We start from the raw sequence: 144,179 nt of genomic DNA on the forward strand, positions 1-144,179 counted from the left end.
AACATCTTTTATTGAAGCAGAGGGTACATATGCAATTACCTTGGAGTGCAGAATGTAAATTCTGAAAGCTTTCAAAGATTTAATAAGAGCATATGCCTATTTTTCAATGATATCATACCTCAGCTTAGCATCCCTTAAAGTTTTGCTGAAAAATGCCACTGGATGCTCTGAGCCCTCTTCATCTACTTGCATCAAAACTGTTGTAAGGGTATCATCAGAGGCAAACGAAAATATATGGAACTCCTTGCTGTAATCTAGACTAATTAAAGTAGGGGCTTCCATAATAGCTTTCTTAATGGATTCAAAGGATCTTCTTGCTACATCAGTCCACTTGACTTCTGACCCCTTTTTCAACATGGAGGTAATGTGTTTACAAGTTCTTCAAAATTCGGGATAAACCTCCTTACAAAATTTATCTTACCCAGAAAGGACTGGATATCCTTCTTTGATCTTGGGACAGACAAGGCATGTATTGCTCTGACTCTTTCTGGGTTGATTCTAACACCTGCAGCAGAAACAACATGTCCTAACAACTTGCCTTCTTCTAAATCAAACTGTGACTTTTTAGGATTGACTAAAATCCCAAACCTTCTGCACTTCAGGAACACTTTCTTCAAATGTTGCAAATGGTCTTGATGGCTGCTGGAGTACACTGTTATATCATCAAGGTAGATAAGGACAAACTTATCCTTCTCTCCTACAAATGTTATATCCATAGCCCTCTGAAAGGTGGCTCCAGCATTCATCAATCCAAAAGGCATCTTGGAATACATAAAGGTGCCCCAAGGAGTGGTGAATGCAGTCTTCTCTTGGTCATCTAGATGCACAGCAACCTGATTATACCCTAGAAAAACCATCTAGCAAATGCTCCATCTTGGGTAGAGGGTAATTGTCTTTCTTAGAGCATTTGTTTAGTTTCTGAAATCAACACAAAGCCTGATTTCTCCACTTTTCTTCCTTACCACTACCAAATTGGCTACCCATTTTGAATATCTTAGAGGGACTATAATTTTGGTAGCCAGCAATTTCTTGATTTCTTTTTCAATTAGAGGGAGGAGCAAGGGATTTATGGGTCTCAGCTTCTGCTTAAAAGGGATGGTGTCTTTCTCTAAAGAGATTTTATGCTGGATGATCTTTTTGTCATATGTTTTCAGGTCACTATATTCCCAAGCAAAGACATCAGCAAATTGCTTCATTAGATTGCAGTGTTCAGAACTCTAGGTAGCATATAGATGGGTGGACAGATTTATATGTCTTGGCTGATCTGGACTCCCTATATTATGCCTATGGACTGCAGATTGGTCTTCTTTTTGGGCAGCCTTATAAGGCACGTTATTCTGGTCAAACAGTGTTTCTAAAGGGACTAGGCCTTTAGGTATGTGATTGTTGGGCAGTTGGACAATGTTGTTTTTGCCAATTTTGTTTCTAAGCTGAGGCTGGGGATTTTCTTCCAAGGCTTCATTTTCTTGATCAATTTGCATTTCAGAGAATTCACCAATGACTTGCAGGAACCTATTCACTTCATCATCATCTTCAAAAACATTCCAATGCTGGACATTATCAGGCAAGGATGGTCTATATTTCATTTGGACTTCATAAACTATTCTGGGAGGCATGGGAGGGATAAACAGGCTAGCAGACACAGCAAGGGAATCAGCAAGCTGATTTTTGGCTATAGGGATGTATGAGATATAAACATTATCAAAATAATATTTGAGTCTCCATACCTCATCTCTATATGCTTTCAGCCTTGGGTGCTTGGCTTGAAAAGTTTTGTTCACTTGCTGAATGATAAGATCAGCATCTCCAAACACCTTTATGCTTCTGATTTCTCTATCTTTGGTTGCGTTGAGGCCCAATATCAGAGCCTCATACTCTGCTATATTGTTGGTGGCTTGGAAAGCCAACTTAAAAGACAGATTTGTGCTTTCTTGTTTTGGAGATATCAACACCACCCCTGCTCCTGCAGTCTTTCTTGAACATTCTCCATCAAAGAACATTTCCCAAACCTGACTTCCTTGCTCTCCCTCGGCCTGGACTACTGTTTCCTTGAGCTGCATTGAGGCCTTTTGATATTATTCTATTTGGAGGATACATACTCCAAAATCAGTATCCACGGCATAAATGGTATGATTAGAAGGGTTCTTTTCATCACTGATGATGTAGGCCAGTTGTGCTTCTCTATAAAATCTCTTGCTTTCCCCTCCAAAAACTGAGACAATGGCATAAGATAAATCATTCTGTAATGTCCCACCTAGTCTCTTAATCCACCCTCTGGATAGCAGCATGCCAAACTTGGAGGGACATCTGCTACCACAATATCCATAATCATGCTCTTCATGGGCAACTGAGTTAGGGTAATGGCTAGGTCTTTGATTAATCCTAGGAATTTTACCTTTCTTGAATCAAATGAGAATAGGTCATGATATGGTCTAGTGATATCCAGGCCTAACTCTTCCATGACAGCTTTAGGCATCAAATTGTGACTGGCCCCTGTGTCTAGCAGGCAATTATGGAGGGTTTTATCATGAATGGTTAAGGAGACATAGAATGATGGGGAGCTATTATCAGCAGGTTCAATCATGGGGCTAAGCACAACTGCAGGCTTATCATCTTGCAAATTGACGTAGTCAGTAGAGGCTGGTGAGGCTTTTAGCTCAAGAGCATCAAGGATAGGCTTTCTAAAAACTTCACTCTTTACTAGTTCTATCAAGGGCACAGATATTTTTAACTTCTGGACTTCTGATTCAAAGATGAAAAGGGAAGGAGACTTATCAGGACCTCTTACCTCTTGAGTTGGTGCTTTGAGGATGACTGGATCAGCTGCTGGCTTCTTTTGTCTGATATTTTGTTGCTATGTTGGGACAGCATCTTTTTTAGCAAGATCCTCCCTGACATTGCTTGCTCTTGACCTCAGATTATATCTTTGTTGTTCACCAGTCTACATAACAACCTCTCTGTCCCATTCTTGACTGGTTTGGTCTTAGAGTAATGATTATTCATAGGTATCCAATGTCAAGAAAGCAGCATTGCCCTTATCTTCCATGTAATGAATTTCATCCTCTTCTTCGAACTGCTCCTCCTCCATGACTACATTTTGGAAAAGAGCTTTAACCTTTTGTTCTTCATTTGCTTCTTTACCCCTCTAAATGATTTGCAGTTGTTCATTTTCTCTTTTGAATGGATTTGGGTTTCTTGGAGAAAATGTGTTTGGGAGCCTTGTTTTCCCTGAACTTTGCTCAACCTTCAGCTTAGATATCTCAGCAACCAATGACTCTATCATTCTGGTCATTTTGTCTAACTTAGGCTCTGAAGGTGAAGTAGAGGAAGAAGAAGCCTCGCCTCTCTGCCTCCTTCTGTCAGCATGACTTTTGAGCTTTTCTGCAGCCATGATATTAGACTCCACCTCAAGGGTTGCATCTTGCATTTCAGCTAGAGTGGCACATCTTCTTTCTCTTAACAGCAGGAAAAAATCAGAGTCAAAAGTGTTGGCATAGGAGAGTTTGGCAAAGGTGGGGGTAGGCTTTAATTCAGCTGGTATCTTACTATACATACGGTTAAATCTTTTATTAAAATCAGGCAATGATTCCCCATTTTCCCTCTTGAGGTTCCCAAACTTAGTATGATAGAATAGCAGGTCCTTCTTATCCCCCCAATGTTTCAAAAGTATATCATCTAATGCTTCAATGTATACTATAGACCTAGGGGTCAATTCTCTGAACCACTTTATAGCCTCTCCATCAAGGCTCTGGACAAATACTCTCATCCACACATCATCCTCACTGATATCTAGGTTATCAGCATAACTATAAAAAGATTCAAGGTGTTCTTCGGCTGTTACTCCTTCTGTACTAGTGAACTTAGGCATATATTTCTGATACTCTTCAGCAGGCATGGCATTCAAAGGAACAGGCAAGACCAGAGGTCCATACCTAGCAGCTATGATTCTTTCCATCTTTGTGGGAGCTTGCTGGCCTGCCATGACTACGGTAGGTGGAAGGATACTGGCAGATTGAATGGTAGGGAACAATGAAATGGATGATAGGGACAAAGGAATGTGATAGACTGTATGGGAGACTTTCTTTGGACTGAGATCCAAAGGCGAACTAAATGAACAAGGAGCTTTATGAATCTCTGCGGGTATTTCTTCACTAACAATGTTAGGCTCTATGTCTTCAAACTATTTATTCTCAGCTATAATATTCTCTTGCAGAGATACATAAGATTTCTTAGGCTTACCTAACCCCGATGCTCCTTTCTGCAATGCTTTCCTCTACTTAGCAATCTTCTCAGGGTCAGGCACTAGGTCAGCTGGTGATTTCTGAGGATTTCTTCGGGTATGCCTCACAAACTGAGCCAAAACTATAACGTGGAGTCGCCACTAAGTTGGTCCTCCAGTAGAGTTGCCAGATAGATGATTACAACCAGAAATGTGTCCAGACTTTGTCTATCATCAACGTTGGAACTATGTCATTTTCCCAGGGAAGCTGAGCTTCAATCTCCTCTCCCCGGCAACGGCACCAATTAATGTTATCACCCCAAGAAACTCTCCTAGGTTGTAGCTCGGAGATGCTCGAGAACATTACAAATTCAACTTATTGTTGCAAATGGATGAATGGAAGAGATGATGCTTGTTCAAGCCAGATAACCACTTCTACTTTGCTTGACTCCAGACATGCGTGAACACCCCCAGACTACAAGGCTTTAGACCACCAATTACTCACAATTTAAGGATTGGGTGAATATGGAGAATACTGACCACACCAGCAGATGCACAAGACCATGTGATGGCCGGCTACAACCAGTAAAGAAGTCTGTAAATCTAATTCCCCAACACACAGACAGGATGACAGCTCTCTGGCATTAGGTGAAAAGAAACTTGAATAACTCATTCACTAATACATACAAGACTTTAACACAGAGGTAGGATGACCTCTCCTCTAATGCTAAATATCAAGAGCTCAGAAATACAGCATATCATGCACAGCTTAGAATAGAAGGAAAATGAAAAGTGAGAAATTAACAGCAAAAGAAGCTTGTATTAGCTTAAAATGAAGACAAGACGCTGCAAGTATCAAAATAGTCACAGTTTCCAGAAGTTGAACCTTGCATCAAAACATCAACCATCAACCCTGATTACATATTGTTTATGGGTATATATAGAGTTTCATTACAAAGGCACTCGGCCATTCTAAGTATGGAGGGGTCATAATTGACCACCAACCACTTTAACTGCTTGATGGAGTCTCTGGTGCATTTGCTTGCTTCAGGGGATAATTCTGATCTTTTTCCTACGCTCTGTTGTCCTCTCAGGTGGCTGAGGTGTCGTATAGGATGAAATCCCATAACTGTTAAATGTGGTTATCTACTCGAGCTCTGTCCTTTTCCTTCTCGGCCATACTGTCTATTGAATGCGGTTGTTGAGGAGGAAATGCACCTGGTACTGGTAAACTGGTCACCTTCGTCCTTCGGGAGCATGGAACAGTTAAGAGACGCGGACTGCACAGCAGGTGGACGAGTAGGAGGAAGGAGAAGGGTCAGCCGTTAGATCAGGAGGATAGACGGTGGAGATGGCTTGGCGAGGGATATCAGAAGAAGCCGGAGCGGAATGAGTGTGGGCCATTGGATCTTGGCGGAGCTGATCGGACAGCAGAGGAGTGATCAGGCGAGTCACTTTATCAGGCGCAATGGGAGTCGTCGGATCAGGTTTTTGGTAATTTTTGGCCTTTATGTATGGCGACGTGCGATTGCAATCAGATCGCATCGCAATATCGCATCGGTGGAAGCCGAGGGGTGCAGCCTTGATACACACATGGATGCGATTGCGATCAGATCGCATCACAATATCGCATCGGCGAAAGCCGAGGGGCGCAGCCTTGATACACACATGGATGCAACTTGTGATGGTGATTGAACCTAGACCCGATAAAGGAATTAATCATTTTTTTAGGACTGATGAAAGGAGAATGAGCGGTGCAAGGGAAGGAGAAAGTGATCGTTATGAGTTTCTTTTTAGCAGAACCAAGCGGACCAAGATCACCTCTAACTTTAGAGCTAACATTAACACCCATCCAGATATATGCTATGCAGTAAACACTCTGATTCATTTTATGACCGAGCCCCACCACTCACATTGGATATTTGTCAGACACATATTGAGATACTTGCATGGGTCAATTACACTTGGCCTAAGATATTCTGCAGGAAATGTTCAACTTCATGGATACACTGATGTATATTGGGCTGGAAATACTTTCACCAAGAAACATACATATGGATGTTGTTTTAGCCTTGGATCTGTCATGATATCCTAGATGAGTAGGAAACAAACATTTGTAGCATTGATCACAGGTGAAGAATAATATATTTCCGCTAGCATGGCTAGTTGTGAGGCAGTATGGTTAAGAAAGCTCTTTGGAGAGTTGTTTGAGCAGGTCCTAGACACCACAGTAATATATTGTGACAATAAGAGTGGGATCCGTTTGGCAGAAAATATTGTGTTCCATGACAAGTCCAAGCATATTGAAATTCGATATCACTTCATTCGAGATATGGTGCAGAGAGGAGTCGTCAAGCTCCAACACATATCAATAGATGATCAGATTGCAGATATTCTCACCAAGGCATTACTGAAGAGAAAGTTTTCATTCTTCAGAGAAAATATTGGAATGATGGATGTAGCCCCTCCAAACAAGGGGTAGCACTGATCGAGGACACTGAGCATGCTCTTCCCACCCTACTTGAGCTCCCAGGGTGAGGAATTGAGATATAGGGCTCTTGGGGTTGAGGGATCTTTGGACAATAGGGCGATACCCTATCTTCTACCTAGGGTTGAAGAATGTTTCTCCCCTATCTTTATAGGGTCAGAGAATGTTGCTCCCCTCTTGACCTTTGCAGAGTATACCCCAGTTGGCATCATACCCTCAAGCATGCCATCTTGATGGGAATACTACTCCTCGTTTTGGCCAACGAGTTGAGAGTGTACTTGGGGTGTACAACCCAAGTTGATTATGATGTAGGTGTTCTACCATTGATGGGAAGATCAATAGGCAATAGGATGGGTTGAGATAACCCAATATGATTCTGGGTTGAGAGTAAGCTCCCCGATGAGATTTCAGGGTTGAGGGTGTACTCCCTTGTGAGGAGAGTTATCCTATTGCTCGGTATGGGTGGAAGATATTGCTCCCAAACATGGTTCTAGGTTGAGATGTTCTCCCTGATGATGTACTCTTCGATGAAAATTGATGATGATACTTCAGGTAGCAGCCCGATAGCAGAGATTCCAAATAGCAACCTGGTGGATAGAGGGTGGTAGATTAAGCTCCCCTCCAATAACAAATTCTTCTTCTTATAGATCAAAGAAAGTTTCAGCAATTAGAGTTAAGCAGAGATAGTCAAGCATGACAACAACTTGACAATATAATATAAAGATAAGGGCAAGTGGAATTCTCCCTAGTTGAGAGGGAGTGTTAATTTTTTCAACTGCGGTAAAATTCCACATTGGACAACTCAGATGACCAAGATGATGCTTGCATTAAATTCCTCTTTTTGAGAGGATCAAAATGGACCTAAATATCACTTGATTTGGTCAAGTGGAAGTTAAGTTTTAAATTATTTTATTAATTCATTCATTATGGAATGGGTCGGCCCTAACCACTTGGGTAACTGCTTGGGTCATTCTTAACCCCAAGTAAACCCTCAAGACAACCTATAAAAGGAAGCAACCTCAAGCTCATTTGGACACACAGTCAAGTTATGTTTTTATTCTTCTACTTTGTCTTGGCTCACACAAGTTCATCAGCGGAAGTCTTCATTGGGTCTGAGATCACAGGTGAAAGGTTCGCTCTGAGTTAGGCTATTCTGGATCTCGGTCTTTGGTACATATTTGAATTTTTTCGTCCATATTCACTAGCACAGAGTGGGTAAGAGAGTGACTTTGGCTCTCTGGTCGCTGGGAGGTAGTTCAAAGGGAGCAACTTTTCCTTCGAAGGTTTTGGTCTCTGGTCGTTGGCTTTAGGTAGCCAAGGGAGTGACTTTTCTTTTTTAGTCGCTCGGATAGCACTGCATGAGTGCGAATATTCCTTGATTGGTCACTCAGACAGCCCGGCAAGGGAGCGAATTTGGGTATTTTTTGTTCAGATCCATAGTCACAGGCACAAAGACCTCCTGGGAGCGACTTTGTTGTTACAGTAACCCGCATATTATTTTCATGAGTGCGACCTTGAAGTTTTCAGTCACACACAGACAGCAGTTGATGATAGCGACCCAGTTCAAATCTGGGTTTTTGGCATCTCGACATCAGTGATCTATGGATCTGGGCTTCTCTATTGTAAATCTGTAGATCTGAGTATCTTTGATGTTATAACAGATCTGTAGATTTCGAATATTGTTACTAGTTGTTGATTATATGTATTGGGCTCATTATACTCATTGTTGTAACTTTTTATGACAATCTACTAAAGAAGAATAATATTTGAAAGGGTTTCGCCCTTGTGGAGTTTTTTCCCTTACCTTGGGCCAATCTGTTGTCTTTTATTGTTGTGTTTTATTGTCTTATCTATCATTGTTCCTATTGTTCATTCTTCAGTGACATTTATGATTGATTATACTGCTAATGATTGGATGCACAATTAATAAAAATGATAAATTGGGCTAAAGTAATTGATACAGCATTGAACAATCAGAAAATTTAACACCTATGACCCATGACCAAGACTCCTCCAATACCAAGTCAAAACCTCTCTTTGATGAGCTTCTCTTCCTCCAAGTCAACATTGTTCAAACTTGCTCCACAAATTCAGATTTCGTCCCTTCTTCAGAACTTCGGCTTCTTGTTGCAGGACTACAATTTCAGCCTCTTCTACAAAAACCCTAGTTCACACGTGTGGCTAGAATATGGATCAATTTTCCTCTTTTCTCCTTCACTTGACTTGCCTACTCTTCTTTGTGAATTCATCTTGAAAATTAGGCTTCTTGTCACTGAAATATTGGCTCCTGCAACTCGGTCTTTACTGTAGCAAGGTGATGCCCTAATACTTCACATGTGTGGAAGTATATAGCCCAAAACAAACCCAAATATCTTGATTTTCTTCAGCTTGTTTTATCTCCTCTTCCTCGCTATTCTTTAGGTCTCATTCTTCCCTTGATCAAAATCCTTTTTCTCTTGATGGATGATTCCTTGAAGGAAGTTGAGAGCTCCTATATATAGGCTTCCTTGAGTCCTCAAATAGGTCGACTTGTCCTTATAGATAGTTTGACTTTCTCTTTTGAAGTTCAACTTGCTCTTTGCACTATGACGAGGTCTTGGAGGGTCTTTGACTCAAATAAAATTTTCATTTACAATATGTAACATGCCCAATAGGGTGTCCCATACAAGAAAATGACTCAATTTACTTTAAGACTAAATTAAAATCCCTAGAAGCACTCAATGTGCCTCAAGAATATCAAATAATAAATTTATTTTTTTCTTTACATTAAATACATAAAATCATGATTACATATGTCATTATGAAAACCAAACCTAGTTACATATTTCAACACTCCCTCTTAACTAAGGAGGTATTCATAATCCATACAAGGTACTTGGACATTCTTAATCTGAAGAATTCTCATACAAAGAGTCAGATTGGTAAGCCATCTCATAAGAAACTTCCTTAGCTTATGTTAGAGCATCTCATCATATCAACGACCATTGCTACATATAAAGGCCTTTACTAATAGTTCTATCTCTCCATAATATCATAGCACAATGCTAGCAATACCAATCACTCATAGACACCATCATCATTGTCTCTTAAGGCACATACCCCACCCTGGTGTTCACAGGGTATGTCCTTTTAGGATAATTCCTACCTTGGAATAACACATCCTGGAGGAATTTCCTCTTTGACTACTCTTATCTTGGATGCCCTACCTCATCCTCAAAGAGTATCAAAATCAATCTTAGATGCTTACTCAATCATCCATTCTTTCTTCACAATATGAAGACAAGAACGATGTGTCTATCTCCCCCTCTCAACTATGGAAGATATAAGCATTCCTATAAAAGTAATATACTCAAGCTCCCTCTTATCCAGGGACTTGTCCAAGCTCCCTCTTAACTAGGCACTTGTTTCCAGCAGCTCTCAGCCCTTTAAAGAAGATCTTGTTAAATTCAGTTGCTTGTATAGATCCTTTCGATGTCATGAAATTTTATTCATCATTATGGAACCTTCATCTTCTTGATTTTATTCATAGGAAATCGGCCATCCATCACTTTTCTCATGAATCATATCAGTCATGTCATCCTTATCTTCATCGGAAAGTGATCTTCTAGTCCACATCTGGATTTTCTTAATTCAGCTACCTTTTTCCAAGTCATGTTACTTTTAGGATCTTCCATCCATTCTTGGTTGTAAGTGACATCTACAAATCTCTTTTGGGAGCCTCTTTTCAACCCAACCAAATGTTGTTCAAAAAACAAAATGAACATCAAATCAAAATTACCTTTTATGATGTCATTTCATCATTACATATGTTGCTTGCAACATCAACATCTTGAACATTCATAAACATATCTCCAAGATTTTCAATGTCAAGGATCTCCTTCCTTTACAGACTTTATCAAAGTATTCATACCTTATCCATGGAGATGTCATACCATATTCTTCTAGTCATCGGATGTTGATTCCTTATCTTATGTAATCATAGCTGCATCATTTTCATGAATCTTTCTTCATTCCCTCACATATTGTACCTCGGGAGCTTCTATACATAGTTCCTTCATCTTGTCGACCACCTCATATTCCATATGAATGCATATTATAATGACTTTGTCTTATCAATATGTGAACTAGTTCAAGGCGTATTCCTTCATGCATCGAGAAGAGATTCTTCTTTTTCCATCATGCTCATAAGATAGAGCATTAAACCATACTATATGAAACTATATGATAGAATGACTTAATATATCAAGTACATGCATACATACCTCTTTTATTCTTTTGGTAATATAGAATTTCTTCAGAAGCTTCATTTCCTTGCTTAAAGTACTTCAATCGTGTTGAAATCCTTTTTCATCATACCATCATCCTTCTAAACAAGGGATCCCACACAAGGTGTAATGTAAACCATCAGTGAGACGCTTCTTTCAAGTAGAGTTTAACCTTGTAATGAAGATTCCAATGGAGGATCTTGATTATCCTCATCCTGCAAATGCTCCTTTCTAATGATGATGATGTATGATGAATTTTTTTTATCTTTTATCATGCTAGATGACTTTCTTTCAACCATATATACTACTTATGCTTTTAATGAGGTTACCAATAGCTAATTTAATTCTATAATGACTGTTACATTATGTATACTTCTAATTCAGCTATCCTTTCAAGCTTCTATAATGAGCCCTTGCTTCAATCGTATGTTTCTACTATGATTCCATCTCCTATTATGATGTATCCTATCATACTTACAATGTTTTTTACCATGATAGCTATATTTCACATAAACTAAAAAGAACTAAGTGAAGGAGATTATCTAAGTCATAGTAGAGATATTTCGCTTCCTCCTTTGATTTCTTCTTCTCAGATTCTTCCACTTCTTCAATGGCATGGGCTTCATTCCTTTCTTTCATTTTCTTGTTTTCCTTCTTGAGTTTCAGAAAATATCTTTTGAAATTCCCATATTCTTGGCATCCATATCATTGGATCTTTGACATATCGATCTTCTTATTTTTCTGATGACCAAACTTCCCAAACTTTCCTTTTCTCCTAGCCATGGTAGCAAATGCTTGAACTTGTTTCTTGGTCCAACATCACTCTTTGATTTTAACCTGGTTTCTTCAATTTTACACAATGACCAGAGTTCACTGAATGGGGTGGCTTCCTTCATTCCATATATGCTTGTTACAAAGTTGCTCCATTCATCAAGTAGTGCATTGAACTATGGTGGTCATTTCTTTATTAGACATTATTTCCCCCAACTCTTGCAGTTGGTCTTGTATTTTTGACACCCTCATAATATATGAGGTTATCCCTTCTTCTTTTGATACCTTCATCTTATATATCTCAATTCTCAAAGATATTACTTCTCCTGCAATTCTTACGGAGAATAATTCTACCAGCTTGTCATAGATTTATTTTGAATTTTCCATTTTTTCCACATAACGGATGAGAGAGTCCTTGATGGATTCTATAAGGAGTCTTTGAGCCCTTATCTCCCCTTTCATATACTTTGCTAGAGCTTGAGCTTCTTCCTTTGGTGTTTCAACAATTCAACCCTTAACATGTCCAATGACTTCATTTTCTATGAGGATTAAAATTGTCCTCTTCTTCCACACAAGGAAATTTGATGACCTGACCAATGTATTGCTCTCCTTGCAGAATGAAGTCATTTTTATAGTAGATTCAGTCATAGATATAAGAATACTTACTTGTCAAGTGAAGATGCTCCTTTGATGATGATATCTTCAACTTGATTCCTTGTTGATTATGATGATGATGTTTTCTTTATTGAAGATGGAAATGCTACTTCTAGAGATGTCCTTCTTTAAATATGCTTGTGATGAGATTTTTGATTCAAAATAGAGGAAGAGCACCTTGATTCCTTTGACGATGATGAAAACTCTTCTTCTTGCTTCCTTGAAATGGAGACTTCAAGATTCTTCAAATGTGTATTCCTTCTTTGAGTGGAGGCAAGGTCCTTAAGGTATTTATTTTCCTTGTGATAATGATGTATGATCTTTCCAAGAATGTTTTGAGTGAAGAATCCTTCTTGAATGAGCTAGGGTTTTGAGGCCTTCTTAGATCCTTCCTTCAATATTACGGGTGAGTTAGTCCTTCTTGATGATTTCCTTCGACTTGGCCCTTGTGTATCTCTTCTTGATGATACGATATCCCTTTTAGTGCCTTGACCTTTATTGATACTCATTTTGATGGTCCTTCTTCAAGCTTCCTTTCATTGTCTTGTCACCTTAGCTCTAAAACCATGTTGAGAAATCTAGGGGTAGTAGATTAGGTGAATTCTCTTACTTTGATAATTGTTTGTGATTTATTTTACTTAACTTAATTTACTTCTTCTTTCACTTGATTATATTTAGTGTTCTTTCCATCAAAAAACTAACCATAAAGAACAATAAGACAAGAGGACACAAGATATAGGTGATCAGCCAGGGCCAAAACCTCTCCACTTGAGAGGAAAACTGACAAGAACTCTTCTCTTCTTATAGAACTTCAATTTACAAATTCCAAGACCTATGACCCTTGACCAAGACTCCTCCAAGACCAAGTCAAATCACTTTTTTGATGAGCTTCTCTTCCTCCAATTCAATGTTGGTCAAACTTGCTCCACAACTTCAAATATCGGCCTTTATTTATAATTACAGCTTGTTGTTGTAGGACTGCAATTTTGGCCTCCTCTACATAAACCCTAGTTCACATGTGTGGCTAGAATATGGAACAATTTTTCTTTTCTCCTTCGCTTGACTTGCCTTCTCTTCTTTTTGAATTCGGCTTGCAAATTAGGCTTCTTTTCACTGAAATATTGGCTCCTGCAACTCGATGTTTACTGCAACAAGGAGATTCCCTAATACTTCGCATGTGTGGAGAAATATAGCCTAAAACAAATCCAAAAATCTTGATTTTCTTCAGCTTGTTTTATCTCCTCTTCCTTTCTCTTCTTTTGGTCTCCTTCTTCCCTTGATCAAACTATCTTGTTGCTTGATGGATGATTCGTTGAAGGAGGCCAAGTGCTCCTATATATAGGCTTCGTTGAGTCCTCAAATAGGCCAACTTGTCCTTATAGATAGGTTGGCCTGCTCTTTTGAAGAGTGACTTGTTCTTTTCACTATGACAAGGTCTTAGAGGGTATTTGACTCAAGTTTCACTGAAATAAAATTTTCTTTTACAAGATGTAACATGCCCAAAATGGTCTTCCATACATGACAATGACTCAATTGACTTGTAGATTAAATGACAAGCCCTAGAAGCACTCAATGGGTGCTTGACCCAAAAAATAAATTTCCCTTGAGCATGAAACCTATGCCTCAAGAATATCAAATAATAAAATTATTTTTCTTTTTACATTAAATACATAAAATCATGATTATATATGTCATTATGAAAACCAAACCTAGTTACATATTTCAACGGTTTTCCCTAGTAGGCAAAGGGGGAAAGGCCAAAGGCAAGAAGAGTGAAAGAGTTGTCGAGTCTAGCTCCAAAGGGAAGAAAAAGAAAAAGGATCTATCCAAGATAAAGTGTTTCTAGTGCCATTAGTTTGGACACTATGCCACCAAGTGTCCACAGAGGAAGAAGGGGTCCAAGGAGGACCAAGTGGAAGCCTCGGCAGAAGTGGACAAGTTCAGTTCCAAGTTTTAGAGGAAGCATCACTCATAGCTTGCATGACAAGCTTTATATCTTGCAGCCAGTGGATGGAAAAGGACATGCAATTACACATTAAACTAGGAGATGATGGCAGATACTTGACCAAGTGAGTGGGTATTTTCAGATTTCAAAGTGATTCCAATAACCCTCTTCATCACAAAGATGTCCTCTATGTTCTAGGGATTAAAAAGAACCTTGTTTTTGTTTCAACCCTAGAGGACAAGAGTTATGAGTTCATTTTTAGTATAGGAAAGGCCTAGCTCAAGAACCTTTATAGGATACAGTTTGAGACAATCGCGGCCTTGAGTAGCAACAAGGAGGTTCGTGAGCAGAGCATAGACCTTGGGGAGCTATGGCACAAGTGACAAACCATTTACACCATGGAGCATTGAAAATCCTCAGGGAGATAGCCACAGGTTTCCGCAGTGCAACACGGACCAAAATGATGTGTGCATGGGTTGTACTCTTGGCAAGTATGCCAAGACATCCTTTCCCATCAGTGAAAATTGAGCAAAGGGCATCTTGGACTTGGTTCATTCAAATGTATGTGGTCCATTCTCCTTTCCATCCCTCATGGGATACAGGTATTATGTCACCTTCACTAATGACCATTCAAGGAGGACATGGATCTTCTTCATAAGGAAGAAAGACGAAGTGTTCTTGGAGTTCCAAGATTTCAAAGCGTTGGTGGAGAACCATATGGGAAAGAAGGTCAAAGCACTGAGATCAGATAATGAAGGGGAGTACATCTCCAATGCCTTTAAGGAGTTATGTGCAAAGGAGGACATCAAGAGAGATCTCACCACATCCTATAACCCTCGGCAGAATGGGATGGCATAGCGTAAAAACAAGAGTATTGTTGGAGCATCCAAAGCCATGTTGCATCAAGGACTGCGAATATTCCTTTGGAAAGACACATGCAACACTACATTCTACTTGTAAAACAGGAATCCACATAAGGTGTTTGGATGAGTTACACCAAAGGAGTAATTTATTGGAAAGAATTTGGATGTCTCACACTTCCGTATTTTTGATAGTGTTGTTTAGTTCCATGTGCCCTTAAAGAGCCAAAAGAAGCTAGAGCCTACTGTAGAAAAGGGTATTTTCATGGGCTCCAGTGAGACATCTAAGGCGTATAGGGTGTATGTACCAGCAAAGGAATATAGTTATCAGGAACGATGTCAATTTTGTAGATGAAAGTTCTATTATGAAGTCCTTAGAGCGTGAACATATTTTAGCACAGGTGGAGGAGTTGTTAGCTCCTAACCAGAAGGTTCGGCCAACGCCTCAAGCCACATCACAACTAGTTGTTAACGAGATCGTACAACACTCGAATGGGGAGGTTGAATAGGAGGAGAGAGAAGAGAAAACAAGGCCCACTCTAGCAAAAACACCTATCGCAGCGAACATAAATCCCATGTGGGATAATCAGTCAATTCAAGAATCTCTAGACTAGGTAGGGGCACCCAGCTCTACATTCAGACAGAGTAAACAACCTCAAAGATATTTAGGTTTTATGGCTTTGATGATTTAGGCCATAGACATTGAGACTTCTAGTTATCAAGAGGAATTATTTTGGCAAGTTTGGTGTGATACAATGGTGGAAGAGTACTCTTCCATCATGCAAAATGATGTTCGAGATATTTTTCCTAGACTAGAGGGAAAATTTGTGATTGGATCCAATTAGGTCTACAAGATTAAGCAAGAAACTAACAAGAGTGTGGAGAAGTATTGCAACAGATTTGTAGCCAAAGGATTCCCTCATGTGGAGGGCATTGACTATGATGATACTTTTTGCACTAGTCTCCCGTTATTCCTCCATCAAGACCATTATAGCACTTACATCTCAGACGGGGTGGAAAATAAGCCAAATGGACTTGAAGACTGCCTTTCTCAATCGTGTTGTTGAGGAAGAGATTTACATAGATCATCATGAGGGGTTTGACGCACATAGCAGGAAGACGCATGTGTGTAGGCTCAAGAAAGCTCTTTATGGGCTAAAGTAGGCCCCACGAGTGTGGTATTCACGCATCGACAACTATCTTTTGGGACTGGACTTCACCAAGAGTGAAGATGACCCTAACATGTACTACATTATGGTTGGGGGTTAGCCTCTCATTCTTGTGTTGTATGTAGATGACCTCATACTTATAGGGGATGAGAAGCTCATCAGTGACTGCAAGAAGGATCTTGCAGCAGAGTTTGACATGAAGGATATAGGGCTTATGCACTATTTCCTTGGGTTGGAGGTTTGGCAAGGAGATGGACATATTTTCCTGAGACAAGGCAAGTATTCTCTAGAGATTTTCAAGAGGTTTCGGATGCAAGATTGCAGGCCCATGGCCACACCTCTAGTGATGAACTGCAAAAAGATAGATGCTAGCATAGCAAAGTGAGTGGATGTCAATCTCTATAGGTAGCTTATTGGGTCGTTGATGTTATTGGTGAACACATGGCCTAACATTTGCTATGCAGTAAACTAGTTGAGTTATTTCATGGTAGAAACTACCAGAGTACACCGAGTTGTTGCTAAACATATTCTCATATGCCTTATGATCCAGATTTAAACAGGAACACAATAAAACACAGAGATAACCATAAAGACAGATATGCAGCGGAAATAATACTTCATTTCATTACTGTAAAATACTGAAATATGCTTACAAACAGAAATGGAAATAAACCAGCTAGGGCAATGGTAGCTTATCTCTGAGAAGAGATGTGGTGGCTACATGCCTCTGAATTGTGTTACAATGAGGCTTGAAGGCCTATTTATTGTTGAGAAACAATAGAAAACCTTTCACATCCCAAAACCTAACCCTAGAAGATGAAACGCCAAATTGTGGGCCCCGTTTGGGTAAATTGGTACATCAATTTCCTGGGGTCGTAACTTTGGCATGTGATCTCCGTTTGACGCGTACAATAGCTTGTTAGAAAGATCTATCCGAGAACTACCACTTTGGGAGGCAACATGGGTCCATGGACCCATGTTGCCCCGGATTTCCCAAAAAACGTCGTTTAGGGCCTCAAAACGGATCTGGAAGTTCAGGACCCCAAAAACTGCTAAAAATAGTAAACTGTGCTACAATTTAGGAAACTGAAAACGCTGAAAGAGACAATTGTGGGGGTCCAAATGGGATAGGTGGGTGGCCACCAACATCCACCTGGATCACCTTAGGGGCAAGAAGCAGCAATCAGTGGAACTGAGCTCAGCAGAGGCTAAATACATGTTTACCAGTTTGGAAGCCTGTGAGGCCATCCGATTGAGAAAGTTGCTTGTTGGGATATTCAGTCAAAGGTTGGAGCCTATAGTCATTCATTGTGATAATCAGAGTTGCATCAAGCTCTATGATAATTCAATGTTTCATGACTGCTCCAAGCACATCAAGATCAGGTATCATCATATCAGGGACTGTGTTCAGAGGACCAAGATCATACTTCAGTACATTCCTACAGTAGAGCAAACAGCAGACATATTGACCAAGGTTTTTCCTATAGGGAGCTTTATATTTTTTAGGTACAAACTAGGTGTTGTTCAGAACACCTTTTGAGTCTCTAAGAGGAAGTGTTAAATGAATTTAGAGGAGGAAGATTTCTACCATATTTAGCAGGTGCACTAAATTTGGCAGAGGGACCCAAGTGGGGCTAAGGCACAAATTTATTTTTTTCTTTCCTATAGTCAAAAAATGAAATGATATCATCCATCTATTGAGTTTTAGTCTCAGCTATTCATCGAAAATGGTGGGCCTAGGTTGACTTCAAGGAGAGAAAAGGGTGCAGACTCATCTCATTATGCATTAGACATCTTGGTGTTTAGATCAACAAGAGAGAGAAGTGTTTAGCTCATCGTTAGGGTTTTAGATCAACAAATTGCAGGGTGAAGAGAGGAAAATTAAGCTCAAGTTACCTTCAGTAATTCACAGGCTTTCTTTAGGGGCCAAAATCTAGAAGCATAAGAGGTCGTATAAACCATACAAACTCGTGGAAGGATGCAGAAGGGAAGAGAAATGGGTTCGATTCAACCAGAATCACTTCCATCCATTTGCATACCTCTCCAAGGGTTGAAATAGTTGCGCAAAGGATGCCATATAAGTGTCGTGAGTCAGTACTAGTGTGCAGAGAAGAGATAATGTGATTTGCAGTACACATATAGCTGAGTAGAGGGTTTGAAAAAAGAGAAAGGAAAGTTTTCCCTTCTGAGTGTATTATTTTCCTTAAGAGGATTTGTTGATCTGAACAATAAAACACCAAGATTGTAGGTTTTCCCCAGTTGGGGTTTCCTGGGTAAAATTATTGTGTATTGCTTTTTATGGTGTTCTTATCTTCATCTATTTCCTTTATTTTCCACTACATGCAAGTTAGAAAACTCAACATATTTGTGGATTAAAAGTTAAAGTTTATATTTCCGTTCTTTGGTTGGTTAAAATTCATAGATTGGTTAGTTGGTTTTTAGAAAAATAACATGTTTCTCCTTTTCTCAATCTCAGTTGTATTTTCCTATGGTATATGAGGTCTCCTGTTTAGCCAGTTCTTGCAACGCTTCTTATATTTCCTCTACCTTTCATGTTTCAACTATCTACCCTTGTCCAAATGATCCAGGTGACATGTCCTCACCATCTTACTCTTTTGTTTTTACCTCATTTGAGTTCCAGGAATCCAATATTTTCCTTTATAACATTTCTTCTCGGCCTATGGTCCCCTGGAAGAGTGTTATTGTCTGAGGCTTGGGACAACATTCTTTGTCCCCTGCGAAAGACTGAAGTCAAGGTAGGAAGTCTTTTATATTTAAGCCTAAGGAGAAAGCTCATGCATATCTTGTTGATAGCAAGAAATTGTCTGTCAAAGGGGTCCTTAGAGCTAGCTCAGCCTATATGGTGTCACCTAAATGAAAATTATGTCTTTCAATTGTCGGGGTATTGCTTGTCCCCCTAATAAGCTTTGAAGTGATTTGTCAAAGAAAATGAACCAGACATCATCTTCCTTCAATAAAATCTTGGTTGCAATGTTCAGATAACCTTGTACCTTGAAACCCTTATGAAGGGTGAGCTGGAATTTTCGGTCGTGGATGCCTTTGGCCTATCAAGGGGACTTGTGATGGGCTGAAAACCTCTTCAAATTCAAGTCTCAAATATGTGGAGCATGGAATCTATTATGGGGATTGAGCTCTATTCTCTGGACTTGGATCAAGCACTTGTGTTGATTAACATATATGTCCCATTCCAAAATCGCACAGATCTTTTGGAGAATATTCTCAATAGATCTCTCATTCGATCAGATAATTTCATCATTAGTGGTCATCTAAATTTCTCACTAGGTCCTTCTAAATCTTTGGTTCCATGAGCTAGGTCAGATCCATTAGCAGATTTCTGCAGAAGTAGGCTTGGTTGCGGTAATTTGGTGGGTGTGGAACCTATTAAAATATTGCCTACCTAAAGGAACCATTTTTCTAGTGATGATTGGGTTCCAAAGAGAATTGATAGATGCCTCCTCATTAAAGGACTTTCGGACTCTCTTCCAATGATCAAATAATGGATGGGTGAGGGAGGCATTTTAGACCACTCACCCACTTTCTTGGGCATAAGAGGGGCCCCTAAGAAACTAGCCAACCATTTTAGATGAATTTCGCATGGTTAAAGGATGATGAGTTCTTAAACCTAGTAAAATCCCATTAGATCCCTTTTTCTCCCCTCTTGGATGCTTCGATTGCTGCCCAATTTGAAGCTAATCTAAAAGTGATCAAACAAAAGACAAAGGATTGGGAAAAAAGGAAAAAATTGTAAGACCTCCAAAAACTGGAGTTATAAAGGAAACTCATATCTATATCATCCTCAAAAGGGGAAAGTTTCACTTCCCAGGTATCCAATGTGATCCAAAGGAACCTCGAAAAGAGAAAGATATACCTTCTTACGGCTATGAGGAGTGGCACCTTAAAAGTAGATCCATTTGGTTTAAAAGTAGTAATGAGAACACGAAATGTTTCTAGTGTTTTGCTAAAGTTTGGAAAATGGAAAACATCTTCTACAGTAGGCAAGATGAAAATGGTTCTAAGGTTTCATTATTTGGTGGGATGGAAAACTTGGGTAAACGACACTTTGAAGCTATTTTCAAATCTCCTCCAGAAACATCAATCACTGAAGTAATACAAATTGCACAATACTTTCCTACAATGGTGGATGAAGAAGAGAGTGGGGCAATAATGGAAGAGGTTTCACTGGTGGAGCTCCAAGTGGTGTTGCATAGTTTCCAAAATGATAAAATCCCTGGCCTGGACAGTTTGGATGTTGAATTTTTTCAAGGGCTCTTCGAAACTCTAGGCCCCGATCTCTTAGGGGTAATCAAAGAATCCCAAAAGGAGGGTAGAATTTATCTGACCTTTAACTCAACTTTAACTGCTCTAATTCAAAAAGTAAGCCATCCTCTATCCTCATAATTTAGGCCTATATCCTTATGTAATTCCATTTACAAGATTATTTCATTTAGGCTCAAGCCCATTCTTTCTATATACATCTACCTGGAGCATTTCACTTTCCTCGAGGGGACAAAAATTCATGATCTATTGGGGTGGCTCGGGAAGGTATACACAAATCATAAAAGTCAAAATCTAAAAGGGGCAGTTATCAAAATAGAATTTATCCAAGGCCTACAACAAAGTAAACTAGATATTTATCAGGCTCCTTTTTATCCTTCCAGGTTTCAGTCTTGATTTCATAAATTGGGCCATGATTTGTATTCAATAGGTCTCTTTCTTGGTCCTTATAAATGGTTCAGCCTCTCCTTTTTGTTTGTGTAAATAGGGTTGCGCCAAGACTTCCATCTTTCTTCTCTTCTCTTTTTTTTGGTGAATGAGGGCTTAAGTCATCTCCTATCTGATGCTAAGATAAGTGGGGTCTTTCACGATTATATCATGGCTAGGAATATGGCAATCACCCATATCCTATTTGCAATGATATTCTTATAATTTGCAATGGTGAAGTCAGGGAGATATTTATTCTTGTGGAGATTCTATCTCTTTTTGGGCGCACCACTGGGATGCCTATAAATTCTCAAAAATCTACGATATCACACCAAAACTTGTCAGATGCAGAGATCTGTCATATTTCCCAGTTTCTCCCTTATGATTCAAAGTCATTGGAGCAATATTTGATATATTTTGGCTTTCAACTGAAATCAAATTGTTACAGCAAAGTGGACGGGTCTTAGCTCATTGCAATGGTGGAAAAACATTTGAATTGTTGGTGCCATAGATGGTCTTCCAGAGTAGGTCATCTGGTTCTCATAAAACTAATATTAGAGGTCATTATGATATATTGGGATTCTTTAGATTGGATTCTATTGAAGGTTGGAACTTGATTGCCTCAACATTGGGGAATACCACCCGATCAGGAGCTTAAAGCAACTCCATTTCTATTGAAATTGGTGGGTCTAACTGGGTATAAAGGGACCAGTTTCCCATTTTAAAGAGTGTAATTATAATAATAGAATGAAACTAATGAAATAATTTTATAGCTAATGATAAAAATATTAAATAAACTTATTCTACCTATTTCCCGGATTGAACTTCTTTATATGTGACTCAAAGAAAGATTTCACAAAGTACATAACAATGTAGATCATTCAATACATTTATGAAAAGAAAGCATATATGATAAATTAAATTAACTAAATAGTTAATTAATTTAGTTGGTTAAAAATCAATCACAAAAAAGACCTCGTTATCTCATACATAATCACAAATCATTCAATTATGCACATCAATAGCGATAATGATTGATTGATTTCAAAGCGTTTATATAATGAAATAATGTATAAGAGATTCACTATATAATTCAATAACACATAGCGATAACATAAAGATAATAGTACATGATGCATTAGCGCTCTGCTTATGCAAATATAGCTTCCAGGCTCAGCTTCTCAATTAGATAACTTTGGATCAAACAATAGTGCAAGTTCAAAGTTGTCTTCTCAAAATTATGGAACCCTTTATAAATGCATGGAAGGGGTTTAAATAACCTATCAATATTACAAAAATAGTAAAATTAAAATAAAAGTCTTCAAAAAAAAATTAAACAAACTAAGCTAAGATAAAGGACAGATAAATCAGTTATCTGTTGTAATAATAACTCATGATTGTGCTCCAGATTGATTCTTCATCTTCTCTCTGAGACCATATATGTCCGTAAGTGGATTCAATTGGGGGGATGTACCAGTTGCATTCGCATTTGTCCCGTAAATTTTGTATCACTAAGCGCTGGAAGAAGTTGCACTGTTGCAATCAAGAGACACCTCAGCACAAACCACTAACAATGTGGTTTCACTAGGAAATGACAATAACATTCAAGGTTTGCTTGTGATAAAATCTAAATATATTCAACCTTCTTCTAAGAAGTTTCCTACCAAGATTGTTTTAAAATTTTGACATCGGCAAGGTGTCATTTGGGCATTCATGTATAAGATTGGCCTACAATAAGGTATCTGTAATGTATTCGATGAAATTTGAGGCAATATTTTTGGTTCTGATAATAGCCATTTCTGCCTATTTCATTTTGAAATCCCAATCACCGTAAATGATATCCTTTTGTGATTCTTCAATTCGAGGAAGATCAGTTAATCTTCCTAGAGCATTGTCTTGCCAATTTATGTACTCAGAGATTTTCTCATCAATTTCTTCATAAAATGTCCTCAAATCAGAGAGTTGGTTTACTAAAGAGTCATTGGTCTTTCACAAGTCATGAATCAGAGTCAATTTGTGACAGAAGATAGCATGCTACTTTGTTAGGAGTATATCCAGTTCCAATGCCTCCTTGCGGACTTCTCTTATCTCTGGATTTTCCCTCAACCGGATTATCCTTTGTTGCAATGCAGTATATGTTCATCTTTGTCCTTTACTTCAAATTCAAATTGTAGTTTTAAGTCATTAAAACTTTTTTGTAACTCAGTAAGGTTTGCTTGTCATTGTTGCTCTATTGCTTGCTTTTCAACCTAGAAACTTTGTTCTAATTGAATAATACTTTGATCTTTTTCTTTTATCAGCAGTTGTATTTCTGCAACTTTATCAATGGTAGCACTAACGTAAGCTCATGCGAACTGAGATGTTATGTTCAACTCTTCATCAGGGGTTGTTTGAGCTTCTTTCCAAAAACTTGAAAAGGAGTTCCATTTGAAACTAGCGCTTGCGATCGTTCTAACTTTATTTTCTTTCTTGACATGCTCATCATTGCTTTATGTTTTGGACTATAAAATACGTCCAAAGGTAGGAATTCTTCAATCTTGAAGACTATATTAGTAGTAAGGAATGTAGGAATTATTTCCATATCACCGGCAACAGTGTATTTATCAACAATTTTAGCATCAATGTTCTTCTTGGGAGTCTCAGGAATAGTATTCCCTTGGGTAGCCTCAACAGTAAATGATGGTATCCCTGTAGTTTCTGGAACCTGCTTTGTCTCTTTGTTGACTGTAACCTGTTCTGCTTGCATATTGGCTGACATACCTATAACCCGAGTTTCTTCAGCTATCAAAACATGATTTAACTCCTCCCATACTTCATCTATTTTTTTCTCCTCTTTAATTTCGCTTATTTTCTCAATAGCTACAATAGTTGTTTCAGAGAGTTGGGAAATAATTGGAGCTTTCTAAGAGGAGGTTGATGTATTTGAAACTTCTGAGTTCTGTCGAGATTGTTTTAATAGAAATTATGGCAAATGGGTTATTCTTCGCTGACGATATTGATTGAATCTAATCAATTCATCAGGACTTAGACGATCTGCTACCAATTTTTCTACCATAGAATACTCTGGAAACATTTCAAACAAACCATCGAACTTCTCAAGCTCGCTTGAAAACTATTTGAGCTTAACCTGTGTTGTAACATCTTTAATGATGCCATTAGGGTCATATGGCCTGTTTGGTATGGTTGGAAAACTAAAGGCTTTTAATTGTTCAATTTCAAGCAGGGAGTGCTTCAAATTATCTAAGGCATAGGTACCACGAAAAGATGGCCAGGTAGTTTTCTTGGCATCTTTAAGCAGTTTAGTCAAGCCCTTAACAATTGTTTGGTAAGAAATTTCCTTGTTCAACAAATTATCCGGGACAAAAATAGGAAAAACATGAGGATGGGCAAGGCTACCAAAAACTCGAATGTCAGTAAATGAATCTTCCCCAAACCACTTTCCTAACAGCTTTAAGTCTCTAATGGCTTCTGCAGTGAGTCTAGGGGATTTGTTGTCAAATACCTCTTGGTGGATAGGGAGCATGATCTTATGACAGGGTTTATATAAGTGAGCATGGTATTTGGTTTCCCAAAGGATATCGAGATAAACATAGATAAGACTACGAAATTGGTCTGTCCATTTCCATCCTAGAGATGGAAAATCATAAGAAAAGAAAATTGTGTCCATGACATAGGCGCTCATAAAGAAAGGAGGAGTCGTTCTCTCAAGAAAATTTCGCTTTTGTCTATAATTGTGGATTTGAGTGGTCAAATTGTTGGACAAAATAGTCGCCCAATCCATGATGTAGCCATCAGCAATGGATTCTATTAATGGCACCCATTCTTCAGAGAATTTATGTGTATTTGGATAACCATAGATGCGACATAACATAGAAGCAATATGAGAGAAAGGGCCAACAATAGAGGTTAATGAATACATACCCCTATCCTCACACTTATGTTTGTTTGGGTCCCTTCTCCATTCTCTGATAAGCTCTGCAAGCTTTAGATTCTCTTGCATGAATTTCTGGATGAATTGTGTATCATATTTCTTTTGAGGTTGTGGTAGATGATACATTTTCCTTAAATCCTCAACTTTAAAAGACCCAATAATTGTCTTCTTCGGAGTTATAAACATTATGTCCGTAATGTCTAGATGGTCAACAACCCATCTTACCATATCTATATATGGCAGAATTTTGGGGCGGGCAACAATTATATGGAGAAATGAATTGGCCACATCATTCCATGCATCGTTATTATTTGGAGGAGAATCATCAGTAGTAGTAGTCTGTTTCACGATTATTCTTGGATTTTCATCCTCAAATAGTTTGTATATTTCCTCCTAGGAAGAGGAACCTGCATCCGGAGTGCATGTAGTATCTGTAAACAAAGGAGACATCTCGGACACTTCTTCAGGGGGCAAGACTAGTTCTTGCTGAATTACGGACTTTCTTCTCGCCTTGATTATCCTTGACATGTCCTTTAACTACTCTTTATTGGAATTTACCTATTAAGAAACAAACCAAGATAAGCAGCAAGAACTCGAAAGATGCAAAGAGTCATATCAATTCAATGTGAGCCTTATGGAAAATCCTTTCACATTAACTCAAAATTATTACAAATCATCAAAAAACCTTGAAATTAGAACTACGCAGAGTGGTCATTTAATTTTCGAACGTTTGTTCACATGACACTGACACTTGTCATTATATCAAGAAATCCTTTATCGGTGTTTGGTATCGGGTGATATTGACATAACTTGGCGAGCTGCGATTTCCGAAAAACATAAAGGTGCGAGATTCATATTTAGCGAAATATCGGGGTTTTAATAGAATGTGATATGGGCATCTGTTAATTGACAGAATGAGATATCGACATTTTACGGATTGTGATATCGGTTTCGGAATTTCGCTGCTATTTCTATCGGGATTTCGCAATCGGCCTTTCACTATTTCGCAATTGGATTTTCGCAGTCGTCCTTTTGCTATTTCCCAATCGGCTTTTCGTAGTTGTCCTTTCGCTATTTTGCAATCGGATTTTTGATGTTAGCTTTTCTTTGCAATTGCCAATACTACGTGTGGGTTTTAACAAGACCAATCTTTTTATGATATTTCCATTTATTTGTTACGATTTTGGGATTCGTAAGAATTGCAATTTATTTCCTTAAAACTACAGAAAGATTCCTAAAAAGGTTTTATGCCTTTTTCATAAATTTACTTGTTTTATTCAAAAATAAAAGAGTAAATATAAAACTTATCCTATTTTATCTAAACAGGAAAGGATTCTATCCTAAAAAATTTAAAGGGTCCCCATTATTCTTTCTCCTAAGTCTAAAGATAATGGGGGGTTATTGAGTACCACAACAATTGGCGACACACTGGTCGAAACAGTTAATCTCTGTAAAAATACATAAAATGTCAACCTTTATCAAGAAATTTGTTAGAAAGTTTAAAAATGATTGAAATTTGGATCGATATAGATAACTTCGAGATGAAATAACTTGTTTTATACTAAAGTTTCTCAAGGCTTGTTATAGATGAAAATCTTTTTTATGTAAATCAGTCGCTAATAGGTTGAAAAGATAAAGTAAAAACTATTAGAAGCTTAGCGTATTGGATAAACTTATTAGTCACTGGTAGAGCCTCTGCTGCCAGTGAGCGTTCATAGCCTCAAAAAGGTTACCATTTAACCAAAATGAACTTGTATCCCATCCATATTATAATAAAATTCTATAGAGGTAATGAATTTATTTTTCTTCTTTTTTATTATTTATTTTTTATTTATTTACTTCAAAGTCATTATCTTGGTTTGGTAGCCAGAAAATGATAATGTCATTCACAAGTTGTAATAAAATTGAACAAGCCGACTCGTAATGAGATCTCTTGTCTCAAAGTCTGGTGACTATGAGCCACTATCTTGGTTTGGTTGTCAATAGTGATAATGTCAATTTTATTAGTTTCCCATGATCATGGTAAGCAGGCTCGTGATGAGACCTCTTAACTTTTAATTTTTTATATTTTTGAATTACACTTTGAAAAAAAATAAAAAATAAAAATGGATGGGGAGGTTTCATCCACTCTCTACGAGTCTTGGATGACATCTTTAAGCAAAATATGCTAAAGACTTCATAATAATTTATGCTTTTATAAAGATAACTTTTCAAAACCATTTCACAACAAATAGATTTTTTAAGAGTTTCAAACCAAAAGATTTCACAATTAAATGGTTATCTTATCTCAAATCTTTAAAATAGATTCAATATTTAGATTCCAATTTAAATTTTTTCTTTCTAAATTGTTTCTTAAATAAGTTAACAATTCAATAACAAAGAGAAACTTCCAATGTGTTTTTCAAAAGCGTAATACTTTAGTAACAAAAAATGAAATGATATTCGCATATAAAATATTTACATATTGTACAAGAGAACATATGTTCTTTACAAGAAAAATATTTTTTGAGTATAAGTCCATTAACAAGAAGAGTTTCCTTCTTCCCTTGTAAATCTTGCAAGATGAAATTTGATGGACCTATCTTCTCAAAAATATGAAAGGTACCAAGCCAGAGTTTTAGAAATTTTATATGTTTTCCTTTATCCTCATGCACTTTATCCCATTTCAAAACTGTCTACGATTTCAAAATTTGTATCTTTGACTGAATCCATATCAAATTAAGCTTTGACCAATTGTTGATGGTGAGCATTGACTAGAATAGCTTTATTTCTTTCTTCTTCCAGCTTAAGGATTTGCGACATTCGTAATTATAAAGTCGAAGAAGGTTGTTCTTCAATTAATTGAACTAGGGCCAATGAGGGGAAAGCTAGATTTGGACGTAGGATAGCTTCTTTCCCATGTACCAAATGAAAAGGAGAAGTACCTATTGAGGTCTTCTCAATTGTTCTATCATCCCATAAAGCGAATATTAAATCTTTGTGCCAGTTCTTTTGATTCTGGTTGATAGTTCGCTTGATAATCATTATAATATTTTTATTAGTGGATTATGATAATTCATTTCCTTGATGGTAATAATTTGCAGAATACTTAAGTTTAAATCCTATATTTAAAGAAAATTCAGTCATCGCATTTCTGGAAAAATAAGAATCATTGTCAAAAATAAGAGCATGAGGGATACCAAACCTGGTAATAATAAATTGATCAATGAATTCAATTATGCTCTCAGAATTGGCTTGCTTCAGAGGTATTTCCTCTACCCATTTCGTAAAGTAATTTGTTACAGTCAAAATGTACCTCTGTTGTTTGGAAGAATGAGGAACGATCTCACCTATTATGTTCAGTCCCCATTTCTCAAAAGGTTGTTCAATGTTAACTGGTTGCAAGGGAATAGAATATTTCCTCTGTCTTCCTAAAGAATATTGAAAAATGTTTCATCTTCTTACATACATGTGGGTATATTTGAATAAACTCGGTCAGTAATATCCAGCATGTAGAATTTGTGAGCAGTTGTATCTCCACTGTAATGTCCACCTACTGGCCCATCATGAATTTCCTGTAAGACCTTTTCTGCTTCATCTTTTTCCAAACATCTTAACAAAATAGAATCATATTTTTTCCTAAATAACACATCATTGATGAGTTGATATTGATTAGATTTCAATCTCAAGGCTCTCTTTTTCTTAACATTAGGCTCAAGTGGAGCATAACCATTTTTCAAATAAAATATTAAATCAACATATTGAGACTGAGTATTAACTGGGAGTACCTCTATGATTTGTTCAATATTACATGTTACTTCATCTACTGATGTATCATTCATCTCTGTGACTAACCTGCAAAAACCTTGACCTTTTACAACTTTAGCGGGTTTGATTTCTAGATCATATTCTTGTAATGCAATAACCTAGTTGGCCCTTTTTTCCTCCTAACTCCTTTTGAATAAGTAATTGCCTGCCTGCTAAGAAAGGAACAATAAATTTAACATGAGTTTTTAGAAGAAAGGGTCTAAAATATTTGATAGCTTTGTATACTGTGAAGGCTTGCTTTTCTACTCTTGAATAATTTAATTTAGCTCCTTGAAAATTTGAGCTGAAAAAAGCAATAGGAGCTTCAATTTGTTGTTCATTCGATTGTGTCAAACCTGCTACATATGATAATTCAAAGGCAAAAGTATATAAGATAAATTGATCCGAAAATTTGGGAGATGATAGAGAAGGGGCATCAGTTACGACTTTTTTGATTGCTTTAACTGCTTCTCTTTCATGATCTCCCCATTTAAAAAGCGAATCTTTCTTGATCATTGTTTGTAATGGCAAGACGATTTGAGAAAATTCAGGGATGAATCTCTTAACAAAATTGATTTGGCCAAGAAAATATTGCATTGATTTTGTGGTATGTGGTAACGGAATTTCTGAAATTGTTTTATTTCTTTCTAAATCAATACAAATTCCATGTTTGGATACAATAAAACCAAGGAGTTTACCTTCGCTAAGAGAAAAAAATGATTTCTTGGGGTTTAGAGAAATTCCATACCTTTTGCATCTTTCAAAGATCTGCTCTAAATCATGCAAATGATTATTTCTCTTTTTTTAATATATGGTAATATCATCTAGATATACCACAAGAGTTTTATTAATCAACCCTTTGAAAGAAATGCACATCGCTCTATGAAACATAGCTCCTGCATTCATTAGTCCAAAAGGCATATTTTGATATGCATATGTTCCCCACTTTTTTCTGAGCGTATTTTTTTATGGGTCTTCTAGATGAACAAGGATTTGATTGTATCCTAAAAATCCATCTAAAAAAGACATTAGTTCGGAACCAGCAACTGATTGTAGAACTTCTTCCATTGATGGGAGGGGAAAATTGTCCTTTTGACATGCCTTATTTAAATTCCTAATATCAATACAAATGCGAATATCGCCATTCTTCTTTCTAACCAATACAAGATTAGAAACCCATTTGGAATGTCTCACTAGAAAGATGATTTTGGCTTTTAGAAGTTTATTCCACTCGCTTTTAATCTGAGTCTCCCAATTTGGATGCATCTTCCTAAGTTTTTGTTGAATGGGTTTAACATTTGGTACCATTGGGATAATGTGTTGAATGATGGAAGCATCATAAGTTTTCAGATCTTGATAATTCCAAGCAAAGATGTCTTTATATCTCTTTAATAGACGAGTAAATGCATTTCTTTCTTCATATGAGAGACCAAGACCTAGGTTAATATTTTTGGGTTTGATATTGGATCCTAGTTAACTAATTCAAATCTCAAAATTGAACTTTGAAGTTTGCAGTTTTTGACCTTTTTAAATCTGTCTTTTAGATCGTAAATATCCTCAAACTTAACTATAGGTTTTGGCAGAGCATTTTTTCATTTGATTTATTCAATTGAGAATCATGTTCATCCTCATCAATTACTTGGTCAAGATAGGATTCTTCAGATGTTAAAAAATCTATGATATCTTCATCATCATTGAATACTCGCCAATTGGTAACATTATCAGGAATGGATGGGCGAAAAATCAACTCTATAGAAAATTTGTCTGGACTAAAATCTTCAGGTGGGATTAATTTAGATGCAACATCGGCCAAAAGATCAGCACTCGCATTATGTATTCTTGGTATTTGATAAATATTGAATGCTACAAAATGTGAAGTAAGATTTTGAATTAAGGATTGATAATGCCTAAGGTGATTTGAAATTCAATGGATATTGTTTCTGACTTGTTTTATAACAATTTCATAATCACCAAAGATTTGAAGATATTCAACACCAAGATTTATCAATATATACAATTCTTGTGCTAATGTTTCATATTCTGCAATATTATTAGTACATTCAAATTCTAGCCTACATGTAAGCATAGTTTTTTTACCAGTAGGGCTTATTAATATACATCTAGCTCCTGCACCGTCACTACATTTAGATTCATCAAAATAAAGCATCCAAAAAAAATATTGATGCTTATTTACAAAAGTATCTACAACATTAATACATTTAGTAAAATATGTTCGCGAATAATTTTCAATTTGAGAAGAAGCTGAATTTGCTAAAATGGGAGATTCTTGAGCTATAAAACTTCCAAAGAAAGATTATGAAGAATAATTGCCAAGGATGTTATTTGTAAAAACTATAGGCTAGTTTTCTTCATCCAAATTAGTAAGCGAGTGTTTCATATGCTTTTCCCTACCTACCTAAATTTAATTTGGTTTGCCATTGTAAGGAAGCCATATATGTGACCAATCTATGGCGAAATAACCATGCAATTTCTCAAACCAATCTCTGTTTAAGATAAGACTGTAAAATTCAGGAATATCAGCGATCAAAATATCAATAATCTGACAAACCCTTGAATTGGAGGATAATCTTATTAAAACATAATTTAATTCTCCTAAGACCTTAACCTTGGTTCTATCTAATTGCACAACATATTGTTCAGGTGTTATGTTCACTTTGAGACAAACTGAATATGGCATTATATTTGAGGAAGCACCTGAGTCTATTAGGCAATTGTGAACATTTTTATTGAAAATCTCAAAGGTTAATAAAAATCCGAGGGGTATGAGAATTGGATCGATCTCCAATTAAAATTGCATATGAGGCATCAATTTTGTCAGGAGTATCACTTCGAGGCTTTCCTTTTCCTAATGAGGCTTTTACAGTTGACAAAGGAGATGTAAGAACAACATTTAATTCTTTGAGTAAAAACTCCTATTGTTGCTTAAGTTTTCTTACCTCATACATGGAAATATTAGCTTTTACTTTCTTCATATCTTCCACAATATTATACTCTATATATTTATCAGAAACAATAAGAGTTTTTGATGTAGAAGGAGAATTAGAAGAGGATGGGATGGATTCAGAAGATTTGGGAGGAGATTCCTTCGTTTTTCATTTATCCTTACTGACAGGAGTAACTGGTCTTTGTTTTGAACTTGAAGAATGTGAATCTATAGATCTTTTACTCCTAGTCTCTATGGGTAAGGCTTCTTCTTCCTCCTCATTTTCCGATGTAGTGAGGATGAAACCCCATAATCCATCTGCTTCGACCAGATCTTCTTCTTCCGATTCTTCCACATATAAAGATGATTATTCATCCTCTTCTTGATCTGATTCAGCGTTAGATATGGCATTAGGCGTTTGAGATGATGAAGTTTGAGCTTTCTTAAAGGGTCAGAAAGGATTTTTGAGGAATCTGAGACTTGTTTTTTAATCTCGACCATTTCATTTGACATTGTTTTAAGGACTTTCTATAATCCTTCTAAATCTAAAGGGTCTTTAGATGGCTTCTTTTTGGTTTCTTATTTGAAAGTCACTTTCTTAGATTTTCTCTCTTCTGGAATGGTTTTCTTCTCTAAGGCTGAAATCTTTTTTTCAACAGATAAAGCTTCTTTCATATTATCACTTAGAGTGATTTTATTAGCTCTATCTACGAATATGGGAATATTCGAGGGCAGTGCAGAAATATACAATTCTACCTATACATCTTCACCGGGTTGTGAAGTTTCTAGAATCTTGTTAAGCAATTTGTTGAACCTAGAATTAAAATCTTTTATTCTTTCATTTGGGTTTGTTTTAAGATTGGAAATATCATTAATTAGCATAGCATTTGTACTATCGTCTCCAAATTTTATCAAAAATTGCTCTTCAAATGCATTCTAAATATTAATTGAACCTTAAGGTAAGGAAAAATGTTAGAAAATTATATATTATGGAGCAATGGAACACATAAAATATTGCAGAAATATAAACACAGAAAGCGCATAAAAAAAGAGAGACACAGATATACGTGGTTCACCCAGTTTGGGCTACGTCCACCCCGAACAGCCAGTCCTTCCTTTCTATTATCTAGCAAAATGAAGAGACACAACCTACAGCAGATCCGCTATAATATCCTCTGTTTTCTCTCACAGTCTCACCTCTCTATTTCCCGCTCACAGAATACACATCTATCACACAGCCTCAAATACAATACCCTCATACAAAGAGAGGGGTTGCCTTCTAGGGAAAAAACCCTAAACTAAACATAAGTTCTACCATCAGATCATCCGCCTAATGAACGGCCCAGATTGACTAGAAATTATTATACTTTTACAAGGCAATTTTACAGTTGTTTTTAGATTCGGGGGCGCTGCCCCCGAAACCCCCCGCCAAGGGGGGGCTCCCAAAGGTCGCAGCCACCCCCCCTTGGACCCCCCCTACAACGAATATTTTACGGGCGGCGTTGCCGCCCCCATTTCGAACTGGGGTCCAATGTGGCGATACCTTTGAATATAGAAGATAATCAGGCTCCACACCCAACAATCTCCCACTTGGACACTGATTGTAGCAACTCCACCGCTGCTCCATTTGCTGGACAATGACTCCTCTTTGGACCTGGCTGTTTCTCATCTTCATCGTCATCCTTGAAGACCAATTGAAACTGAGCATATTCTCAGTTTCTCCCTGGTTACAACTTTTGCTAGCATATCTGCAGGGTTCTGGCTAGTGTGTACCTTTTCCAGCTTCAACTCTCCATCTTCCAACACTTATCGTATGAAATGGTACTTGAGCTGTATGTGTTTAGTCCTGGAATGAAATGCTGAGTTCTTTGCAAGATGAATGGCACTTTGGCTATCACTATATAACGTGCCCATATCATGCTCCTTACCCAATTCACCCATAAACCTTTGTAACCAAATTATTTCTTTACTAGCCTCTGTAGCAGCAACATACTCTGCTTCTGTTGTTGAAAGTGCAACAACACTTTGGATTTTTGAAACCCAACTGACAGTTGTTCCTCCAACATTAAATACATATCCTGTAGTGCTCCTCCTGTTATCTCTGTCACCTGCCATATCTGCATCAACATATCCTTGTAGGGAGATGTTTGAACCACCAAAGCATAATGCTTGATTTGTGGTACCTTTCAAATATCTGAGAATCCATTTCACTGCCATCCAATGTTCCTTTCCTGGATTTTTCATGTACCTGCTTACAACTCCCACTGCATGTGCAATATCAGGCCTTGTGCAGACCATTGCATACATTAAGCTTCCAACTGCTGATGCATATGGAACTTTAGACATATAATCCATGTCTTCTTGGGTCTTTGGGCACATTTCCTTGCTAAGTTTGAAATGGCTGGCAAAAGGTGTACTAACTGGTTTTGCATTGTGCATGTTAAATCTTTTCAACACCTTTTGTATGTACTCATTCTGAGACAATGTTAATTTAAGATTTTTCCTGTCTCTAGTTATTCTCATACCAAGGATTTGTTTTGCAGCTCCCAAATCCTTCATTGCAAATGAATTTTCCAATTTTCTTTTGAGCACATTTATTTCCTGCATGTTAGATCCTGCAACAAGCATGTCATCTACATACAATAACAATATAATATAGCTGCCATCATTTTGGTTTTTCAAATAAACACAATGATCAGAGTGACATCTAGTATAACCTTGTTCAGACATAAACTTGTCAAATTTTAGATACCACTGCCTTGGAGCCTGTTTTAAGCCATACAAGCTCTTCTTCAACCTGCACACTAGTTTCTCCTTCCCTTTCACCTCATATCCTTGTGGCTGCTACATATATATCTCTTCCTCCAAATCCCCATGGAGGAAGGTTGTCTTTACATCTAACTGCTCAAGATGCAAATCTTCAGCTGCTACAAGACTTAAAATAGTTCTGATTGAAGTCATTTTAACAACAGGAGAAAATATTTCATCAAAATCAATACCTTTCTTCTGTGAAAACCCCTTCACCACAAGTCTAGCTTTATACCTCTGTTTTCCTCCATCTTCTTCCTTCAGCCTGTAAACCCATTTATTCTTCAATGAAGTTTTTCCTACAGGCAACCTGACTAAATCCCAAGTCTGGTTATGCATTAAGGAGTCCATCTCTTCTTCCATGGCTACCTCCCACTTCTTCCTGCTTTCAACCTGCATTGCTTCTTCATAACATTCGGGTTCACCGGAATCAGTCAACAATAAATAATATAATGAAGGAGAGTATCGTTCAGGGGGTCTACTTATCCTGGTAGATCTTCTAACACCACTTTCAGGTGTTTGGGGTGCCTGTTGTTGTTGTGGTTGTTGATTATTATTATTTTCAGCTACCTTTACTTTTTCAGTGATTTCATCAAGGACTGCGTATTCCTTGTTTTCCTTTTCCTGTTTCTTTTCCTGCAACTGATTCTTATACAAGACCTTTTCATTGAATATTACATCTCTGCTCCTAATGATTTTGTGATTTTCATAATCATATAAGCGATAACCAAAATCATTAACACCATATCCAATAAAGGTACATTTCTTTGACTTTGCCTCAAGCTTTGTTCTATTTTCTTTATCAATATGGACAAAGGCCTCACAACCAAAAGGCTTTAAAATAGAATAGTTTACCTTTTTACCTGTCCATGCTTCCTCTAGAACACCACCATCCAACGAACTTGAAGGCCCTCTGTTTATTAGATAAACAGCAGTATCTACAGCATCTGCCCAAAACTGTAAAGGCAATCCTGCATGCAATCTCATGCACCTTGCACGCTCCATGATTGTTCTGTTCATCCTTTCTAACACACCATTTTCTTGTGGTGTTCTTGGAACTGTCTTCTCTCTGCGAATTCCATGCTCTAAACAATACCTATCAAACTCTTTGCTGCAATATTCACCTCCATTGTCTGATCTAAGACACTTCAATTTCTTTCCTATCTCAATCTCAACCAAAGCTTTCCATTTCTTGAAAGTATCAAATACATCAGATTTATTCTTAATACAATAAATCCAAGTTTTTCTAGTTGCATCATCAATAAAAGTAACATAATAATGAGAGCCACCGAGAGATGATACCTGAGCAAGTCCCCATACATCTGTATGCACAAGCTCTAATTTTTCATTCTTCTTTTCTTTCCCAACTCTGAGAAATCTGACTCTCTTCTGTTTTCCATAAATGCAATTTTCACAGAAGTCCAAATCAACATTCTTCAAACCCGGCAACAAATTCCTTGAGTGAAGAATCTTCATCCCCTTTTCACTCATGTGTCCGAGCCTATGATGCCATAATGCTGCATCTGCTCCTTTGGAAGTTAAAGCATTAACAGAGTTAGAAATACCATTGCATAAATACAATGTACCAACCTTTTCGCCTTTTGCTATTACCAGGGCTCCTTTGGTGACCTTCCAAGCTTTATCTGTGAAAGTTGTCACACAACCTTCACCGCCTAACTGCCCTGTTGAAATCAGATTTTTCTTTAGATCTGGAACATGCCTTACCTCCTTTAATAGCCATTGGTTTCCATTCTGCTGTTTTACAATAACCTTACCCATTCCAACGATTTTACAGGGTTTATCATCACCCAGACGAACTTGTCCAAAATCTCCTTGAACATAGTCATGAAAGTATTTCTTATCAGGTGTGGCATGGAATGAAGCCCCTGAATCTACCACCCAGGAATCAGTAATATTTTCGAAAGAAAGAATCAAAGCATCTTGTAACACCTCACCTGTCACATTTTCTTCATGATTGTTTTCTTGTTGTGCATCTCCTTGTTTTCCCTTACGAGATCTACAGTCTTTCTTTAGGTGTCCTTTCTTTCCACATTTCCAGCACACTATCCCCGATCTGGACTTGGATCTGCCTTTCCTTGATTTACTGCGATATCCTGAGCTCTTTCCTCTTTCCATTTTTCTTCCTCTAGACTCTGCACTCAAAGCATTTCCCGATGTCTCACCGGAGCTTTTCTGTCGCATTTCCTCGCTAAGGATAGCACCGACAACATCATCAAACTTTAAAGTACTAGATCCAGAAATGGAGTTACTAATGGCCATTACCAAACCATTCCAACTTTCTGGTAATGAGCACAAGAATAACAGAGCTCCAACTTCATCATCAAAGTTTACCCCTACAGAACTTAACTGACTTGTAACTGTATTAAAATCATTTAAATGGTCTACAACAGATCCACCTTCTGACATCTTCATATTAAATAAACGTTTCATAAGAAATACCTTGTTTGAGGCCGAGGTTTTTTCATATAGTTTCGAAAACGCCTGAATCAAACCCTCTGTCGTGGTTTCCTTCGAAATGTTGAAGGCGACTGACGTAGCAAGGCACAACTGAATTGTTCCGAGTGCCTTTCTATCGAGAAGGTTCCATTCTTCGTCTGTCATACCCGTCGGCATCTTTGATTTTCTGCCCAATGGTAGGTATAGATCTTTTTGATACAGATAATCTTCCATCTGCATCTTCCACAGCGAGAAGTTTTGGTCGTTAAATTTCTCGACCCTAAACTTACCATCTTCCGCCATTTCTCCCACTCGAACCAGGAACCCTTCTTTCCTGCGAGTTTATCAGCCAAATAGACCTTCGGCTCTGATACCAGTTGTTAGAAAATTATATATTATGGAGCAATGGAACACATAAAATATTGCAGAAATATAAACACAGAAAGCGCATAAAACAAGAGAGAAACAGATATACGTGGTTCACCCAGTTTGGGCTACGTCCACCCCGAACAGCCAGTCCTTCCTTTCTATTATCCAGCAAAATGAAGAGACACAACCTACGGCAGATCCGCTCTCACAGTCTCACCTCTCTATTTCCCGCTCACAGAATACACATCTATCACACAGCCTCAAATACAATACCCTCATACAAAGAGAGGGGTTGCCTTCTAGGGAAAAAAACTTAAACTAAACATAAGTTCTACCATCAGATCATCCGCCTAATAAACGGCCCAGATTGACTAGAAATTAATATACTTTTACAAGGCAATTTTACAGCTGTTTTTAGCTTCGGGGGCGCTACCCCCGAAACCCCCCGCCAGGGGGGGGCTCCCAAAGGTCGCAGCCGCCCCCCCTTGGACCCCCCCTGCAGCGAATATTTTACGGGCGGCGTTGCCACCCCCATTTCGAACTGGGGTCCAATGTGGCGATACCTTTGAATATAGAAGATAATCAGGCTCCACACCCAACAAAAAATACGAGGATCTTGTTGATCCTACAAATGTATATGGAAACAGTCTACATACACAATCTTCTTTTGAAACCCCTTTGAGATTAATAGCCAGCATATAATTATGCAAATGTTCTTCAACTTGAATCCCTTCATCAAGATTGAACTTAGGTAACCATCTTTTTGGATATTTAGGCAAAGGATGAAGGGGTGTTGGCATGTTAACAGCACCTAGATTTTTCCAAGGTCTAGTAGCCATTGTGGGAATTTGAATAGAAGAAGTTAATTGTGTGGAATAAGTAGGCCCTACGCTAGTACTACCTAAACTAGCACCTGTTGGTTGGGAATGGGCGATAGGGATGAATGGATTGGTCGGATGAGAAAAATTTAATGAGGTGGAATGAAATAAAGGTGTTTTTGGTGGAGATGAAGACAAAATCTCACTAGTTGATGATTGAGCTTCAGACATTTTGGTATTTCTTTGGTGGGAAGGTAAGGGAAACTCAAATGGAGTGACCCCGATTTTCTCACTTTGAGAACGAGTCAACATAAGAAGTGGGAAAAGATGATGATATGCTACCTTCAGATAACTCGGAATATTGAGGCTTTTCTTGGGAAATAGAGATTCCTTCTAATTTCTCAATTAAAGTCTGAGCTTCAAGTAACTCTTGTGCAGGAGGTTGATCGGTTGTCTTAGGGCATGTACTAGGAGATTCGGTTACAACTTCCGGTCTAGGGTAGGAGATTTCGAGTGAGACCTGGAAGTTGGGGGAGATTTTGAGGGTGAATGGCTATTCAGATGACCTTTTGATTTAGGATTAGACCTTATTTCCTTTCATAGTTGGAGGCCCTCTTTATAGCACCAAAAATGTTGAAGGCTGGAACTTGAGTTCCTCAACATCAAGGAAAACCACCCGGTCGGGAGCTTAAAGCAACTTTGTTTCCATTGAAATTGGTGGGTCCGACTAGGTATAAAGGGACCAGTTTCCTGTTTTAAAGAATGTAATTATAATAACAGAATGAAACTAATGAAATAATTTTATAGCTAATGATAAAACTACTAAATAAAATTATTCTACCTATTTCCCGGGATAGCACTTCTTTATATGTGACTCAATGAAAGATTTCACAAAGTACATAAAAATGTAGATCACTCAATACTTTTATGAAAAGAAATCATATATGATAAAATTAATTAATTAAATAGTCGGTTAATTTAGTTGGTTAAAACTCAATCACATAAAAGACCTCGTTATCCCATACATAATCACAAATCATTCAATTATGCACATCAATAGTGATAATGACTAATTGTTTTCAAAGCATTTATATAACAAAATAATGTATAAGAGATTAACTATCTAATTCAATAACACATAGCGATAACATAAAGATAATAGTACCCGATGCATTAGCACTCTGCTTATGAAAAGATAGCTTTCAGGCTCAGCTTCTCAATTAGATAACTTTGGATCAAACAATAGTGCAAGTTCAAAGTTGTCTTCTCAAAATTATGGACCCCTTTCCAAATGCATGAAAGGGGTTTAAATAACCTATTAATATTACAAAAATAGTAAACTTAAAATAAAAGTCTTCAGAAAAGATTCAACAAACTAAGCTAAGGTAAAGGACAGATAAAACAGTGATCTATTGTAACAAGAACTCGTGACTATGCTCCAGATTGATTCTTCATCTGCTCTCTGAGACCATATATGTTCATGAGCTGCTTCAGCTGGGGGGAATGTAGTGGTTTCATTCGCATTTGTCCCATAAATATTGCATCACTAAGCACTGGAATAAGTTGCACTGTTTCATTTGAGAGACACCTCAGCACGAGCCACTGAATATGTGGTTTCACTAGGAGATGCCAATAAATTTCAAGGTTTGCTTGTGATAAAATTTGAATATATTCAACCTTCTTCTTATATGTTTCCTTCCAATATTGTTTTAAAGTTTTGACATCTAGCAAGGTGTCCTTCGGGAATTCCTGTATTAGATTGGCCTGCAATAACATATCTGTAATGTATTCAGTGAAATTTGAGGCAAGATTTATGGCTCTGATAATAGCCATTTCTTCCCGTTTCATTTTTATATCCCAGTCACCGAAAATGATATCCTTTTGTGATTCTTCAATTCGAGGAAGATCAGCTTATCTTCCCTAAGCATTGTCTTGCCAATCTATGTACTCAAAGATTTTCTCATCAATTTCTTCATAAAACATCCTCAAATCAGACAGTTGGTTTACTAAATAATCACTGGTCTTTGACAAGTCATGAATTAGAGCCAATTTGTGACAGAAGATAGCATGTTGCTTTATTAGGAGTATATCTAGTTCTGATGCCTCCTTGCGGACTTCATTTATCTCTGGATTTTCCCTCAGTTGGTTTATCCTTTGTTACAATTGCAGTATCTGTTCATCTTTGTCCTTTACTTCAAATTCAAATTGTTGTTTTAAATCATTAAAACTTTTTTATAACTCGGTAAGGTTTGCTTGTCATTGTTGCTCAGTTGCTTGCTTTTCAACCTGGAAACTTTGCTCTAATTGAAAAATCCTTTGATCTTTTTCCTTTATTAGCAGTTGTATTTCTGCAACTTTATCAATGGTAGCACTAGTGTAAGCGCCTATGAACTAAGATAGTCTATTCAATTCCTCGTCAAGGGATTTTTGAGCTCCTTTCCAAAGAACTTGAAAAGGAGTTTCATTTGAAACTAGCGCTTGCGATTGTTCTAACTTTCTTTTCTTTCTTGACCTGCTCATCACTTCTTTATGTTTTGGACTGTTAAATGCGTCCAAAGGTGGGATTTCTTCAATCTTGAGGACTATCTCGACAGTAGAGAATACAAGAATTATTTCCATATTATCAGCAATAGTCGGTTTATCGATAATTTTAGCATCAATGTTCTTCTCAGGAGTCTTAGGAATAGTAATCCCTTGGGAAGCATCAACATTAAATGAGGTTATCCATCTAGTTTCTGGAACCTCCTCTGTCTCTTTGTTGATTGTAACCTGTTCTACTTGCATATTGGCTGACATACCTATAACCCAAGTTTCTTTGGTTGTCAAAACACAATCGAACTCCTCCCATACTTCATTCAATTTTTTCTCCTCTTTAATTTCGCTTGTTTTCTCAATAGTTACAATAGTTGTTTGGAAGACTTGGGAAATAATTGGAGCTTTAGAAGAGAAAGTTGATGTATTTGAAACTTTTGAGTTCTGTTGAGATTGTTTTAACAGATATTTTGGCAAATGGGTTGTTCTTCATTGACGATAATGATTAAATCTAATCAATTCGTTTGGACTTAGATGATTTGCTGCCAATTTTTCTACCATGGCATACTCTAGAACCAATTCAAACAAATCATTGAACTTGTCAGGCTCGCTTGAAAACTAACCTTAGCATGTGTTGTAACATCTTTCATGACACCATTAGGGTCATATGGCCTGTTTGGTTTGGTTGGAAAACTAAAGGCTTTTAATTGTTCAATTTCAAGCAAGAAATGCTTGAAATTATCTAAGGCATAGGTACCATAGGAGATAGGAAAAGATGGCCAGGCAGTTTTCTTGGCATATTTAAGCACTTTAGTCAAGCCCTTACCAACTGTTTGATAAAAAATTTCCTTGGGTAGCAACTTATCTGAGACAAAAAGAGGAAAAACATGAGGATGGGAAAGGCTACCAAAAAATCGAATGTAAGTAAATGACTCTTCCCCAAACCACTTTCCTAGCGGCTTTAAGTCTCTATTGGCTTCAGCAATGAGTCTAGGGGCTTTGTTGCCAAAGACCTCTTAGTGGATAGGGAGCATGATCTTATGACAGATTTATAGAAGTGAGCATGGTATTTGGTTTCCCAAAGGATATCAAGATAAACAGATATAGGACTAGGAAATTGGTCTATCCATTTCCATCGTAGAGATGGAAAATCATAAGTCTAAAAGAAAATTGTGTCCATGACATAAGTGCTCATAAAGAAAAGAGGAGTCGTTCTCTCAAGAACATTGTGCTTTTTTTTATAATTGTGGATTTGAGTGGTCAAATTGTTGAACAAAATAGTCGCCCAATCCATGATGTAGCCATCAACATCGGCTTCTATTAATGGCACCCATTCTTCAAAGAATTTATGTGTATTTGGATAACCATAGACGTGACATAACATAGCAACAATATGAGAGAAAGGGGCAACAATAGAGGCTAATGAATACATACCCCTATCCTCACACTTATGTTTGTATGGGTCCCTTCTCCATTCTCTAATCAGCTCCACAGGATTCGAATTCTCTTGCATGAATTTCTGGATGAATTGTGTATCATATTTCTTCTGATGTTGAGGTAGATTACACATTTTGCTTAAATCCTCAACTTTAAAAGACCCAATAATTTTCTTCTTCGGAGTTATAAACATTTTGTCAGTAATGTCCATATGGTCAACAACCCATCTTACCATATCTGTATATGGCAGAATTTTAGGGTCGGAAGCAATTCTATGGAGAAATGAATTGGCCACATCATTCCATGCGTCGTTATTATTTGGAGGAGAATCATCAGTAGTAGCAGTCTGTTTCTCGATTATTCTCGGATTTTCATCCGCAAATAGTTTGGATATTGCCTCCCAGGAGGAGGAACCTACATTCGGAGTGCATGTAGTATCTGTAAACAAAGGAGACATATTGGATACTTCTTCAGGGAGCAAGACTAGTTCTTGTTGAATTACGGACTTTCTTCTCCCCTTGATTATCCTTGGCATGTCCTTTAACTGCTCTTTATTGAAATTTACATGTTAACAAACAAACCATGATAAGTAGCAAGAACTCAAAATATGCAAAGAGTCATATCAATTCAATGCAAGCCTTATGTAAAATCCTTTCACATTAACTCAAAATTATTACAAATCATCAAAAAACCTCGAAATGAGAACTACGCAGAGTGGTCATTTAATTTTCAAACTTTTGTTCACATGATGTTGACACTTGTCATTATATCGAGAAATCCTTTATCGACGTTTGGTATTGGGTGATATTTACATAACTTAACGATCTATGATTTCCGAAAAACATAAAGGTGCAAGATTCATATTTAGCGAAATATCGGGGTTTTAACAGAATGTGATATCGGCATTCGTCAATTAACGAAATGCGATATCGACATTGGACAAATTGCGATATTGGTTTCGGAATTTCACTATCAGAGTTTTGCTACTATCATATCGAGATTTCACAATCGTCTTTTCGCAATCGGCTTTTCGATGTTTTTCAATCAGATTTTCATTGTTAGATTTTCTTTGAAATCGTTGATACTACGTGTGGGTTTTAACAAGACCAATCTTTTTATGATATTTCCATTTATTTGTTACGATTTCGGGATTAGTAAGACTTACAATTATTTCCTTAAAACTACTGAAGGATTCCTAAAAATGTTTTATGCCTTTTTCATATATTTTCTTGTTTTATTCAAAAATAAAAGAGTAAATATAAAACTTATCCTATTTTATCTAAAAAAGAAAGGATTATATCCTAAAAATTTTGAAAGATCCCCATTATTCTTTCTCCTAAGTCTAAAGATAATGGGGGGTTGTTGAGCACCACAACAGATTACCAAATGTGTCTTGGAATAACTTAGGAGATTATGTTATTCTTGTTAGAAAATCAAGGTTCTTGTAGAGTATAGTTAACTTTCCTTATTTGATAATTACTTGTGATGTTAGTTGGCCTTTTATTACTTTTATTTCTTTTTCATCAAGCAACTACCAAAACAATGAATATCACAAAAAAACAAAGTACACAAGATATAGGCTCCAAGCCACAGCAAAACCCCTCAATGAGGAAATCCCAGAAAGAATATGTCGCTTCTTATACAATCAATTCAAAATGAGACTTCCAAGACCCAAAGACCAAAGCCAAGATTCCTCCCAAGCACCAATTCATCCCTTCAACAAGATCTCCTTCAAGAAAGATGAAATATTCCAAGGTCAACAAAGATAGAACATTTTTAAAGTTTTCTCCAGATAGGTCTCATACTTCACCTCAGATCTGCAACTTTAGCCTGCAATTTTCGGCCCTGTAATTAGCCCAAAAACCCTAGATTCTCATACATGTGGACAGAATTAGGTTTGGTTTCAGAATTCCTTCCTTCTCTAGGCTTTTCTCCTTTCCCTCTTGTCCTTCACACTTGCTTTTCTTCTTCTTTTAGTGCAGATCAAACTTATCGTGCTTGATCTGCCAAATGAATCGAAGTTCCTTCTTATTTAAAGTCTTCTTGATGGGTCGAATAGACTTCCTCTGGGACGACTTCTCCTTTGTAAGTCAGACTTGGTCTTAGAGGATAATTTGACTTATTAGACTCACAAATAATATTTTTCTTTTGTTATAACAAGTCCAAATGGGACTATAATACATGAGATAAATTATTTCTTAACTCAACAAGCCCTAGAAGCATGAAGAACGTGCTTTGACTTAGACTTTGAGCATGAAACCCATGCTTAAAAAAATATTTTTCTCTTCTTATATATAAAATATATAATATCATGTTTACAAATGTCATTATGAACACTGAATCTAGTTACATTCTCCAACACTTCCTCTTAACTAGGAAGGTATTCATAATCCCATCATGAGATACAAGGAATCTCAAATTGAAGTATTCTCATAAGAAGAGTTAGATTGATAATCCATATTTAATTAAGCATCTATGTCACAACCAACATTTTCAAAAAGGCCTTAACTGACAAGCTCTACTTATATGAGAGCCTAATGTTGGGATAATTTACGTGAAACACCACACTACCTCTAAAGGCACATACCCCATCCAGATGTTCACTAGATATGTCCTTTTAAGACTATTCTTACCTTGAATTCCCAATCCTCTAAGAATATTATCCCTCTTCAACTACCCTTATCTTGGATTCCCTACCTCGTCCTCAAAGAGTATTGGTCTATGAGTTTACTTCTATCTTCCATTTTCTAATCCTCAAGAAGTACTAACCTCAGATGCTTGTCCATCCAATCCTCCAAACCCCATTCTCTCTTCATGGCCTTCACTTAGACTTACAATTGTTAGTCCTAACCTAGTGCATGACACATTAAGAAGACAATATAATGCCCATCATCACTCCCTCTCAATCAAGGAAATATTTCCACCAAACCAAGCTTGCTTCTTAAGTACTTAAGCTTCCTGTTTGGTAGTGCTTTTGCCAGAATATCAGCTACCTGATTTTATGTAGGAATATAATGCAACTTCACGAGCCCATATCGTACCAAGTTTCTGATAAAGTGGTACTTATTGTTGATATGCTTTGTCCTAGCATGAAACACTAGGTACTCTGTCAATATTATGCAGCTTTCGTTGTCACAATGTATACATGTAGGGCTTAATGGTCCTTCAAATAAATCTGATAGTAAATTTCTAAGAAAAACAACCTCTATGTAAACTTCACTTGCAGCAACATACTCGACTTCAGCACTACTCAAAGAAATAGTTTCTTTCTTATTGTCCATCCATGATATCATGGAAGATTCCAAACTAAATCATCTACCTATAGAGCTCCTTTCATCTGTCTCACTACCAGCCCAATCAGAATTTGTATATACCAAAAGTTGGATTTCATTACCATCATATCGAAGGCAGTGCCCCGAAGATATCTTAGGATGTGTTTGGCTTCTATCCAATGGTCATGCTTTGGCTCCATCTAAAATTGACTGGGGTATTTAATACAAAATAAATGTCGGGTCTAGTATTCACAAGATACATTAAGGAGCCAATCAATTGTCTAGAGCAAGTAGGATCCACTGGACTAGAATCTGAACTCCTCAATATATTTAGATTAGTAATCATAGAGCTATCATTGGCTTGTTATCCTGCATGCCAAATTTCTATAGTATCTTGATCACATACTTTCCCTGACCAAGATATATCTCACCTCGTTTCTTCCAAAATTCTAGTCCCATATAGTAATGCATAAGCCCAAGATCCTTCAAGTCAAATTTGGTTGCCACCTGATTTTCACGTTCTTGAATTCAATGTTCGACACATGTAATAAGAATATCATCCACATATAAAAGTATGATCACAAGTTCATCTTTGACCACTTTGATGTAGAGGTTAAGATCTGCAGAACTCTTGAAAAATCCAAGTCTCAATTGATATGTACCCATCCTAGGATACCATTCTCTAGGTGCTTGCTTCAGGCCATATAGACCCTTCTTTAATCTGCAAACATGTGTCTCCCTCTTATGAACTTCAAATCCTTGAGGTTGTTCAATGTAAACTTCCTCATCAATGCTCCCATTCATAAAAGTGTTGTTAACATCCATTTGATGAATGTTACATCCCATAGTGGTAGCCAAAGAGACAAATGATCTAATAGTGGTATACCTTACTATAGGAGTGAAATTTTCTTCATAATCAATACCTTCCTTTTGTGAAAAACCTTTGCCTCAAATGTAGCTTTATACTTATCGATGATCCCATCCACTGCATGTTTGATCTTATATATCCATTTGGAAGTGACAATATGATTTCCACTTGTTCTAGGAACAATTTCCTAGACATCATTCTTCATAATCGACGGATATTCTTCTTGCATTGCATTCCTCCACTCTTGATGTTTAGTTGCATATTCATAGGAGGAAGGTTCAGCCTTAATGAGCTTAGTCATATAAGTTGCATAACCAGAATACCTTTTAGGCCTTTTACTTTCTCTAAAGGTTCCCCTTTTTGTTGCATGTCCCTCTGCCTCTTGTAGAGTTGTCCTCAACCAAGTAGGTCTCTTACGAGTTTCTAGAATAACAACTTGTTGTGCAGGTTCATTAGGTTCTTCAACATCTTCTTGAATTGATGTAGGATCTTGAACATTGTCATCCCTTGATATTTCTTCAAAAATGGGTACATCTTCTTCATCACAATCCAAGGGGATCTCTTTGGATTTCTTGTAAGCAACATTTTCATCAAAGATGACATCTCTGCTTACTTCAATATGACGATCCTCCTTAATGTATATTCAGTATGCCTTTGATGAAGCACTATAATCAAAAAAGATTCCTTTTGTACTTGTAGGATCCAATTTCTTCCTCTTGTATTTTGGAATGTGTATGTAAACTGGACACCCAAATATTCGAAGATGATCCACACTCGGATTCTTTCCTGTAAATGCTTCTTCTGGAGTCATATTGTTGAGAATCTTATAAGGACTTTGATTCTTCAAGTAAACAGTGGTTACAAATGCTTATCTCAGTAATAATTGAGGGATATCTTAATCATGAATCATGGCTCTAACACATTCTTCAATTGTTTTGTTCTTCCTTTCATCCACACCATTTTGTTCAGGATTATAAGGGAAAATTAGCTCCCTCTTGATCCTTGCTTCCTTGCAAAATGATATAATCTCTTTGGAGGTGTATTCTCCACCATTATCTAACATTAAGGTTTTTATCCTCCTTTCTGTCAGATTCTCTACTTCGTTCTTGAATTCTTGAAACTTCTCAAATACTTCATCTTTGTTCTTGAGAATATATATCCATGTTTTTCTAGAGTAGTCATCAATAAAGGTCACATAGTATTGATGACCTCCAAGGGATTTTACTACCATAGGTCTGAACACATCAGAGTGTATGAGATCTAAGATTGCCTTGGATCTCGTATCACTTATTGCATTCTTAACTAGAGCACATCCCTTGCAAATTCCCTCATGATATTCCTTCAATTCATGGATGCCAATCACACCATTTGATTCAGAGATGGAAAAATTTTGTAGTGAAGGTGTTCATATCTTATATGCCATGATTAAGAAGGGCTCACATCTAAGTGTACTAAGGCTTGAGGGATAGGTGTAAGTAGTCTATACAGTGTCCCCTCATGAGTCCCAATTATCTTAACATGTTCAATACTAAATCCATTTCCCCATACCAAAACTTTAAAATCAACAAAAGCAATCCTATCACCTTTATCGTCTAGGAAAGAAATATAAAGTAAATTTTTCTTCAAACCTGGAACATATACTATGTTATTGAGATAAATTCTTACACCAATCTCTATTCCAACGAATTAGACCCAATTTATTTCATTGATACCTCTTCTTGACTCCAAGTTAGACTGAATGAGAAGAAGTTCCTTTCGACGAAGTCTAGAGTTGACTGCATTCACCTGTCATATGTCTGGAAGATCCACTGTCAATAACCCATACATTTTCATCCTTGAAAGTGCCTGAGAGAGTGGAGAAGAAACTTCCATCCATCACTATTTTTCTAGCTTGGATATGTTATTCACAATGTATTCCTTGAGATTCAAAAGGAGGATCCAAAGAGACTTGAAACCCCTTTCCATAAAAGTGTCAACTAAGATGTAATCTTCAATCTCCTTCTTTCACCTTAACTCTAATTCCATGTTGGAAAATCAAGGTTCTTGTAGATTATAGTTGACTTTCCTTACTTGATAATTACTTGTGATGTTAGTTGACCTTTTATTACTTTTATTTCTTGTTCATCAAGCAATTACCAAAACAATGAAGATCACAAAAAGACAAAGTACAAAAGATATAAGCTTCAAGCAAGGGAAAAACCCCTCCAAGGGGAAAACACAAAAAGAATACTTCTCTTCTTATAGAATCAATTCACAATGATACTTCCAAGACCCAAAGACCAAAGCCAAGATTCCTCCGAAGAACCAATTCATCCCTTCACCAATATTTCCTTCAAGCAATATGAAATCTTCCAAGGTCAACACATATCAAACCTTTATAAAGTGTGCTCCAAATAGTTGAGAAATGTAACTAGTTTTGGTATTCATAATTGTTGTACTCATTTCAATATGTATCCTATGTAAAAAACAAGAAAATAAAAGAAAATTTAATATTATTAAAACATGGGTTTCATGCTCATTATTGATGGTCTTCTAGGTAAAAGCATTCTCTTCGTGCTTCTAGGGTTTGTTAGGTCTTAGGATTTATTGTCTTGAGTAAAAGGAGTCAACATCATGTTTATAAGACCCTTCCAGGAAAAAAAATATTTGTAAAAAGAACTATTTTTTAGTTTAGAAAGTCCTGGAAGCTCCAAAGTACAAGTCGGCCTAAAGGATGGAAATCGACCCCTTGAGAAGGCTCTATAAAGAAGCAGCTCGACCTCATTTGAGACACACTCACTCACAAGTTCGATCTATCAAGAAAGAGTTTGATCTGTAGTTGGGAAACAAGAAGAAGAAAAGTGAAAGTCAAGGAGAAGATGGAAGGATGAAATCTATTTTTTTTGGGGGCTCTATCTCTCTCACAAGTGTGAATATCTAGGGTTTATGGTGTTGTAGGAGGCTGAAGTTGCAAGACTGCATTGCAATAGGATGAAGTGCAGAATCTTGTAGCTGGATGGGAGAAAACCCTATATAGACCTTGTTGACCTTGGGAAAGTTGTCTTGCTCTAGGAAGAGGTTGTATTAGGGTTTCCATAGAAGCTGCAAGGTCGAAGTTGCAGGACGAATTGCAGTATTGAAGTTGGTGAGTCAAAGTTGCAATATTGAAGTTGGTTGGTGCAGAAACAAGTAAGGGCTTGAGGAAGGGTCGATTTTCTACTAGCAGAAGGACTAGTCTAGGTTTTGGGCCTTTGTATCTCACTTGAAGAAGATTCTAAGAAGAGAAGAGTTCTTGGGTTTTCCCCTTGGAGGGGTTTTTCCCTGGATGAGAACCTAATATCTACGTACTCTATTGTTGTGGTTTATGTTATTGATATTTGTTTGATGAAAAATCTAACCAAAGGAACACAAGAAAGCTAATAAGTTCACAAGAAGATATTAAGGTTAAGGAAAATAATATTTAAATAGTTGCCACTATTAATTTTCCAACATGGTATCAGAGCTAAGGTGAACAAGGAAGGTAGCTAGAAGGATCTAATTTTCAAGGGAAAGGGAAAAAGGAAACTCTCAAGAAAAGACTAAAGAAGAAGACTTTAAGAGGGATTGAAGACTCATTGGCAGAAAACATAGAAGTAGGGTTTCTACATTGAAGGAGATCAAGTCTACATCAAGATCACATCAATGGAAGATTTGAGAGGAAGACTTCAAGAAGAGTGTTGATCTCTCTGTGATCTCTCTTTGAAAGAAGATCTATCCGAAAGTCATATTTTTTAAGAAGGCATCAAGGATCTTGAAGAAGAATCCCAGAAAATATCTTTCAAAGACATTATCGAAGACTCTTCAAGGATCTTGAAGGCATCAAATAAGGTTGAAGACATTATTAAGGAGAATCTTGATCTCAATTAAGTAACATATTATTACATCATGCCTAAATATTCAAATCATGTGGGTTCTTTCTGCAAGGAAATCAATAATCTCATTAGGGCATCAAACTATCTAGCATGGAAGAAAAGAATTGACTTGATACTCACAGAACAAGAGGTAATGGAATATGTTATTGGGGAAGTCATTGAACCAAGCAAGGAAAAGACACAAGAACTAGCAAAGTACAACGGGAATTAAGGGCTAAAAGGATCATTGTTGAATCAATTAAGGATTCGCTGGTTCCATTTGTAGAAAAATTGAAGACTCCCAAGGCTATGTATGACAAGTTAGTGAATTTATACTCAGTAAGTACAACAGGACAAAAGATGTCTTTGCAGAACAAGTTATATAGAATGAATAAATAAAAGTATGAGGATGTGGCATCCTTTCTCATGAGAATCTCTAAACTAAGAGATCATTTGCAAGGACTTAGGGAACCAATTACTGATTTTGAAGTAACCATATGTGTACTAAATGCATTTCCACTATAATGGAGTTGATGTGCAACAAGAATATACTCCAAGAAGGATTCAACTCCCTTTGATGAGTTTTGGGCACATTGCATATTGGAAGAATCAAGGTCAAGGACGATATTGGATCAGAGAACAATCTCAAGCCTTTCTAGCCCGAGTCAATAAGTTGAAGAAGGGAAAGTTTGTTAAGTCCAAGAAGAAAGACATGTCCAAAGTGAAATGTTTTGGATGTAGTAAAAGGGAATGTCCAAACAAGAAGAAAAACAAGAGAAATGAAAGGAGTGAAGCTCATGTAGCAGAGGCAGTGGAAGAAACTAAGAAGAAGGAAAAAAAGGAAGAAGTGGAGGATCTTTACTACTAAAGAACTTTCACTGACTGTCAGGTTCTTTTTATTTTAGGATAGTATGTTTTTCATAGCATCATAGATAGAAGCATATGATAGTAGCCTGACTAGAATTTACATGATTAAACTGCTTTGTAGAGATCATCTAGATGGATGAATAGATAGACCATCCAAATATTGTCTAACAATGTGTTAGAGGTTGTCATCATGCTTAGTTGAATCATCATGATTTATGAAAGACTATCATCATTTGAAGGTCTTTGGGTAAAGCATCATGACAAGATTAGTAGACATTCCATGTAATGTGGAATCAATACTGGTAATGGGATGGAAATGTAATGGGTCCGCATGCGGGATATTTGTGAGATATATAGATAGGTAGATGATCGGATGAAAGCATAGGAATGCATGTTTGATATAAAAACTTTGGATAAGATTCATGTGTATAGAATATTGTGGAAATAAAGTTTGCTATAAAATATGCTTAGGTATATGAATATATGATGCGTGAAAAGAATAAGATCTGACTTACTTTATGATGAATAAAAGAGTAGGACTTTATCTAGACTATGTAAATAGCAATTAACATCCAGTATAATATTCGGAAGAAAAGTTGTAACTTGGTAATCAAGTTCGATCCTTGGGCACTTTGATGCTTGAAGGAAGTTTCAAGTGGAGATGGTCGATGAGGATGTTGATGGAATGAGAAGGTCACCATGGTGAGGTAAGTCTGATTTTCATTATTGTTGGTTATTTGGTTAACATATTAATTTGTTCCCTAGATGAATGTTGCAATAATATATGATGGAAGTTGAGGCAAGTTCAACTGTATGGATGAATAATATTGAGGGAAGCTTAATATCTAGTACCAGGCAACTATGAATTCAAGATGTGAACATCTTGGGATTAAAAGGTAGCAGTGTGAGAAGATAACATGAAGGTCAAAGGAAGATCACTTTCAAGAAAAAGCTATGATCAGATTGAAGTTTGGAAAGGCTCAATGTAATACCTTCATATTGAAGAAGAAAGTGATGAACAAAGAGAGATTATATGGATCTTGTCACGAGAACGAGGAGTGGAAATGGCTACATGATACCTCGAAAGAAAGCAAGATCGATACAAGAGATGCGAAGGAAAGAGGGAGCATGGAAGCTATGGATAATTGGGAATTGATACTCTAATGAAACCAAGATATAGGTGTTGACTTCCCAGTTTGAAAGGAAGTCCAAAATCTCCTCTGGTTTTGAGAGGGAGCAAAGGAGTCTCCTTGAATAAGGAACAAGGTTCTCTTCTCAAGATTAAAGGAGAATAGGGAAGTCCTCTCTATTTGAGAGGAAGTGATGTTGAACATCACATGTGAATTTTCTTCCTTAGGTTGTGAGGAAAGAATGGTGAAGGATTGGATAAGCATCTATGGTTTCCTTGAGGATATAGCATACAAGAAAGAAAAGGTTCTGACACTCTTTGAGGATGGGATAGGAATCCAAGAGAAGAGTGGTCGAAGAGGACCGATATTCTTTGAGGACTCAGTATGGAGATCCTAAGAATAGTCATAAAAGGACATACCTTGTGGACATCCGGATGGGGTATGTACCTTGTAGAGGTAGTGCAGTATCACACATAAATCTTCCCGAAATAATGCTCTTTGTTAAAGAAAAGCTTGTCTAGTTATGCCTTAGAGACAGTGTTGGTCACAATGATGATGCTTATAGTATGGCTTATCAATTTGACTCTTCTTAAGAATTCTTCAGTTTGAGATATGATGCTGTATTGGTTGTAGAATTATGAATATCTCTGTAATTAAGAGGGAGTGTTGATAATGTAACTAGTTTCGATTTTCATAATTGTTGTACTCATTTCAATATGTATTCTATGTAACAAATAATAAAAGAAAATAAAAGTTATTATTATTAAAGCATGGGTTTCATGCTCATTATTGATGGTCTTATAGGTAAAAGCATGTTCTTCGTAGTTCTAGGGTTTTCTAGGTCTTAGGATTTATTGTCTTGAGTCAAAGGAGTCAACATCATGTTTATAAGACCCTTCCGGGAAAAAAGAGATTTGTAAAAAGAATTATTTTTTAGTCTAGAAAGCCTTGGAAGCTCCAAAGTACAAGTCAGCCCTGGAATCATCAAGTCAGCCTAAAGGAGGGAATTCAACCCCTTGAGAAGGCTATATAAAGAAGCAACTCGACCTCATTTGAGGCACACTCACTCACAAGTTCGATCTATCAAGAAATAGTTTGATATGTAGCTGGGAAATAAGAAGAAGAGTGAAAGCCAAGGAGAAGGTGGAAGGAAGAAATCTATTATTTTTGGGCTCTATCTCTCTCACGTGTGCGAAGATATAGGGTTTCTGGTGTTGCAGAAGGAGGTTGAAGTTGTTGGTCAGTATTGCAGTAGGACGAAGTGCAGAATCTTGTAGTTGCAAGGGATAAAACCCTATATAGATCGTTGACCTTGAGAGAGCTATCTTGCTCTAGGAAGAGGTTGGATTAGTGTTTCCAGAGAAGCTGCAAGGCCAAAATTGCAAGGTCGAATTTGTAGGATGAGTTGTAGTATTGAAGTTGGTAAGTCGAAGTTGCAGTATTGAAGTTGGTTGGTGCAGAAACAAGGAAGGGCTTGAGGTGTTGAAGAATCCAGGGCAAATAAGTGTAGTGTGATTCTTCATTACTTGATAACAATTTGTGGAGTTTTTTTACTTTTTCTTGTTAGCTTAATCTTCTTCTTCTTATTATTAATGCATGTGTGTGTACTTCATCAAATTGCTATCAAAACATAAGAACAATAACACAAGTTGGTAGCTCTTTGCCAAGGCCAAAACCTCTCCTCTTAAGAGGAAAACCCTTTAGTAAGTTTCTCTTATTGAAGATTCTTATTGATCAATGCCAAACCCTAGACCCCTAACTTGAATATCCTCCAAGCACAAGTTAAGTCCTTCTGGCACTTTGTTTCTTTGGCACTTCCTCCTTCCGGCACTTCGTTCTTCTCTCAATTGTTGATAGACCTTGTTGCACTTGCTCTAGAAGAGACTCCTTTTGATAAGTCCCTTTTCTTGTGATGATCCATTTCTTCTACTTTACCAAATGAGTTTTTTCTTCAAGGTGTAGGTGCATACTTGATATGATTTTCATGTTGCCCTAGATTTCCGCACATGTGGTGATTTCCTTGATATGGTAAGCCCGTTTCTTCCATCGCTTGAGTGTCCTTCTCCTTCACTTGATTGGGAGACCTTATAGTTCTAGTTTCCTAGCCCAATTAGAGATTTATGCCAACTATGGTTTTCGGTTGCTATGACCGTAGGTAGCCTTCCCTGTCCTCGCACGTGTGACTGTAGATTTCCCTAGAAAGAGTCCTTTAAGATTCGGTGTTCTTCCTTCCTTCAGTGATGCACTAGAGGCTCCCTTTCTCATCTCTTTTTCACCCTTTACTTGCTCATTTGTTGCGCTGATTTCAGAGGTAAGTGAGTGTGTTTTGGTGGAGTGGACAGCCTCTATATATAGAGGATTGTCCCTCCTTTTAGGTTGACTTGAGGACAATTTGCAGTTCGACTTGTTGTGCTTGTTTCAGATGGCTTCTTTGGTGGTGTAACATGCTTGAGGGAGCTTATTTGATGGTGCCTTTGCACAGGAGGGGACTTGAATTTTCTTAGAGGTATTCTCTTGACCCTAATACACGATGTAACATGCCCCTAAGACCTTCAACATTTCCTTCTGACTATTTGACTCACCTATAGCATTTAACATGTGCTAGATCTATTTCAATGAGCAAGAAACTCATTGACATATATTGTAAAAATAACATTTCTTTTCTTGAATAAGTACATATATCAAAAGTATATTTATGAAGACCGAACCTAGTTACATTTCCTTCAACACTCCCTCTTAACTAGGGAGGTATTCATACATTATTACAAGGTGTTTGTCTATTATCAATTTCTGAAGAATTTACATAAGAGGAACTAGATTTGAAATCCATCTATTATAGCATCATATCAATTAGCATCGTCATAGTGCAAGGCCTTGACTAACAGCTCCATCTCTTCGTGAGATCATGAGCTACAATGTTGGCGAGACCAATGATTTATAGACACCTTCATCATTGTCTCTCAAGGTACATACCCACCCGGGTATTCACTAAGTATGACCTTCTCGGACTATTCTTATATTGGTTTCCCATGCCTCAAAGAATATCGGTACTCTTTCCTACTCTTGTCTTAGATGCCCTACACATCCTCAAACAGTATCAGATGCTAGAAGATTACCTAATCCTCCCATTCTTCTTCCCAAGTGAAGACAAGAATGTTGTGTCTATCTTGTGTCTATATTTCCATTCATGGCCTTCATCTAGACTCACGGTTGTTAGTCTTGGTCTAGTGCATGACCCATGAAATGGAAAAACACAATTCCACTCCTTTGTAATTAGGGGTGATCCAAAACTCCCTTTTGATTTGGGATTGCCAGAGCTCCCTCTTAACTAGGGAATCTTTCATTCATCAGCAACTTCTTCTTCGAGGGTCCTTCAACTGCTTGATCTCCTTCCTTTCTTTGATGTCATGAAGTCTCTGTTCGAACTTCTTCTAGGAAGGGCACCACCCATCAATCACTTTCCTTCCCGTTTTTTCATGTCATTGCTTCCTTCGTGGAAAGTGGATTTCTTGTCATACATCAGGTTTTCTTGTCATCTGGCTACTCCTTTGTCATATGTCCATGCTTCGGAAAACACTTCTCATGGTTACAATGTTGTACTTTCTTGTTTACATGCTTCGACCTAGTAGCCCATCATGACTTCATCTTGATCAATGTTTTTAAAACCGGAACCGGTGACCGGACCGGTCCACCTAATGAACCGGTTTACCGACCGGAACCGGTCTAACCGGGACTGGTTTGGTCTAAACGAACCGGTTTTAAAAAACTACATTAAATAATTAATTTTTAATGAAACAAAACTATTTTTAAGATGTAAAACCATGATTCCAAGCCAATAGAGACAAAATATGCAAAGTTTGCTCATTTATATACCATGCAAAGGTGAATATATCACAATGGCACCGAGTGCAATACATATCATCGACAAAATAGCAAAATACATAAGAAATGAGGCTCTAAATGGCCTATAAAGTCCAAAAACAATGCTGCAAGCTATGAGGCCATTGGCCTACTACAAGTCTACAGTGTACACATGATCAATCATCAAGTCCATCACCACTACTAGACACAGGATCATCATCAGGAGCTACATAGACATCATCTGGTTCAGAGTCTGAGGATGCCTCAGCCTGATCTGCAACATCAGTATCAATGCCACCAATGACAATAGAAGTGGACCTAACGGAAGCACGAGTTTGTCGACCTGCACGACTAGTGCCTTCCATTGGTTCCTTGCCTTTCCTTGATGCCGCTACTGATCCTGGTTCTGATGCCGCCACATAATCTGCCTCATCCCCCGCTAAAGCCATGTCGATATCAAAATCAGCCTCAAACACAGGATCTTCAGTCTCCTCCACCCATTCTGATGTTGGATCAATATCGTCCAACACAATGGGATCTAGATCAGGTGATTTGCTCATCATTTGGTTCCTCCTCAGTCGAAGGTTGTATTGCACAAAAACAAGATCATTTAACCGTTTTTGTTCCAAACGGTTTCTCTTCTTCGTGTGTATGCGCTCAAAAACAGACCAATTGCGCTCACAACCTGAAGCACTGCAAGTTTGACTGAGGACTCTAATTGCAAACCTTTGCAATTGAGGGCACTGGCCACCAAATGACTCCCACCAATGTGCTGCAAAGAAAAAGACAATAATTAGTAACTTAGTTTATAATTTGAATTGTAAAGAACGTAAACAATTTTAACTTGAAATGAAAAACAAAATGGAAATTGGAACTGCTTACCTGGTTGGTCCACATCTCTTGCCATCTTTGCCAAGTTTTTGCCAAAAGTACCACTTTCCATATTGAAAATAGTAAGTTGTCTATGTATTTCCAACTGGTCTACATGGTTAGGGACCATGCGCTCCAAGCAATCAATCAATCCAGCTCTGGCCTCCCCATCATGCTGATCTCCTAGCCGATTTTTATAGTGATACCTTGGGTTCAAAAAATACCCGGCTGCATGTATAGGACGATGGAGTTGATTGTTCCATCTGTTATCAATGATCTCCCATATACGGCCATATTTAGCTAACCTGTCCTTGTAAGATGCCCATATCTGCTCCTTTGCCTGATCCATAGCTTCATAAATGTAGCCCATGGCCAATCTTTCCCCATCCACCAACCTTAGCACCTTAACAAGGGGCTCGGTAATTTTCACAAGCTCTACAGACCTTTTCCAAAAATAAGTGTCTAACACTTTCTTTTTGGTGTCTTTTCCATCTGGTCTACGAGCCCACCGAGATTCAGACCATTCTTCAGAGGAAAACATTTTCTGCAAGTTTTTATGTTGACCATTGAGACATTGCAACGTGAGGAAGTGAGTTGCAAATCTCGTAATTGCAGGCCTAACAAGCTCTTTGCCTCCAGTGTGTTTCCTCATTAGGTTCAATACCCATGAGTGGTTGTAAATGTATTTTGTAATGCACTTGGCATGCTCTACAGTGTTTTTTACCCACTCCACTTTGCCTATATCCTCAAGCATGAGGTCTATGCAATGTGCAGCACATGGAGTCCAAAATATGGTCTTATATTTGGCCTCAAGCATCTTTCCAGCAAGAACATAGTTTGAGGCATTATCAGTGATGACATGCACAACATGTTGTTCCCCAACTTCCTGAATAACGTTATCCAAAAGCTCAAATAGAAGGATTGCATCCTTTACCTTATCAGATGCATCAACTGATTTCAAAAACATGGTTCCTTGAGGGCAAGAAACAAGGAAATTAATGATAGTGCGGTTCTTTCCATCGGTCCATCCATTTGACATAATGGAACAACCTGTTTTGAGCCATGACTCTTTAAACTCAACCAAATACTCATCAATGGAAGATATCTCTTTTTGCAAAAGAGCTCCCCTCAAGTCATGCATACTAGGGCCTTTGAAGCCCTTTCCTGCAACTATAACAGAGTCCCACATAGCTTGGTAATAAGGTGAGCGAGCAGCATTAAATGGGATATCTGAATCATACCACCATCTAGCAATGTATTGGTGAGAAGTTTCTTTGCATTGTTTTTTCCAATGTTGATCCAAAGTGGGTTGAGAACTTGGCTGGGAGGAAGTGGGATTAGATTTAGAAGAGGCAATGTTGGCAGAAGATGAGAAATAACTTTGGATGTTTGCTCTCTTTGTTCCTTTTGATGGTTGGCCAACTCCAACAGAAGGATGAACATAGTGAAAGGGGTCATTGGTGGAAGGGATAGAAGTGGAGTCTTGAATCTCATAATCATCATACCCACTCTCTTTCATGGCTTCTATTAATTCCCTCTTCCTTGCAATTTCATCTTGGATGGCCTTCTCCCTAGCCTTATCCTCATAAAGTTTTTCAAGCTTGGCAATGTATTCTGCCCTAATAGGACCTAACAGTTCTTTTGGTGCATCACATGGCATTACTTGGCCTCTTACCCCAGCCAAGTGTTGTTTCAACCTAAGAATACCCCCACTTCCAATAGATTTATGGCATAATTTTCATATCATTTTTCCATCAATTACATCACAATGAACCCATGCACTGTCCTTTCCTTTTGGAGCCATGTTTGCTTGAAATAATAACAATTTGCAAAGAAATCTGCCATTTAAAAAAAAATTGCAGCTAAGCAAAATGGAAAACCAAAGATAAATGTAGGAAAACAAATGCACATGCAAGGCTCAAGCTACAAAATTTGATAGCATAGAGCTAGAGAGTTTATAGCATACATGATAGATCATAGAAGTGAGAAGTTTATAAGTATAACACATTAAAAAAAAATTCATGGACAGCAGACTCAAATGAGGAATTATCAAGTGCAAATCCTTACCTGGAAATGCAAACTAGCTCCCTTAGCCTCCTCTTGAAGATGGCAACTCCACTGACAGCTACACACTATCTCCAAAATAGCTCCAACTCCAACTCCAAGATGACTACTTCAGCAAAAACTCCACACTCTCCAAGCTCACAAACAAACTCACAAACACTCCAAATCAGTTGTGTGAGACAAATGAGAGTGAGAGGGGTCTCTTATAGCTTGGAGAGGGTGTTTTTGGAGGGAAAATACCTTTACCTCCCCCCCAAAACCCCTAAACCACAAAACAACAGCGCTTTTTTTCATGAATCGGTGGGCTTGCCATAAACCGGCCGGTTTAGGACGGAACCGGCCGGTTTGATACAAATCGGCCGGTTCCATCCTAAACCGGCCGGTTTTTACCGGTTAGGGCCAAAATTCGGGCAAACGAGGGATCTGACCGGGTTTTTAGGCCGGTTCGGACCGGCCAGCTATCTAACCGGCCAGTTTGACCGGTTACCGATTTTTCTGAGCGGTTTTTAAAACTATGATCTTGATATTGCTTCAACATTAAATGGTGTTTTTGTTGGATGGCTTCTCCATCATGACATTTTCGTAGAGTAAAATCAATTATTTGCATCTTTTATATCTCCAAGGCCTTAATAGGTGTAAAGAGTCCTTCCTTCCTTTGTCAAAGTTGTCTTGCCTTCTTTCAGGAGATATCTTCAATGGTTCTTTGTCAGACAATGATTCTTTGTGATCATGGTGTTCTTCACATGCTTGATCTCTTTCTTCATTTGCTTATTCTTGGATAGATTGTTCAACCACCTTATGCTCCTTGTGAGAGCACTTCTTCATTACTTGCTTCTTGGACTAGTCAGCATTTTTTCTTGCTTCTTAGTCAGCAATCTTATACTCCTTATGTAAGCATATCCTTTTGTTAACCTTCATTGAATTGTAGTACATGCCTTCAAGCATGTCCTTGGTGAAAGATATTATTTCATACTTGATCATGTAATAGAACTATTCCCATGATTTAATAATATACATATGATAACATGACTAAACTTTGATGCATACATACCTCATCTTGATTCTCCTTTGATCATCTTAGCTTCATTTGGTTGTCCTTGGTGTGGCCCTTCTTGCTTCATCTTAGCTTGCTTGCATATCATCCTTTTCTTGAATCCCATGGATGGGATTCCCAATGAGACATCTGCTTTTATTCATGAACCTTCTTTTCAATATTCCATCATAGGATCTTAAAGACCCTTGCCTTGCAAATGTTTCTTTTCTTTTGATGATGGAGGTCTTATAAGATTCTTAATCATGATCAATTTTCATCGTGCATGAAGTCATATACTAGGTATGCTCCTCCTTCATGAATATCTTGAGCTATATCTACCATGCTCCTATATTCTAGAAGATATTTCTAACCATTAATTTTGTTCTCATTATATATGCTACTTCTTCATGAGTATCTAGAACTCTATGTACTTTATGCTTCTAGATTCTAGAAGATGTTTCTAGTCATGCAATTTTATTTTTATTCCTACATGCTCCTATCCTACTCAAAACCTTGAAAGAAGACTTGAAGTAAAGATTTTTACTTAGTCATAGTATAGATCTGAAGGATCTTCCTTCTTTTGCTTCTTTTCTTCTTCTCTCACCTCTTGAGTCATGTGAGCTTCTTCCCCCTTTCTTTTGTTGTTGTTGTCCTTCTTAAGCTTAGGACAATTCCTTTTGTAGTGTCCATATCCTTGACATCCATAACATTGGATTTTGGACATGTCTTTGTTGTTTGTTCATCATGGTCCAAATTTTCCAAATTTTCCCTTTCTCTTGGCCATGGTAGAAAATGCTTGCTCATTTGATCCCACATCTTCCTTTGCTTTAAATCTGGTTTCCTCTGTCTTGCATAGAGACCACATTTCACTGAGTATGGTTGCTTCCTTCTTTGCATCTATTCTAGATGTTTAGTTGCCCCAATCCTCAGGTAGAGCATTGAGTACTACAGTTGTCATCTCTCTGTCAGACATGACTTCCCCAAGCTCTTGAAGTTGATCTCTCATTTCAGAGATTTTCATGAAGTAGGGAGCTATTCCTTCCTTTGTTATCTTCATCTTGTACAATTCATTCCTTAGAGATATTACTTCTCTGGTTGTGGATACCGAGAATAGCTCTACTAGCTTATCATAAATTTCTTTTGATGTTTCAAATTTTGAGACATAAGGAATGAGAGAGTCTTTGATTGATTCTATTAGAATCCTTTGAGCTCTTGTCTCATCCGTATTGTACTTAGCTAAGACTTTGGTTTGTTCCTTAGCATGGATAGTGATATTCCCTTTGACATGTTCTAGGAGTTCATTCTCCTTGAGAAGTAAATCAATCCTCTTCTTCCATGCAAGAAAGTTATTGGTACCTACCAATTTGTTGCTTTCCTTGCAAAAAGACATTGATGTATATTCAGAAGAGGACATATACTTACTTGATAAATTTAGATGTAGTGGATTTTCTTTTTCCTTGAAGACTTGATGGCTTTCCTTCCTAGGATCTTCATGTTCTTCAAGTTTCCTTCTCCAAGTGGACTTGCTTAATGAAGAGATTTGCTTGGTGGCTTGTAGACGATGTAGGTCCCTCTTTGATCTGCTCTTCTTGAAGGTGCCTTTTTGTAAGGCTCTTTTTATTGCTATGGTAGACCTTATTTTCCTTGACTAGATTTGGCTTGATGCTTCAACCTTGTAGATGTCTTTCCTTGATGAGTGTTCTTGAGTTTCCCTTTCCTTGATGTGTCACCTTAGCTATGAAACCATGTTGAAGAATCTAGGGCAAATAAGTGTAGTGTGATTCTTCGTTACTTGATAAAAATTTGTGGAGTCTTTTTACTTTTTCTTGTTAGCTTAATCTTCTTATTATTATTATTAATGCATGTGTGTGTACTTCATCAAACTGCTATCAAAACATAAGAACAAGAACACAAGATGTCGGCTCTCTTCCAGGGCCAAAACCTCTCTTCTCTTGAGAGGGAAACCCTTTATTAATTTTCTCTTATTGAAGCTTCTTATTGATCAATGTAAAACCCTAGACCCCTGACTTGAATATCCTCCAAGCATAAGTCAAGTCCTTCAGGCACTTTGTTTCTTCGGCACTTCCTCCTTCCAGCACTTTGACCTCCTTCTTTCGGCACTTAGTTCGTCTCTCAATTGTTGATAGACCTTGTTGCACTTGCTCTAGAAGAGACACCTTTTGATAAGTCCCTTTTCTTGTGATGATCTCTTTATTCTACTTGAACAAATGAGCTCTTTCTTCAAGGTGAAAGCGCATACTTGATATGACTGTCCTGCTACCCTATATTTCTACACGTGTGGTGATTTCCTTGATATGGTAAGCCCTTTTCTTCCTTCGCTTGAGCGTCCTTCTCCTTCGCTTGATTGGGAGACCTTATAGGTCTAGTTTCCTAGCCCAATTAGAGAGATATGCCAACTGTGATTTTATGTTGTTATGACCGCAGGCAGCCTTCCCTGTCCTCGCACGTGTGACTGTAGATTTCCCTAGAAACAATCCTTTAAGATTCAGTGTTCTTCCTTCCTTCGATGGTGCATTAGAGGCTCCCTTTCTCATCTCTTTTTCACCCTTTACTTGCTCATTTGCTGCGTTGATTTCAGAGGTAAGTGAGTGCGTTTTGGTGGAGTGGACAACCTCTATATATAGAGGATTGTCCCTCCTTTTAGGCTGACTAGAAGGCCGACTTGAGGACAGTTTGCAGGCCGACTTGTTGTTCTTGCTTCAGATGGATTCTTTGGTGGTGTAACATGATTGAAGGAGCATCTTTGATGGTGCCTTTGCATAGGAGGGGACTTGACTCTACTTGGATGTATTCTCTTGACCCTAATACATTGTGTAACATGCCTTTAAGGCCTTCAACATTTCCTTTTCACTATTTGACTCACCTATATCACTTAACATGTGCTAGACCTATTTCAATGAGCAAGAAACTCATTGACATATATTATAAAAATAATATTTCTTTTCCTAAATAAGTACAAATATAAAAAGTACATTTATGAAGACCAAACCTAGTTACATTTCCTTCAACATGAGGAAGGGTCGATTTGGTACTAGGAGAAGGATTGGTCCAGGGTTTGGGTCTTTGTATCTCACTTGACGCAGATTCTAAGAAGAGAAGAGCTTTTGGGTTTTCTCCTTGGAGGGATTTTGTCGTGGCTAAGAGCCTAATATTTGTGTCCTCTATTGTTGCAGTTGATGTTCTTGATATTTGTTTGATGAAAGATCTAACTAAAGGAACACAAGAAATCTAATAAGTTCACAAACAAATATTAAGGTTAAGGAAAATAAGATTTAAATAGTTGCCATTATCCATATTCCAACACAAATAGGTCTCGACCTTCACCTCAAATCTGCAACTTCGGCCTACAATTTTCAGCCCTATAATTAACCCAAAAACCCTAGATTCTCGCACGTGTGGACAGAATTAGGTCTGATTTCGGCATTCCTTCCTTCGCTAGTCTTTTCTCCTTGCCCTCTTGTCCTTCACACTTGCTTTTCTTCTTCTTTGATTGCAGATCAAACTTTTTGCGCTTGATGTGCCAAATGATTCGAAGTTTCTTCTCATTTATAGTCTTCTTGATGGGTCGAATAGGCTTCCTTTGGGCCGACTTCTCCTTTGTAGGGCTGACTTTGTCTTGGAGGATAATTTGACTTATTAGACTCACAAATAATATCTTTCTTTTGTTACAACATGTCCAAATGGGATGATAATACATGACATAAATTCTTTCTTGACTCAACAAGCCCTAGAAGCATGGAGAACATGCTTTGAACTAGACTTTGAGCGTGAAAACCACGTTTAAAAAAAAAGAAAAAAAAAAGACCCTTTTTATATATAAAATATACAATGTCATGTTTACAAAGGTCATTATGAACATTGAATGTAGTTACCTTCTCCAACACAGTTTTCCTTTGGGCTGCAAAAGAGACTAGGATTTTTCCATGGGTGAAATGGGACCATCTCTAAACCAAAAGGCTTGGGAGGTTGGGGCTTAAATAATTTATTCCATTTTTCAAAAGCTTTGGCTACCATGTTTGGTTGGCCCCAGATATCAACGCAAACCCTATGGATGTCGGTGGTTATCCACAAGTGCATTTCTCATAGTTCTTTAGAAGAATGGTTAAGAAGGCCAAACAAACCCAGATCAAATATATCAACCATTTGGAGGGCAGTTCTCAATTATTTTGGTATCATTGGAAGAGGTCTTGCTTGGCAGGTCAAAATGGGCAACAGGGTTAGACTTGGCCCTAATCCATGGCCCACTAGTGGCATGAGTCATCTATTTCCCCCCCTTTTAACAAATATTCCAAGAGAAAGTAGTTACAGCAAACTTGTTCATATTGCTAATCCTAATCTTACATCTATTTGGCGACAAGGATGGCTATCAGCAGAGGAACTTGGCTTAAAGGGGGAGTATCAAGTTTCATGGCAGGAGTACTTACAAGCTTTATCTGATGGTCACATTAGATTGATTGATAGACATTATGAACTTATTTGGTGTATTTTTCCAATTATAACCTACCCTCCAAAGTTGGGATTCATTTTCCTTATGTAAGATAGAGTGGAAGAGGAGGAAAAACGTGTTGAAGAATGTAACTAGGTTCAATCGTCATAAATGTATTTGAGTCATTATGTAATGTACTTGTCAAAAGAATGAAAAAGAAAAATTTTATTATTATCACAATGACTTATTAAAGCATGGGATTCATGCTTGGGTCATCCATTATGGGCTCCTAGGATTTATATTGAGTCATTAGAGTCATTGTACATTTTATGAGACCCTTCTTGGGCTTTTGAATCATGTAAAAGGATTTATTATTGAGTCAAATTAGTTATTTGACACCTCCACACCAAGTCGGCCTCAAAAAGGGCAATACGACATCACCTAAAGCCTATATATACAAGTAGTTTGAATTCATTTGGAGCATCTTTCTCACAAGTTTGATATCCAAGAACAAGAAGGCAGAAAAAGTGTGAAATTCCTAGAAGAGAAGAAGAAGTGTTGGAAGGATCAAGGTTGAATTTTTTGGGCTATCTCTTTCTCTCTCTTATGTGAAGTTACTGGGCCAACTACTAGATCGAATTTTTACTACTGGAAGGGTCGAAATTTTGAAAGTGTTGGGTCATAGATTCTGCTGCTAGAAAGCCGAAATTCTGGATTTTCTGGGTCGAATTGTTTTTGCCTCAAGATTGAAGTTGCTGGAAGAGGAGGTTGACTTGGTGGTTGGAGGAGGTTTCTATCTAGGTTGAAGAGTCTCAAGAAAACTATTTAAGGAAGATATTTTGACTGGGTTTTCCCCTAGATAGGGTTTTTTCCCTGGCAAAGGGCCTACATCTTCTGTCTTGTGTTTTTGTGATCTTCATACACACATAATTTGGTAATTTCTTGATGAAAGATAATATAACAAACAAGTAAAAGAAGCCAACATAATTCACAAGTAATTATCAAGAAAGAGAAATCTAACCCTAACTCTACTAGCATTTTCATTTCTCAACATGGAACCAGAGCTACGGTCAAAAAATATTGAAGATCACTTTGTTGGCTTGAAGGAAATGGATACTCCCTCTATTATAAGAATGGGATTCAATACTGCAGGAAGCTGGATCAAGAAGACTACTACTTATTCAACAAGGTCAAAAGTCAAAGGTTCTTAACTGCACTTATAGGTTCACTTAATGATGATAATGCATGGACTATTGATAGTGGAACATCAAGGCATATGACAGGGGAGAGTAAACAACTTCACACTCTATCAAAGGAATCATCTTCTCATGCAGTGGAATTGGGAGACAACAAAAGCTATGTTGTTAGAGGCCTGGGATCAACATCTTTGACGCTGGAAAATGGAGCTAAGCTATATCTCAACAATATACCATATGTTCCAGGTTTGAAAAAGAATTTTCTTTCAATTGCTTTCTTAGAAAATAAAGGGGATAGAGTTGCCTTTGTTGATGGAAAGGTTTAGGTTTGGGGAAAAAATTCAAGTATCACACCACCTCCCCAAGCTCTAATTCATATGGAAATCAATCCCATTTATCTATGGCATAGATGATATGGTCATCTACACTACAAGGTCATTCCCACTCTAAATCAACTGGTTCATGGCATCCCCAATATCAAATAATATCGTGAAGGAGTTTGCAAGGGATGTTATTTGGGTAAACATACAAGAAAACCATTTACAAATAGTGAAACAAGGTCTAAAGAAATATTAGACCTCGTTCATTCTGATGTGTGTGGGCCTATGTTTGACAAATCACTTGGAGGTCATATTTATTATGTAACATTCATTGATGATCACTCTAGAAAGACATGGTTCTACCTTCTCAAAAAAAAGGATAAAGTATTTGAGAAATTCAAGGAATTTAGATCTGAAATGGAAACCCTAACCAAAAGAAAAATAAAGACCTTGAGATCCGACAATGGTGGGGAATACACTTCTAAAAATTTTATTTCATATTGTAAAGAATGGATTAAGAGGGAGTTCATTGTTCCCTACTATCCCAAACAAAATGGAGTGGTTGAAAGAAAGAATAGGACAATTGAAGAAATTATATGAACAATGCTCCTTGATCAAGACTTACCAAAATTTCTATGGCGAGAAGCAGCGATGACAACAATATATATTCAAAATATAAGTCCGCATAGAATTCTTGAGAATATGACACCTAAGGAAGCATTAACATGGACGAAGCCAAGTGTGGACCATCTTTGAATCTTTGGGAGTCCTGCCTATATCCACATTCCAAAGGACAAAAGAAAGAAGTTAGATTCTACAAGCATTAAAGGGTTCTTCGTTGGCTACAGTCTCTCCTCAAAATCATATAGAATCTACATCAAGGAAGGAAGACATATTGAAGTAAACAGGGACATTATATTTAAGTATGGGGGTTTACGCAATGCATTATATTAAATATCATTTTGGGATTCAACTACTTTAGGTAAGTCATTCACGTATGACCATTTCCATGAGAGGTAGTCGTAACTGACTAATTTCTCATGATTTTTGAATAGTTCGCTTAGCACTCATTGCATCGGGTGATGCTCACAGGGGTGAAGAAGTGGGATTGAAACTAGTGAAATGAATCCCAAAAATGATATCTAATATAATGCACTGCGTAAACCCCCATACTTAAATTCAAAAAGAGTGAAGGGATCTCCACTTGAATGGTTCATGAGGCACAATACTTTCTAAGGTTTTGCAAATGGGGTAGCAAGCTAAGTGGGCTTGATTGTGGGGAAAACTCCAAAGTTAAGCGCACTTGAGCCAGAGACGATCTGGGATGGGTGACCTCCCGGGAAGCCCTAGTTACTGGGTGCGAGCCCCGAAAGTGATGATTGACGTTATGTAATTCATTTCACTAGTTTCAATCCCACTTCTTCACCCCTGTGAGCATCACCCAATGCAATGAGTGCTAAGCGAACTATTCAAAAATCATGAGAAATTAGTCAGTTACAACTACCTCTCATGGAAATGGTCATATGTGAATGACTTACTTAACGCAGTTGAATCCCAAAATGATATCTAATATAATGCACTGCGTAAACCCCCATACTTAAATTCAAAAAGAGTGAAGGGATCTCTACTTGAATGGTTCATGAGGCACAATACTTGCTAAGGTTTTGCAAATGGGGTAGCAAGCCAAGTGGGCTTGATTGTGGGGAAAACTCCACAATTAAGCGCGCTTGAGCCAGAGGCGATCTAGGATGGGTGACATCCCGGGAAGTCCTGGTTACTGGGTGCAAGCCCCGGAAATGATGATTGACGCTATGTGATTCATTTCACTAGTTTCAATCCCACTTCTTCACCCCTGTGAGCATCACACGATGCAATGAGTGTTAAGCTAACTATTCAAAAATCATGAGAAATTAGTCACTTACGACTACCTCTCATGGAAATGGTCATACATGAATGACTTACTTAACACGGTTGAATCCCAAAATGATATCTGACATTATCTTTGATGAAAATCATGCCTACAAAAGATACAAAGATATCCCTATTGATTTTGATGACGAAGATACATCAATATTTGAAGAAGAAGGAGGACCAAGTGAGCCTATTCAACATGTGATCATACTGAACACAAGGAAGAGGCCAAATTGGTTAAAAGCTACTTTTGAAGATGTTGAAGGACATGGAGCTAGAAAGGAACCTTTAGAGAGTAAAAGGCTAAAAAGATATTCTGGATATGTTGCATATATCACAAAACTGATTAAGGTTGAACCATCTACATTTGAAGAAGTTGTTCATCAAGAAGTATGGAAGAAGGAAATGCAGGAAGAATATCAATCCATCATGAAGAATGGGATTTGGGAAATCGTTCCTAGACCTAGTGACAAATCGGTTTTCACCTCTAAATGGATCTACAAGATCAAGCACGTTGTTGATGGAAGTATAGACAAATACAAAGCTAGATTTTTTGCAAGGGATTTCTCTCAAAAGGAAGGCATAGATTATGAATAAACCTTTGCACCCACCACAACGTATACTACCATTAGATCTTTGCTTTCATTGGTTGCTACAATGGGATGGAATATCCATCAAATGGATGTAAAGACAACATTTTTGAATGGGACCATCAATGAGCAAGAATACATTGGACAACCCGAAGGCTTTGAGGTAAATAGAAAAGACACTCATGTTTGTAGGCTCAAGAAGTCCCTATATGGTTTGAAGCAAGATCCTAGGGAATGGTATGCAAGAATGGATGCATACCTTCTAAGAATTGGGTTCGTGAAGAGTACTGTTGATTCAAATCTCTACATCAAGGTTGTGGATAATGAGTCAATCATTCTTCTACGATATGTGGATGATCTATTCATTACACGTGTGGAGTGAAGGATACAAGAATGCAAGAAGATGTTGGCAGCTGAATTTGAGATGAAAGATCAGGGACTAATGCATTATTACCTAGGTCTGGAAGTATCGCAGAAGCCTGGGGAGATATATCCAGGGCAAGGAAATTATATCATCAAGTTGTTGCAGAAATTTTGGTTGATGGATTCCAAGCCCATGACTACTCCTATGATCACCAATATCAATAAGTTAAGGAGATCTGACTCAAGTCTCGTAGATCCTACCTCCTATTGTAAGTTGGTGGGTTCTCTGATATATCTGGCAAATACTAGGCCAGATATATGTTTTGTTGTGAATATTCTTAGTCAGTTTCAGTTGGAGCCTCGTCATGGTCACTAGATAGTTTCCAAACAGATATTGATACATCTTCGTGGCACTATACATCAATACCTAAAGTACAATAGCAAGGAAGTCAAGCTGATTGGATTCACAGATTCTGATTGGGGTGCCAGTGAGACAGATGGAAGAAGCACTACAAGTGGATGCTTTAGTTTTGGGTCTGCGATGATCTCATGGATTAGTAGAAAGCAATATTTTGTTTCTTTGATTAGTGTTGAAGCAAAGTATGTGGCTACATGTGAAGTAGGAAGGGAGGTTGTATGGTTGAGGAAGATTCTAACATATTTGTTCGAAAACCCTCTGGGTCCTACTGTGATCAACTGTGACAATCAAAGTTTCATCAATATGTTTGAAGATCTCATGTTTCATGTTATGACGAAGCATATTAGAAATAAGTTCCACTACATTAGGAACTTAGCGCAGGATGGGATCGTGAAACTACAGTCTGTCCCGACAAACGATCAGGTAGTTGATATACTAACAAAGTCTCTTCCTAATAAGAAGTTTGAATATCTTAGAAGCATGCTTGGTTTAGTTCATATTGTTGATATTGTTGAAGATGATAAAAGAGATTTGTTGAGGCTTTGTGTGTGAGACACATTGCTTGAGAGGACATCTGGCCGGCATTATGTGTTGATGTCTAGATCTCGAAGTAGGGAGGGTGGCGCTAGTCATAGAGCTCTAACCTTGGATACATACCTGGATCCATGGGTTGATGGTTAGCAAGTAACCTTGATGGTACCTAGTCAGGTTGAAAGCTTTAGCCATCTTAGTCCCACCCGGATAGATTGCCTTGGTCAGGAATCTAGTCCATGGCATCATGAGTGCCTAAACTGTTGGAGGACCTTGGATAGATTGCCCTGGTCAGGAATCTAGTCCATGGCATTGCGGTGCCTTAACTCTTCATAGTTCATATGTTTTGAGATATTCCTTGTACTTGTATATGTTGTTATGAAATACCTCCCTAGTTAAGAGGGAGCATTGAAGAATGTAACTAGGTTCGATCTTCATAAATGTATTTGAGTCATTATGTAACGTACTTGTCAAAAGAATGAAAAAGAAAAATTTTATTATTATTAAAGCATGGGTTTCATGCTTGGGTCATCTTTTATTAGTCAAAGTCCCCATCGTGGACTCCTAAGCTTTATATTAAGTCATTAAAGTCATTGTACATTTTATGAGACCCTCCTTGGGCTTTTAAATCATGTAAAAAGTTTTAGTATTGATTCAAATTAGGTATTTGACACCTCCACACCAAGTCGGCCTCAAACAGGGCAATTCGACCTCACCTAAAGCTTATATATACAAGCAATACAAATTCATTTGGAGCATCTCTCACAAGTTCGATATCCAAGAACAAGAAGGCAGAAAAAGTGTGAAATTCCTAGAAGAGAAGAAGCACTGCTGGAAGGATCAAGGTTGAATTTTTTGGGATATCTCTCTCTCTTATGTGAAGTTACTAGGTCAATTGTTGGATCGAAGTTTTATTATTTTAAGGGTTGAAATTCTAAAAGTCTTGGGTCAAATATTTTGCTGCTAGAAAGTTGAAATTCTAGATTTGTTGGGTTGAAGTTTTGTTTCTTTAAAGTCAAAGTTCTAAGTCGAAGTCGCTGGAAGAGGAGGTTGACTTTGTGTTTGGAGGAGGTCTATGTCTAGGTTGAAGAGTCTCAAGAAAACTATTGAAGGAAGATATTTTGACTAGGTTTTCCCTTAAACAGGGCTTTTGCCCTGGCAGAATGCCTACATCTTGTGTCTTGTGTTTTTGTGATCTTCATACACACATAATTTGGTAATTGTTTGATGAAAGATAATATAAAAAAGAAGTAAAAGAAGCCAACATAATTCACAAGTGATTATCAAGAAAGAGAAAGCTAACCCTAACCCTACTAGCATTGATTTATCAACAAAATGGTGGTGGAAGGTGGTATGGAAAGCAAATTGTCCCCCAAAATCAAAATTATTCATGTGGCGTCTTATGATGAAGAAGGTTCCCACCTGGGACGTCCTCCAGAGAAGGTTCATCTGTGAGCTTGGTTGGTGTTCGTTATGTCAAAATAATGGGGAAAGTGTCGTTCATCTATTTATGGGTTTCCCTTTCTATCAATAGGTTTGGAAGGTCTATAGCACTACTCTAAGTCACTATATTCCTTGCGAAGGGGTGGATCTAGAGGTTGTCTGGGTTTCTTGGTGTGCAAGCCCCATTTGTTGTTCATTCAAAGCTCTACCCCTCATTGTTTGTTGGGGGGTATGGTTGGCCAGGAATAAGGCGATCTTCCGAAGCAATAATTTAGTTAGTGTGCACATTGCAGACGAGGTGTTGGTCATTTTAAGTAACTTCCCACATGAAAAAGGTATTGCATCCCCTAAAGTGATTATTCTTGAAAGCATTGATACTTCCCAGCTATGGGCATTTTTTGATGGTGCCTCTATCAAAAATGGTCAAATCGTTCGAGGAGGATTTATATTATTCCTTTCTTTGGATCACAATTTCAAAGTCAAAATGGGTTTGGGACTTGGGGTAAATAATTAAGCGGAACTTTTGGCCTGTAAAAACTTGCTTTTGTTTGCTAAGGAAAAGGGTTGCACTGAATTACACATTTTAGGAGACTCAATGTTACATATCAACTGGCTCAATAACACTAACGTTTGCAATGTTGAAGAATGTAACTAGTGTCAGTCTTCATATGTATTCGTCAAAAGAAAATGGCTTATTAAAGCATGGGTTTCATGCTTGGGTCAATGTTTTCTATGTCAAAGCCTCCATTGAAGGCATCTAGGTTTTGTCTTCAGTCAATAGAGTCATTGTCATTTTTATTGGACCGTTCTTGGGCTTTTGTATCATGCAAAAAGAAATATTTTTGAGTCAGAAAGGGTATTTTTCACCTCCACACCAAGTCGGCCCTGTCCCCATAAAGTTGGCCTACATAAGGGAAATTCTACCCAGTAGAAAAGCTATATCTAGAGAGACAGCTCGACTTGTTTTTCACACTCACTCAACAAGTTTGATCTACAAGAAAGAGAACCAGAAAAAGACAGAAAAGTAGTCGGAGAATGAAGCAAGAAGTTGGGAAGACCTAATCGAATTTTTGGGAAACTTTTCTCTCACATGTGCAAAGTTACTGAGCTGTAGTAGGGGCCGCAATTTTGTTTCTACTTCAAGTCTGAAGTTCTAAAGCTGGGGCTCGAAAATTTGTAGCTGGGGGCCGAAATTCTGGATTGAAGCTACTACTAGGAAGTTGCCACTTGGAGACTTTGACAGGGATCATATATTGGAAGGAAGGGTTGACTTGGTGATTGGTGGTCGTCTTTGTCTAGGTTTATAAATTCTTGGATTGTCTCATCTTGATTTGAATCTACTAGTGGAAGAGTTGGACTGGATTTTCCCCTTGAAGGGATTTTTCCCTAGTTGAGTACCTACATCTGGTGTCTCTTGTTCTTGTGGTCTTCATATACATATAATTTGGTAAATGCTTGATGAAAGATAAACTAATAAAAAAATAAAAGAAACCAACATAATGCACAAGTAATTATCAAGAAAGAGCAATAAAACCCTAATTCCTATAAGCATTGATTTCTCAACATGGTATCAGAGCTAAGGTCGAAGAAGGTTGAAGATCAATCTATTGGCTATCATTTGAAAAAGGGAAAAGAAGTCTTGGAAGAAAAGGTTACTCCCTCTATGGTAAGTTATTTGAAGATGGGTATCAATATCATGAAAGTTGCAGGAAGTTGGATTTGAAGAATCATCAACAATCTATCTAGGAAAGTCGAGTGAAGGTTTCTTGGTTGCACTTACAGGTACTCTTGATGATGACAATGCATGGATCATTGATAGTGGAGCCTCAAGACATATGACGGGAGAAAGTGGACAACTTCATACTCTATCAAGGGAACCATCATCACATGCAGTGGAGCTAGGAGACAACAACAGTTATGCAGTCAAGGGCCTTGGATCTACATCATTGAAGCTGGAAAGTGGAGCAAAGCTACATCTCAACAACATACTCTATGTCCCAGGTTTGAAAAAAAATCACTTTCCATTTCTTGTTTAGAAGATAAATGAGATAGGGTTGCATTTGTAGATGTTAAGTTTTTGGTTTGGGGAAAGGATTCAAGTATTGAAAAGGAAAAGGTTATTGGAGTTCATGAAGGAAGACTATATAGAGTTATAACACCATCTCCTCAAGCCCTAGTTCACATGGAGATCAACCCTATCGAACTATGGCATAGAAGATATGGGCATATTCATTACAAGATAATACCCTCTCTTAGTCAAATGGTAAAGGGCATCCCCAACATCAAGGGAGATCATGAAGGAGTATGCAAGGGATGTGCTTTGGGAAAGAATACTAGGAAACCTTTTACAAGCAGTGATACAAGGTCTAAGGAGATATTAGACCTCATTCATTCTGATGTGTGTGGGCCAATGTCTAATAAATCTCTTAGAGGCCATCTTTATTATGTGACCTTCATTGATGATCACTCTAGAAAGGCATGGCTCTATCTTATCAAAAAAAATGACAAAGTATTTGAAAAGTTCAAGGAATTTAGATCCAAAGTTGAGACCTTAACCGAAAGAAAGATAAAGACTTTGAGATCCGACAATGGAGGGGAATACACTTCAAAAGAGTTGATTGCATATTGTAAAGAAGCAGGTATTAAGAGGGAGCTCATTGTTCCCTACAACCCCGAGCAAAATGGAGTTGCAAAAAGAAAGAATAGAAGTCCTCATAGAATCCTTGATAACATGACACTGGAAGAAGCCATGTGTAGACCATCTTTGAATGTTTGGGTGTCCCACATACATCCATGTTCCAAAAGACAAGCGAAAGAAGTTGGACTCTACAAGCATAAAAGGAATCTTCGTTGGCTATAACCTTTCGTCAAAGGCTTATAGAATCTACATCAAGGAAGGAAGACAAATTGAAGTTAGCAGGGATGTTATATTTGATGAAAACCATGCCTACAAAAGATCCAAGGATATACTAATCGAATCCGATGAAGAAGATGTACCGCTATTTGAAGAAGAAGAGCATCATGACAAGGCACCTACAAACCAAGAAGAAGAAGAAGGACCAAGTGAGCCTATTCAACCTATAATCATTCTCGAAACAAAGAAGAGGCCAAATTGGTTAAAAGCTACACTTGAAGATGTCGAAGGACATGGAGCAACTAAATGATCTTTTAGAGAAAGCAAAAGACTGAAAAGATAATCAAGGTATGCAGCATACATGACGAAATTAATAGTTGGAGAAGCCGCAAATCAAGAAAAATGGAAGAAGGCGATGTAGGAAGAATATCAATCCATCATGAAGAATGGGGTTTGGGAAATCGTTCCTAGACCAAGTGACAAATCGGTTGTCACCTCCAAATGGATTTACAAAATCAAACATGTTGTTGATGGAAGCATAGACAAATACAAAGCTAGATTCGTCGCAAGGGGTTTCTCACAAAAATAAGGAATAGACTATGAAGAAACCTTTGCTCCTACTGCCAAGTATACTACTATAAGATCTTTTGTTTCGCTAGCTGCTACTATGGGATGGAATATCCATCAAATGGATGTTAAAATGGCATTTCTAAATGGAACCACTGATAAAGAAGTATACTTTGAACAATCGAAGGCTTTGAAACAAATAGCAGGGATACACACGTTTGCAGACTCAAGAAAGCTCTATATGGCTTGAAGCAAGCTCTTAGGGCTTGGTGTGCAAGAATGGATGCACATCTCTTAAAGAATGGGTTCGTGAAAAGTTTTTTCGATGCAAACCTCTACATCAAAATAGTGAAGAATGAACCTATCATTATACTACTATATGTGGATGATTTTTTTATTACAGATGTGGAGCGCAGAATACTAGAATGCAAGAAAATGTTGGAAACAAAATTTGAAATGAAAGATTTGGGATTCATGCATTATTACTTGGGCTTGGAAGTTTCTTGGTCAAGGGAAGTACATAATCAAGATGTTACAAAAATTCAGTATGATGGATTCCAAGCCTATGACCACTCCCATGATCATTAATCTCAAGAAGTTGAGAAGCTCTAACTCTAGTCTTGTCAATCCTACTAGCTATCGTAAGTTGGTGGGCTCTCTGATGTACTTGGTAAATACGAGACTTGATATATGTTTTGTTGTAAATGTTCTTAGTCAATTTCTGTTGGAGCCTTGTCGCGACTATTGGATAGTTGCCAAGCATATCTTGAGATACCTACATGGCACAATACATCACTGCCTAAAGTATGATGGAAAAGAAGTTAAGTTAACAGGTTTTAGAGATACTGATTGGGGTGGCAATGAGACTGATGGAAGGAGCACTACCGATGGTTGTTTCAGTTTGGGATCTGCAATGATTTCATGGATGAGTAGGAATCAAGATCATGTTGGGTTAAGTAATGTTGAAGCAAAATATGTTGTTGCATGTGAAGTAGGAAAATAAGTTATTTGGTTAAAAAAACTCTTTTCATATTTGTTTGGAAACCCTCTGGATCCTACGCTAATAAATTGTGATAATCAAAGCAACATCAAGATGTCTGAAGACCCTGTGTTCCACACAAGGATGAAGCATATCAACAAGAAGTACCACTACATTAAGAGTTTGGTAGAAGATGGGGTCGTGAAGCTACAATATATTCCGACATATGAACAAGTAGATGATGTGCTGATGAAATCTCTTCGGAATAAAAAGTTTGAATATTTTAAAAGCGTGCTTAGATTGGTTGTTGTTACAAATTTAGTTGATAGGGAGAGATGAAGCATCTTATGGCAAAATGCTTGGGAGGACATCTGGTCAGCATATGTGTTGATGTCTAGATCTCAAAATAAGGAGTGTGGCGTTGGTCATGGAGCTTCAACCCTAGATATACACCTAGATCCTTGGGTTGGTGATAGAGCTTAAAAGCCTGATGGTACCTAGAGTAGCTAAAGCTTGAGTCCACCTTAGTCCCACCAGATTAAAATACCATGGTCAAGTATCTAATCTATAGCACAATGTGGGATAGAACTCTTCATAGTTCATATCATTTTGAGATCTTCCATGTACTTTTATATATGTAATTATGAATACCTCCCTAGTTAAGAGGGAGTGTTGAAGAATGTAACTAGTGTCAATGTTCATAATTGTACTTGTCAAAAGAAATTTTATTATTAAAGAAAATAACTTATTAAAATATGGGTTTCATGCTTGGGTCAATGTTTTCTAGGTCAAAGCCTCTATTGAAAGCTTCTAAATTTTGTCTTGAGTCAATAGAGTCATTGTCATTTTAATTAGACCCTTTTTGGGTTTTTGTATCATATAAAAAAATTATTTTTTAGTCAAAGAGGGTATTTGTCACCTCCACACCATGTCAGCCATGTCCCCATGAAGTTGACCTATATAAGGGAAATTTGACCTAGCAAAAAGGCTATATATAGATAGGCAGCTCGACCTATTTGTCACATTCACTCAACAAGTTCAATATACAAGAAAGAGAACCAAAAAAAGAGAGAGAAGTAGTTATAGAAGGAAGCAAGACGCTGGGAAGACCTAATCGAGTTTTTTGGACAACTTTTCTCTCACACATGCGAAGTTATTGGGCTGTAGCTGGGGCTGAAATTCTGATTACTGCAAGTCTGAAGTTCTGAAGCTAGGGACCAAAAATCTGTAACTAGGGGGCTGAAATTATGGATCGACAATGCTACTGGAAGCTGCCACTTAGAGACTCTGACAGGGATTTATCTATTGGAAGGAAGGGTTGACTTCGTGATTGGAGGTCGTCTTTGTCTAGGTCTATAAAGTCTTGGATTGTATCGCCTTGATTTGAATCTACTAGTGGAAGAGTTGGACTAGGTTTTCTCCTTGAAGGGGTTTTGCCCTGGTTGAGTGCCTACATCTTGTGTCTCTTGTGCTTGTGGTCTTCATATACATATAATTTGGTAATTTCTTAATGAAAAATAAACTAATAAAGAAGTAAATGAAGCCAACATAATTCACAAGTAATTATCAAGAAAGAGGAATCAAACCCTAATTCCTATAAGCATTGATTTCTCGACATGCAAGAACATCTATCTATTGCCTATTTTAGAGGAGATCAAACATATATTGATACCTTCATATTGTTTTCATGAAATCATGCTACAGGCAGCTTGTCAAAAGATGGTCTCCTTTTAGAAAAGAATCTATGGGCTATAAATGAACAAGTTAACGAATAATCATATGAATACTTTCATCATCCTTACAAGGATCCAACCCAGGCGCCAGATGCAGCGTGAGACTGTTTACTCATGGATCCTCGTATATTTACTTTCAGCTCTTGTTTAATCTTTCAGTTTTTTTTGCTGTACTTTCATGGAGAGGCCTTTCATTCTTGTAAGCATACAGTCAGCTACGTTATTGCCTGATATTTATTGTTATCATTTGCTCTCTGCAGTGTAGAAATCTACTGGTATGGGACAGCTATTCCCTGCCAGCCCCCTTCATCTTTTCTGCTCACTCATGGACAGATTGGCTTATATGCCTGATTTCTGATATTTGCCAATAGTATGTGGCGGTGTAGTTTTTCTTTCTTCACAGGTTTATGTGGATGTCAAAATGTACAATCCTCTTTTGATCGGTTTTATCCTCAGGCATGCTCTCAATGTATAGCCACTTGTTTGGGGAAATACATGAATACACTTCTTGAAGTGTATATGCAGAATGTAAATTTATCATTTTAAAAATAAAAAATAAAAAATAAAACATTGTTAATATATTTTATCATCAAAAGGGTTTGAAATTTGACCATCGACAAGGGAAGGCCCACTTACCCCAATTCTGAAACCACCTTGGACCTTTGAAAAGATGCAATGACATGAAATAAGATCATTGATAGGAATCAATGATAATGAAAATGAAAGGATGGATAATGAAGGTATTAAACAAGCTTAAGACATGACAACCATTAAAAAGATTCTAAGAAACAAAGCAACATCATTAAACCTGCAATCAATACCCTTACTACAACCCAAGGAGTGCACCCCATACAAATAAGTAGATTCGCAACAGTATGTCCATCACAGTTCGCAGTTTGTGAGCCCAGCTGCACTGATAAGGCACTGAAACCAAGCAGAAAGGTCTGCCAAAAAGTTCACAAGTAATTTGGACTCGCATGGCTGAGAACGCAGGGAATGTCATTGGAATGGCATGCCCCTCACCCAAAAGCTCCAGCAAAACTCTCAAAGCTTCCAAAACTCTTGAAAGTTCCAGCAATGTTTCTTACATATAGCTTCCAAAACTCTGAAAGTTCCAGCAATGTTTCTTACGTATTCCATAACTTCTAGAACTTGGGAAACAGCGAAAACAGATTCCCCAACTCCAAGGATCAGTTCCATACAATTAGAGAAAAACCACAGCTTTCAAAAATTTGTATAAGTTTATGTGGATTTTACAGTCAATATATCCTTCCATATCCACCTAAACATTTGCTGAAAGACAAGAAAGAATTGGCATTATTAAAACACGTGTTTTAAGGCCTTGGGATCTCCATAGGCTCTAAGCACTAGATTAATCCAATTCTTAACCAGAACAATCCATACGGAAGCTTGTTCCAAAGAAATAGCCACTTGAAACAAGTTTATTTAGCATCAACAAAGCAACTTCCAGTTGCTACATAGCAGGTGAAACTAACCAAGATAGAGATCTAAAAGTGATTCAAGCAATTTGGTTGTATTTCCAATTAGGTAAATCATTATTACTTTCTGCACTGAGAAAGGAACGCAACTTAAATGACCATAATTACTGAAATGTAAATCTCTTTATCTAAATTATCAACCCCAAATCTAACCCAGGGCTCTTTCCATGGGAATATCACCAAATTTGCAGGCACATCGGAGGAAGACTGTCTACGGTGTAATACGGAATCTTTGGCCAAACAGCAATATCAGGCAATGAGAGGACTTAAATGACAGCACAAACATTTTACTATACTAATGTGCCACACTGATTTCTGAACCAGCAGTGTTCAGTCCCCTGGTAAAATAACCCCACACAATTCTCACATTACATGCTCTTCAAAAAAATTCCAACCAGGGCCTAGAATTGTACTCATTGATGTAGAGAACCAGTTACAACTGTGCAAAGTTGCAAACTATCCTATATGATGAATCATTTCCTACGAAGTTTCTTCAACTATTATCAGGTACTGTTTGTTTGGTGATGAATGTGCCAACAGTTTTAAACCATTGCATTAGATTTCGGTGTTCTTTCACATAAAGCCATGCTTGGAGAAAACGAAAGAGGCTCTCATTGATGCCCCGCTCTTCCAAATATTGGCGGAATGCTTGCTGGAGTTTCTTATCAAGATCCCTACAGTGTACACAAACAGTATCAGATTCTAGACTAGACTAATTTTCAAATGGATCTAGAAATCAAATGCCACTTTAATCTGACATAAGAAATTAGCTGGAGTAATAAAGCTAATCCAATAAAATTCCAGAAGACTAATATTAACTCAGGAAAGCTTCCATCATTTATAAGGTTGAAGAGCCTACTTACTGAAAACTAGGTCCCTCGTAACCCTGAGGAATGATCAAAGTCTGTTTTGAGATATCCTTTCTATCTTTGATAGCTACAGATTGTATGCCCATTGCGTCGGGATAAAGATCACATATGAACTGCAGAGCAGGTCCTTCATCACCCTTTAAAATAGCAACGCTCAAAAAAAGTTGGTTAAAGTTTTCTTCATCGCTGTCATCCACTTCACCATTTGGTCCAAAAACTGATAAACGCAACACTGAGATTTTAATCTCCTCATTGTTAAAAGTTCTTGACAAAACTGGGGCATCTGTGTCCAGTGCACCTTTAATAACAATGAATGGTTTTGGAGGGCCTATTTTCTGCAACACCCTGAAACAACTTAGAATAAATTTATGTTGCTAGCATAATACATTATTTTGTAGATTTCTTGAATTTGATAAATATAATGGTCTGTTTCACTATAACACACTGCATCTAAAATTTTAAAATTGCCAGCTACATAAGAAACTTATTTGAGGACAAGTTGTAACCGAAATGCTCACTATATCCACAAGTAACAATCCCACTGACCATATTCACCAGCAAAAATCTTACATAATGAAAATAGGTAGCTCTTATGGAGCTTCCATTGTGATCACGCCATCATGCTTCCTTCCCCCTTTTCTTTTGTATCTATTTCTAATACTTCCGCAGATCTCACATAATTTGTTATACCCATTCAAGTAATCAGCTATAACTTATAACCCAATATGATTGGCCTTATTTTATAGCTTCCACCCATGGTTTAATATTTTAACAGTGTAAATCTTATGTTTTCATACCTTTATGGCTAATTGGTACTTTCCTCGACTTACCAACCAATGCAGAATCGAAAAATAACTTGACTATAAGATACCTCCCTGAATGAGACAACATTCATTTCTTATATGGGTAGTGATTTTTCTGTCCATACTTTGCTCAAATTAATAGCACCATATTCAGAACACCCTAACACCACAAAGCTAAAATACAAAACAATATTTCCAACTAGCAGATTTTGAAAGCAAATGCACAGTTGATCTAGCAAAATTTTCAGGTCCTTGACACAAGCTGAAAACAAAATCAAAAATAGATGTGCTGTTGATCTGGCATTTATTCAACCCAACAAAGCAACCTCAGAACAACCAAATTTCTAGCAAATTTCTGAAAACTAGAAATTAAAAGCTCCATTATATTCTTAAACCTTCCCCCTCTCAAATCCCAGAGCATCATAAAAACAATAAATGAATCGGAACTACAATCAAACCATTCAATAAATAAACTTATGCCTGCATCAACTAAACCAAAACAAATCATTTCTTGGTTGTTTTGTCTACCAATGTTAAGGTGTTTAAGAGGAAGAAACAGATTCCACACTGCTGTTTTTATGCAATATGATGTAATAATCAGGGTGCCACATTCATTTATTTTTGCTGACATGGAAGATATATATCTTCATTAGTTGTCAGCATACATGTTTTAGCATTAATTTTGTGCAGTTCACTTACATTTTTTTTATAAGAGTTGGCAGCAAAAGATGCATAGGGAGCTGTGCCTCTGGTGCAAGGCTGGAAAATTGGTCACGATTTAATGTAACTAGCCTCCGCTTCAATTGCAGCATCTACTAACTTTATTGGTAGTATGCTGGTAGACTAGCAGGAGATTAATTGGAAGACACAGTCCCCATGAGCTACTTACACAAAATTCAACATGATAGAGTGATGGCAATGCCCTCTTTCTTCTGATGGCATTTATAGGTTAATCCAGATTACATAGCTCAAGAGTCTGTTAATGTAATGGCTTCTTCCTTTATATTGTAATTTATAAATGAGGATAAATATTCAAATTTCAGAATCATGTCAAGGTGAAATTAATTATCTGGAAAGAAGTATAAACTTCATGTTTTTTAGGACATTAGTTTGGGTCTACTGTAAAAACCCAGCCAGTTATGTATTGCTTCTTTATATTTTATATTTTTTGACAAAAACAAAAAATATTACATCAAGGAAATAGGATATGGCCCCAGCTATACACAGCTTATTACAGTTTCAAAAATCAAAGCAGGTCTCTTGCCCTATCAACATTCCACTTTTCCTGGAATTACAGATATGGCTTAGATATTTCTTATATATATTTAAATTCAGATGGTCTACTAAGATCATCACCTTTCTAACCTTACAAAAACAAGTAACCTTTGATGATGATGTCACCTTCGGAGGACATTTAGCTCACGTGGGGGCTAACTGAGGCTTGATTTTGTGTTATTTCATTGATTTAGCTATATTTGGTGGTCAGCTTCTGTCCTATCCACCTTGTATCATGGATTTTAATTATTTTTAGGGTTTTTTAGTCTAATTTGAGGAAATTCAACTTGGCTACCCTCATACAACAAGGGGATTTGATTGCCTTTGGATCATTGTCACACTTGGATTATTACACTTGTTCATTAGTGATCTCTTATCTCTAATGCGCAACAGAGGCCTAGTAAAAAGACTTGTCTTGGGTTGATCTTGGAAGTGATGCTATGTCACTTGGTTCGAGTTCGAATCTGAGTTTGGTGACTTTGAAGTTTGACAAAAAATTACACTCAAAATTTTAATAATAAAATTCAGCATTGAGTTCTACATATTACAAAATTTAAAAATTAAGAAATATATATAATAAAATTCAATATACTCATTAATAATATATGACAAAAACAAAAATAGCATTATTAAATATATATTTCATGTCATCTTCTCTGGTATTGGTTTTGAGAAATTATCACTGTAAAGCCATATATAATTAAAGATTTAGAACAACGGCTCACTGCAATATTCACTATCACACCATGCAATCAAAAAATAAAACACAGAAAGAATGGCGACCTTGTGTGTTTACAAAACGCATAGAGGATGATTCATTTTATTTTTAATTCAAGGTGGGCAAAATGAGATTGAATGAATGAGTAATGGGAACATTGATTTCTTTTGCACACAAATCATGGAATTAAATGGAAGGACGGACGAGACATTGAGGTTTTTCTTTTTTTAATTGTGGTTTGGTGTATGGGAGTAACCTAGGTTAAAACCTCAAACTATGAGTCTGCAGCCTAGAAGAAAAGAAGCCAATGTTGGGTGCACAAAGCCTTAATGATGGAAGGGACATTGGCATTTTTACAACTAATTGTGTTTTGGTGTATGGGAGTATAACCCAGGGTAAACGCCAAACAAAGTTTGGAGCCTGAAGCAAAAAAACCCAACATAGAGCATGTAAATACTGAAAAGTAATAACATATGCAGAGTCATGGAAACACGAAGAAATGAATATAATGAATGTGGCACTAGGGGAGGAAAAACAATGTACATGTAAGAAAAGACGAAAATGCAGATCTACACAGTGCTTGTCACGAAGCTTTTTTTTAATAATAATTTCTTGGATAGATTCAAAATTAGACAAATTTAATGCCCAATAAGTTCACATTGTGTTAGTTTTGGAATTCTTCTTCAAATTTCAGAAAACTTTTCCAAATTTACTCGATTTGCTTTAAAGTTCAACAAATGTCAAATTTTTTGTTTCAATTCTGTGGAAACTGGTGACTTAGATGTGATGTGAACTCTTCTCATGGGTGCTTATCGTGGATCTTGATGAAAATGTAACTAGTTTCGGTCTTCATCATCATTGTACTCATTTCAATATGTATCCTATGTAACAAACAAAAGAAGAAAAGAAAAAGTTATTTTTTTAAAGCATGGGTTTCATGCTCATTATTGATTGTCTTCTAGGTAAAAGCAAGTTCTTCATACTTCTAGGGTTGTTAGGTCTTGAGATTTATTTTCATGAGTCAAAGGAGTCAACATCATGTTTATAAGACCCTTCCAAACAAAATGTAATTTGAAAAATAATTTATTTTGAGTCTAGAAAGACTTGGAAACTCCAAAAGTACAAGTCAGCCCTCGTAGCTTCAAGTCGGCCTAAAGGAGGGAATTTGACTCCCTGGAAAGGCTATATAAAGAAGCAGTTCGACCTCATTTAGCACACACTCATCCACAAGTCTGAACTATCAAGAAGGAAGTTCGATCTACAGCTGGGAGAAGCAGAAAAGGAGAGCGAAGGTCTAGGAGGCAAGAAGAATCCAATAAAGAAAAATCTCTATTTTGGGCTTTATCTCTCTCACACGTGTGAAATTCTAGGGTTTTTGGTGTTGTAGAAGAAGGTTGAAGTTGCAGATTAGAGTTGCAGTAGGTCGAAGTGCAGTATCTTGTAGCTGAAAGGAAGAATACCCTACCTTAACCTCATTGGCCTTGGGAGGAGTTGTCTTGCTCTAGGAAGGTCTTAGGAGGTTAGATTAGGGTTTCCATAGAAGTTGCAAGGCCGAAATTGCGGGATCAAAGTTGCAGTATTGAAGTTGGCAGGGCGAAGTTGTAGTTTGTAGCTGGTTGGTACAAAATCAAAAAAGGACTTAAAGAAGGGTTGACTTGGTACTTGGAGAAGGACTTGGTCTAGGGTTTGGGTCTTTGTGTCTCATTTTGAAGCAGATTCTATAAGAAGAGAAGATTTTACCGGGCTTTCCCCTTGGAGGGGTTTTGCCTCAGTTAAGAGCCTAATTTTTGTGTCCTCTATTGTTACTATTACATTCTTGATATTTGTTTGATGAAAAGATCTAACTAAAGAACTAAGTTCACAAGCAAATATTTAGGTTAAGGAAAATTGAAGTAATAAGTTGCCACATTGCATATTTTCCAACATGTTATTAGAGCGAAGGTGAACAAGGAAGGCAGCTAGAAAGACACTAGAAGGAATTACTTGTCAAGGGGAAGGAAGCAAGGAAACTCTCAAGGAAAGCCCAAATAAGAAGACTTCAAGAAGGATTGTCTCTTGAAGGGATCTAGTTAAAAAATCATTGGTAGACCTCTTTAAAGGAAGCATCAAAGGATCTTATCATTCATCACTCTTGGAAGTTGTTGTTGGAGGAATCCTAGGGAAAATCTTTCAAGGAAGTCTCTTCAAGGATATTTAAGGCATCGAGAAGGTTGGAGACATCATCAAGGAGAATCTTGGTTATCAAGTATCATATTATTACATCATGTTTGAATTTACAAGTCATATGGGTTCTTTCTGCAACGAGAGCAATAAGCTCGTTGGAGCATCAAATTATCTAGCATGGAAGAAAAGGATTGACCTAATACTCACAAAACAAGAAGTAATGGAGTATGTTACTGGGGAAATTATTGAACCTAGCAAAGACAAGACACAAGAACTAGCAAAATACAAGAAAGGGGAAGTAAGGGCTCAAAGGATCATTGTTGAATCCATTAAAGGTTCCATTTGTTGGAAACTTGAAAACTTCCAAGGCTATGTATGACAAGACAATGAACTTGTACTATGTAAGTACATCAGGATAAAAGATGTCTTTGTAGAATAAGTTATACAGAATGAAGAAAGCGAAAGATGAGGAAATGGCATCCTTTCTCATGAAAGTCTCTCATCTAAGAGACCATCTGCAAGGGCTTGGGGAATCAATTTCTGATTCAGAAGTGACCATATGTGTACTAAATGCATTGCCACCAGAATGGAGCATCTTTGCAACAAGCATCTACTCCAAGAAAGATTCGACCCCCTCTGATGAGTTGTGGGCTCAATGCATTTTGGAAAAATCAAGGAACAAGGTAAAAGATGACATTGGATCAGATGAGCAGTCTCAAGTCTTTCTAGCCCAAGTCAAGAAGATGAAGAAGGGAAAGTTTGGAAAGTCCAAGAAGAAAGGCATGTCCAAGGTTCAATGCTTTAAGTGCAATGAGTTTGGACACTTTAAGAGGGGTTGTCCAAGCCAACAAAACAACAAGAGAAAGGAAAGAAGCAAAGCTCATGTAGCTGAGGCAGTGGGAGAACGTAAGAAGACAAAGAAGGAAGAAGTGAAGGATCTTTACTATTAAAGAAGGCTCACTGACTGTCAGGTTCTTTATAAGGATTAATCTTTCCTTCAGGATAATATGTTTTGCATAACATCATAAAGAGAAGCATATGATAGTAGCATATTTAGAGTTTGCATGAGTAAGTTGCTTTGTAGAAATAATCTAGTTAGATAGATAAATAGACCATTTTTGCATAATATTCATCTAAGCATTATCTAACATTACGTTAGAGGTTGTCATATTGCTTAAGTGGATCATTATGATCCTGGAAGGACCATCATTCTGGAAGGTCCTTGGAAAAAGGCATCATGACAAGGACAATATACATTCCATGTAATGTGGAAATAATATTGTTAAAGGGATGAAAAAATGCAATGGGTTAGGTTGCAAGCTCACTTTAGGGCATATAGCTAGATGATTGGATGAAAGCATAAAAATATATGTTGAAAGCAAACTTTGTATAAGATTCATATATATAGAATCTTGAGAAAGGAAATTTGGTCATAAAATATGCTTAAGTATGATATATATGATGCTTGAAAGGAATAGGATTTGACTTACGATGAATAAAGAATTAAGACTTTCTCTAGAATATACAACATTGATTAACATCCAATATAGTCTCCTAAGATAATTTCTAACTTGGTAATCAAGTTGGATCCTTGGGCACTCTGATGCATAAAAGGAAGTTTCAAGAGGAGATGGACAATGAGGATGTTGATGGTATGAGAAGGTCATCATGATGAGGTAAGCTTGATCTTAATTGTTGCTTATCTGGTTAACATATTATTTTGCTACCTGGAAGAATGTTGCAAGAATACATAATGACAGTTGAGGCAAGTTCAATTATATGAATGAAAAGTATTGAGGGAAGCTCAATATCTAGTACCTGGAACCAATGAAGTCAAGATATGTTCATCTTGAAGGTAGCAGTGCAAGAAGATAACCTAATTGTCAACTAGGAAGATCACTTTCATAAGGAAACCATGGTCAGTCTAAAGATCGAAAAGGGTCAACATTTGTGATGTTGAAGATGAAAGTGATGAGCAAGAGCCAGACCTGAATCCTATCACAAGATTAAAAAAAAAAAAAAGAAGATGGCTCCATGATACCTCGAAAAGGAGCAAGCTCGATGCAAGAGATGCAGAAGTAAGACGGAGCCATATAGCTATAAAGATCAAGTAGTTGGTACTCTCATGAAGACAAGTTGTAAGGCTTGTGGTGTTGGCTTCCAATATTGAAAGGAAGTCTGGAATCTTTTCTATTTTTGAGAGGGAGCAAAAAGAGCCTCCTTGAATAGGAGCAAGGATATATGCTCTAATCAAAAGGGAGAATAAGGATGTCCTCTCTAGTTGAGGAGGAGTGATTCTGGACATCACATGTGCATTCTCATCTTCAGGTGATGAAAAGTGAATGGTGTGTTGAAATATGTAACTAGGTTCAGTCTTCATAATGTCAAATGTAATCATGATTTTATGTATTTAATGAAATGAGAAAAATAAATTTGTTATTGTCACTCTTGAGGCATGGGTTTCATGCTCAAGGGAATTTATTTTATAGGTCAAGCTCCCATTGAGAGCTTCTAGGGCTTGTCATTGAGTCTACAAGTCAAGAAAATCATTGTCATGTATGAAAGACCCTTCTTGGGCATGTTACATATTGTAAAGAAAATTATGTGAGTCAAAATTAGAGTCAAAAGACCCTCCAAGACCTTGTCATGGTGCAAAGAACAAGTTGGCCTACTCAAGTTACAAGTCGGCCTAAAGGTAGTTACAAGTCGGCCTACAAACATGGACAAGAAGCCTATATAAAGGAGGACTCGGCCTCATTCAAGGACTCACTCATCACTCACACAAGTTCAATCAAGGAAGAGGAAAAGTGCGAAGAAGAAGAGGACAAGGAGAAAAGGAAATCGAATTTCTAGGACTGTTTTTGGGTATTCTTCTCACACGTGCGAAGTAAATTAGGGCATCCTTCTGCAACAACAAGTACAAAATTGCAGTCGTCTTCAAGGGTAGACTTATGGTTCAAGAAAGGTCTCTCTAACAAGTCGAATTCTCAAGGAAGTGAAGTCAAGTCAAGCAAAGAAGAAAGGAGGTAATTTTGTCCACTTCCAAGCCACACGTGTGACCTAGGATTTCTGCAAAAAAAAAGCTGAAATTGCAAGTCTGCAACAGCTAGCCAAAATTCTGATCTAGGGCCGAAATCTTAAGTAGTGGGACAAGTTTGACGAGCGTTGACTTGGAGGAAGAAAAGTTCATTAAGGTGGAGCTTTGACTTTGTCTTTGAGAGGGGTCTTGGTCAAGGGTCGTAGATCTTGGAATTCGTCAATTGAAGTTCTATAAGAGGAGAAGAATTCTTGTGTGTTTTCCTCTCAATTGAAAAGGCTTTGGCCTTGGCTGATCGCCTACATCGTGTGTCCTTTGTCTTATTGTTCTTTATGGTTTGGTAGTTTGATGAAGAAAAATACTAATAATAAAGTGAAGTAAAAATATACAACATACAGTTATCAAAAGTAGAGAAATCACCTACACTGGTTGCCCCCAGATTTCTCAACATGGTACTAGATCTAAGGTGAAAAGACAAGGAATGGCAGCTTATAGAAGGACACTCAAGGGCCGAAAAACTAAAGGATCATCAAGAGCTTCAATCATCAAGAAGGATCACTCATCTCAAAGGCACCACAAGGACAAAGACTACATCATTATCTTGAAGGAAGTTACTAAAGAAGACATCAAAACCGTACCTCAAGGAAAAAGAAAACCTCAAAGACCCTAACTCTACTCAAAGAAGGAAGGACTACAAATTGAAGCATCTTGAAGTCCCTACATCCAAGGGAAGCAAGTAGAAGCACTGTCATCATCATCAAGGAATCAAAGTGATTTCCCTCTCTTTGAAGGATCACTTTTGAAGGAAGACATCTTCATCAAGAAGACATCTTCTATTATCAACATCATCATCAAAATCAAGAAGGCATCAAGTTGAAGATATTGTCATCAAGGAGTATCTTCACAAGTAAGTATCTTTATGTCCACATCTGAATCTATCAAAATGACTTCATTTTGCAAGGAAAGCAACAAATTGGTTGGGTCATCAAACTTTCTTGCATGGAAGAAGAGGACTGATTTGATCCTCATAGAAAATGAAGTCATTGATCATGTTAAGGGTTCAATCACTAAACCTCCAAAGGAAGAAGCTCAAGCTCTTGCAAAGTACATGAAAGGGGAAGTTGTTGAAGGAAATGTAACTACGCTAGGTCTTCATAAATGTAATTTTGATATTTGTATTTATTCAAGAAAAGAGAAAAAAAAAATTATAGTATTTGTCAACGAGTTTCTCGCTCATTGAAAATACGTCAGCACATTTTAAAGTGCTTCTAGAAAGTCAAAGTCAAAATGTAATTATGATGAGACCCTTTGAGGGCATGTTACATCATGTATGTCATCATACAAGGTCATGGGAACACCTCCAAGCATAGTCAAATCCTGTCCTAGCATCAACGAAGCCTCCAAGCAGCAAAACGATGAATAAAAGTTGAATAATAGTGCAAACTGTAAGTCGGCCTAATGGGCAGTCATGTCGGCTTAAAGAGGAGGGACAGACCTCTATTTATAGAGGTTGTCCACTCCTCAAAAGGACAACGCATTCTCTCTAAAATCAGCAAGGGCATAAGGCAAGAAAAAGAGGTCAACGAAGGATGAAAAGAAGCCCTCTAGGGCAACGAAGGAAAGGAGAAAAGAAGCTGAAGGTTAAGGACTGTCTATGGGGTAAACCTACAGCCACGCGTGCGAAAGGGAAAGGGTCTACTTGCAGTTATAGCAGCAGAAAAATACTGGTCATCATATCTCACTGTTCTTGGATGCAAACTAGGCCTACAAGGCCTCTCTCTCCAGCGAAGAAGGAAGAACAATCAGCGAGGATAAGAGGATTGTTTTAGGGCTCCTGTCCACACGTGCAGCAAGAAAACACTTACAAATTTGACAGCAGTTAGAGGCAGCAGTATGAATAGCCTCATTCAAATATCTATCTAGGTCTACAAGGGATCCAAAGGAAAGCGAAGAAGACTTTATCTATAACAGAGTAAAGAAACCCTAATATTCTAGGGTTTCCTAACTTAGACAAGCAGCAGAAGAAAGACGAAGTGTTAAGGAGCCAAGTGTCGGAAGACAGAGTTCCATGTGCTGGAAGTTATAGTGCAGAAAGAAGAAGGATTTGACTTATCCTTATTCTGGCAAAGTTTTCCTCCAATCTTACCCCAAAGCTGGAATGGATTTTGTCGCTAGGATCTTAGGCAAGTCCTACTGTTCTAGATCGAGTCTATGTAAAATTGATTTGGAAATAATCATAACTATTTGGTTAGGTTATTTTATTACAAATTGTTTGGTTCGTTGGATTATATTTGTAACACAGAAATGGATAGTCTGTGAGGGTCTATTACAAATGGGTTTTCTCCCTTATGACGTAAAAAATATGAAAATCAGGATGTAAAGTGTCTCGAGGATTCGAAAAATAATTTATCCCCTCATAGATTAATTAATTAAATTTTCTGGCCAAAAAATTAATTAAAATCCTAAGTTAGAAATTTAATTAATTGTAGGTCCTAAGTAAATTTAAATTCTCCAAAAGAAAAATTCGTCGGTCCTAAAAAATTAAATTTTAAAAGGTCCCGGAACTAAGGTAAATCAATTATTTTGCCAAATTTTAAACCTTTGATCCTTGGGGGTTAAGTCAAAGTCAAATTTTTTGGGAAATTAACTCAAAAATTTTATTTTTGAGTTAATTAAAATGCATTTAATGAAAAATTTCGAATTTCCCCAAATATTTAAATATTTCGACGGATGAGATTAAAAGAAATTTTAATCTTCATCAACAGTCAATATTGCTTTGACAAGGATCACTCGAACTAGTCGTTGAAGGATTTATCTTTAGATAGGAAGTCATTTGTCAGTCGATCCATCTGACCTTAGAGTCGTGTACTTAGCAAGAAGCTCTTATGTAATCTTTTTCTGGATAATAAAGAAAGACTTTCTGGTTAAGTTCTGTTGGTGCTACTCTTCATGGGAATACTGTAAGATGTGTTGTTTTCATGCATAATTTTTTTCTAAAGCCATTGATGATAGTTTCTAAAGAGTGATTTGAGTATAGGTACCTTGCTCAGTCGTTGGGGTTTGAATAATAATCTAAATTTCGAATGTAATAGCAGGTATCTCTATTTGTTTGAGTTTTATTATTATTTTCTCGCTCTATTTCTAATGGCTCATCGAGCTTTGCAGGGAAATCTTGATTTTAGATCCTTGAGCATTAGGGGAAGTTTTCAGTTGGACCAACCACCTCCTCATCTGTGTTTCAGAAAGAACCTAGCTAAATTAGCTTCAGGCTTATCATAAGATTTTATTGGTGATACATGAAGGGTTTTGAGTTAGCACCTCTTTTAAAATTTAGAAATTTAATTCTTTGTGTGGCATAATGGTAGATTTGGCTAATTAGAGCCTGCAGTTTGTAAATTTTGTAATTATTTTTCTAACGTGGGTTTTTCTGGATTTTAGTTTTTATCATTGTATATATCGTTTGGATGTTTTCTTGTTGTCGTGCAGCTACAGATCTAAGGAAGAAATCTATTTAGAATCCAAATCTCGGCCCTGGAGGGTAAGATCTGAATCTTTGGGGTTTATCAACATAATTTTCCAGGGATATTATTCAAATTTTTTGCAGTCCAATGGTTTAAAATTTCTTGGATCTGGAAATTTTCATAAGGCTTTCAGGAATAAATTTGAAGCAAAGGAACACATCATTTTAAATCAAAAAATTTCTGAAAATTTTTTAAGTTTTTGGCTACCATTTCTTTGTTGAATTTTTTTCGATACCTTGCCTGGGTTTTTGGGTTCGCAGAAAATTTCGAAATTTTTAAGAAAACCCTTCTACAACTCCATTGTTGCCATCCCTTTGCTCACCCCTGCTAAGCTCCAGCGACCCTCCTTTTGCCCTCGTTCTTCCATTTCCCATTCACTGCCTGCAAAACGCTGCTAAAAAAAATCGGCTACCAAAGCAACCCTTCCATTGTTGTTGTCCAAGATTGTGTTTGTCTTTTTTGTTGCAGCCTTCATCCCCTACAAAAAGCATTGCTCCATCTCCATTCAAATCCCCTCGTTCTGTTGTTGTACCCCTGCTACAAGCCTGACTGCCTCATCCTCATGATCTGTTGCTCCTCTGTGTGCCCTCATCTTCTGCAGTGCAGCTCCCGGTGATCATGAACAATTAAATGTCAACACCCAAAACTTTATCATGCAAGAGTTTCTAGCAATTAAATCCCAGATCTTAGAAGAATTTATCTTTCTCCTATAGTCAATATGATGTTTAAAACACTAATCGCACTTGACAATAGAGAAATCACTATCATAAATATTAAAATTTTACACTTAACACACAAAAAGACACCAAGGAACTTTAGATTTAGAATTTAATTATCCCTTAGGTAAATTTTTTTAAAGTGCTAAGCTTATGAAGCAAATTTAATGTGGCAAATGAAAATTTTTAATGTGACCAAAAAATAAAAATCAAAAGACCTTAATCAAATTTAAATTTTTATGGGCCATAGGCCACACAAAAATAAAAATTTCTTTAAATGTGAAAGCTTAGATTATCAAAGTCACCAAAATTTAATTTTTTTTATTTTTTAAATTTTCTTAATGTTTTTTGAAATATTTTTCAAATGAAATTTAAAAAAAAAAAACGAAAATGAAAAAATCAAAACAAAAAGTCATACAAAATGAAAATGAAAAAATATAAAACAAAAATAAAATCAAATCAAAATAAACCAATCCAAAAGTCAAAAGACAAAAACAAATCTAATGCAAATCCTAAACTAAACAAACACAAACAATAAAAATCAAATTTAAAATAAAAAATGAATAAGTTAACCAAAGTAAAAAAATCAAATTAAATCGAAATAAAATAGGAACCCAAAGCATACCCAACCATAAAGCAAATAAAAAAATGGGATTTGAATCGAAAATAATAAAAGGTAAAATTTTTATTTTTGAGATTTCTTTTTATTAATTTAAATAAAGATCAAAACAAAAATATGAGAAGTAAATAAAACAAATCCTAACGCATATCCAAAAGAAAAAACAAAAAGAAAGAAGAAGATGAAATCAAGTGTTTGTTTGAATGTAAATAAAAAAAGAGAGTCGAATGTTTTGTTTTATGCATGCCAGGTTGAAGCTGGCGGCGGGATGGAGAAAGAGCGACAACAGAGGAGTTCAAGCGAGGGGGAGTTGCGAGATAGAGTAGATAGCACGGGTAAGGGAGACGCGACAACAAGCACTCGAGCAAGGGGAATCGAAGGAGGAAAGAGGGATGTGGATATGAGAATACGCGGATGGCAGCAATGAAGGAGCGGATTGGGGAGAAGGAGCCATAAATAAGGTGATCCACATGGAGTTTGGCCCTAGTTGCCAATTTTAACAATCAATCATAACAAACCTTGTTTTTCCACAAACATAGCAATTGTATTCTTGTTATTTTTGGCAAAATTAAGCATTTATTATTGTTGAAACAACATCTATGTGTGGGTTATGCTTCATAATACAATTAACTAATTGTAAATTTTTCTCTAATCCCAAAACAAAAAATATATTTAGGAAGAGCATATTTTTACCTTCATATGGATCTGCACACTTCCCTTTTCTTTTAAGTTTTAACTTTGTAATCTTCTCTGCCATACAACATAATAGAACCAAGCTTTGATCTATTTTTTACAAAACCAGAATAGTAGTGTTTCCAATTAGCAAAACATCATGATGCATTGGAACCATTATAACAATTAGTTTTGTTCACAACGGCTTCTTTGTTTCTAGCCACAAAAAACATAAAATTCCTCTTCTCACTTACATTCGATTATGTCAGTATTTGTGCTTGTGGTCTGATGTTTGGAATGTTGAATTCTTTCTTATTTTCAAATCTTGGTAATTATTGCCTTATGATCAATAATTAAACACTTGAAAATTTTCTCAACCTTAATTTCTTTTTTTTAAATTGAGTAAGCATTATTAGATTGATATAAGATATAGGAGGTATTATTGATGTCTGATTACAATTGAGGGCCCCGATATATATAGATATATATATATATATATATATATATATAGAGTCGAGGTGTCGTTTCATCAACAGACATTGTCTTTTATTTTTATTAATTAATTACTAATAATTTATATTTATATATTATATATAATATATAAATATATATTGTTGTACATAATATAATATATATTATACATTGTTGTCCAAAAGGGAATACCTTCCACTGCTATATAAAACATCAACACTCCCTCTTAGCGAGGAAGGTATTCTTCCATGATGTTCTCCTCTAGTAGTCCCAATCACACCCAACCACTTCACATGGTATGGGCAAGACTACCACCATAGTCTCAAGGCTATGTTGCAAGTATCTATGATGTTTCTCCTCTCCTAGTAGTCCCAATCACACCTAGCCACTTCACATGGCATAGGCAAGGCTTGTATCAAGCTACTCATTACTCTCTTAGTCACTACACATGACTGATGTAGTAAACCCTTGGCCAAACGAAGAGAATCTACCCGTTGTAGTAGAAACATCACAACTCCCTCTCAACGAGGGTGGACATTCTACATCACGCCAAGCTTGTCTCTGAAGTATTCAAACTTCACTTTAGATAGAGGCTTGGTGAGAATGTTTGTTGTCTACTCATCTGTGAATATGTACCAGAGTTTCGCTGCTCCTCTCTGTATTGCGTCTTGGATGAAATGGTATTTGATCTCTATATGCTTTGACTTGTCATGAAAGACTGGATTCTCTTAAAGCTTCACACAACTTTGATTATCACAGTATATCAAAGTTGGCTCTAACTCTAGATCAAATAACCTTGCAAGCAATTTCCAAAGCCACACTACTTCACGACTTGCATCATTGGCTGCTATATATTCTGCCTTTGTTGTAATGAGTGCCATTGACAACTATTTTCTGCTAAACCATGAGATTGTACCTGATCCCAAATTGAAGCAACATCCTGATTTGCTTTTCCTGTCCACTATACTCAGTGCCCAGTCAAAGTCTGTATAATCTTGCAGCTTTACTTCACCGTCGAAGACATATCTGAGTCCATATCCAACCGTACCATGCAAGTACCTCAAAACATGCATTGTTTCTACCAAATGTACATGTCTAGGCTCAACCATGTATGGACTGAATGTGTTCACTGCAAAGCATATATCCGACCTGCTATTAATCAGGTACATCAAGTATCAGATCAATTGTCTATACATCGTGGGATCAACCAAATCTAAAGAAGAATCACTCAAGAACTTCAAATTCGTAACCACAAGTGTGACCATGGACTCATAGTCCATCATCTTGAATCTTTGTGGGATCTCAACTGTATACTTCCTTTGGCTAAGGAAGATCTCATCTGGTTTTTGCCATGCTTCTAATCCCAAGAAATAGTGCATCAAAACCCATATCCTTCATTTCGAACTTTGAAGTGAGCTCCCTCTTGCACCCATCTATGAGCTTCTCATCCCCTATAAGAAACAGGTCCTCTACATATGGTACCAATATCAAAGAGAAACCATCTTCAACCTTGTAGTAAAGGTTGGGATTTGCATTACCCTTGGTAAACCCCAGGCTCATCAAATAACTGTCTATTCTAGCATAAAATTCCCAGAGTGCCTGCTTAAGCCCGTACAAAGATTTCTTCAATTTACAAACATGGGACTCCTTCCCATGGATCACAAAACCTTGTGGCTGCTCTATGTACACTTCTTCTTCAATTACACCATTCAGGAAGGTAATATTTACATCCATATGGTGTAATTTCCAACCCATAACAGAAGCAATAGAGATGATAGATCTAATAGAAGTGTACCTGGCTACTGGGCAAATGTTTCATTATAATTTTTTTCTCTTTCTAGGAGAATCCTCTAGCCACAAATCTAGCCTTGTACTTTTATATGTTACCATCTGCAACATGCTTGATCTTGTAGATCCATTTTGAAGTCACCATTGACTTCCCTTCTAGTCTCAAAACCACATCCCACACATCATTTTTCATGATGGATTGGTACTCTTCCATCATAGCATCCTTCCACACTCGTTTTGCAGCTTCCTCATAAGTGGAAGGTTCTGAATCAATGATGTTACTCATTAGCGCAACATAGCTAGAAAACTTGTGTGGTCTCTTGCTCTCTCTAAAGGAGCCTCTGGAAACTACATGTTTTTTTGCTTCCCGCAATGTGTTTCGGAGCCATACTAGTCTCTTGTTGATGACTGTAACCTCTTTGGGTGGATCTACCGATATCTCTAGCTCTATTGTCTCACCTTAATCTTCTAGAGTCAGTCAATCATCATTGTATCCTTGGGAGCCTCTTGCTCCTCTTTGTCCTCGTCCACACGAGACTCTCTAGGTTTCCTAAAAGTTGTTGTTGATTTTGGGTAGTATCAAATGTGCTCTAGCTCCGAAATTTTGTGGAGGGGCTAGAACACATGAGATCTCCAGAACCCATAAATCATTTGAAGAAATTCCACCCAGACGAGGAGTTATTAAAATAATTAATATTTTTAATGGGTTCCTAAGTCTAAACTTAGGAAAATAAAAAATATTAATGGGTATTAATAAGAATATGGGTGAGAAATTTCTAAGTGACGAGAATCAAGTCTGTTTTAATCTTAGTTGTCGATTAGGGACTTAATCTTGGTCATTGATTCATCAACAGGAAAAGTATAAGAGGAGGCTTGAGAGTCAGTTGGAGACACACTTGAGAGATGAAAGAGTTCGAAATTTCTGGGGTGAGGTTCGCTGAGAAAATCGAACAAGTGACCTGTTGCGGCAGAGGGGCAGGGATAGTTGAGGTCAGAGGATCTTCTCCGGGACCTTGAATACACAGCAGAGAGAGGTAGAGAGACGTCAGAGGAGGCAGAACGGACCCTATGGGGCTGACGTTGTGCCGAGAAGGGCCCACACATTTCTAGAGAAAGGGAAGAGCCACCCTCCAGTAGAAATCAGAATTCAACCTGGGGAGTAGCAGAATCAGCCGGAAAGGCTGACGCTAGAGCTTCAAGAGGCAAAGGAGGCAGCGCAATGCTGATGCAGTGTCCCAGTGTGATCCACACAGGCCCACGCGGCTACTGCGTAGGGGTAGCACAGTTGTAGCCGGGGACGATCAGTGCAGTTGCTAGATCGGAGAGATTTTTGCCGGGTGAAGTAAGGTAATCTCACTAAGGTTTCTACCAGTATAGTTTTATCTCTGTAACTAGATAGCCGAGAGGGCATCAAGAGTGTATTCAAAACTACTGCTTAATAATAAAACCCTCAGAGTTGTTGCACCAGTTTTCCCACATTAGGTTTTTCCGAGGACTTTTGTCCAAAAATAACAGTGTCCCTTGTGTATTTGTCTCATTTTATTTCAATTCATGATCTGTATGTATGTGTAGTCTGCAATAGTGTTTTCATCGTTGTTTAAATAAAGAAATAACTTGTTGAACGTAAAGAACAAGTAGGAGATGATAAACCAATGATTGCAGTAGGATTTCTAATGTGTAGATTCAGAAACTTTCACAGTTGCCTCTTCATAAAAGGTGACATCTCTGCTAATCTCAATCTTTCTCTGTCTAGAGATATATATTCTATAAGCCTTTAAAGTCTCGTTGTATCCAACGAAGGTGCCCTTCTTCCCTAAAGGCTATAACTTTGTTCTCTTTTCCTTGGGAATATGTATGTACACTGGACAACCAAATATCCTCAAGTGGTTGAATTCTAGTTTCTTACCAATGAATACTTCTTCTAGTGTCTTGTTCCCTAATATCTTATGACTTTTGTGCTAAACATATACAATTGCTTTGGATGCTTCTGCCCATAGATACATGGGTAAGTTTTGGTCATGGATCATTGCTTTAGCTGCTTCTACAATTGATTTGTTCTTTCTCTCTACAACCCCATTTTGTTGGGGGTTGTATGGAGTTGTCAGCTCCCTCTTAATCCTACTTCTCTACAAAAGTCTTTGAACTCATCTTTCACCTCCATTATTTGACCTCAAAAATTTAATCTTTCTTCCAAAGAGATTTTCTACTAAAGCCTTGAATTCTTGAAACTTATTGAAAACTTCATCTTTTGCTTTCAAGAAATAGATCCATGTTTTGTGTGAGAAATCATCAATAAAAGTGACATAATATAAAAAGTTACTTAGAGATGGTACAGTCATTTGTCCGCATACATCTAAATGTATAATGTCCAAGATCCCCTTGGATTTATTGTCACTGCTTGGAAAACTTCCCTTGGCATTCTTGCCAAGTGCACAACCTTTGCATACTCCATCATGCTCCACCTGCATATCTAGTAGACTTGTGACCATTTTGCTCAAAACTAGAAAGGCTTTGTAGTTGAGGTGAGCAAGTCTTCGATGCCATAGCTCACTAGAGCTAATACTATTGTGTACAAGAGCTTGTGTTGGGTGTCCCTTTAATTTATACAATCCTCCCTCTCGGACACCAATCACATCGGTTGAATCTATACTTGAACCCTTAGGCCATAAAAGGACTTGGCCATCAACAAAAGCTACTTTGAAGCCTCGATCTTCTAAAGCAGAGATAGAGAGAAGATTCTTATTTAAATATTGTACAAGCAATACATCTTTTATTGAAATGGAGTTGTTAGAAAATCGGAAAGGCAGAAAGACTTTCTCTTGTTGATAATTACTTGTGATTTCTTTGAGTTATTATTATCTTTCTTATGTTCTTTTATCTTATTTCATCAAGCAATTATCAAAACCAAAACATGAAGAATCAAGGACACCAGATGTAGGCGCACAGCCAGAGAAAAACCCCTATATAGGGGAAAACCCAGTCAAGAACTCTTCCTTTAGTAATTCAAATGAGATGGATCAAGACCCTAGACCAACAAACCTTCCTCCTCCACCAAGTCAGCCTTCCAATATGTTTTAGCTCACTTCAATAGTCTCTTCTTGTCCAACAACTTCAACCTAGCATCAACTTGAGAAATTTTGGCCCCAGCTTCACCAACAGCATCAGAATTTTGGCCTTCCCAGCACCAACAAAATTTCGGCCCTTCCAGCAACTTCACAAGTGTGGGAAAAAGAGAGAGAATTTCAACTTCTTATGCTTGTGAGAGACCTCCTTCTCCTTCGCTATTCTTATTCTTCTTCTTCCTTGAAATTCCACTTTTTCTAGCCCCAGAAGTTGCAAATCCAACATGTTATGACTGAGTGAAAAATGAGGTCGAGTTGTTGCCTTGATATAGTGATTCTGCTGCCCAGTTTAGGTCGACTTGTCCAGTTTGAGGCCGAATTTGGTGGAGGAGACCTAATTGACCTATTTTAGAATAAAATATTTCTCTTCTTTGACAAATAAATCCCAAGAAAGGTTCTTTACATTATGACATGGACAAAGACACTTGACATAAACCCTAGAAGTCTGCAATGGAGGCTTTGACCTAAAAATAATTAACCCAAGCATGAAACCCATTCTTTAATAAGTCAATTTATCTAACAATAAAATTTCTTTTTCTTTCTTTTGATAAATATATTACATCATGACTCAAGTACAATTATGAAGACCGAAATTAGTTACATTCTTCAACAGGAGTTACCTGAATCAAGTTGGAAGGATGTTTCTCATACTCCTTTTACTACATGCTTTGAATCATCTCCAAGTTCCACCTGAAGGGATGAACTCCTTTTCATCAAATTTGTAAGAGAATTTCGGAACCTAGTCATGTCCTTGGAAGCACCACTGTCTACTAGCCAAATATCGCTTCCTTAAGTGATGGTGCCTGTGACAACTGAGACAAAGACATACTCTTCATCTTTTGTCTCTCTTGTCTTTTTCAGAGATGTAGACTCCTCCATATATGTTGCATGTGCATAATGTTTCTTTTTCCTTTCCCTTGAAAACACTGGTAAGCAAAATGTCCCAACTTCTAACAATTGTAACACCTAATCTTAGATACATCCTTCTTATGATCTGGAACTGATCTTCTATTTTTCTTCAAATTTTTGTTTCTTCTTTCTTTTCCTTTCTTCACATGAGCAACAAGAGCTTGATTTTATTCATCATTGGTCTTTTGTGCCTTGGATATCAGTCTTGATTCTTCTTGAGCACAATTTGTCCATAGCTTATCAAATTTAGGTAATTTCCTTCTTGCACAAATTCCTTGAACAAATGCATCCCAAGAAGAAGGAAAACCATTTAGAGTTGTAGTCACAAGCTTTGCATCATCCACTGAATCTCCAATAGTTGCTAGCTGATCCTTGATCTGAGAAATCCTCATGAAGTAGGTAGAAACTAAATCTGATTTGTTCATCATTACATTTCTGAGTTGATGCCTTAGAGTTAGCTTCCTACTTGTATTCTTGCTTTCATATAATCTTGATAAGGCATCAAACATTTCCTTTGGTGTCTTCAATTCTGATACATGAGGAATTAAGTGGTCTTTGATTGAATCTGACAAGATCCTCTTGGCCTTGATCACATTCTTCTTATGCTTTGCCTTGGCCTCTTCCTCTTCTAGTTCTGGGAGGTCTTTCTTGACATAATCCAATAGCTCATTCTCTTCTAGGATGAGAAGTATTATATGCTTCCATGATCTGAAATTGTCTACTCCATCTAGCCTATCTTCCACTCTGAGATTGCACACCATCTTGTAAATGGCAAATTAAATTAACTTATCTCCAACTATGGAGTAGTGTTTGTCTTAACATGCACTTCACTTTACGAAAGCCTTTTGTTTTGTTTTATATGGTAGGAAATACCATGGGCAAATTGTTTACCAAAACCATGGACCTATAAATCACCAACTGTAAAAAAAAAATTACGAAATGATATGTAAATTATTCTTCTTCTTCTTCTTTACGAAGTTGTTTTGGAAAATACCATGTTAAATTTTCTTCATATCATCATTACATTATTCAAATCTACACCATTATATATCAGCATATGCAATTACATAGAAACAAACAACATCACCATCATCATCAATGCAGCGGAATATAAAAGGAATAGTAGAAGAAAGCATACACACACATAGAGACACCAGGATTGGTCCAAGACTAGGGCAAAACACACTATGGGGAAAACCCTGGCAAATCTTCTTCTTCTTAGATCGTCATCAAATGATGTAGCAAAAGAGAGTACAATGATCCATAACTTATCTATGCAACAAAACAATAATGATATCCATGAAACAGATCTAATCATGCTAGGAATCAAAAACCCTCATACTGATGGTTGTAATGTACTGTCACAAACTGATGTCAACTGTTCTATATCGATGTCACTGTGTCGAACATTGTTGAGCACTATTGTCACTGTCAATGAGCCTAATACATATGTTTGCAGCAGATACTAACAAACCAGATCTACACATCTACAAATTCATATAATAGCAGCAAGAAACCCATATCTACCAAATCACTGAAGTCAAGATGTCAAACCCTAGATCTGAACTCGAGTCGCTTTAATCAAAATTGTTTGTGTTTGACCGAAAATCCCTGGTTGCTCTCCCGGTCACTGTATGCTGGTGATTGTGATTGCACGGTCACTCTCAGAAAGTCTTTATGTGTGCGACTGTGGCGTAATACACTTAAAACCCAGAGTCGCTTCCTTATAGTTGTTGTGCGAGCGACCGAGATGTTCTAATCACTCTTGGGATCACTCTATGCGAGCGATCGGGGACCAATACCTCCATATCTGTCTTTGAAGCCTTTGTGCCAACGACTATGGGTCTCTAATCACTCTCATAAGCTTGTGTGCCAGCATCCAGGGACCAAAATGCCCTGTTCTGTGCCAGCGACCGAGATCCAGAAGACCCTAACCCAGAGCGAACCTTTTGCCTATGATTTCGGACCCTTGAGCAAACTCCTTCTATCGAACCTGTGCAAACCAAGACAAAAGAGAAGAGAAGATGTGTCCAAATGATCTTGAGGTCTCTTCTATTTATAGGTTTTCCTAAGGGTTCACTTGGGGTTAAGACTGACCCAAGCAGTTACTCATGTGGTTAGGGCCAACCCATTCCATAATACATGTATGAATAAAATAATTCATAACTCAACTTCCGCTTAACCAAATTGGGTGATCTTTAGGTCGATTTTGGTCCTCTCAAAAAGAAGAATCTAATGAAATCATTATCTCGGTCATTTGAGCTGTCCAAGGTGGAATTTTACCGCAGTTGCAAAAATTAACATGCCATGGGATCTTAACCTTGCTCTGACACCATGTTGAATTCTTTCTTATTTTCAAATCTTGGTAATTGTTGTCTTATGATCAATAATTACACACTTGAAAAACTCTCAACCTTAATTTCATTTTTACAATTGAGTAAACATTATTAGATTGATATAAGATATATGAAATATCTATTGATGTCTGATTACAATATAGGGCCCCAATATATATGTTTTTCGTTAATAGACATGTCTTTTCTTTTTATTAATTAATTATTGATTATTTATATTTATATATTACATTACATATATAATATAATATATAAATATATATTGTTGTACATAAATAAAATATATATTATACCTTGTTGTCCAGAAGGGAATACCTTCTGCTGCTATATAAAACATCAACATGGAATAAGACCCTCGATTGTGCTTTTCATCCCACCATTGCTCCCTGGAAAACTTGGCTTTATTTATGTTAGCATGGCTTGTAATTTCCTAGAACTTTGCCACTAGGGCTGCCTCTGATTCTCCATTCCTATTGTCCCTACCAAACAGCCCTTCCCACCTGTCCTCTTGCAAAAAATTATTTCTCAAATTTCAGATCAGTGCCTTCAGAGTTATATTTAAAGTCTCCATATAATTCTCATATGAGTTATATTCAAAGTCTCCACGTAATTCTCATATGAAGCCAATAGGCTTTTCAAAGTAATTATCACCAAATCTTCAACTTCAACCTCTCTGTCAATTTCTTTCAGTTGGTCTCTAATATCTTTGTTTTTTAGCATATGCATTGAAAAGAATCACATTCTTCAATCTTCATCAAAAATAACTTAATCTTTAAGAAGAATACCCTACCTTTGTCTGAAGTTTCATGCATATTCTTCATACATCTCCCAATTCTGAAACATCACCTCCATATTGAACTTTAAGTACCATTTCATCCTTTACTGAGAGCTTGATCAGTGTCGTAACCTCTTGATATGGAAACGAAATACTCAATTTGACCCTCCTCATATGTTTCATTTTGAAAATCCTTTCCCAAGAAAATTATGTCTAAACACGTACTCAAAAATCACAAGCATCTTGTGTTTCCAATTGTTAAAATTTCTTCCATTAGATTTTTCACTACCGTCCAAACATGACATGGGATAAAGTGGCCTTAATGAACACACCAAAGTGGTCTATAATTTACCTCTTTATTGTTGTCAAAATTTAGTGTTTGACAACCCTATTGCCGTCCTATCACACACAAAAAGCAAGCTACAACCCTTCTGTTGAAGTCACAAAAATCTTTTCATATACATATTTTCAAAATTTGAAATTGTAGATACTTGGAAAAGAACAAAATTGACTTGCAGATCTGAAAATTCAAAATTGTATGGCTAGGGAAAATTTGCGTCAGCCCTTCTTGCTGTAACATGCCCTATCTCTGGTAGCAATGCCGAATGTAACAGAACTTATATGTCTGTGACAGCAAGTTGACAATGCTTCTCCTGTGATGACACTCTGGAGTCTGAAACAATGCTCTAAGTCTATAACAGCACTTTGAAACAGCGCCCAACACGCTACAAAATATGTCCCAACACAGAATTGTGCTCAATTCACTACAAGATACCTCCCAGTACAGAATTGTGCAGAAACAAAATTAAAACAACCTCAGACTTACTGTACTTCATGCCACTACAGGTTTGCTCCTTGGAATCTGTGCCAAATTCTTATTCTGGCAAATAGTGCAGAATTTGGCTCATTTTGTTTTGTCTCAAATTTTGTGAACTAGAACTTGGGACTCCTGGCAGAATCAGGCATGATGTAGGCAAACATAATGTGCTCAGATATCAAGGGCTCTATCTGAGTATTCTGAATATCCAGCATCAGCTCCAAATCAGAAATTTTTAGACTTCATTTCCTCCATCTGGCTATGCACATTGTCTGCCATTTGAGAAATGACTGTCTACAACCCCTCTAACTAACAAGCCTGGCTTCAAATTAACAGATGGAACTCATCCATGTTGCAGGCAGTACCATTGGTGCAACAGTTTATATTCTCCATTGCAAATGAGGGTGAGAAACAAATAGAAGGGTGCATCCTAACCCCAATCTTCCAGCACAGAAAAGACCTCGACCTGTCTACACTCAAACTTTGGCAATTCTCTAATCTCAATGTCACCACTGCACTCGTAGTCTCCAGCATTGAAGTGAGAGGGCAAAGAAACATTTCAAGTTGCCCCTTGCCTACAACAAATGCTGCCATGAGGCTAATCAAAACCCCACTTGAATCCCTTAACCCACCACCACTGGACAAGCTCATTCCTCCCTCCATTAAACACTCAAGCATGCCAACGCAGTACAAGAGTACTGGGGGATGATGTAAGTTAAGTGCCTTTGCATGGTGATAAATTTCATATGCCACTTGTCCATCAATTCATTGTGGATATTTGTACTATAGTTGATAATTGCGGTAATCATGGAAGATATTGCAAAATAATTCCCCTCAACACAGAATTGTGCTCAACTCACTACAAGATACCTGCCAGTACATAATTGTGCTCAACTCACTACAGGATACCTCCCAGTACAGAATTGTACAGAAACAAAATTAAACAACCTCAGACATACTGTACTTCATGCCGGTACAGGTTTGCTCCTTGGAATATGTGCCAAAATATTATTCTGGAAAATAGTGCAGAATTTGGCTCATTTTGTTTTGTCTCAAATTGTGTGCCCTAGAACTTGGGACTTCTGGCAGAATCAGGCATGATCGAGGCAAACAAATTGTGCTCAGATATCAAGGGCTCTACCTGAGTATTCTGAATATCCAGCGTCAGCTCCAAATCAGAAATTTTTAGACTTCATTTCCTCCATCTGGCTATGCACATTGTCTGCCATTTGAAAGATGACTGTATACAACCCCCATAACTAACAAGCCTGGCTTCGAATTAGCTGATGGAACTCATCCATGTTGCAGGCAGTACCATTGCTGCAACAGTTTATATTCTCCAATGCAAATGAGGGTGAGAACCAAACAGAAGGGTGCACCCTAACCCCAATCTTCCAGCACAGAAAAGACCTGGACCTGTCTACACTCAAACTTTGGCAATTCTTTAATCTCAATGGCACCACTGCAGTCTTAGTCTCCAGCATTGACGTGTCCCCTGCATGCAACAAATGCTGCCATGAAGCTAATCGAAACCACACTTGAATCCCTTATCCCACCACCATTGGACAAGCTCATTCCTCCCTTCATTGAACACTCAAGCATGCTGACGGATTACAAGATGGAGGATGATGTAAATTAAGTGCCTTTGCATGGTGATAAAGTTCATACGCCACTTGTCCATCAATTCATTGGGGATGTTTATACTATTGGTAATCATGGAAGATATTGCAAAATAATTCCCCTCGATACAGAATTGTGCTCAACTCACTACAAGATACCTCCCAGTACAGAATTGTGCAAAAACAGAATTAAACAACCTTAGACTTACTATACTTCATGCCACTACAGGTTTGCTCCTTCGAATCTGTGCCAAATTCTTATTCTAGAAAATAGAGCAGAATTTGGCTCGTTTTGTTTTGTCTCAAATTTTGTGCCCTGGAACTTGGGAATTCTGGCAGAATCAAGCATGATCTAGGCAGCCATATTTTGCTCAGATATCAAGGGCTTTATCTGAGTATTCTGAATATACAGCCTTAGCTCCAAATCAGAAATTTTTAAACTTCATTTCCTCCATCTGACTATGCACATTGTCTGTCATTTGAGAGATGACTGTCTACAATCCCTCTAACTAACAAACCTGGCTTCGAATTAGCTGATGGAACTCATCCATGCTGCAGGCAGTACCATTGCTGCAACAGTTTATATTCTCCATTGCAAATGAGGGTGAGAACCAAATCGAAGGGTGCACCCTAACCCCAATCTTCCAGCACAGAAAAAACCTCAAACTGTCTACAATGCAGTCTTAGTCTCCAGCATTGACGTGAGAGAGCAAACAAACATTTCAAATTGCCCCTTGCCTGCAACAAATGCTTCCATGAAGCTAATCGAAACCACACTTGAATCCCTTATCCCACCACCATTGGACAAGCTTGTTTCTCCCTACATTAAACACTCAAGCGTGCCGATGGATTACAAGAGTACTGTGCAGTGATGTAAGTTAAGTGTCTTTGCATGGTGATAAAGTTCATATGCCACTTGCTCATCAATTCATTGGGGATGTTTGTACCATAGGTTGATAATTGTGGTAATCATGGAAGATATTGCAAAATAATTCCCCTCCCTATTTTGGAGCAACTGATCATGATTCAGTAGTGAACCCCTGTTTGCCATTCTATCCACTTCAGATTTTAAATGACAAAGGATGTGGAAAGAGTTTATTTGCTCAAAATGACCGGTGATTCTCTGTATTCTTTATATCAGTCTGTACAGGCCTTGAGATCTCACTTTTAAGAGCTTCCTTATTTGCCAGATAATTACCATGGAGTCTCCAATGACCACGAGAGTTTTAACTTTTTACATGTCTTACACACAACAGCATGAAACTTTGTAACAAAGCTAGAGCTTCAGACTGATTGTTGGAGGTCTCTCAATCCCAAGGCACATGTTAATTCTTGTTGCCCTACAGAGTTGTAAACAACGCCCCAACTCCCTCCCACAACCCCCCCCAACCTCGGTCCACACCTGCTACCCCTCTACGTTCAACATAGATTAGTAGTAATTAAATATTATAGAAGATATTAATAGCTGTACCAAATAGACATAGCTGAATATAAAGCTGCATGAGTATAAGTTATATTGCCTCGCATTGTACTCAGTCATTGTAACTTTCATATTCAATATATTTATTTACTTATTTTCGTTCCTATGTCGATATAATTATCATGATGTAGTTCGGTTTTTTCTTGCATCAAACCTTACAGTCTTTTACGAAAGATTATGTATTGTCTTTTCTTGTATCGACCCTCACGAGCCATTACAAAAGGTACTCGACACCAGAAATAAATGTCGGTTGCCTATTAATTGCAGCAGTATCGTTTAATGGGTTACCCTGCTGTCCTTGTATAGACTGTGCAATGCTTCCTTATTATATAAGTGAATTTGTTTCAGAAGGAAAATGCACTTCCAGGGATAGATTGCTTGAGCCATACTGTCATTTTCATAAAATAATGAAAGAACATAAGCCCAATGAATAACACACCGGATCAGGAAAAAAATGTATAAAAATGCTCCTTATATTATACCAAGATAAAAGGATAGGTACAACTGTAACTTTTTTGTAATAAAATTAGTCTGCATAAAAACAAAACTTTCAGGTAGCGAAAGAAGCGTGCAGGAAAGCTGTACAACTTCCCTTCGATACAAAGAACAAAAATTGCGCAACAAGATTACTAGAACCCCCTAAACCCTAAAACACAAACGAACAAGAAAGAGTGCAGGAATGTTGTCAAATAGTTCTATAAACCTCCCATAAACCCTGAATCTAAAAAAGTGCATGCTAACTTACTGGAGGTGGGCGCATCCTGGAGGCTTCGAGGTATTGTTCCTTCAGGTGTGCCAACAAGCTTTTTTCAATGGCGACAGAGCTCCCGCTTGAAGAATGAGCACGACGTGCTTGCTGTGTCCACCGGAAACTCCATTTTTCATCATTTTTTATGAGCGTGGGAACCCCAAAACTGGAGGCGCATAGCCTTCTTTGCGCTCGTAACACTGTTCTGCTCACACTGCCCGCCATCTTCATGCGAAATCCAACAGGCATGACTGTGAGATTGGCATATTAATGGGGTACGATGATGCAATGTTCTAAAACTTTGCAAATGTATGAAAAGGTTTAGACGAACAAAAACTATCTCAGAATGCAATGTTTTAGATTCCACTGCGTTAACTCATTTATGTAGGATCATTTCCATATATTTGTATCTAATTCATAAAATTTTACATTTTTTTTTTTCTGCGTAAATACTAATTCTATTAAAAAAGAGAAAAATATGTACATGGAGGTCGAGACCTCAGAGGGGGCAGAGGCCAGCCCTCAGCCAGAGATTCTGAGACATACATATCCTACTATCTGCCATTTCCGGATTACAGACTTCAAAAACTTGATTTGTTAGACAGTGACCCACTAAAAAATAATTCTGTTCTGAGTCTAACATATCATAGCTATCGCCGGCAGAGGCTTTACTGAGACGCATGTTGTCATGCCCGTCATGAACAAAAGAGGCAAAACAGAACTCATCAAACCCAGAGTTGTTGCTGCAAACTAAGAACAGGTTGGCTAGCGCCAAAAACTTAAACAAGAACTGAGACCAGACCCATAACCAGAGACCCAGAAACAAAGACACATAGCAAAAATCAAACAGAGCGAAGGCGAGAATGCCACCCGTCGGTGATGAACCAGCCTTAATCTGCATGTTGCGGAGAGTCGGGCATGTCCTTATCCACCTGGCTAGACGAAGCAACCCAGGTGACGAAACCATTGTCTTCAATTCCTTCGATGCCACCTTCTGGAGGAGTTACCAGGTTGAGGATGCTGCCTGCACAATGAGTCGGTCCACAGGCAAGGATCTCGTGCTGTGTTGAATCAGCCGGATGCGGAGGCGCTTCAGAAACAGGGGTGTCATCCTGCATGTTGTCTGCATTAAACACCACCCCAGCCATCTCCCCCTGAAGGACGTTGTCTTCCTGAGATTGAGAGGTGGTGGTGTGGGCTGAGCTGTTGGGATTGTCCTCTTCCTCAGCAAGAATAACTGTGATACTAGCAGACAAAACTGGCCTGTTGAGCCTGCTATGGAAGGTGAACCGGGTAGTTTGAAAGGAATTGTGCGGGAGAGGCCCAGCATGGCCAGAGGGCGGTGAGGACGGGGAGGCCGAAGTAATGGGGATGACATTCTGAGGAGCAGACCGAGAGGTTCTGCCTCTGTTACCGGTGTTACCTCCTCGGCGAGAGACTCCTCGACGGCGAGGCATTCTCAGAATGACAGACCAGCTGAGAAAGGGAAGATGGCAGAGCTGACGGGAGAGGGACTGAGCACAGAGGAACCCAGCAATACCAAATAACCAGGCGAGCTTCCAAACAATCTGAGCGAGGCAGGGGTGCGGGAAGAACAACGGGCGGAGGTGAAAAGAACCAGGAGCAATGGCGTGAACCAAATATCGAGCCATACATAAAACCTTGAGCATGAACTCTCGAACCAGGCGCACATTAATGCCAATCTGTGCGACCAACATTCCGTCCAGCAGCCGATTAAATGCGCATGCCATGAAGATCGTTTGCCATCCATGTGCAAGGCCAGCTGCCCGTCTTGAGCGAACCCTCATTAATGTTGTTTATTAACACCCGCATCCAGGTAAAATTCCACATATTTTTACTTGTAACCAATCTAGTTATTAAATATGTGAAAAGAATTTTGTATAAAAACTAAGTAATATGATTGAAAAGTAATTAAATATGTAAAACGGAATTTGTACGGTATAATATTAAAAAAAAAGAGATGAAGTTTCTTAGACTAAGGTTTATTTAGATTAATTTGGTTTATAGGATATATTTGAAGTCTCTTTGATAATAGAGGAAAATTTGCTTTCAAGATTAAATATATTTATTCATATTTAAAAAGGATGGTTTTTAAGGTAATGTGTTGGGAGTTGTCTTTAGTGTAATTTTTTGGACTTTCTGGTGCCGGAATTTAGGGGAAAAATTTGAGGTGAAATTTTGATTTGTGTTATTTAAACTGGTTTTTTCACTGTATAAATGGATTCAGCACCCTAAAAAACTCCTAGAGCACTTTGATTGTGCAGGGGTTATCTATCAAGATTGCGATTTCAATAAATTCGTGTCAGATTTTAGAGAAATTAGACCGGAAAAGCCCACCAAAAAAGCTTCCAAAAAGTCGCACTAAAGGCAACTCGACCAGTGACACTCTAAATGTACACTAGATTTATTAAATAATTAGAGTTACTTAAACTCTTGAGTAATATTGATAGAAAATTATCTTTTTCATATAAAAATTATGTTTAATTATTTGTTTTAAATAGTTATTTTACTAATTATGATGACTAACTTATATGTTTATTATAACTTTTCATTGAGTTTTTAAAAGTATTTTTATAAAATAAAAAATATTTTTTTATGGGGTGCCCATTTGCCACGCCATGCAATGCTAGTGATGATGGTTACGCAAAATAATGAAAAGAAACAAGGTGCCTCCACCTAGTGCCCTGCATGGCCACCCCATCGCTGCAAAGGACAAAACATAGATGGTAAGTTAGTGTCTGCTACACTAGCGTAGAGAGGAAGCATGCGAAGAGTTGGGAAGGTACATCGGTGTTATGGTCTGTTGAAGAATGTAACTAGTGTCGGTCTTCATAATTGCATTTAAGTCGTGATGTAATGTATTTATCAAAAGAAAGAAAAATATTGTTTTATTATTAACGTAATTGACTTATTAAAGCATGGGTTTCATGTTTTGGTCAATATTTTATAGGGAAAAGTCTCCATTAAAGATTTCTAGGGTTCGTCATGAGTCATTAAAGTCGTTGTCACATTTATTAGACCCTACTTGGGCTTTTGTTCTATGTAAAAAGATTTATTTTTTAGTCAAAATGGTCATTTGACACCTCCACACCAAGTCAACCTAGGTTAGGGCAATTCAACCTCACAAAAAGCCTATATATTGAGCAACTTTACTTCATTTGGAGAAAATCATCTTACAAGTTCGATCTCTAAGATGCACTAGCAAAAAAAGTACGAAATTGTTGGAAAAGGAAAAGAGAAGCTGGTAAGGAGAAAATTGAGTTTTTGGGTTACCTTCCTCTCACACGTGCGAAGATTATGAGCTGAAGTTGGGGCAGAAATTATGCATTTGTTGTAGGGCTAAAGTTTCAAAGCTGGGGGTCGAAAATCTATTGCTAGGGAATGAAATTCTAATCTAAAGCTACACTTTGAAACATTGACACTTGGAAGATTGAGAAAAGGACATCTACGAGGAGGAAGGGTTGACTTGGTGGTTGAAGGAGGTCTTTGTCTAGGTCTAAGAGGTCTTGGAGTCTTATCTTGATTTGAATCTACTGAAGGAAGATTCTAATTGATTTTTCCCCAATATAGGGGTTTTAGCCCTAGCTAAGTGCCTACATCTGGTGTCCATGATCTTCATGTTTTTGCTTTGATGGTTGCTTGATGAGAAAAAGATAAAGGAAGAATATTAAGAAATTAATAAGAACATTATAATATCACAAGTAATCATCAACATAAGAAAATCTTTCTGCCTTTTTGATTTCTTAACATGGTATCAGAGCTACGCTGAAAGAAGGAAGAGAAAGGCAACTTGAAGATCTATTGAAAGGAGAATAAGGAGTTTTAAGGTCAAGTTATAAGAAATAGCATATATCAATATGATGACTTCAATGAAGGTAGAAAATGATCCAGGTGATATTGGGTTGTTTTTTTTTTACCCAATTTACTATTTTTGGTAGTTTTTCGAGTCCTGAACTTCCAGAGCCGTTTTGAGGCCCTAAAGATCTATTGAAAGGAGAATAAGGAGTTTTAAGGTCAATTTATAAGAAATAGCACATATCAATATGATGACTTCAATGAAGGTAGAAAATGGTCCAGGTGATATTGGTTTTTTTTTCACACAATTTACTATTTTTGGCAGTTTTTCGAGTCCTGAACTTCTGGAGCCATTTTGAGGCCCTAAAGATCTATTGAAAGGAGAATAAGGAGTTTTAGGGTCAAGTTATAAGAAATCACACATATCAATATGATGACTTCAATGAAGGTAGAAAATGATCCAGGTGATATTGGTTTTTTTTTTAACACAATTTATTATTTTTGGCAGTTTTTCGAGTCCTGAACTTCCGGAGCCGTTTTCAAGCCCTAAAGATCTATTGAAAGGAGAATAAGGAGTCTTAAGGTCAAGTTATAAGAAATATCACATATCAATATGATCACTTCAATGAAGGTAGCAAATGATCCAGGTGATATTTTTTTTAACACAATTTACTATTCTTAGCAGTTTTTCAAGTCCTAAACTTACGGAGCTGTTTTGAGGCCCTAAAGGACGTTTTTTTGGCAAGGCAATTTTATCAATACGTGTTTTCAGTCGTAGTCCTCGGAGAGCTCTTTCCAACAAGGTATCATGCGCATGAAACAGAGATAATATGACCAAGTTACAACCCCGGGAAGTTGGCTGCCTAACTAACCCCAACGAGGCCCATAAACTCATGGTGTTACATCTCCTCATGTTAGGGTTTTGGTTGTTTAGGGTTTTTTCTTATTATTCAATAATAAAAAGGCCCTTGAGCCTCATTGTAAATTAGTTCAGAGGCATGTAGCCACCACATCTCTGCTCAGATATAAGATACCATCACCTGAGCTAGTCTCATTTCCACTTTGTTTGTAAGCATATTTCATTATTTGATATTTAATGAAAGGAAGTGTTATTTCTGTTTCATCTCTGCATTTATGGTTATATTTGTAATTTATTGCATTCCTGTTTAAATTCGGATCAGAAAACAAGCTAGAGGGAGCCTCCAACTACATGGCATGGAAAAAGAGGATAGATAATATCCTCGAAAAACGCAAAGAATGAATATTGTTCAAGGGAAAGTCAAGAAGCCTACAAATGAAGCAAAGAAAGAGAAGTTTAGAGAATCTGATATTGTAGCCATGAACCTAATAGTGGATGGAGTTAAGGACAACCTAATTCCATACATATCCAACATAGATTATGTTCAAGAAATGTATGAGGCTCTCTCCAAGTTATTCACCATCAAGAACAATGGTCAAATAGCAAGCCTCGAGAATGAATTAAGAACTATTAAGATGGCAAAAGATGATAATGTGGCATCCTACTTTATAAGTATATCTAAGAATTAGAGATGAACTCTAAGCAATAGATGAAATTGTACCAAAAAAAAAACTTGTAATTACTGCTCTTCTAGGTCTACCGAAATCTCAGAGTGCTTTTGCATTAGGAATCAACAGTTAGAAGGATACTCCAACATTTGAACAAATGTAGAATGCATGCAGACAAGAAGAAGCCCGAATATCATTATTAAACAACAAGAAGGAGGATGAAGAAGAAAACACCTCGAATGCATATACTACTCATCATAAGAAGAAGAGAACCTTCTAGAAGTTCAAGGGACCAAAGAAAAACGTAGACCTATCAAAGATTGAATGCTAAAATTGTCACAAGATGGGTCATTATAGAAATCAATGTCCATAGAATCCAAGGAATAAGAAGAGAGATAGGAATCAAGCAAATATTACTGATGAAGCTCCACCTAAGAAGAACAAGACTGAAAAATCAGAAGTCAAGGAATTATACTACTAAGTCCTCTCCCTCATATCCCTCTTAGTCTCCTATTTTAAGTTTTGAATTGTTTCACTTTATGTTTTGATTTCTAGAGTCTCTAGGAATAACATGTCTTGTTAGAGCATTTTTTTGAATTATTTTGATGAAGTTGTAGGTTTCTCTCAAGATTGGATTAAGAGGGAGACTCCACCATTTTACCAAAAGATAAGTATCTTGTTTTCATCTTTTCATATTTAGTTTCCTCCTCACGTCGAGACTTGTTTGTATTGTATGTTAATAACCTTTTTCTTTATATTTTCCTTGCTTAAAGCTTGTCGAATGCTCAAAGGTTATGGAGGAAACTTCAAAGGATATACTTTCTGTTGCAAAGGAAGCCATTCAAGAATTGATGCCATACAAAGGTTTTGAATCACAAGATTCTTGTTAGGGTGATTAATCATTAGATTGAATCTACCCTCATTATATTATCATTCTTGTGGAACCCTAAAAAGGTTCACTGTAAAACCCTAACCTAAGGGTATGTCAATATTTATGAAACCCTAGTCTACTTAGTGTTGTTGATGAAGTCTATAAATCCTATTCCTTTGATGTTTAGGGTTTTGGTATTGTTGTGATGGAAACCCTAGTCCTTTAGGGTTTGTTATCAATGTCTATGTTATGTATTGAAACCCTAGATATTTAAGGTTTGGTAAATTAGGGTTTATAAGTAAGACCCTTGTATTAGCTAAAATAAGACCTTAGGAATCGAAAACCTAGCCTGGAAGAAAAAATGTTGTATTTCTAACTTTGAAGTATTGATGTTCGTGTCTTGGGTTTATCTAGTAGATATTGATGTGAAATGTATCCTAAATATGTATATGCGAGTTTGTGAATTCTATGGTTTGTAACAAAGCCCTAGTAGAAGATTGATATTCTAGGATGTGTTGATATTGTTTTTTATATAATTTAGCTTTGATGATAAAAATCTAGGGTTTGCTACAAACCCTAGTAGAAGTATGTCACGTAAAAGCATATTGTTGAAACCTTGGTATTATGGTTGGATTGTTATTTGATTGAATTGTTGATATCTAAGGCTTTGTGTCTTGAAGATGGAATCAAGGGTCTGCAATGAATCGTAGTAGAGTCTGTCATATATCTCTGATAATATTGAGGCCCTAGATATAATGAGGTTGATATCTTGACTGTGTTGCTAATGTATTCTAGGGTTTGTGACAAAACCCTAGCAAGAAGTTGAGTATGTATCTCTTGTTGATTATGAACCTAACTATGTTTAGGTATTTGATGTCTAAGAGTTTGAATGTTCTGATGCTTCCGTGTTGACATAATTTTGGTATAATTAACTTCATGCTTCTATTTGGTTGTACTTGTTGTTAAAGTTTTGCAGGTACATAATCTTCAAGATGACGAAGATGTTCGTATAAGCATGATGAAGGAAGTCATAATGATCAAGATGACCTTGACTCTGTAAGAATGAATGAGGTCATGAAAAGTTCTCTGATGTTATAGAAGAAGGAAGTGATTGATCTCCCTAAGTTAAGAGGGAGCCTGGATAGAAGAAAGGGTATATCTCCCTAATTGAGAGGGAGGGCATATTATGACAGTCATGATGAATACCTTGAAGAATGAATGAAAGAACTACAGTTAGATGTCCATGTTTCAAGAAGCTGCAAACAAAAGTACTAAGATTGTATTTGATTTTGCTGAAGCAATGAAAGAAGAAAGTTTCCTAGTTGATGATGATATAAGCAGTACTTAGATGAATAAGGACCTCAGAGGTTTGTGTTTACTTGTATATATTTGAAAGTTTATTTTTTATTAGGGTTGTGTTTGTACAGATAAATCTCTCCACAAAAAGGATGAACACTTTGGAAGCATGATTGGACAAATGGATATATCTAGTTTGATAGGGAGAGTTGAAGCATCTAATGGTGGATGCTTTAGAGGACATCTAGTTGGCCTATGTGTTAATGCCTATATCCCCAAGAGGGAGGGGTGGTGTTGGTCATGGAGCTATGACCTTGGATACGCACTTAGATCCCTCAGTTGATGGTACGCAAGTAAGCCTGATGGTACCTAGAGTGGCTGAAAGCTTGAGTCCATCTTAGTCCCACCCGGATAGGTTACCCTGGTCAGGTATCTAGTCTATAGCACTGAGTATGTTGAACTCTTCATATTTCATTTCATTTTGAGATATTCCATGTACTTTATATGTATGAAAATATGAATGCCTCCCTATTTAAGAGGGAATGTTGAAGAATGTAACTAGTGTTGGTCTTCATAATTGTATTTGAGTCGTGATGTAATGTATTTATCAAAAGAAAGAAAAATATTTTATTATTATTAAAGTAATTGACTTATTAAAGCATGGGTTTCACGCTTGGATCAATATTTTATAGGTCAAAGTCTCCATTTAAGACTTCTAGGGTTTGTCATGAGTCATTAAAGTCATTGTCATATTTATTAGACCCTTCTTAGGCTTTTATTCCATGTAAAAAGATTTATTTTTGAGTCAAAATGGTCATTTGACACCTCCACACCAAGTCGACCCTACCCTCATCAAGTCGACCTGGGTTAGGGCAATTCCACCTCACAAGAAGCCTATATATTGAGCAACTCGACTTCATTTGGAGAGAATCATCTCAAAAATTCTATCTCTAAGAAGTAGTAGCATTAAAAAGTGTGAATTTGCTGGAAAAGTAGAAGAAAAGTTGGGAAGGAGAAAATCGAGTTTTTGGGCTACCTTTCTCTCACACGTGCGAAGATTCTCAGTTGAAGCTGGGGCCAAATTTTTTTTTCTATTGCAAGGTCGAAGTTCTGAAGCTGGGGGCCAAAAAACTGTTGTTGGGGAACAAACTTTTGATCTGAAGCTACACTTTGAATAGCTAACACTTGAAAGGTTGAGAAAAGGACATCTACTAGGAGGAAGGGATGACTTGGTGGTTGAAGGAGGTCTTTATCTAGGTCTAAGAGGCCTTTGAGACTTATCTTGATTTGAATCTACTGAAGGAAGAGTTTTGACTAGGTTTTCCCCTATATAGGGGTTTTAGCCCTCGCTAAGTGCCTACATTTGGTATCCACAATCTTCATGTTTTTGCTTTGATGGTTGCTTGATGAAAAGAAGATAAAGGAAGAATATTAAGAAATTAATAAGAACATTATAATATCACAAGTATCATCAATATAAGAAAATATTTCTGCCTTTCTGATTTTCTAACAATCTGCACATTCGAGGATGCAGTGTTTCAATTATGGAGGAATATAGGATAAGGAAAGCCATCATGTAGAGAAATGGGGAGAAAGCCACAACACAGTGAGCATGAAGCGCTTTGATCCATATGTGGACAGAGGCTCTAATTATCACCATCCGTCCCAACAGCTCCAAGTTCTTCTAGCTCTTGCACATCACTCCTCTCCACGAGACCTTCTCTCTTAGGTTCAACTTTTTCATGCTTTTAACCTGAAATTATATTTTGAGTTTGCAACATTTTATGTCTATTTCTTTGTCCTTTGTGAGCTCTTTTGGCCTTTGGACCTCCATCCCTTTCCTTGGTCATGTGTATCTGGGACGTTACATCTCGCCAATATCTCTCCAAATTTACCCCCTATTTGTTGTTTCTTCATTATTGTTAGTTGGTCCTATATTTTGTTCCCTCTCTTGTTCTTGCCTAGCCTTTCCTATTCTCATCCCATGTTTTGGCGACTTCATTCTTCACTCCTCCTCTATTTCTCCTTGCTCGTCCCTCTCGCCTCTAATTCTCTTGTTGTATCCCCCTTCACCAACATGGTAAGGCATTGTCTTGTTGGGCCCCCCTGTCATGGTAGAAGATGTAGACCTTGGTCTCTCTCCTCCCATGACTTCAGTCCCCCAATCCAGTGAGGCACTCGTGCACAATCCTTTGCTAGAGAAACCATGGAAAGATACATGGATATCATCCTTGAAGTTATCTGAAGAACAATATCGGATGTAGAGGAGTAAGTTAGACGACCTCAAAGATTCATCCTAAACACACATGTGGAACAAGAGACCAAAGATTGGATCCCTAATGTAGGAAATTCCACCAAATCCAGAGAACCTATTGACATGCAGACTGTCAACCTGTATTGGAACACAAAAAATCTCATGGGAATAGTTCTCACATACAAGGTTGACACTCAACAGAAAATTATCATTTGTATGGGTTAGCTCATGGAAAAAAATGGATAGCATTAACAAGAAATTCATGCTTTTGACTAAGTGAATCATAGGTATAAACCCCTCAACGTCAGGTACAGATGGTGATCCCCAACAGTTGGATCGAGCACACAATCCAGCTGAATGAGAGGCTATATGACTCATATTCTTGCTCATAGTTTAGTTTCTAGTATTGCAGCAATGTCTTTCAGTTTATGTAGTATTCTCTGTGTAGATTTTTTTGCTTGTTTTGTTTTATCAACTCAATAGATGAGGAAAAATAAAAATAACCTTAAAATTTTGAGTTTATGCTATTGGTCGGGTTTCCCTAGCAGTGGATAAATAGAGACTATCATTATTGTAAATCTGTGTTTTTTGCAATAATATAAGTTTTATGATCTTACAAAAAAAGTGGTTTATTTTGTTTTGTTGGACATAAAGTGAATGTGAATATCTTATCCTTAGGCGGAATGTTATTGAAATTATATGAAATAATATATTATTTAAAGTTGGGAAAATAGAATGTCCTAATTACAAGGTGGGATTTAGTTAAATTACAAAATTCAAATGGTAATTAGAATAAAAATCAATTAGGATACATTTCATTAAAAAATAAAAAATCATGATAGTTGATGATTGAAATTCACATAATAATAAATTTGGTAAATTAATAAATGAAGAAAAAAATAAAAAACGGTGTGCCTAAACATAGTTGTGAAGAAAAAAATGTACATGTAAATGGTAATGAGCATTAGGCAAACACTCATGTAGGTCATTGAAAGGAGGATATTACCTTCAAGATTCACATCTAAAAATCAGTTAGAATATATCTCATAACAATAAAAATCAAAGAACGGGTGATAGTTGAAACTTGCATCATAATTGTTGGGTGTGGAGCTTGATTATTCAAATGTTTTTTTTTTCCTTCTCTAGTCGTGGTTGGATCCCAATTATGTTAATTTAGGGTTTTTTTCCCAGAAGACAACCCTCGGTTTATATGAGGGAATTGTATTGTGGTTGTGCATTATTATGTGTGTGAAGAAAAGGTGAGAGATTGTGTGAGAGCGAAGAGGAAATTACAGTGGATTTGTTGTAGGTTGTATCTCTTCATTTTGTTGGATAATATAAAAAGAAGGATTGGTTGTTTCTCCTTGGATGTAGCCCAAATTGGGTGAATAACCTATATTTGTGTCTCTCTTGTTTAATGTTTCTATGTGTTTGTTTTTCGCAATATGTTATATGTTCCATTGATTTGTTAATTAATTTCTAACAAAAGATGACTAAACAAACCTTTTGATTTGATTTAATTAGATCTAAACTAAAGAGAATACAAATCAAAGTGCAGTGCTGGATTGGTTGACTTTTGTTAAGAGAAAGCTTTCCAAATATGTAGCAATCTTCACTTCATGAATGAAAGTTTCATATCTAACATTTAACTTCAAACTCAACAATGGAACTCTAATACCATGTAAGAGTTGTTGGGTGTGGAGCTCGATTATCTTCCTGATTGTTTAGAGGTTTTTGTTTTAGCTGTGTTGGACCCTTGTTCCTAATGGCGTGACAATGCCACCTGCTTAATCACCATCCCGGGGGGGGGAGCGACAATGAAATTTATGAGCCACCCCTTGGCGGGGGTTCGGGGGAAGCATCCCTGAAGCTAAAAATTGATGAAAAATTGGCTTGTAAAATATTGTAATTTCGTAGTCAATCTAGGTCATTCATTAGGTGGACGATGTGATGGTTGAAGCTATGTTAATTTAGGGCTTTTTTCCCTAGAAAGCAACCCTTGGTTTATATGAGGGAATTGTATTGTGGTTGTGTATTATTATTATGACCGAGAAAGAAAGAGGAGACTGTGTGAGAGAGAAGAGGAAATTACAGCGGATCTGTTAGAGGTTGTATCTCTTCATTTTTATGGATAATATAAAAGGAAGGATTGGTTGTTTCTATGTGGACGTAACCCAAATTGGGTGAACCATGTATATTTGTATCTCTCTTGTTTTATGCATTTATGTATTTGTGTTTTTGCAATATTTTGTGTATTTCATTGCTCCGTTAATTAATTTCCAACAAGAGTTTAAATAATAGGAATACACATCATAAGCAGTGAATAATTAAGACAAAAAATCAAACACATAAAAACAATTTAGTCACAAACAAGATGTAAATTATAAATAAAAAAGGCAACACCACATGTAGAGTGGAGAAAAGGGATAAAACTCCTTTATAAAGGGTACATTGTACGTCTAGTGTCCATTAGAAATGGTACAAGTCCCTATTAGGATTAAGACACAACTACCTTAATAAATAAGGTCCCCTAAAACACTAATAAAGGCATAAAAACCTTGTTATGAAGGTCCACTGGACCATTAGTCAAGGCATAACCACATCATCATTAAGGACCATTGACACTTTAACAAATGTATCCAAAAGGGGCACTTAAGATATGACTAGATAACTTTAAACACTTATCAATAGTATTGTCCATTGTGGAAAGATTAATGACCATAGTGGACCTATTTATGAAAAGAAGCCCTAGGCTTTTTCAAAAACAATAATGATCTTAGATATAGATTTTTTTTCCTTGTTGATTGCTCCCGAGAGAAGAGCAACATCAACAAATTGTAAATAAAAGATTGAGTCAGCTTCTAATGAGACTATGTCCCTTCTATCTTTTCTGATATTATAATTGAAGTGATGATCTCATTAAGAGATATAAATAAGACGATGAAAAAAAAAGGTGATAAAGTGCATCCTTGTCTTAAAACCCTTTACACCCTCAAGAAGGTGGATCTCCACTACCTAAGATTTTAGATGATGTTGTGGAGAACCATTCATTTTTCCATTCTATTACACAAGTTGGAACAATGGGCTTTTGCAAGTTCATCACACTTCTAGACTTTTTAGAGACAATTAATCATCAATCAACTAGTAGAGTTGACTAGGAGATTGACTTAGTTATCACAATAAACTTCGTTTTTTTTTAAATTCAGAAAATGTTGTCAGTTTCAGTGTTAGCATTTTAGTTGTAATAAAACAAGGAAATTACTGATAGCGGAGCTATCATCGTTTTAGTGATCCGATATGGCCTTGCGAAGAAATTCGTTGACAACAGGCTTATCAACAATTTCAATTTTGATTGACAGGCCAACAGTCAGTGCCAAAACCAGATTTTAAATTTAAAAAGTGATGACTATACTGACCACGTAAGTGTCGTCGATATCACTAAAACGTGTCTCTATCTGTTTTGAAGGGTTAAAAAGTAATAGTAAACTTGTTTTCCTCTGCTGCAATAAGTGAATGTGATTTAATATGATATTACCATATGATATGAACTTCATTCATAATCATAACCTGAAACTCCATGATTATTCACTCGCCAACTGTATTATCTCATTTGCATGTCGAGTTGTTTTACCTTGTCCCGTCAACAGTTTGTTTTTTGTTAGTTCAGAGTCAATCACACTTGGCATTGAAAATTGTTTTTCTCATAGGGATTCAAGACTAAATCTTGGGAAGACCACATAGCGTGATGGGGAAAGGAGGCAAAGCGAATTGGTCCAAGCCCAAAGCACCGAATTTGCTGGACATATACCCTGAAATTCATCAGTTGTTTCAACGAGCCAGTTGGAGTTAATTTTTCCACCGTTGTACCGACTACCACAATGCAATGGCTTGGTCTTTTTCTCAAGGGTTTAATGGAAATCATGTGGAGGTGGGAGGCTTGTCATTGTCAATTACAGAGCAAACCATTGTTGAGGCCACAACCTTACCAGTAGACGGAGAGAAGATTTTCCATAGTCATGTTTTGGCAGGGATCAATGTCCCTTTCTTTTTCAAAGAAGAATTCAAGGGGAAAAATTGGAGGGTTGGAGTTCAAAAGGAGTGGTTGCAGGACAAATGGCATGTCCCTTTATGCCTCTATCAACAATATTTTACTTGCGAAGGATAGTTTAATTGGGTAAACCTCTACCATTTTTATTTCCTCGCACATCTTGCTGGTCAAATCAGAATTAATCCATGTTTTTATTTGTTAGAAAGCCTTAAACATATGGAAATTAGGTTCAGGGCCCACACAGATCCCTCCTCCCATTTTGTATACCACAAAGCCCTGATAAAATTGTTAATCGAAAACCAGCTAGCTAGGGCAGAAAGGACTTGGAGCCATTTCCTTTTTTGGGGAGGTTTTCAACCTCAACCCCTTAAAAGACGAAGAGGTAGACCAAAGACTGCCAAAAAAGAGAAGAAAACTAAAGGTCAAGCTCCTATTGAGCCACCTCCCAGCCAAGAAAACCTAGAAGTTCCATCTACATCATCTGGTCCAAATATTCCCAAAGTCTACCAGAGGAAAAGTGTCAGGCTTCATAAACTAGACCCTGTATCCCCTGTAAACCCACCTATTGATATCAACTCTTCCCAGGTTGTGACTCCACCTTCCAAAACTTCCCCTGCAGACACAGCTAAAATAGAGGTTCCTAAAGGCAAAGAAGCAGAGGTTGAAAGCGAAGAGGAGGAGACATTGTTTGAAGTTTTCAAGGGTGGCAAGAGAACCCATACAAGGCCAACTAACAAGTTAAGATACAAAATCAAACTCAGAAATAACCCAGAGTTGGCCAAGGAGGTGATTGATGTTGAAAATATGCCACTGAAGGACCTCATCATCAATAGGAAGAAGGCTACAGGCTCTAAGAAGAGAAAAGGCAAAGAAATTGTGAAAAAGGGACCTATGGAGACAAGGCAAAGCAAAAAACAAAGATTGGAGAAGGTGGATGTATTGCTCAAGGCAGCTAGTACCCTCAGCTAAGAGGCTTGGGGGATTAAACTTAGAATTTTGCCTATCTATTTTATGAAACAAGGTTTTCATTTTATCACTGACAGTCGGCCTTATAGTTTTTACATACAATGGAACAATCAGGAAAACTGGCATTCCCATCGTCAGCGTTTTTGATAAAGTTGGGAGATCCACTGTCAACTATTTTGGGGTAAAATTGTATGTCAGTAGGTAGAAAACAATATAGGGACAAAAGCTGACAGTCAGTCTGTCAACGACTTTAGAGCAAACAGGCAACGCTAACATCTTCGTTGTCAGCGAAATTTAGACAGGCGAAAAAGCTTACCTTCCAATTGTCAACAATTTTTGAAATCGGGTGGAAAAGAAAACAATGACAATCAACCTGTCAGTAAAAGCTACAAAGCAGAAAACCAGTGAAGTTGACAACAACAATATCAATGTTTTTTACCAGGAGGTCCGAATGAAAGAAAGGATGAACAAAAAAGCAGTTTTGGAGGAATTTTGAATCTGTTTTGCAGAGGGACATGTTTTGCTAGCTAGGATGTTGAGCTATCAGTTAGGGACCTGTTTCTATTTCCAAGGGAGACAGTTTGACAAGATATTTTACTTGACCTATATATCAACATATTTTCCTGTAGCTATTTTAGGAAAAACTTAATGTATCTAAGTTTTATATTTACATGCATGAACTTGAAGATATTTAGATATCTCAAATTATTGTAATTAATATGGAGAATATTATTTTGCAAATAGTTGATGTAAGTTCTATAAAACAGTTTATGAAGAATGAAGAAGGGTTGGATTTTATTGAAAAACATTTTTCATTTTGGTATATTTGAGCAGTCTTGAATATATTACAGTTTTTAATGAGCATTTTATAGGAACTCACGTGTTGTAGTTCCCTGTCAATTTCCTCTTTGTTATAAAAACTTTCTTTCATGTATGAAAATGTTAGTATCTAAGATTGGGATTCATTGATGTTACTTTCTTGTTTTTATCAGCCATTAATATATGTTTACTCAGTCAGTTATAATCTCTATTTCATTTCAGTTCTTTCTTCCAATTTCTCAAACAGTCAAAGGATTTGTTGCTATCATGCTTTTTATAGCTTGCTCATTGGATCTCTAGATTTACTTGTTTAAAACTGGACTCCATGCCCAATGGTTTTTTTTGTAAACAACCTAACCAATTTTATCCTATGAACTAAATCTAGCCACCGAACTTAATTTGAAAACCTACTACTACAGTGACCATAGAGTAATTGAGTTTTACGGAGAGATCGCTCTCTGGGTTGAAGGGCCAGCTTTCAACCTAAAAGAGGTTTGAGGTTACCTTAGGATTTTTCCCACAGTCAGGGTTTTCCCTAAGTGATAACAAACTTAGTTATTGATTAGGAGGTCAAACTGAGTCATCTAAGAGATCAACTAAATGGTCAAACTGAGTCATCTGAGAGATCAACTAGATGGTTGGCCAAACATTTGACTAGTCAAAGAGTTATAATAGAATAGTCAATTAGTGCACAAAACAAGATAGAAATTAAGGAGTTTCCTATAGAACCTCATCAATATATGTGGACCTCATCTTCACCACTTTAAGGGAGTTGGATACATGTTAGTGCTATATAAAATGGCCCTATAGGTCAATTTACACATGAAGTAGAGTAAATGTGTTGTGAATGGAAGTCTTTTGGTTTTATACACTTCTTCGTATATGGATCTATGATTGGTTATACCCAATTGCTATAAGAGTGTCTTTAAACATTGCATCTATCTTGGAATATTAGCTCTTTGATCTACTTGATCCTTTGATTCTACAACATGGCATCAAAGCTGGTGGTTTGAATCCTTTGTTTCTCTGACTTGGTATCAAAGTTAGTGGTTTTGGATATAGCAAATTGTCTGTAAGTCTTGTGGAGTGTTAGGATCCTACCCTAACCTCCCAACTTTGGCCTACCTAGGAGTTAGTTAACTGTGCATGTAACCACCCTCTTCGAATAAGGCCCATTGGATAATACTTGATAGTTATTTAATGTAAAAATGTACACTTTATAAGGCCCACTAGATATTTGGTAGCCATTAGTGACAAGACCATAAATAGTTAGGGTTTTTCCTATTGAAAATATATTTAAAGAGATAGGAGACTATGAAATGTTTGTCTTCTCTTATGTATTTGGGGCTCTACTCGATGAAAGGTTGCCCCACCTCAAGAGGTAAGTGAACATTGTTTTCTTTCTTCTCATTATCAATATACAAGGGTATGTTCTTTTTTACAAGATCGGTTATATTTTTATATTTCCAAAAAAAAAGGAGGAGGAGCAAGCTCCTATTACATTTGATGATGACTGGATTCATGCCAAAGGATAGAAGGATGGGAACGCAGTCCCTAAAGCCTGTAGACATGATTCCCAAAATTCCAAAGATTACTATTACTACTCTGGCATATTGCCTTACAAACTGAGACAACAGTAAAATACATTTGCATAACATACTTATAAAACACTTAAAGACTGATTAGTATTGGTTCACTTAATGGTCTTGTTGAGACCTCTACTTGCTTCTCTGATAAGTTGAAGTTTCTCCCTCCTAGTTCAACGTGATGTTTTTGAGAGAGGTAATTGTCTCCTCCAGGTGAGTACATTTGTTTTTGAGTGAAGTAATTTCTACCTTCTGGCTCTCCAACTGTCTCTTTAGATAGCCATTCTCAACCTTCATTTCAAACCTCATATCTTGTATTGTTTCTTTTATCTTGTTTATCATAAACTTATTGACTCTAGGTGGAACAACTATCGTTTTGGGAGGCTCTCTCAACTGGATTGAACTCCATTTCTGTAGGGTCTCCAAATTTCCTAAGAAACACAATTTGGTTCTGTGTGTTGTGATGATGCTTCCTGAGATTTCTTCTTGTAAAAAACCTTGCTAAGCTTCCCCTGCCCTTGTAAGAATGACACCTTTGATTCTGCTTGTTGTGGCCTTGTTGTTTTGCCTTCCCTTTATAGCCTGATGGAAGGAACATAAACAAGCAAAGGGAAAGGAACTTGTTTGCACGGATAGCTAATATTGGAAGAAAAAGAGGGGACCATAACCGAGATTTATGAAGCTCAGGCACTTCGAATACAGACAGCACTGAGGAGAATGATTGACCAAACGATTGAATGCAATTGGAAGGAAATGATTAGCTATCTGAGTGCAAGGAGGAGGAGAGGAATCACACTGAAAAAAGGCAGGAATGAAAATAAGGGAAGTGCCCAGACTGCTTTGATGGATGATAGCATCAGAGAGGCAAGGAGAGTGATGAGAGATAGGGGCTGCAAAATGAGCGATGATCAATATGAGAATGCGAAAGGATAAGGAAGACCCAAGATATAAAGGCGAGGAGGGAGCAAAGTAAGGATCATGCCACTTAGAAATCTTGCATACCTGGGGAGGCACTATTGGCTTTACAATGTTCATCTTTGAGCTATGGCTGAGACATGATTTGCGCAGGAAATTTTGATTGAGATCACGAGACTTCCATGCTTTTTTAGTTGGGAAAATATCTTTGCAGAGATTTATAATGATACTTCAAATATGCTTTGTTTTGGACTACAGATTTTCATGGGAAGAAGTGATTTTTGTCATGATGTTCATGAAGGAACAAACACTAGGGAATTGTTTTGTGATACACCTCCACCTCTTCTCTTGTTTCTCCTTCAGGCCTAGACACTGCCATATTTGTAAAGTGGTCCGTTGTGCTATTGTTTTCCCGTAGAATGTGCTTGAATGTAATGTTTCCTAAACCTGCCATATTGTGCCTTATTCTTTTAAAAATTGGATTCATGGCAACATTTGAGGAGTTTCTTCTGTTGACCATGGCTTCAATTATAATTGTTGAATCCCCCATAATTATTGGGTCTCTAATCTCCTTTTTTTAAGGATCTTGGTTCCCATTAGCAAACTATATGCCTCTGCCTTGTTGTTGGAGGTTTCCCCCAAACCCCACTCATAGGAGACCAACATTCCCCCCCCCCCCCGGCTCAGTGATGTTCCCTCCAGCTCCTGCTCTGCCCAGATTATTTTTGGAGGCCCCGTCGAAAAAGAGACAGAACCTATTCAAGTTTCCTTTCCAATTTATAAATTCTTCCTTGTTTAGTCTGATTTTCCAATTCTGGATTGGAGGTCTATCCCTGGGATTAATATTTCCATTATTTCTTATCGTTGCCTTGCTGATCCAGTTCCTTTCTTCTTGTTGTAGTAGACTATTGTCAATTTCTTTTAATCCTTTCATATTTAAGAATTTTGAGGTGAGTCCCCAAGTTTTTGACAGGACTCTTCCAATTTTTGGAACCTGGTCTTTGAAAATGCTTTTATTTCTTGAGAGCCATATCTGCCAACATAGTACAGATGGAAGGCCTTCCCAAAACCTTTTAATGGTTTGCTTATTCTTCTTTGTGTAGGGATAGATTTTTTTCCATTCGATAAAGAAATCTTTGTAGGTTCTGGAAAAATTGAGTTCCACTTCCAGGGGACTAGATAGTTGCTTCCAACATTCTCTAGTGAATATGCAATCCAAAATAAGGTGTTGAATAGATTCTTCTTCATTTAGACACATTGGACACCTTGATGGGCCAGAGAATCGTTTTCTTTTGAGTTTTTCAGCAATGAGGATTTTTCCTTTTAATAGGGTCTAGCTAAACATTTTAACTTTAGGGAGACTTTCTGTTTTCCATATAGATTTCCATGGTGCCCAATCTTGTTCATTTTGTTGAACTTGTAGAGGATTATATCCGGACTTGACTGTGTAGCTTCCTCCACTTGGATCCCATATTATTGTATCTTCATCCTCCATGCTTGTTGGGGTTGATCCTTTGAGGTGGTGCGTTAAGATGTCCCATTGAATTTTTAAGTTTGGAGGGAGATTTGGTATATACCAGTCTTGCCAATTCCTGTTTTCCCAACGAGATATAGAGTGTAGAGTAGTTACCCCTTTGTCCTGCATCCAATCTTTAATCTCTTCACAACCTGGAAGGTAATTTAAAGGTTCCTTCCCATACCTTGATATTTTTACCATTGTGTGGCATATTCGAGGTGTGTTTGCTGATAATAGGTATCATTTCCTTAACAAGCTTCCAAACTTGCGTGCACAACCTTATTGGAACACTTTCAACTAGTAAGTGTGTTCTTTGATGGTTCATATACTTCGAAGCGAAGGTTTGTTTCCACTAGTTGTCCTTGTCGGTTATCATTCTCAAAATGATTTTAGCCCCTAGGGCAGCATTCATCAAACCGGACAGCCTTATAGACAAACCTCCTTTCTCATAGGGCAAGGCCAAACTGAATTTTTTGGTCTCTTTTTTCCCTCCCTGCCAAAGAAAACCTCTGATAATTAATTCCATTTTCTTGTGAATACTGGTTGGAGTCGAATAGTGGCATATTGGTAAATTGGTAGCGCAGTGAGCATAGCTTTAATTAGAGTCACCCTGCTTACCATGTTCAGCCACATCATTCCCCAATTTTGAATTTTTTTTTTCATTTTTTCAGTTTGTGTACTCCACAACTCAGCCTTAAGATTTTCTTTGGATATGGGTAGCCCAAGATAGAAGAAATGGTTCCAGCTTGCCTGTATAGGAATCTCAAGAATTTGAGATATTCTTTGCATGGTGTGGGGTGTAGTGTTCCAGCCATATATTCTGCACTTTGCATTGTTTAAGAGGCCACCAGAGACCTCCATAAAGTTGTCAAGGATTTTTTTAAATCTTTGGGCAATTATGCATGAAGCACCGCCCAACAACAAAGTATCATCAACAAACAGGGAATGATTGATGCTTTTAACTCCATGAGAGATTTGCAAGCTGGTTAAAGTTCTTTCTCTCCTTCTCTTTTCCAGAGTTCTACTTAACGAATCAACCATTATTATATATAAAAAAGGAGAAAGAGGGCATCCCTGCCTCAACCCTCTGGAGCTTTGAAAGAAATCACTAGGTCTTCCATTTATCAACGGGGCTATCCACGGGCCCATTATGCAAGCACTAATAACCTCAATGATTTCACTTGAGAAACCGAATTTCTTTAAAACAACCATGAGATAGGGGAGACTTACCCTGTCAAAGGCATTGGACATATCTAATCTTATAATGATTCATTTTTCTTTTCGGACCACCAAAACATTATCTATAATCTATCTGTTTGGTACAAAGCCTCCTTGATTTTCCGAAATAATATCCGGGAAAACTTTCTTTATTCAGTTGGCTATTATCTTCGTTACTATTTTATAAGAAGAGTTGCACAAGGATATTGGTCGAAATCTACTGAAGGTGGAGGGACTAGCATCCTTTGGTATTAATGCCAGATAAGAGGATTTGGTGGAACCTCCCTTTTTTTTTAACACATTTCTTATTATTCTTACTAAATCCTTTTTTATTATTTGCCAATGCTGCTTGTAGGATGCTATTGTGAAGCCGTCCAGGCCCAGTGCCTTATCCGGATGAAGGCTCCAAACTACTGCCTGTATTTCTTCTTCTGAGATTTCTTGCGTAATTTCTGCATTTTTCCCTTTGCTTATCTTGTTTGGAATATGCTGCAAAAAATTGTCATAATCTAGTGCTTCTCCATTTGTTGTTAGAAGTTTTTAAAAATGTTTGTGTGCCTCTTTTTTTAATTCCACTGCTCCTCTAATTTCCCGTCCATCTAATGAAATTCAATGGTCATCCTCCTATTCATAGGCTATCTCCCTTTCCTTATCGGTCTGGTCCTCATCCTGAGTATCACCTTGCTTGAAACTATCACCTGTCTTATTATCGGCCAATGCATCTTCTTCATCATCAAATAGATTCTAGGCCACCTTCCAGTTTCTTCCATGAACTGGCTCTCACCTTAAATGAGCTCATGTGCCTTCAACAGTAGCGCACTCCTTCTCCCTTGCAGTTGGATACTTGGTTCCAGTTGATTCGAGATACATGGTTGATTGGTCTTCGATAATTTGATAGTTGATTAGCTTATCCAAAACTTGAATTTTATCAATCTAATTTCTAACTCTTCTAATTTTCATAGAGTTTTGAAAAAATGTTGTGCTTTTATCCCCTGCTTTTAACCATAGGCTTCTTAACTTTAATCTCGCCTCTTCTTCTTCTTTTCGGTTTTCTCCATATATTTCCCAAAAAATTCCTTTTCCTGAAGATGATCCTCTTTGTCCTCCTCCTTGTTTTCTTTTTCCTCTTGTAATCTCTCCATCTTTTTTAATAGCTCTGTCTTTCTTTTTTATTTTGCTTTTCATTTTCTTTAGCCCATATTTTCAATTCCTTTCTCAGATTTTTAAGCTTGGTTTCCCACACAATGTAGGGCGACCTCGTGACCTTTTGAGACCATACTTCCAAAATTATTTTTTCTAAATTCTTTGTTGTTGTTCCATATTGGCCAGTATCTAATTGGTAATGGTCCTTAGTTGTCCATCAACCCTAAAGTGATTACAATAGGCTTGTGGTCAGATGTCGTAGTATGAATGATTCTTGATCTTGCTGAATTATAATTGGAGATGATGTTGTCCTGAACCAAAATTCGATCCAATCTTTCTTTTATATTGCTTTTTCCTACCCTTTTGTTATTCCATGTGTACTTACCATTATTTGGAGGTATGTCTATTAGCTTGTTTTTTTCCATAATGGTTTCAATGGCATCCCTAGATGGGTCTGCATGGCAGGTCCCTCCAAATTTCTCCTCTATATTTAGGACAATATTGAGATCCCCTCCCAAAATTAATTTTCTACTGTGAGTTTCATTTAAGGTTTCTTGAACTGTGTTCCAACATTGTTCTTTTTCCCTGTAGTGATTAGGGGCATATATGTTGATGATACAAAATTGCTCATTGGTAGTTGTCTCTTTTAGATCTATTCGGATCCAGTATTGTTCCTTTTTTTGTTGTGGCATTTACCATTTTCCTTTCCTCCATAGTGTGCAGATTCCCCCTGAGGCCCCTATGGCTTGTTGAGTTGTTCCTTCATAATTTTTAAAAATTTTATCATTTTTTTTCTGATTCCTGGCAACTTGTTTTGGTCTCTTGAAGCATAAGGATATCTGGGTTTTCCTTTACTAAAATATATCTTGTTGCATTTACTTTAAAGGGTGTTCCCAGACCATGACAATTCTAGGAGATCACAATCATTACTTATTTATTTGGTGGGATGAGGAACCTTTCCCTCTTTGTTGATTTTGATTTTTCTCATTGTTCCTGGAACTTGTGTTCCTAAAGCCATCTCTTTTGTTGCCGCTTCATCTTTAAGCTCTTTGTTAGATTTTCGTCCTGCTTTCTTTTGGTGTTTAAGAGTTTGGATAGATTCCTTTGATTGGTTTATTGTCAAAACTTTGTCCACTGAGGGAGGAGGGGGGCTGTGATGTATTATAAGGATTGAGGGCATGTGTATATGGGAAGGGGAAGGATGAGGGGGGGAGGAGGGGGGTGAGGGGAGGAAAAAAGGTTCATTAAGGGGTCCAAAAGGATTGGGATTACTGAGATGTAGGAATTAGGGTGGGGTTATCATAGATGGGAGAAGATGGGGAAGGGTTTGGGGGAGCCTCTGGATGGCTTGATGAGATGGGTTGTTTATTTGACGATTTTTTTTTTTGACTTGTTCCCATTTAGCTTCAGACTCTTCTAGATTTTCACTTTCTTGTTTTTTTGGAAATCTATTTGCAAAATGACCGTATTCATGACATACCTTGCATTTGAACGGTATATGTTCATAGTCCAGCTGTTGTATGTGCGTCCATTGATCTACTTTGATATTTACTACCTCCGGAAGTCCTTTCCCTAGATCCACTTTGACACAGATCCTCACACAAGCATGCATGTTCTCTTTTGGTTCGCATCTGTCAATATACTTCCCCACAACATTCCCGATGGATTTAACCAATTCATCTCCCCAGCAATGGAGAGGGAGATGAGTTAGTCTTACCCATACCAGCACCGCACTGGGTACATCCATTTTGGGATCAAAGTCAGGGGTCGATCTGTTTAAGTATAACCCACACATGTCCATGAATTATGGGCCTTTTCTAAAGATTAAATCTCGATCTTCCTTTGTTTCAAAGTGGAAAGTGTAATACCCTCTTCCACATAATCTTATAGAGGTTTTTCCATTTATTGAAGATGTCCAGTTTCTTTCAACCCATTTCTGAACCAAACGAGGGGATGGCCATAGTCCTATAAACTAGCCAACCAATCCCCTTTCTGCTAAAGACAGAGCTGCCTGACAGGGTAGAGACAGAGGGAGAGATATCTCTAGAATATCTTCAAGTTTCTTCACAAACTTAGATATTGACAACCTGGTTTTTGGAGGGTCAATGGCTGATATTAATGATTCAAAGGCGTTTGCAGTTTCTTTTTGCTCAGGCTGAACACCTGGATGTGGATCACCATCCTCTGGTGGATTTGACAACTTCATCGACGTAGCAGGAGGCTGCAGTAGAGGGCGGCTGAGGTCCTAGAGCTCACCAGGGTCGGGAGCGTGCGCAGCTCAACAGTAGCGGAAAAAAACTTATTTCCATTCACAACAATATACAAGGGTATGTTTTACATAATTAATCTTATTTGCTCTTATTTCTAGTTATTTTGTTAATATATTCTTTGTAGACTACTTGTGTTTCAATGTTAAGGGTTAAGGAACACCAAAAGTCATATTGAAGCTCTTTCCTAAACCAACACACCTCCAAATTTTAGTAGAATTTAGGGTGGAGACATATTCTTATGTCTTTAAATAACACAATGATATGTCGTCCAATGGGTATAATTATGGTTGGGGAAGAATACACATAAGAAATACAAGCATAATCACTTTGTTGAAAACATTTGTAGCCCCCTATTGGTATCCCTTCGATTAGTATCACATAAGAAAAACACATGTATATAAAAGGTTACTTCCTTTGTGTATATCTGAAGTCCCATAGGTATACTTGAAATCAACATTAGGTCAATTGTTTAGTTGTCTTATTCTTGTCATACACCTAGAATAATAATTGAGGATATCATTCTCTAACACCTAGGTAGTCAACCGTATAGTTAATGGAGTGGTTGAGCCTCCTTAGTTAGTGCCTTCAGATATTGGGCCAAGAAACTACTAGTGGACCCCCCAAGTATACTAGAGATTTATAACACCTAACACTCCTTTGTCTCTAGGACTCTTCAAACCCTAGCACCCAACACTTAATTCATAGTAGAGTTAACTAGTGATTAAATGCACAACTAGGTTCATTAATGCATTAAAACTCCAAGAGAAACACAACCAATCTCAATCATAATGATAGACAAATTTATGGCCAATCATTTTTATTCACTAAAATAACCTCGAAAGTTACTTGGGCTCGTCTTATGAAAATGGCCCAATTGAGAAAATATAAATGTCTTGGATCTGATCCAAAAAAAATCTGCCCTAGATCGATGCTCAATCTCCTTGGCAGATATGGATCTTGAGCCTCCCTGTTGTACTTCCTTAGAATCGACATTTTGGGGTATCACACTCCTCCTCCTCCTTAGGCTATTGCCATTGTATAATGTCTCTTCTCCCTCTCCCAGACCTTGCTTTTATAACTTTACATTGGACTAAATCCCTAAACATAATCTCCAATGTGATTGACGATTGAGATTAAATATAGCCTCACTTGAGATTAATGGCCAAGATTAAAACCAAAACACTAAAATAAATTACTTTACTTTTCCTAAGTTTACTTTAGCTCAATGAGCCAACATAATACTGATGTGTTTTTCCTAAGTTGCAAAACGACTTTCTTAACCTAGAGTATGTATCCTAGGGAGATATTATGGGTGACTTTTCACACATAGACACAAGCATGTGCATAAATACCTTCTGAAGCTATAGACATCAACTATGTCTTAGTGAGGGAGGTACCTATGCCCCTTGGAACTGTCTTCAATCCTCAACATGTGTTCAATGCCTTTCCTGCTCCCTCTGAATTGGAAGCATTTTTTGCCACCTAGTATGGAAAGATTCTCAACGTCTAGCTCACTTTAGCATTGTTCTTAGAAGCCTCCTACTCTTGAACATCCTATAAGGTCATCTTGTACTAAGATACCTTCTTAACAGACTTGGAGGAATTTGTCGATTTCTCCTTCCCTCCTCAACTTGAAGGTTGACTTCCTCTGACTTACTCATCCTTTGGTGCTTCTTGCTCCTTTTTTATGTCATTGATTTATTTCTTTCCATTTCTCCCATGCTAAGTCCTTGTAGCATGGCTACTCTATTTTGCCTTGTGACCCTTGTGCTAATTCCTTATAGTACCCACAAGAAAGTTACTATTTTATAGATCTGCAAAGATCTTCCTTATGTGTTTGTCTTAGTCCTTTGAGACACCCACTAAAATATGTTATCATTCCCCTTGCTGATATAGTCTCCCTCTCTTCCTCTAAGGGTTGACCTTTGCTAATCCTATTGGCAAGCTTTGTTGGTATTGTCCTTCATACCATGCTCGGTCAGTCGAACCCTGTCGGCACCACTATTCACAACCTGTTACGTCAGATCCCCTATCTAAGAAATCCTTGTTGGCGACAACATCTCACAACTCCTTAATCGTGCCCAACATGGCATTTTTCCTGTGGCATGATCCTTTACTCTGCTATCTGGCACCACCTGCACCAGACCTTGTCACTCCCTCTATGATTGGCCTATCAATAGTTTGAACCCTACAACAAAGGCTACTTTGTGCATCCCTGTCTCTACCCGCAACTTTGTTAGTTTCAGTTTCCCGTTAGGCATAATTGTTTAGCGCTCACTGTTAGCCACCTGTCATGAGCCTCCCTGTGTTGCCTGCATTTGTTGTGCTAACTCTGCTAATGGCCTAGTTTGCTTGTTGTTGGCTTCCCTAGCACCTATTTCCCATTTGTATCTGCCTTACCTTCAGACTCCTCTACTTGTGTTGTCGTGGGTTCTTAGCCCCCGCCTAACTTTTCGACCTCAGCCACTGCCATGGTCTACTCCTTTACCACCACTCAAACTCTTCCTTTCGACTACTTTCTTGTGGCCTTTACTTCTTCCACACCGTTGCTTTAACCAATCCTAGACCGCTCTACATGCAGCTCTGTTAGCCAAGCGGTCCTTGCGGCTACCCATTTTTTGTTTGGTTGATTATTGGTCTCTCTGATAGCTCGAACCTCTATCACCCCCAACCACAACCTTTGTAAGTTGGGTTACCGACTAGCTACTCTAACTCTTGCACATGATCGATCTTTTGTAGTTGCTCCCTATCGACCACTTTAACATCGTGACTACTAGTAGCTATGACTATTGTGGCGATTGGTTGGCTGTCGGCCACCCAATTGGTCGCCTTCTTCCTTTTTTATATCTAAAAAAATTATCCCTTTGTTATGGCCATTAAAAAAATTCAAACTCAATGTTGGTTGATTTCTTCACCTTTTCTTCACCCCTAAAAAAAAATCTCACCTTCTTATGATCGCAACTATACCTGGCCCTCAACAATCCAATATGAACCTAGAACCTATGTTTTCAAGATAGTTTAGAGTTTATGCTCTTATACCATGTTAAATTTCCTACAAACCTAACACCCGACACTTAATTCCTTAGAGAGTTAATAAATCTTCTAATTAAAAGCATATTTGGGTTCATTAACACATTAAAAATTCCCTTAAAGCACAACCAATGTCAATCACAATGACAAAAAAATTTATGCCTAATCATAGTTCTTTATTAAAATAACCTTAGAACTCACTTGGGCTCGTGTACTAGGAAAATGGCCCAAATGAGAAAATACAAATTCCTTAAATATGATCTAGTAGATATGCACTATATTGGTGCTTTATCTCCTTGGAATATCTAGATATCTAGGCTCCCTTATGTACTTCCTCAGACCTAGTACTCTAGAGTATCGCAATACCCTTCCTCCTCCTAAAGCCAGTGTCGTTGTATGGTGTCTCTTCTCCCTCTCCCTTGCCTTGCTTTTATAAATTTATATTGAGCTAAATCCTTAACCCCAATCTCCAAAGTGATTGATAACCTAGATTAGATCTTGCCTCACTTGAGATCAATGATTGAGATTAAATCAAAATATCTAAATTAAATGATTGTACTTTTCCCAAGTTTACTTTAGCTCAATGAGCCAACATAATACTTATGTGCTTTTCCTAGGTCACAAAGTAACTTTCTCAACCTTGAGCAAGTATCCTAGGGAAATATTGTGGGTGACTACACACCTGGACATTTATGCCTATGTGGAAGTACCTACCTGAGCCACAATCATAAACATTGTAGCCAAACAACAAAATTCATACGTCTTTGCATCTAGAAGGAATTTGGAGGTTATGTCACCACATAAATAATTAGCTAGGATTAATACTTCGAAAAGAGTAACACTCAGAAAATAAAAGAAAAGAAAATCGGGCCCTATTGACACCATTGCGAGAGGCCTTCTTAAAATATTCTTGATGTGGTGCTTATCACTTGGATCTCCCTCTTAGGTAACCTTGTTTTGTGTGTGGACTTGAAAATATAGTGATTTAAGGTATATTTGAATAGAATGCTTTTAATCCCTTGATTTGGAAAATAGAAATTCCATAAAATCTTTAGTGGTCCCATAGTTTAGGCTCATGACATAGTCAACTTGAAGAAACAATAGTAGGCCCAATCTTCTTAAGTCAAGATTTGGATAACAAGGTTGTTACCATTGAAGCTACACTCAAACTTTACTAACAAAATAATGAAATCACGTGGTGACTTCTTTGAAAATGGAAAATGTCCACTTGAATCTTGATGTACCAAATCCAAACATTCACCCCGCCGAGGAGGAATCCCCAACCCAAGCAGTGCAGTCTATGCATGCATTTCAAGAGAACCCTCACCCACACTTTCAAGATCACAAATCATGGCACCATTTTCTAAAGGTTGACATGAACAATTTGATGGGTCTATTCCCTTAAGTTGGGTTACCCATATGGAACATCATTTCTCTCTCCATGGATTACTAATGAGTTACAAAAACTAAAACGAGGGTTTTATATTTGGAAGTTGAGTGTTGTTAGTGGTGGAAATGGTATAATAAGGCTTGTAAAGGATGCATTGCTTGGTCCCATTTCATGCAAATATTTTATGCTCATTTTAAATGTGACACTCATCTGGGACACCTAATAAAATTACGCCAAACTAGCATAGTTGTGTACTATATTCACGCCTTTAAGTAGTTGGCAATCCACATAGAGGACCTATCTGATTCATTCTTTAAAGAATTTTTCATAAGTGGTCTCAAGGAAGTAATTTGATCACATATCATGATGAAATGCCAAAAAACATGGTTAGAATCTTGTGATAGAGCTAAAGAAGATAAGATAGTGATCAATGAACAAATCAAGAGACCTTTATTCATTACTTTCCCTAACCCCTCATGTTGACTACCTCCAACTCATCCAACTCACAAATAGTTTACATCCATGAGTTATCTCCCAAAGAGATGGCTCAACATTGACACATCTCTTTGGCTGAACATTAACACACCCACCTATGTTATAATTGTGATGATCGATATTTTTAAGGGAACTAGTGCCAAGAACCAAAAATATTTCAAATGTATGTATCTCCATATGACTACTCAAAGGAAATTCATGTTGAAGGTACTCCTGAACCATATAGATTAGGTGTTGGCATATTATTACATTTGATTTCCTTAGAATGTTGCAATATGTACTTGATTGAAGTAGCCCTAGAGGTAGCACTAACTCTACCTTTCGGACACTCCCAAAAAGAGAAAAACCCCTCATCCTTTTTGAGATTCAGGCTAATCTCTTTATGGAACATCTCCTCATAATCTTGTCAAAATCACTGGCTAATAGAATCAGGCTTCGTTTTCCAAAAATAATATTAAAAAACCAAGGCAAGTTTGTAGGAAACTGTCAAATTATCGATAACATCATCTTGGTGCAAGAGGCAATGTACTCAAACAAACTCCTATGGGAGAAAATAATTATTATCAAAGTAGAAATGGACAATTCCTTTGAGAGGATTTGTCATAGTTTTTGAAGGAGGCAATGCATAAATTTATATTTGAAGAAGTATTCATCAACTATATTTCTTTATGCATCAACAATCCTTGGGTTGCCCCCTTAATAAATGGCAGGCCAACTTCATTTTTTCAAGTGATAGGAGGGTTGTGGCAAGGTTTCCCTCTTTCCCCTCTCCTTTGTATCATTTTGTATAATTATTTAAGTATGAAACTTGAGTATAAAAGGACAACATGCAATACTCAAAGGATTAAAATGGTTTGAGGAATTAAGAAAAACAATCATTTGCAATTTGCAAATGATAGCCTTATGCTAGCAGGGGCCTCAACGAGTATTCCCTCTAGATTCATTATTCTAACATAGTTCACTAAAGTCTCGGGTGGCCCAATAAATTGCGCCAAGAATCAAATTTATGCATGGAAGACAAATGTCAAAATACTTGTTACCATTGCTAAGAATTATTCAGTTCCTCTTTTGGCAAAATTAGCACACTTTAAAGTACCTTGGAGTTCCTCTTTGCTTTAATACCCAACCAATAGCCTCTTAGTAGCACATTATCCACAAATTCAAATCACCGTTTATTATTGGGATGCTTAATGGTTCAACCCAATAGGTCATTTTATTCACTTAAAATCAATTATCTCCGCCTACCCAATCTGTCAATTATCTTTTCTGCTTGCTCTAACTACGATCAAGCATTACATTATTGAATAACTTAGAAAATTTCTCTAAGAGTGCATAAAAACAAACCATAGATTGTTACATTTGGTTAATTAGAACACAAATAGAGCCCCTAAAGCTTGTGGAGGCTCCAAAGTTAAAGACCCTTTTATAGTGAACTACACCCTAGGAGCAAAGCTCATATGGAGTCCAAATTTGGAAATTCCTCTCAACATCCCTCCCCCTCAACCACAATCATTCATCTTGGATCCTAGGTAATGGAAGAAAAATCAATATTTAGACTGATAGAATCATGGGAAATCCTCCTATATCATCCAACCCCTCTTCCCTCCCACTTCAACTATGGTTAGAAGATCAAGGGAAATAATCTCTATATGATATCTCTTGTTGGTCTTATCATTAAAGGCAATGGAAAAGTTAGGATTTAGGGGAAGTTCCTTGGAACCTCCAAGCATTCCTCCCCTTTTTCTTCTCCTGTCTTAAGGGGTGTTCTCCTTGTTCCTCCATTACAATGGATGCTAAGGGGTGGGGTCTTCAAGGACATATAGTTGTGATAGAATACGAAGCTCATCTCTTTCAATTTGAGATTCCCTCAAAAAATGGAATTCGGGGCAAAATCTAGCACCTTGATGGCCTCCCAAAATTTTGTTGGACACCTACTCATGGGAGAATTCTTAAGCAAAAGAGGCATTTAAATCCCTTCCAATTACAACCCATGCCTTCTTTCTAGTGAATCACCCATCATGTTTTTAGAATGTTATTTTTCCAAACAAGTGTGGCGGTTTATTTTACAAGGGTTCTTCTCCAAAGTAATTTGGTCAATGTATCCAAATATCTTTTTATAAAAATGAATTAAATTTTTTTGTGGATCAATCTATAACAAGCCCATCTTCAAAAGAGTCTGGGTTGCACTCCTAAAGTTTGCTTGCTAGAAAATTTGGCTTGCTAGGAATTGTGCCATTTTCCAAGGCATATCTCCGGATCCAAGGAAAGTGGCGGTCTTGGTTCTTGTTGTTCTTTCTAATCACTTCAACTCTTGTAGACTCAACCTATTAACTCCTTAAACTTTGGAATTTGCTAAAAAGATATGGTTTCAATCCCTCAACCTCCATATTTGTGAGGCACCAATACACCTTGCTTTGTTTGTTGGCTTAACCTAAGGGGTTTCATGTATATTTTGGATTCCTTCCTTTATTCTGTATAAAGGAATGAAACTGTCTTTGCTAATAGCAATTACTTTGTATCTTAGATATTGAAAGTTGGTGTGATGTTGGTCATCAAGAGAATCTTCAAGTGTAAATATTTAAATATGGAGATTTTCTTAGATTTACTACCTTAACACCTTATTTATTTCCCATCTTTCCTTTTTTTATTACTATTTTTATAGTCCTTAAGAAAAATATGTGATTTTTAGCATAGGACTTAAGGGTGCATGCCTTTTATAATGAGGTGGCATAGTTCTAGCTTCATTTTTTTTTAACTTGCATGCTCTTCACCTGTAACCATTTGGATTTATTTTGACTCAAGCTCACATTATTTTTCATTTTGCTTGATTATACCTTGATGAATGGCATATGATCAACCAAGTATGAGTGGGAACATAGCCTTTTTATTATTAATGAGATGAAAGTGAAAGGGAAGAATGAAAAGTTTTAAAGTATGGTAAGGATATGTAGTATGTGAACTCCACTAGAGCAATAGTAGTACAACTTTACCCAATAATTGATTGCACTTGTCTAAGGACAATCATTTTCTGTGTGGTACTATAAGACAACAGTTAAAATTGTAAGCGTTATGAAATGTCATTAAATTATGCTTTAGTATTTACCACATTCACCACCAACATAGAAGCTATAACACCACATCAAACTACCAATACATGCACCATGAGAGCATGACCATGTACAGTGTAAGTAATAGTGCATTTGTCAACTAAGACATGAGGCAAAAAAGAGTTGATATAACATGTCTGAGGCATTTGAGATTGGTGGAAATTAAGTCATCATGTAATTAAGGGAGAATAAGGAGAACATTTGCATCTGAATGGCATGAGAAAGAGAACTCGGGCAATTTGGAACATGCCACATTGGTTGATTGGTAGGACACCTACCCTTCTTATTCACATAGATGAAGATGTATACAACTAATTCATATTCCATTGGAGAAGATTCCAAGAATAAATTCCATTCCTTATTTATTAGTGGTTTTCACCAACTTCTGGTGAGTAGGATTCAATAATTGGTTAAGTTAAATCACTTGGTAACTCTACGAAGGGAAAGAATACCATTTTCCTTAGAAACTTTAAAGTTTTATTTTTTATGAGGTGAAGTAGATAACATTGTGTAGCCATTATATATTCACCTAGGTGACTCCACTTTTGCCAATTTGAGGTCTTCACATTTGAGTTGTAGGAAACATGGCACCTTGGAGTGAACTTTATCCTTATTTTGATCTAGATGGAATTGAAATATGTTCCAATAAGTTATCTCAAGAATGGGGAGATAAAGTCTTAATTTTGATGGTATTGAATCTCATGTTATTCAACATATTGTTTCATTCTTCGAGTATGTGCTAAAACTTGATGTGTTTCACTAGGATTTCCTTATCAATTTTTTTGTAATATCTTTGGAGATGAAGGAGAGAATTGGTCTAAGTCATATTAGTAATCCCAAGTCAATATCTTCTTTTGATAATCTATTTAGATTCTTCTTCAAACATTAGGGTCCCAACCATTAAGGTTTTGAATATGTTTTTAATGACTGTGGTGATCCTACAAAAACATGGAAAAGATAAATTTATTAATAAATTTGAGGATCACGAGATTAAAAAGATATTGTACACTTCCATGGAAATTCTATTACTTGAAAGAAGCATGGATAAAGAATTTTATTATGATCACTTTGATGAACAAGCATCGCCTTATGAACACATTGAAGAAGATCATAAAGAAGAAAGGATGGGACATTTGGAAGATCAATTTGAGATTTTCCATGAAAGGAAGAGAGAAATATATCACTTTTTTTTTTTAAAGCAATCCTTCATTGGATTGAGGGGTTGAAATAAGCAAGAAGATGGAAGAAAACAATGCCCTTTTAGACTCAATTTGGAAACAAGTGCTAATTATTACAACTCCGCAGTGAAGATATTTCCACCATATCATCCATTGAAGGTCACAAATGGAACATAGATGAAGGTTTTCCCATGGCATTTCTAAAGAATGAAAATCAATTCACAATCCCATTGGATATCAAGAATATGAACAAGAAGACCAATCATTTGGTGAACATATTGAGGAGGACCAACATCATGAAGCATAAAACATTAGTGATGGCCAAGTATGTGAGGAATACACAGATGAAGAAGAAAATTAAATAGATCATGAATCCATCAAGAAATAAGAGCTGATGAAAATTAAAATTGAAGGTATGGAAAAAGGCCTTCCTGAGAACAACAACCAAGTATTTATTCTTCCTTCACATCAATATCATGATTTAATGACCTACAAACCCTTTCCAAATTTTTGGACTTTTTGATGTATCCTATGAAAATTCTAAAAGAGAAGAAAGATCCTTGGTTAGCCCCTTATTTCACGAATAACAAGATGAACCTTATGGGTCCATTAATGAAAATGACTTTGGTGAGAGCCTAAGAAGTGCATGTTTCCAAATCCTTGCTCTCTATCCACATGAAGGTAAGGACTTGATGAATTATACCTCAACAAAACTTGGAACATTATTATCCATCTTTTAAGAATTTTGAAAGGGTGAAATTTGAAGGAAAATAGTGGATTTCCCCCCATTCCATGAAAAGGACGATGACTTGGGTGCTACCTTTTCCACATTGGAAGATCTAGGTGGGATGCAAGTTGTATTTATTTTAATGAGGATCCCATTTATGATATTGACAAGGAGGGTGAAGTTAAATTGGTTGAACTTGGACTCAACTTGGATGATTATGTTGAGGGAGGAAATGAAATGGATTGGTTGTAAAATGATTTACTTGGACATTTGTATTTCTCACAAGTCCAACAATATCTAAATGATTATAAGGATTGGCGAAAGGAACTACCAAGATTTCATGGACTTAGTGACTTTACAACTTACATATTTCATTCATGTTATTTCAAAGCTCAACATTAATCTTGAAGATGTTAAGTTGAATATGTTTATATTGTCCCTAGATTTTCTTGAGGATGAGAATTTTTATTGGTACGAAAAACATGGTGAAGGAAAATTATCATCTCTAACAAATTTCTTTTAAGTTTTTACAAAATTATCTTCTATTCATGAAAGGTTTAAGCTCGAAAGAGCTATCCTATATGCTAAGCATTCATTTCCTTATGTTCTAGAAGGCCTAACATTGAATCATGATTGTCCTCATCCTCTTCCTCAACTTTGATTGAGAGAAGCATGGAAAATCAATTTTCATTTACATCCTAGTTGGGGCCACCTTCAAAGCCCCCTATCCTTGAAGATTCAAAGAATAGAACTAAAGGGATAATCCATTCCAGCTATTAATATTATTATTTTCATTTGGAATTTGGATGGATGGAATTTATGGAATTGATAATCAACCTTGGCAGAGTTGAAGTTGTGTACTTCATGAACTTGACCCTATTATGATTTCAAGCCTAGGAGTGCGATAATTTCCACCTTATGCATATTTGATTTTTAGTGTATCCATGTTTCAATTTATAAACAAACATAAGGAAAACTTCAAACTAGTAATGACTCAATAAAGTAGTTACAATGAATCTATGGCTTCACTTAGTGACCTTAGCTCTTAGCTATCCAAAAGGGTTAGAAAAGAATAAAATCCATTGGGTAGTAGTTTTGAATGGTTGTTTTCCTCCCACACATTGCATTGAATGCTTTACTTTTCTGCATATAGAGTAATTTATTTTCATGTATTAAAATAATTTCATATTTTAATTTCATTCTAAGTTTTTTTTTTTAATATTTGTACGGTCATTTGATTTTCAATAGAAGAAAATTATTGAGGTGGTAGATTCACCTTATTTATGTGTTGCTAATGCTTTAAATGATAGTGTAGATCATAGGTTTGAATGAGATTCTTGAGTTCTCTAAAAGTGCTTATCCCCTAGCAGGATCCATATTTTGTCCCTCCAATAGTAATAGTGCTAAAGCCACGCAATTAGTCAGTGTGGCATGTTCGAACTCACGTGAGATCTCTTTCTCATGTCATTCAGATGTGTATATTATCCTTATTCTCCCTTAGTTACACAATGACTTAGATTCCACCTCCCGTATGCCTCGGCCATGGTATATTAACATTTTGCAACCTCATGCCTTAGTGTACAGATGCACAATTACTTACACTATACATGTCCATGCTCTCATGGTATGGGTTTGATATTTTACTTTGGTATTTTACCTTCTAAGTTGGTTGTGAGTGTGGTAAATGCTAAAGCATAATATAATAACTCTTTATCACATATATGATTTTACTTCTTACCCAGACCACGGGGGATATTATTATCTTTAGACAAGTGTCATCAAAACTTTGGTAAAGTTATACCACTAATTATCTAGTGGAGTTAGTGTAGCACATATTATTCTAACCATATTTTAGGAATGGACTTAAGGGTTTCCATTATTCCATTCCAACCGTATCTTATTCATAAAATATATGTCCTCACTCATGTTTCATTTATCATGTGTCATCTGACAAAGTTTAATCACAAAAATTGTGAGCCTAAGTCAAAATAAAGCCAAAAAAACATTAGAGGTGAAGAGCACAAAAAATAAAAATCAAAAGGTGATGAAGTTATAACTATGCAACCTCGTTAAATAAAGTCCTACACCCCTAAGTCTTATAATAAAAAACATATCTAAGAAAGGACTAGAAAAATCAAAGAAAACATGCAAATGGGGAAATAATTGAGGTGTCAAAGTGGTAACTCTAAACAAAGACCCCTCTTTAAAGGTTTACACACATAAATATTGAAGATTCCTAGCTCCTGAAAGCTAGTTGGACCAATTAAAACAACCTTTATGAATCCTATATGACTTTGAAGGTCAAAACATGAAAGTTCCCATTAAATAACTCATCAATTTTACCATTCCCTCACAAAGTGATTTAGGAAACATGTATTTTATTAGGAAATATCACATATAATAGGGGTAAAAGCATCTCCCATGGCGAGACTTAGGAAATATATAAAAATTAACTTGTATTTTAAGCTTGTTAAGAAAGAATGTTAGGTACGCATCACCTAATGACTTGCAAGGATCCATGTGCCATGCCTTGAGATCTATGACATTGTAGTGGGATCCATGTACCCATATATAACCATATCCATTTACAATAGGATTCATCCCATTTTTCTCAAGATTTGTGTACTTCATAGGAATATGTGCCATGGATTTAGTGTTTGCGACAATGTGT

General features: G+C 37.2%; 1 protein-coding gene across 1 annotated transcript; it reads right to left on the minus strand.

Moving 5' to 3' along the window:
• Positions 1 to 78,876: 78,876 nt before the first annotated feature.
• LOC149262427 (Mitochondrial glycoprotein family protein) lies at positions 78,877 to 107,728 on the minus strand. The gene is made up of 3 exons (XM_089424548.1): positions 107,334 to 107,728; positions 79,724 to 80,064; positions 78,877 to 79,534 (listed from the first exon to the last, which is right to left on the minus strand). The coding sequence occupies exons 1-3, from the start codon at positions 107,583 to 107,585 to the stop codon at positions 79,354 to 79,356; spliced, it is 774 nt and encodes a 257-aa protein (XP_089280674.1). The 5' UTR covers positions 107,586 to 107,728; the 3' UTR covers positions 78,877 to 79,353.
• Between the last annotated feature and the right edge of the window lie 36,451 nt (positions 107,729 to 144,179).

This window comes from Pinus tabuliformis, chromosome 6, assembly GCF_031772625.1.
Source record: "Pinus tabuliformis cultivar Carrire ecotype Pingquan chromosome 6, CPIR1, whole genome shotgun sequence".
NCBI lineage: Eukaryota > Viridiplantae > Streptophyta > Pinopsida > Pinales > Pinaceae > Pinus > Pinus tabuliformis.

What these genes read in the sequence shown, in the direction of transcription:
- LOC149262427 (XM_089424548.1), bottom strand. Translation starts at nt 107,585, where the DNA reads ATGCCTGTTGGATTTCGCATGAAGATGGCGGGCAGTGTGAGCAGAACA. An exon ending in CCAGGATGCGCCCACCTCCA is followed by an intron (nt 80,065 to 107,333) that starts GTAAGTTAGCAT and finishes AGGGTGTTGCAG; the next exon opens with AAAATAGGCCCTCCAAAACC. An exon ending in TACGAGGGACCTAGTTTTCA is followed by an intron (nt 79,535 to 79,723) that starts GTAAGTAGGCTC and finishes TGTACACTGTAG; the next exon opens with GGATCTTGATAAGAAACTCC.